The sequence below is a fragment of the Nycticebus coucang genome, chromosome 16, assembly GCF_027406575.1.
Source record: "Nycticebus coucang isolate mNycCou1 chromosome 16, mNycCou1.pri, whole genome shotgun sequence".
Taxonomy (NCBI): Eukaryota; Metazoa; Chordata; class Mammalia; order Primates; family Lorisidae; genus Nycticebus; species Nycticebus coucang.
Genome location: NC_069795.1, coordinates 26,395,383 through 26,539,561, shown reverse-complemented (window position 1 = coordinate 26,539,561; position 144,179 = coordinate 26,395,383). Strand labels below are relative to the sequence as shown.

The following is a 144,179-nucleotide window of genomic DNA, read 5'->3' as shown; positions in this document are numbered from 1 at the left end:
AACACTAATATTAAAACGAATTTGAGTCCATCCACATAAAGATATAAATTGCATTAAGTGCTATTTATATCAGATGCTTTCCTGCCTTCCCAAGCAGAGTGTGCTGAACATGGCTTAGTGTGTTATTGAGGACTCAGCACCACAAGAGCCATCAATTACTATAACCATGAGCTGTGATTCAGTGGTGCATGATGCCCTGCCAAGAAGAGAAAGCAACGAGAGCCTACATGCACATATGAAGCTCAAAAAATGTAAAGCGTGTGAGACTATTTGCTTTCTAATTACTCATTCTACCCCTGAACTCAGGTGTACCATGCGCGCCTCACTTCAGGGAGGACGTTGGCAAGGTGGAGTGTTCGGGCTTAGCAGGGCCGCCAGGGTGGCAAATGGTGTTAAAATGAATTTAAGTTCCAGAAATGCTTGAAAGAATTAGAGAGGTTTGACTTAGAAAGAGAAAACTTAAAAAAGATAAATGTTGGCCGTGTTGTATTGGAAAGATACCTTAGATATAAATCTGTAAATACCTAGAACAGAAAACCAAGACCAGTGAGTAGACGTTATTATTATAGGAAAGCAAATTTCAGTTCAATATAAAAGGAACTCCTAAGCCGGGCCCAGTGGATCCCCTGAGCTCAGGAGTTGGAGACCAGCATGAACGAGAATGAGACCCCATCTCTAAAAATAGCCAGGTGTTGTAATGGGCACCTGTAGTCCCAGCTACTTGGGAGGCTGAGGCAAGAGGATCACTTGAGCCCAAGAGTTTGAGATTGCTGTGAACTATGATGCCACAACACTTTACCCAGGGCAACAGAGTGAGATTCTGTCTCAAAATAAATAAATAAATAAAAATAAAATAAATAATAAATACATGGAACTCCTCTTTGTAATTTATTTGGGTTCACAACTTATGTATAAATTCCCACTTGGTTATGCAAGCAACAGAACAATGAGCAGACAAAAGCCACAGCCTGCAAAGAGATGTTAACAGACCGCAGCTGGAATGAGGAGGGTACGAGGTGGGGAGCAGAGAGCAGGGAAAAGTAAGTGGGCCACATCACAGAGGGGCCGGAAAGGTTAACTTACAGTTCCTGGAATGTTTTAAACAGGTGATTGGGAATGATAAAGCATTTTAAATTCCTTTGCAACTCAAATTTTAATTGCAAAATTAATTATCATAAAAGTAAAATTAAGTTACTATTAAAAACTTAAATACAGACTTAGTGCCTGTGTCTCAAGCGGCTAAGGCACCAGCCACATATACCTGAGCTGGTGTGTTCGAATCCAGCCCGGCCCACCAAATTATGACGACGGCTGCAACCAAAAAATAGCTGGGCATTGTGGCGGGTGCCTGTAGTCCCACCTACTTGGGAGGCAGAGGCAGGAGAATCGCTTGAGCCCAGGAGTTGGAGGTTGCTGTTAGCTGTGATGCCGCAACACTCTACCCAGGGTGACAGCTTGAGGCTCTGTCTCAAAAAAAAACTTAAATACATCAAAATACATTATATACAAGGTGCCTCACATCCGTAAAGTTTTTTAGGAGGTTGAGGCAGAAGGATCTCTTAAGGTCAGGAGTTGGAGACCAGGCTGGACAGCAGCACAGTGAGAACTCATGTATAGAAAAAAATAATAATTAAAAAGAAAATGGGCCAGGCACAGTGGTACACACCTGCATACCTAGCTCCTTGGAGGCTGAGGTGGGAGGATCACTTGAGTGCAAGAGTTCAAGGCTGCAGCAAGCTATGATCTCAGCACTGCACTCCAGCCAGGACATCAAAGCAAGACCTTCTTCTAAGAATTCAAAAACCCTCTCTTTTAGCTCAAATGGCTAAGTTGCCAGCCACATACACCAGAGCTGGCAGGTTCGAATCCAGCCCAGGCCCACCAAACAACAATGACAACTATAACCAAAAAATAGCCGGGCATTGTTTCAGATGCCTGTAGTCCCAGCTCCTCGGGAGGTAGAGACAAGAGAATCACCTAAGCCCAAGAGCTGGAGGTTGCTGTGAGCTGCGATGCCACGGTACTCTACTGAGGGCAACAAAGTGAGACTCTGTCTCAAAAAAAAAAAAAAAAAAAAAACCCACCACAACAACAACATACCAAAAAGTCAAAGTGAAAATTCCCCCTAACCTCAATTTCCAGAGATATCTGTGAGCAGTTTTGCTTTTATCTTGACTTAACATTTTTATTGCTCAGTTTCTGCATCCAAAACATGAGGATAATAATAGTACCTGTTCGGTAGAGATAACATGAGAATTTAATGAATTATGACCAACTCCACAAAGGCCAGGGCTTTGTCTGATTTGGAGTTTCTCAATCTCTGCGCTGCTGACATTTTAGGCTGAATAACTCTCCACTGTGGGAAGAGGGGCTGCTGTCCTGTGCACTGACGGGTGTGCAGCAGCCTCTCTGACTTCTACCCACCAGATGCCATAGGAATAAGCACTCCGTGGTAACAAACAGTGTTGCCAGACACGGCCAAACGTCCCCTGTGTAACTAAATCACCAGGCTTGAGAATCACCTGTATAATTTACTGATGAATGCCTGTCACCTAGCACAGCATGCAGTAAATGTTGGTTGAATTGAATGAATGAAATGAATTAATCATGAAGCTCCTTGAACATTACATGTATCTAGGAAGCCCGTAGTGTTAGCAGTGTTGGGTGCTCTTTATGTACTATTTTCCTCCTAGTGATTCTATATATATAACTATTTCTTCATAGGTGGGATCCGATTATGTGTATTTCACTGAAATTTGCAATTGTTCACTAATAATCTATTATCACCATTTTATAGAGTCTACCTCGATCACTTTCTACAGAGTCAAAATATTCTACCTTATGGGTTATGTCCTATCATGATTCGTTTATTCAATTTGATTCACTATTAATGTACATCTAGGCTAATTCCCAATTTGTTGTTAATATAAATAATGTGGCAAAGAACACTTTTTATCAAGAATTTTGATGTAATGATACAATTAGAGTTATACAATGTCTCAAATTCTAATTTGAGAAGGAATTCTGTATTAGGGTTCTCCAAAGAAACAGAACCAATGGGATGTGTATATATATAAAGATATTTGTTTTAAGGAATTGATTATAGAGCCTGGCAAGTCCAAAAAACTGCAGGCTAAAGACCCAGGAGTGGATGGATGCTGTTGTAGTTCAAGTTCAAAGGCTGAATTCTGTCTGCTACAGAATTCCTTCTTAAGGGAAGGTCAGTCTTTTGTTCTATGTAGGTCTTTAGCTTGATGGGATGAGGTCCATCCACATTAGGGACAATAGGGAGGGCAATGTGTTTTATCCAAAGTACACCATTTACATGTTAATCTCATCCTAAAGCACCCTCACAGAAATATTCAGACCAACGTTGCACCACATATCTGGGTACTCTGGCCCAACCAAATAAAATGAAATAAAATAAAACACACATAAAAATAATCCTCAAAGATTCCTTGTCAGTACATCAGCAGAGACTTCCTTACCACCTGAGAAGAAAGCTGTTGAGGTGAACTTTGCACTGACTGGAAGGCTGAACTGGATGGATGGCCTCTGCATGCACCATGAGTTCTGAGTCTGGGCTGTGAAGATGCCATCTGGGAAGGGTGATGTATGCCTTTCTCTTTCCCCCAACCATGGCTACAGACTAGTATATTTTTGTGTTTTTTTTTTTTTTTTTTGTAGAGACAGAGTCTCACTGTACCGCCCTCGGGTAGAGTGCCATGGCGTCACACAGCTCACAGCAACCTCCAACTCTTGGGCTTACACGATTCTCTTTTCTCAGCCTCCCGAGTAGCTGGGGCTACAGGCGCCCGCCACAACGCCCGGCTATTTTTTTGTTGCAGTTTGGCCGGGGCTGGGTTTGAACCCGCCACCCTCAGCATATGGGGCCGGCGCCCCACTCACTGAGACACAGGCGCCACCCTATTTTTGTGGTTTGTGTGCCAACTATTTAGAATTCTTTTGTCTTCTTCGGGCTGTCAGACAGTCAACTGCCACATCTTGATGCTATTACTGTGTCTGCCTCAAACAGCTAAAAATGGATGTGAAAACCCTTTGTTCATGCCAAGGAAATGTGCAGCTATGTTGCTTCTCTGGTCTCCTGTGGACTACATAAACCCTGATAACCAAGCCCATTATAATTATGTCTACAACGAAAGTAAATAAACAATGAGTGAGGGCCTGAGTGATTTTATTATGGTTGAAAAATACTAACTGATTTAATGCATGGATCTTGTAACATCTATTTATATGTGTAGAGATTTGAGGGATTATTCTAGTATCCTATTTGGGTTCCAAATGTGTGAGATCACTAGGCAATTATACATGGTAGTTTGGTGTTGTCTTAAGGTTCAATTATATGTGGAGCAAGGAACCAAATATGCAAATTAATACAAAAAAGAAGCAGTGTTCCAGTCTTAATCAGAACTTCTTGACACATAAATTGAAGAATTCATATAGGTTCTTGGTTTGGTGCTTACTGGGAGATTCTTTTACTTATAAAATTAGGTTTGTGTTCATCAAATAAGGTTAGAAATTCAGGGAAGAAATCTATTATTTAAAAATACACCCGTGTTTATTTTTAGCTACTACTTTTCAGCACCTTGGTATTATGGTATTAAAACACATGACGATTAGGAGCTAAGTGTATTTCATAATCTGTCACCATTCACTCACTTCCAGAGGTCCATCATTAACCTTGCCATGAATTCCATGTCCTACTCCAAATGACTACTGAAATTAAACACCAATGTTATAGTTGCGTTCTCTCAGTTCTAGTCTAAAAAGATGACAGGCTTTTCTGTCTGGTCCTCATTTCTGCCTCACTCCAGAATCTGGCTTGAAGCCTTAAACTTTCTCAAACCCTATTGCTGGCAAGCAAATCCTCTCTCAAACAGTTCTCTCACAAGTCTGTGTATTAAAAATAGCTGACATGACTCACTAGTGCTTCTTCCTCAAACTAAAGGACAGCGTCTGCCCCCAGGGATGGGAGAAATGAAGGGAGGAGAGTGTGAAGAAGGAAAGCACCAGTGCTCAGAAATAATTTTCTAAACTTCAAATTGATGGTGCATTTACCCCTGGTAATCCCATCTGGAAACCCAACGATGTTTTGTAGACTTATCCTTTATTAGCTGATTTACCCGGTGCGGTGTTTGGTATGGCTACTACAATCCTGTCCTGCTAATTCATGGGTCGCACTGATTAGATTAATATTCTACTAGTGGCCCTAGTTTAAAAATAGCTTTTGTCAAAGTCTTCTGCTTTAGCATCCAGAGATGAAGCTTTTAATTCTTTCATTCTTTCACTCAAGACATCACTATCGAATATGCTCTATGCTAGGCAGGGCTGCCATATCTCCCAACTTGAGAGGGCACCATTCTCAGTATAGTTTCTGAAGCTGAGCTCTAAGGAAGCATTTGTCACAAGTGTATATTTACTGAGAGGGACAAAAAGGCATATAGAACACAATCACCTACTCCCAGCCTCCAGGAGGCACTGAACAGCATTTTTCTTGAGCTTCAAGTCAGCGACAAGTTAAAAAAAAAAGAAAAATCAGTCCTTTAGAAAGGTACAGTAGCTCATACCTATAATCCTAGCACTCTGGGAGGCCAAGGCAAGCAGATTGCTTGAGCTCAGGAGTTCCAGATCAGCCTGAGCAAAGCGAGATCCCATCTCTACAAATAGAAAAATGTGCCCTATGTTGTGGCAGGTGCCTATAGTCTCTGCTACTTTGGAGGCTGAGACAAAGAGGATTGCTCGAACCCAGGAGTTTGAGGTTGCTGTAAGCTATAACACCATGGCACTCTACCCGGGGTAAAAGAGTGAGACTCTGTCTCAAAAATAACTAAATAAATAAAAAACATCAGTCTTTCAAGTAGATTATTGTACACTTGTTATTCGTTCATACTTGCTAGTTATTCATTAATGAATAGGTCAGGTTTGCTGTTTTTGGCTTTTGACCAGTGGCTTTCTCAATGTCCCGAGACTCATTCTATCCCTGGTATGAAAGTTCACTTAGTAATCAAATGAAGCATTGGACAGGCAGAAATTTGAAACAACTATGAACAAGGCAATAAAAATACTGACTTTCGTAAGGCTTCTGTTTTGTAAGTGTTGGTAACTCTTATCACCCAAAAGAATAAAGTCCAGCCCTGCACCCAACATAGCTGACAATATGACAATATGATCTTTGTAGTCCACTCAAAATCAAGTTTAATTATCATGACCATCCCTGCTATCTTTTTTTTTTTTAATCAAACCACGACAAGGAAAATACTGCTTCTTTTTAATATAACCAAACCAGGAAGATCATAAATTTAGTCATGAGGTTTATGTATTAAAATTTGTAAAAATGTTCTCTTTTCATAAGAATACTTTTTTCTAATAATAACTGACCATTCTCATAATTTTTTTTTCACCCCTGTCAAATATTTCTAAGACTTGACATCATTACTTTTGTTAGTTGGATCAAAAACACCTTGTGATTCAGGTAGAAATAATTTTTCAAGCAAATTTATATAACTGTGCCTTTTACCATCCATTAAGCAGTTCTTACGTTGACCTACTTGTAATGTGTATTAACGTCAGTTTTTAAGAGGAAATGACATCCAGCATTTTCACTGGCTTATAATAGGAAATCACCATCTCAAGTAACCTTTCCTGAATATTACTCTATACTGAGTACAGAAGGGTACTTACAAAGATGACCATGGCTGTCTGTATGCCTGTGGTCTGGTGCCTGACATGACATCTACCCAAAGAATGCAGCAAAATGAGAATATGAGAAGACTAATTCCAGCTGGGGGACTGGCAAGGGTGTATAGTGACCACGTGCCCATGTCAGAGGATCAGGAAAACAAGGCAATTACAGGGATGAGAGAGACTTGAGAATCTGACGTCTGGTCGCAGAATACAGACTTAGCCCATGTAGGTTCTTGGACTTGGCAATGACATACTCAGATTTGTGCCTCCTTAGCAAGGTCCTATGTGCTCTGGTTTCACACAGAGTACAACCTAAGGTATATTATTTATAAAAATCTCCCCCAAGCCTACCTTCTCTTGCTGATCCTCTTGTTCATTCCATTACTATTATGGAGTACCCCCTTTCCACCAAGTGGACTTTCTGACTCCCAACATCTCTTGAGCTCTTTCACCTCCATTGTTTCCCTCAGGGTCTGTCACCAGCCCAAAATCCTTCCCCAGACTTCAACCTATACACTTAATATTTTAATTTAAATTATATATATGTCTAAACATTTTTTTAAACTTAGAGCCTACTACATGTTACGCAATGTGTGAGATAGAAAGTTATACCGATCGGGCCACTAGTTATCAGAGAGTTTACGGTCTACCTAAATTCTACCCATCTTCTAAGAGAATTTCTCCAGGAGCCTGGCCTATGAAATTCTTTTTTTTTTTTTTAAGGCTAAGCAAGTGAAGCAGTGGGAGTGGAGAAGGAAGAAAGGAATCTATAATTGGTTGTGATCAATAAGCTGTAAACACTACTGGCTTATGAAATTCTACAAAGTGTTTGGAAATATCAGAACCAGTTACATGAATGAGCCTAACTGCTTCACACAGGTCTCCTTTTTTATCATTTTTTAAAATGTTATGTTATTTAAGTTGTTTATTATTGTGTAGTTTTTCGTCAGTTAAATAATTTTAAGCTCCTTTAAAACAGAGGTCCCATTTCATCTTTGTTTTTCTTTTCTTTTTTTCTTTTTTAGAGACAGGAGTCTCACTTTATCACCCTCGGTAGAGTATCTCAGCTGTGGTGCCACAGCTCACAGCAACCTCCAGCTCTTGGGCTTAGGTGATTCTCTTGCCTCAGCCTCCCGAGTAGCTGGGACTACAGGCGCCAGCCTCATCTTTGTTTTTCTAATACCACTACTTACAATGTTTTCTATTTTATAGGTGCCATATGTACTTAACAAATAATTGATCCTTATAAAAAATAATAATAACAATAGCTATTTAATATAAAGGGCCAGAGTGTTAAGATATAGTGCATTTGGGCGGTGCCTGTGGTTCAAGGAGTAGGGCGCCGGTCCCATATGCCGGAGGTGGCGGGTTCAAACCTAGCCCTGGCCAAAAAAAAAAAAAACTTAAAAAAAAAAAAAAAAAAGATACAGTGCATTTGTATATTTTAAAATTTCATGGAACAATAATAACTTCTGATTTTAAACCATATATATAAACTTAGAAAGTAATAATCATGTAATTAAATATAATATAATAAAGCTAATATATTAATCATATTAATCACATTAATTAATATATTAAAGCTTAGTACATATGTTAAATTTATATAAGGGCATTTCAAAAAGTTATTCTTATAAATTTGTATATTTATTTGTAATTATAACTATAGATAAATTATACCATCAGACCAGGCAAAGTGGCTCATACCTATAATCCTAGCATTCTGGGAGGCCAAGGCAGCAGGACCACTTTAGCTCAGGAGTTTGAGACCCACCTAAGCAAGAGCTGGACCCCTCTCTACTAAAAGTAGAAAAATTAGCAGTGAAATACTCAGATTTGTGCCTCTGAGTGTGTTGTGGCAGGTGTCTGTAATCCCAGCTACTTAGGAGGCTGAGGGAGGAGGATCATGTGAACCCAGGGGTTTGAGGTTGCAGTAAGTGAACTGTGATGATGCCGTTGCAGTTTATTCAGGAGAACAGAGAAAGACTCTGTCTCAAAAAACTAAAAAAGTTGTTTTGAGAAAAATCTGTTGATCTTTATTCAGTTACCATTAAGCTGAAAAAAATCAATTTTTCATAAAAGTAGAAAAAATATTATCTCAGAATTTTAAATGGAATACATTTATTTGGAAAATTATATAATTGCATTAATGTACACAGCTATGATTTCATAAAAAAAGTGTAATGCTATCCTAATTGTTTTTATTTTGCTAGCTAAATCATTTAAGTAAACTGTGAAAGTTTAGATGAGAGAAAGTAAAAGCTAGAAAGAAAATGTCATAACATAATTAGTAGATAGACAGGTGTTGTGGCAGGTGCCTGTAGTCCCAGCTACTCGGGAAGCTGAGGCAAGAGAATTGCCTACGCCCAAGAGCTGGAAGTTGCTGTGAGCTGTGATGCCACGGCACTCTCCTGAGGGTGACAAAGTAAGACTCTTGTCTCAAAAAAAAAAAAAAAAAAAACATTAGTAGAGTGATCAGTTATTTCAGTTAGTCTTACAATCATCCTGCAAAGTAGGTTTCAACAGCCCCATCAAACTCAGAGAAGTAATTTGCCCAATCAAGGTCTTGAAAACCCACTACTCAACCTCACATCTCTGTGGCACCACAGTCCTTACTATCTCCCTTGAAACTCTGCACTGCTCCTAGGAGGTTAGCACAGGGGAACTTCAAAGAGGAGGCGGTATGTTGAGTCAGGCTCCTATGAAGGGGAGATTTCTATGTGCAGAGATTGTGGGTAAAATATTCCAGTGTAAGGAAGAATCTGTGCCAAGGCCTGAATACAGGCAGTGCAGTGGAATGGGGGAAATGCCACGGTGAGTGTGCGAGATCCCCACTTCATACTGAGGCGTTCACTTTCCCCAAAACTGGCGGCACTGGCGGCTGATGTCTCTCCATGGTTTGGAGAAGTAGTTCAGGTGTCACATAGAACCACTTTGATAGACAGTTAATGATGTGATGATTACCCTTAGATTACTCTAGGTCACTTCCCAAATCCTATTGTGCTGGAGGATTCCCTGTATTCTTTGCAGATTAGCAGGGGGTCCTCCTTCTCCCAGGTATGGCAGGCATGGCTATTGCTTGGGCAGGAGTAAGTTGGGCAGCACCAAGACCTGGGCGCCATTCTCCTTCCCAAGTGGTGCAACTGCTCAAGTTTTTGTCCCTAAGAGACTCTTGGAGTTCCCTTGCTATCTACCTATCTAACAGTGGCATGTCGGTGTAGTCCTAGCTATTCAGGAGGCTGAGATGGGAAAATTATTTCAGCCCAGCAGTTGGAGTTTCGGGGCTACAGTGAGCTGCGCTGATGCCACTGAGCTCTAGTCCCGGCAACACAATGAGACTCTGTCTCAAAAACAAACAGGGAGGCACCTGTGGCTCAATGAGTAGGGTGCCAGCCCCATATGCTGAGGGTGGCAGGTTCAAACCTGGCCCCAGCCAAACTGCAACAAAAAATAGGCAGGCATTGTGGCGTGCACTTGTAGTCCCAGCTACTCGGGAGGCTGAGGTCAGAGAATCGTCCAAGCCCAAGACCTGGAGGTTGCTGTGAGCTGTAACGCCACGGCACTCTACCAAGGGCAAAGGAGTGAGACTCCATCTCTAAAAAAAAAAAAAAAAATCAGAGAGAGATGAAATTTTTTGGAGAAAACTCTTGAACTTAGTGCTGAGGAATTTATACTTTATCCTTAGAGCAATGATTTCCAAAATGTAGTGGCTGAAAGGATGCTAAGGAGTACAGGAAAAAATATTTATTATTATTCAAAGTTTTATTAATATCTATTTTCCTATGTTTTATAATATAAATGTTAGTAAAAGAACACATCTATAGAATTATAGGTATGCATACAGAAGGTATCAAAAACATGTATACACATTTTAGGAGATGTTATCTATGTATTACTTTTCAAAGTTGAATCAAAAGTACCATTACTAGTCAAGCGTACCTAGACATGCCAAGTACATCCATTTTACCTGCAATTCATATGCTTTGGGGGAATGTGAAATTCTAGTTCCAACATGATCTCTTAAAATGTGTATACATTTTTTTTGGCATCTCTGGAATATACAGTTTAGTATAGGTTCTGTTTAAAAAAACAAACAAAACAAAACAATAGATATCTGCAATGAAAATCTAAGACCACAATATGGACAGTGGGAACATCAAGGAGGTCTTTTCTGAGAGGAGGATACGCTTAGGATATAAATGTAGAATAGTGGTTCTCAATCTTCAACCTATAAAAGAGAAAATGGATTTAAAAGGGGGATAAAAATGTTTTCAGTCCCGTCAAAAGCCCCTTGCCCTTTTTAAAAACTAAAACACATATCCGTACCTCAGCCCAGTGGTCCGCAGGGGCAGAGGAGTGGTCTTTGTTCTTTGTGCCACAAGAGATGGGATGAATCCTGGGGGAGGTCACAAGATTGTCTTAGCTAAAGATGGGATGAATCATAACTTTTATTATTTTTTTATTATTTTTTTATATTATTTTATTTTTTTTAATTTTTTTGTTGTTAAATCATAGCTGTGTACATTAGTGCAATCGCCTGTACCCATTCTAAGATGCACCATAGATGTGGCCCCACCCACTACCCTCCATCCACTCTAACCTCCCCCCTCCCTTCCCCTTCCTTGGCCCTTTCCCCATAGTCTTGTGCTATAGTTGGGTTATAGTCTTCATGTGAAAGCTATAATTTAGCTTCATAGTAGGGCTGAATACATTGGATACTTTTTCTTCCATTCCTGAGATACTTTGCTAAGAAGAATATGTTCCAGCTCCATCCATGTAAACATGAAAGAGGTAAAGTCTCCATCTTTCTTTAAGACTGCATAGTATTCCATGGTATACATGTACCACAATTTGCTAGTCCATTCATGGGTCGATGGGCACTTGGGCTTCTTCCATGACTTAGCAATTATGAATTGGGCTGCAATAAACATTCTGGTACAGATGTCTTTGTTATATTGTGACTTTTGGTCTTCTGAGTATAAACCTAGTAAAGGAATTATAGGATCGAATAGCAGGTCTATTTTTAGGTCTCTAAGTATTCTCCAAACATCCTTCCAGAAGGAACGTATTAGTGTGCATTCCCACCAGCGGTGTAGAAGTGTGCCCTTTCCTCCACATCCATGCCAACATTTCTGGTTTTGGGATTTTTTTATGTGGGCTACTCTTACTGGGGTTAGGTGATATCTCAGAGTAGTATTGATTTGCATTTCTCTGATAATTAAGGATAATGAGCTTTTTTTCATGTGTTTGTAGATCGTGTGTCTGTCTTTTTTAGAGAAGTTTCTCTTCGAGTCCCTTGCCCACCCTGAGATGGGATCACATGTTCTTTTCTTGTTAATACATTTGAGTTCTCTGTGGATTCCGGTTATTAGACCTTTATCGAAGGTATAACCTGCAAATATTTTCTCCCATTCTGAGGGCTGTCTGCTTGCTTTACTCACTATGTTCTTGGCTGTGCAGAAGCTTTTTAGTTTGATCAGGTCCCAGTAGTGTATTTTTGATACTGCTTCAATTGCCTGGGGAGTCCTCCTCATAAAATATTCAGCCAGGCCGATTCCTTCAAGAGTTTTCCCTGCACTTTCTTCAAATATTTTTATAGTTTCATGTGTTAAGTTTAAATCTTTTATCCAGTGAGAGTCTATCTTAGTTAATGGTGAAAGTTGTGGGTCCATTTTCAATCTTCTACAGGTTGCCAGCGAGTTTACCCAGCACCATTTGTTAAATAGGGAATCTTTTCCCACTGAATGTTTTTTTTTTTTGTTTTTCTGTAGAGACAGAGTCTCACTTTATAGCCCTCAGTAGAGTGCCGTGGCGTCACACAGCTCACAGCAACCTCCAACTCCTGGGCTTAAGCGATTCTCTTGACTCAGCCTCCCAAGTAGCTGGGACTACAGGTGCCCACCACAACACCCAGCTATTTTTTGGTTGCAGTTCAGCTAGGGCTGGGTTTGAACCCACCACCCTTGGTATATGGGGCCGGTGCCTTTACCAACTGAGCCACAGGCACCGCCCCCCACTGAATGTTTTTTTTTTTTTTTAATTTTTTTTTTTGTAGAGACAGAGTCTCACTGTACCGCCCTTGGGTAGAGTACCGTGGCGTCACACGGCTCACAGCAACCTCCAACTCCTGGGCTTAAGGCGATTCTCTTGCCTCAGCCTCCCAAGTAGCTGGGACTACAGGCACCCGCCACAACGCCCGGCTATTTTTTGGTTGCAGTTTGGCCGGGGCTGGATTTGAACCCGCCACCCTCGGCATATGGGGCCGGCGCCCTACTCACTGAGCCACAGGCGCCGCCCAACCACTGAATGTTTTTAATTGGCTTGTCAAAGGTCAAATAACGGTAAGCAGCTGGATCCATCTCTTGGTTCTCTATTCTGTTCCAGACATCTACTTCTCTGCTTTTGTGCCAATACCATGCTCTTTTGATCACTATGGATTTATAGTACAGTCTCAGGTCTGGTAGCGTGATTCCTCCTTCTGTGTTTTTATTGCTCAGTAATGTTTTGCCTATTCGAGGTTTTTTCTGATTCCATATAAAACAAAGTATTATTTGTTCAAGATCTTTAAAGTATGACAATGGAGCTTTAATAGGAATTGCATTAAAATTATATATTGCTTTGGGCAGTATGGACATTTTAACAATGTTGATTCTTCCCAGCCATGAGCATGGTATATTTTTCCATCTGTTAATATCTTCAGCTATTTCTTTTCTTAGAATTTCATAGTTCTCTTTGTAGAGATCTTTCACGTCCTTTGTTAGGTATACTCCCAAATATTTCATCTTCTTTGGCACTACTGTGAAAGGAATAGAGTCCTTGACTGTTTGTTCGGCTTGGTTATTGTTGGTATATATAAAGGCTACAGATTTATGGGTGTTGATTTTGTAGCCTGAGACATTGCTATATTCCTTGATCACTTCTAAAAGTTTTGTAGTAGAATCCCTAGTGTTTTCCAGATATACGATCATATCATCTGCGAAGAGTGAAATTTTGATCTCTTCTGACCCTATGTGGATACCCTTGATCGCCTTTTCTTCCCTAATTGCAATGGCTAAAACTTCCATTACAATGTTAAAGAGCAGTGGAGACAATGGGTAACCTTGCCTGGTTCCTGATCTAAGTGGAAATGATTTCAATTTAACTCCATTCTATACGATATTGGCTGTGGGTTTGCTGTAGATGGCCTCTATTAGTTTAAGAAATGTCCCTTCTATACCAATTTTCTTAAGTGCTCTGATCATTAAGGGATGCTGGATATTATCAAAAGCTTTTTCTGCATCAATTGAAAGAATCATATGGTCTTTATTTTTAAGTTTGTTTATGTGTTGAATTACATTTATAGATTTACGTATATTTAACCAGCCTTGAGACCCTGGGATAAATCTGACTTGGTCAGGGTGTATAATTTTTTTGATGTGTTGCTGGATTCTGTTTGTTAGGATCTTATTGAGTATTTTAGCATCTACATTCATTAGTGATATTGGTCTATAATTTTCTTTTCTTGTTCGGTCTTTCCCTGGTTTGGGGATCAAGGTGATGTTTCCTTCGTAGAATGTGTTGGGTAATATTCCTTCTTTTTCTATATTTTGGAAGAGGTTTAGTAGTATAGGTACTAGTTCTTCTTTAAATGTTTGGTAGAATTCTGACATAAAGCCATCTGGTCCTGGGCTTTTCTTTTTAGGGAGATTTTGTATAGTTGATGCTATTTCAGAACTTGATATAGGCCTGTTCAACATTTCCACTTCGTTCTGGCTAAGTCTTGGTAGGTGGCATGCTTCCAGGTATTGGTCGATTTCTTTCAGATTTTCATATTTGTGAGAGTAGAGTTTCTTGTAGTATTCATTAAGGATTTTTTGAATTTCTGAGGGGTCTGTTGTTATTTCATCTTTACCATTTCTGATTGATGAAATTAGAGATTTTACTCTTTTTTTCCTGGTTAGGTTGGTCAAAGGTTTATCTATTTTATTGATCTTTAAAAAAAAAAACAGCTTTTGGATTTATTGATCTGTTGTATAATTCTTTTGTTTTCAATTTCATTTAATTCTGCTCTGATTTTGGTTATTTCTTTTCTTCTGCTGAGTTTGGGGTTGGAGTGTTCTTCCTTCTTCAGTTGCTTGAGATGTTCCATTAAGTTATTGACTTCCTCTCTCTCTGTTTTCTTGAGGAAGGCTTTCAGTGCTATAAATTTCCCTCTTAGGTCTGCCTTTGCAGTATCCCAGAGGTTCTGGTAATTCGTTTCTTGATTGTTGTTTTGTTCCAAAAATATGGTGATATCCTTCTTAATCTCGTTTATAACCCATGTATCTTTCAGCATAAAGTTGTTTAGCTTCCATGTTTTTGTATGGGTATGCAAAACCTGTCGTTATTTAGTTCAACTTTTATTCCATGATGGTCTGAGAAGATGCAAGGAATAATTTCTATTTTTTAAAATGTGCTGAGGTTAGATTTGTGGCCTAGGATGTGGTCGATTTTGGAGTCTGTTCCGTGGGCTGATGAGAAGAATGTGTATTCAGTTTTGTTGGCATGAAATGTTCTGTAGATGTCTATTAAGTCCAGATGTTGAATGGTTAAGTTTAAATCTAAAATTTCTTTCTTAGCTTCTTTTTGTAGGATCTATCCAGCACTGCTAAAGGGGTGTTAAAATTTCCAACTACTATGGAAGTGGAGGAAATCAAGTTGCTCATGTCTGTTAAGAGTTTCTCTTATAAATTGAGGTGCATTCTGGTTAGGTGCATAAATATTAATAATTGAGATCTCATCATATTGAGTATTACCTTTAACAAATATGAAGTGTCCATACTTATCCTTAATTATTTTGGTTGGTTTAAAGCCTATTGCGTCTGCGAACAGGATTGCAATGTCTGCTTTTTTCTGCTTTCCATTTGCCTGGAATATAGATGACCATCCCTTCACCTTGAGTCTATATCTGTCTTTTAATGTAAGATACGATTCTTGGATGCAGCAGATATCTGGCTTGAGTTTTTGTATCCAGTCCACCAACCTATGCCTCTTTAGAGGACAATTTAAACCATTCACATTAATTGAGAGTATTTATAAGCCTTTGGAGAGACTGGTGGACATTTTTAATCCTTTTGCGACTGTGGAAGTTGGAATTTGATCAAAAATTTTTTGGGTGGGTTTACTTTTGTGGTGGAGAAATATGCTGTTCTTTATGAAGGATAGGTCTAAGAATGTCCTGGAGAACTGGTTTAGTTGTGGCAAATTTCTTCAACATGTGAATGTTGTTGAAGTATTTAATTTCTCTGTCATGAATGAAGCTCAGTTTAGCTGGGTACAGGATCCTGGGTTGAAAGTTATTTTGTTTTAGGAGATTAAAAGTCAATGACCATCCTCTTCTAGCTTGAAAGGTTTCAGCAGAGAAATCTACAGTTATTCTGATATTCTTCCCCTTGTAGGTAATGGTTTTCTTTCGTCTGGCAGCTTTCAGAATTTTCTCCTTCATATTAACTTTAGTGAAATTGATTATGATGTGTCTGGGGGATGTCTTATTTGGGTTGAGTCGTGCTGGAGTTCTAAAACTGTCTGCTATCTGAATTTCGGAATCTCTTGGCATATCTGGAAAGTCCTCCTTCATAATCTCATGGAGAAGAGACTCTGTGCCTTGTGAAGCCACTTCATCACTTTCGGGGATCCCTATAAGACGAATATTGGTTTTCTTCAAATTATCCGAGAGCTCTCTGAGAGAGTGGTCTGTTTTTGCTCTCCATTTCTCTTCTTCTTTGAGGCTTTGGGAGCGTTTGAAAGCTTTGTCTTCAATGTCAGAAATCCTTTCTTCTGCTTGCTCCATTCTGTTACTGAGGGATTCTACTATGTTTCTCAGATCTTTGAGGGATGCAACTTCTTGTCTCAATGTGTCGAATTCTTTGGTCATTTGGTCTTTGAATCTGTTAAATTCTTTAGATAACTTTTAGAATTTTTTTTTACTTTTGGAATGCTAATTCAATCTTATTTGCTATCCAGATCCTGAATTCAATTTCTGACATCTCAGCTATTTGTTTGTGCATGGGTTCTTGTGCTGTTTCTGCCCCATTGATCCTTGGGGCAGTTGATCTACTCTGATTATTCATATTGCCAGAGTTTTTCTGTTGATTTCACCTCATGATTGTTTTTCACTGTTGCCTCTGGCTGTCCTCAGAGTTGGGGAGGTGTCTCTCCAAGATTAGACCCCAGCGGGATCACTCTATTATTGCTAGATCTTTATAGGGAGTGACCCTGCGTAGTTCCTCTGGGGCTGCTCTAGCTAGGGAGTTCTGGTTGTAGAAGCAGCTCTGGTTTGTGACACACCTGGATCCAGCAACTGGGCTGGGGGTGGTGTGCACGGTTCTGGGAGTGCCAGGCGCCCAGTGACTTTGGCACAGAGAGCCCAAGGCTCCAGCAGTCTCTGGCCAGGAGAAGAGCTCTGCACAGAGGCAGGGAGGGCTCCAAAGGGCATGCAGCTACCAGAGTCCCTGTCCAGATGAACGTGCTAGTGTGGAAGCTGGGAGGACACAGGAGGGAGGACGTAGGGTTGCGTGGCTCCCTCAGTTCCTGGTCAGGGAATGTGGAGGCCCGGTGGGTGCGGGTCACCAGTTGGGGATCGCTGCACAGCTCTTATGGAGGTCTGGGCGGTGCTGAGCCCAGGAGTTTGAGGTTGCTATGGACTGTGACATCACGGCACTCTACTCAGGGCAACAGCCCAAGGCTCCAGTGTACCAAAACCGTCTCACTCTGTCCCTAAGGATTAAAGCTGTAAGGCAGCTCAGCCCCCGCCTTTAGGCTGCTCAGTCAGTAGGTTACTTTGACCCGCCCAATCCTTGCTCTGAGACCCTGAGGGCGGAGCTTGCCCGGGCAGTTCTTTCACAATGGCTTCCTGCGCCCAGCTCAGTGGCTCAGTCTGGGGCCCTAGACAATGCCCAAAGTTCTCCACACTCCTGCTCAAGCTCTGCCCAAGGTAGTTCAACTGAGTGCCAAGTCCAAGAACACCGAAACAGTTCACAGGTAAGGCCTTTCCGGTTTGCAGTCTCACTGCTGCTGGTACTTAAGGTTGCCAGTGTGATTATGTCGATCGAACACACACAACCACTTGCCAGTTTTCCATTGTTTTTGTCCTCCTCTTGGGGTCCAGAAGTCCCTTGCTGGCTCCCTGTATCCTCAAAGGGATGATTATAGGCATATTCCACCAGCTGGAGATGCCTGGAGTCTTGTCTCCCCAGACTCGCTGTCCCCAGTTGCAGGGAAGCTGTTGCTCAGCCGCCATCTTTAATCTCTCCCCGAATCATAACTTTTCGGGGGTTTTTTTGTTTGTTTTTTTTTTGTAGAGACAGAGTCTCACTTTATGGCCCTCAGTAGAGTGCCATGGCCTCACACAGCTCACAGCAACCTCCAACTCCTGGGCTTAAGCGATTCGCTTGCCTCAGCCTCCCAAGTAGCTGGGACTACAGGCACCCGCCACAACGCCTGGCTATTTTTTGGTTGCAGTTTGGCCAGGGCCGGGTTTGAACCCGCCACCCTTGGTATATGGGGCTGGTGCCCTACTGATTAAGCCACAGGCGCCGCCCGCCGAATCATAACTTTTAAAAGCTCTGCACTTCTGCTCTGAAGGAGGATGGTGGTACTTTGAGATAGGAGTCTGCCAGCCTCCTCATTTGCCACCTGTACTCCTCATCAAACTACTTGTCCTCATTCCTTTGTTGAAGCTTTGGGAACTGTTGCAGGAAAACAAGGCCCAATGGAGAGAACAAACACCCAAACACCTGTTTAAAAGAGGAAGGGCTTTGTTTCAACTGCCAGCCCGAGGGAACAGAAAAATTCAAAATGGCCATGTTCCCAACTGGCTCAGTCTTCTCCTTTTTATCCCTAGTCAAAAAGTTCCAGCTCACGGGTACCTTTCTCACTGATTAGTTTAAATCAAGCTGGAGAAGCTGGCTCTAGTTTTACGGAACCTCGGGTTTTTATAGAAGTAGAAAGAAATGTTAGTTTCCAGGTCCTGGGAAGTTAAGTTTCTACAAATTCCTAAGAGCTAAGTCACCACAGGGAAAACATCACAGCTGTATCCTTGGGGTCTCCTTGAGAAGACCTCTGTTCTCTCAAACCTTACTTTTTCTGGGTATCCTCTCTGAGGACAACTGCTGAAATTTTTGGTAACAAACCCAGGAGAACCACCTGGAGATTATTAGACAATATTGATGCCTAGACCACACCCCAAGACAATTATATCAACTGTCTGTGAGCTCTAGTCCCAGCAACACAATGAGACTCTGTCTCAAAAACAAACAAACAGGGAGGCATCAATATGGCATCTTTGATAGACAGTTAATGATGTGATGATTACCCTTAGGTTACTCTAGGTCACTTCCCAAATCCTATTGTGCTGGAGGATTCCCTGTATTCTTTGCAGATTAGCAGGGGTTCCTCCTTCTAACAAGCATCAATATTGCTTTTTGTGTTGGCCATTCTAATATGCCAAGTTAAGACCCACTGAATTAGAGTTATGATCAAGTTTGCTTGAATTGGCCAATGAAATATTATACTTACTAATTAATTTAAACTATTAAAAGTCCTCAAAACGTAGAGAAGAATAAAAGTAAAGATTCAGGAAGTATTCTTCTTTGTCTTTTTTTCTTTTTTGAGACAGGGTCTTATTCTGTTGTCTGTGTTAGGGTTAGAGTGCAGTAGTGTTATTTATAGCTCACTGCAACCTTGAACACCTGGGCTAAAGGTGTTCAGCCTTCCTGCCTCAGCCTCCCCAGTAGCTAGGAATATAGATGAGTGCCAACATGCCAGGCTACTGTGAAAAAAAAATTTTGTAGAGATTGGGTCTTATTGTGCTGGTCAGGCTCATCTGGAACTCCTGGGCTCCAGGGATCCTCTCACCTCAATCTCTCAAAGTGCTGGGATTATAGGTGGGAATTGCCAAGAAGTACTTTTAAATAGCCTTTCTCTCCACTGTTTGTTTTTACTTTTTTCTAAACTTTAGAATCTACGTGACCCTCCCTGCTCTCTCTGAGGAAAGTGAGGAGTAACAAGCTTATTAAGAGACCTTTTACATAAACTACTTTCTTATCTGATAGAATCTGAAATAACTCTCTCAGCCTTTCAGTTTGTTTTCCCAAGTTTACACAATAATAAAATACACACAATGAGCCTCTTACTCTTTTTTCTTTTTTACTAGCTTTGAAATGCAAATAGCCCTATCAAATGGCAAGTTGCTTGCCTTCACCTGGGCTTAAGCTGCCTTGGAGTGAAAGTCAAAACCATTTTATGCAAAGACCAAAGTCTGTCCAAAGGTCCCTAGATCTTCAATTTTTTTCAGGATTATATTCAGGATATGAAATTCTTTGTCCTTGATTAACAGATTATCTTTCCTTCCAAATTCTTGTGTTTTTCAGCACTCAATCCAGCTTTGACTTACAATTAACTCTTTGCTGACCATTAGCTGAACTTTCAAACAAAACATGAATAATGCTTCCAGCATTTGTGTTTATATTACAATATGACAAATACGAGTAAGAGGGGGAATTTTTATACAAGAGTCTTATATGACCTATTACATCAGGATCACTATCTAGTTTTCCTAAACAGAGTAACAACTTCAGAGTTGTAGAATGCCTTTGAGATTACCTAATTCATCCTCCTCTCTTTACACCACAAGCCAAAGGCTCGCTTGCCTTTACTAGGTCAGTGTTTGGGCGGGAGGAAACTGGGTTGGGTTGCTGAATAGTACATTCCTGGTGGAGTGGAAACTGAGCTGACATTGGCAGATGGGTGTCAAACCAGTTTGAGTCCTTGGCCTGAAATTCAAGGCATGAAGGAAGAGTCAAAGGTCCATAGGGGCCTCAGGCATGATATCAAGACTAGGACTGATTTCTGAAAAGCAGCAGGAATCAGCAGTGTTGCAGGCAGGTAGCCCAGGCCCTGGCAGCACCTACCAACGGACTTGGCCTTGGTTGGTACTGGCTGGCCCTGGGTAAACTGGTCAAACAGGGCTCTCCTCTGCAATATCCTTGGGAGCTGCCAAATTAATACATTGTATCTCAATAGGATAGTTTAGAAATGACACTGACCTGGGGCAGAAATGCAAGGCTAGCCACCAGCTGCAGAAACCCCATCCTATCTCCTTTCTCTTTAAAAGTATCTACCATTTGAAAATTGAACAGTTGCCAGGGAATGGAGGAAGGGAGGAATGCTGAGTTAATTGTTTCAAGGGTGGGGAGTTCCTGTTGGGGAGGATGAAAAAAGTTCTGAGGTTGGATGGTGGGGATAGTCCTGTGGTTGTAAATAAAGTGACATGTTCTTAATGCCACTGAACTTTACACTTAAAAATAATTAAGTTAGTTAATTTTTTTTCTTTCTTTCTTTCTTTTTTTTTTTTTTTGAGGCAAAGTCTCAAGCTGTTGCTCTGGGTAGAGTTATGTGGCATCACAGCTCACAGCAACCTCTAACTCCTGGGCTTAAGCAATTCTCTTGCCTCAGCCTCCCACATAGCTGGGACTATAAGTGCCCAACACAATGCCCGGCTATTTTTTTTTGTTGCAGTTGTCATTGTTGTTTAGCAGGCCTGGGCCAGGCTCAAACCCGCCACCCTAGTGTATGCGGCCAGTGCCCTACTCACTGAGCTATGGGTGCTGAGCCTAAGTTAGTGCATTTTATGTATGTTTTACCACAATAAAAAAATCTATTGTTAGTTTTTAATTAACCATTTTCTGCCTTTTGAGTAAATTCCTTGTCTCCTTGAGAAGGGACGCCAAGAAAGGAGTTTCAAGGGGAATGGGAGGAAAACCTGGCCTCTGGATAAGGAAGTCTGGAGGGCCCAAGTTGTTTTGTTACTGACATTTCTTTCTTTCTTCAGTAGGTCCTTGGTCTCAGGATCCGAACAATGAACCCACTGACCACAGATCAGTGGTAAGATAGGATTTATTAGCCAGAAAGGAATACAGAAGTAGAAAGCATCAGAGCTTCTGGCAAAGGGAAAGACCCAGGTCGCAGGTCTCCTCCTGGGTCCTTTTGTTACCAGAATTTTGTCTTCTCTCCTGGCTGGCTCGCCAAATATGATACCAGAATTTCAGGTTCTTGGTCTCAATGGTTTGAAGAATGAATCCATGGACCACAGGATCAGTGGTAAGTCAGGATTTATTTACAGAAACCAAAAATTACAACAACTACAAAACCCAAACCTCCTAGCAGAGAGAACCCAGGAGGGGAACAAGCTCTCCTGCTCCCTCTTCGAGGTCTGTCCTTGGGTTCTGTGCTCAGGGGGTTTATATAGTGGCAGGGGGGTTGTTCTGCAGGGCATGGGTCTTGTCAGTTACAGCCAGCTGTCCAATGAACTCTCAGTTTCCTGCCTTGGAAACTGACAGGAAATCCACAGGTCAGAAGTGCACATAGAGGAGACAGCAAGGGCCATCCTTGAAACTGACCAGCCAGAAGCCCACCAGGAGGAGACAGCAGGGTGCCAGCATCTCCCTCACAGGTGTCCGGCCCTTCCAGCAAGCTGGTTCCTCCACCCGCAGGAGCATCAACACCTCCAGGGCTAAGGCAGCAGGTGGTGGTGCCTTGTCCTGCATCATTTTATCTAGGAGTATATATAGATAGACTTAGAGAGTTATATTTGGCTAGGACTTGGTAGGTGGAAAAACACTTTTTTAAAGTGAATGAGCGCATTTGTGAATGGATACAGTCCCTTCCCCTAGGGGCAAGGCGAATTAGCACATTTATGAATGGATACAGTCCCTTCATGAAATTGCCCAGGCCTCTGAACTTACATGAAATTGCCCAGGCCTAGGAAATGTGGGTCCCTGTTCAGCCCTGAATGGGGGAACCCTGTTACATGGTTATTCTCAGCTTCAGAAGTTGTGTGTGTTGCAGAGGGCAGCTTCACGTGGGTCTGTACTGTACTGTGAAATAAGGGTAAAGAAGAGGGGGCGGGGGCAGCACTGAGGGCTGCCCAAGGGGTCCCGGCTTCTGCCAGGCTCCCCTCTTTCTGCTGCACTTGGTTCTGCAGCCCTGGCCTCCTGCCTTCTGCTGCACCAACACCGCCAGGACCCCTACAGCAGAAAGCCCAGCAGGTCCTCCCTGGTGATGGTGTCAGCAGGTCACCACCAGCCCTGCATCAATATAACCACTCAACCAATAGAAAAGCACAATCCTGGCTGGGCGCCTGTGGCTTAAGCGGCTAAGGCACCAGCCACATACACCTGAAGTGGCAGGTTCAAATCTAGCCCTGGTCTGCCAAATAACAATGATGGCTGCAACCAAAAAATAGCCAGGTGTTGTGGCGGGGGCCTGTAGTCCCAGCTACTTCGGAGGCAGAGGCAGTAGAATCGCTTGAGCCCAGGAGTTGGAGGTTGCTGTGAGCTGTGGTATCACAGCTCTCTACTGAGGGGGTCATAGTGAGACTCTGTCTAAAAAAAAAAAACCACAATCCTGCCTGGTAGGGCAAGGAGACGAAGGAAAGCCTTACAGCTAATTTCAAACAGAGGAAGGGTACTCACACCCCCACACTGCCCTGTGTGTCTTTGTCATCTTTTCTTTCTTTCTTTTTATTGTATTTTTTTCTTTTTATTGAGACAAAGCCTCAAGCTGTCATCCTGGGTTTAGTGCTGTGGCATCACAGCTCACAGCCACCTCAAACTCCTGGGCTCAAGAGAATCTCCTGCCTCTTCCTCCCAAGGAGCTGGGACTACAGGCCCCCGCCACAATACCTGGCTATTTTTTGTTGTAGCCACCATTGTTGTTTGGCGGGCCCAGGCTGGATTCGAACCCGCCAGCTCAGGTGTATGTGGCTAGCGCCTTAGCCGCTTGAGCCACAAGGCGCTGAGCCCTATGTCACCTTTTCTCCTCCATGAGAGGGGTCCACTTCCAACTCTCTTTGGGGGTGCTTTAAACTTTCTCTTTGTTCTTCTTACATAAAATCTCTCTTTGGTACCCTGAAACTCGTGCAGGTTGCTTTTGCTCTCTGTACACACTGCCTGTGCCGCTCCAATTTTCTTTTCAGTTTCCACTTGGTTGAACTTTCTAGCTCAGCTGAGTAACTGAACCAGGTCAACCGGGTTTGAGGAACTGGTATCCCCAAAAAGTTTCATTTAAAAACACATAAGAATTCTCTTTTAAGAAAATTATTGCCAGACTGAAAATCACCTAGTAGTAAAATCTCTGAATAAATTTAATTTTTTTAAATTTTGTCAGAAGCATTAGGTACTACACAAACACAATAATTTGTAAATTTTGGGAAAAGGGAAGGTTTCTTACAACCTCAAAAATTTTATTTCCTGACACTACTTTCCCCAAGTAAAAGATCTTAAATGAATAAAACAAAAAAGGAATAGTCTCCTTGCGTTTGAAAAATGTATAAAAAGGGGGGAAGCCTTCTGGAATTGTTCTTAGTGTCTTTTAGTTGCCATTTGAAAGCCAACCAAGTTGAGGATTAGACAGGTTAAGTGTGTGTGACTCATGGTCACACAGTTTGCAGGAACAAGGTTTTAGATTAGAACCTAAAGTGATCAAACTCCAAATCCACACTGTTAAGACTTTGCTATTCATATGCAAATGTTTTCTTGCTTCAGGCTATGTAATAATTGTAAATAATGAGCCTAGGATGGGGGTAAGGCACTGACATTAAATAATGCCCCAGGGCAGCGCCTGTGGCTCAAAGGAGTAGGGCACTGGCCCCATATACCAGAGATCGCAGGTTCAAACCTGCCCCGGCCAAAAACTGCAAAAAAAGAGAAAATAATAATAATGCCCCAAATAACCATGTAGTAAATTGCTTCTAAGTAATGCGAAGATAGGTGGCGCCTATATGGGGCCAGAGCCCCACTCCTTCTATTTTTATAGAAGAGTCTTATTTGACCTTATATGACCTACTCAAATATGACCTTATATGACCTACTCAAAGGCGTAGGGCTCCTCCGGCTCCATATACTGGACGTGGTGGGTTCAAACCCACCCTGGCCAAAAACTGCAAAAATAAATAAATAATGCAGAGTCCACTTAAAATACTTGGTCTTAGACGTTCCCTCCAAAACCAGGACATCAAAAACATTAAAAAAAAAAAAATAGAAAAAACCTCTCCACTACAGCAGTCACAAGGAAAAGATAGACATTTTACAAAGTGCAAAAAGAGAATCATGCCAAGTACACAGTGATAACTGTAGCAAATAGACACAGAAATATCTAGAATAATTAGCACAATGCAGATGAAAACGGAGTGTTTCAGGGTGCCTAGAACAGAATGGATGGATGGATGGATGGATGGCAGCGATGGTTGTTTAACAGTGTGAATGTATTTGATGCCACTGAATTGTTTCTATATTTAGGAATTTCCTGGTATGTTTCCCATACCAGAGAGGGCACCACTCTGTAAGACAGACTTTACCTGTGTCTTTTGAGGGTACAGGCTGGGATGAAGATAGATATAAGAGTTTCAAAAGGGGCGGCGCCTGTGGCTCAGTGGGTAAGGCGCCGGCCCCATATACCGAGGGTGGCGGGTTCAAACTCAGCCCCGGCCAAACTGCAACCAAAAAATAGCCGGGCGTTGTGGCGGGCGCCTGTAGTCCCAGCTACTCGGGAGGCTGAGGCAAGAGAATCGCTTAAGCCCAGGAGTTGGAGGTTGCTGTGAGCTGTGTGAGGCCACGGCACTCTACCGAGGGCCATAAAGTGAGACTCTGTCTCTACAAAAAAAAAAAAAAAAAAAAAGAGTTTCAAAAGGATCAGCAAGTGAGTCAAAGCCAGAACAAGTACAGAGCTGTTAATGTTATTTTAGTTAAAGATTTTTTTCAACACCCTACTGACCAAGTATTGAGAATCAACTCCCCTGAGGTCATGAATGATTTAAGTATCTCGGTTTTCCTGTGTGTCAGGAACTGTACGTGTGCACACACTTACACTTAGGGAAGCCAGGCCTTGGGTGAAGATATGAGCAAAGGGAGCCACAAATTTGTATCTCTCCACACCTGCTCCTTCTATCCTTTGGGCACTCTGGTTTTCCCATATTCTTCCAGAATTGTTCTAGGAGGACTCAGGCCTATTTTCCATGAGCAAGCGCATCTAATTCTTGAAACAATCTTTTCTTTGCCCTACTGCACCTCACTGAAGTTATTAGATATGACTCTGGTCACTTCCCATCTGCAGAGTAGCAAATACAAAATGCTGCCACTGGGCAGCACCTGTGGCTCAACGGAGTAAGGCGCCAGCCCCATATGCTGGAGGTGGTGGGTTCAAACCCAGCCCCAGCCAAAAACTGGAAAAAAAAAAAAAGAAAAAAGAAAATGCTGCCACTGTTGTTGATCACGCAGAGGCATGCCCATTTGGGGCCAATGTCTGATAACACAGGCAACATGTCCTTTGATCTGTGAAGTCAGATGGCTTCAAATTCCAAGTCTGCCATTTACGAGGTATATTAATACTGGGTTAGCCCCGGCCAAAAACTGCAATAATAATAATAATAATAATACTGGGTTAGGTTTGTGTATTTATCAAACAGGAATTTTAATAGCCTTTATCTCAAAAGATTGTGGTAATGATAGATGAGGTAATGAACATAAAGTGCCTACTTAACATTCATTGAATGCTTATTGTGAGTTAAACAATGTATTAATATTGCTGTTATTTGTAAGAAGCACACAGAAGATACCATTCTCTGCAGTATTTCACGTGACAAATTGTTCTGCCAGGTTTTACTTAGTCTTTAATTGCAACGTCTCTCAGACCTGGAGTGTCCTAGAACAGCATGAAGGTCGGACACTGTGCTATGCTCAAAAGGTCCTTTGCATGGGCCCAGGTGACACTCACTCCTGGGGTAAACCAAGCAGGATGCCATCAGTATTCAGGAGATGTTATAAATTGCACGTAGTTCATTAATTATATGATTCTACTACAATAATAATTTTTGTTCCTTTAAAAGTACCAATTAATGGGGACCAAGGTGCTGTGGCTCAAAACCATAATCCTAGCACTCTGAAAAGCTGAGGACCACCCGCGGTCAGGAGTTCGAGACCAGCCTGAGCAAGAACAAGTCCTCATCTCTATTAAAAAAAAATTAGCTTGATGTCGTGGCAGGAGCCTGTAGTTCCAGCTACCAGGGAGGCTAAGGCAGGAGGATCCCTTGAGTACAGGAGTTTGAGGTTGTTCTGAGCTGGGATGGCACCACTGCACTCTACCTGGGGTGACAGAGAGAGACTCTGTCTCAAAAAATATATATATTAAAAATATTACATAAAAAGGAAAAAATATCCACAATTTTCAGGGACTCCCAGGTATTGTTAAGGAGGCTCTCAGATATGATAAACTCCTCTAAAATTTGAGTTGCCCATTCTCAAAAGACACAGGTAAAGTCAGTCTTACGGAGTGGCGTCTGACGAGTCACACCTAACCCACCTAAGTAATTTCATAAATTCCTCCTGAGAATTTGCCCTATAGACATTCTTTCATGTATACACACTTAGGTATATCAATAAAGATGCTTAATGCCACAGTATTTATGTATGCATAAAAAGAAACAAATTCTGCAGAGCACGGGGTAACTAAATTATGACACTTTTTTTTTTTGAGACACAGCCTCAAGCTGTCGCCCTGGGTAGAGTGCGGTAGCATCACAGCTCACAGCAACCTCCAACTCCTGGGTTAGAGTGATCTTATCTCAGCTTCCAAAGTAGCTGGAACTACAGGCATGTGTTACTATGCTTGGCAAGTTTTTCTATTTTTAGTAGATACAAGTTCTCAGCTCTTGCTCAGTCTGGTCTTGGACTCCTGAGTTGAGGCAATCCACCTGCCTTGGCCTTCCAGAGTGCTGGGATTACAGGCCTGAGTCACTGCGCCTGGCCTACCTTGGTAGCTTATTAGTGGTTATATTATTATGCTGCTATTGTGTGTTGAATGGTTTTGCATCTCACTACAGAGAGGCAACCATAACGTGTACATCTTTTTTTTTTTTTTGCAGTTTAGGCTGGGGCCAGGCTTGAATTTGCCACCCCAGGCATATGGGGCCGGCGCCCTACTCCTGGAGTCACAGGTGCCGCTCCATAATGTGTACATCTTTAAAAATAAATGTAAAAAAATTTTTCTTTCGGGCGGCGCCTGTGGCTCAGTCGGTAAGGCGCCAGCCCCATATACCAAGGGTGGCGGGTTCAAACCCGGCCCCGGCTGAACTGCAATCAAAAAATAGCTGGGCACTGTGGCGGGCGCCTGTAGTCTCAGCTACTCGGGAGGCTGAGGCAAGAGAATTGCTTAAGCCCAGGAGTTGGAGGTTGCTGTGAGCTGTGTGATGCCACAGCACTCTACCGAGGGCAATAAAGTGAGACTCTGTCTCTACAAAAAAAAAATTTTTCTTTCTTTTTTTTTGAAACAGAGTCTCACTTCGTCCCATCTCTCAGCCCTCACTCACAGTGACTTAGGTACCACAGAGGAACCATGAAGGTCAAACACTTGGTCACCCCTTATTCTCCTTTGGAACAGCAGCTCTTGGAAAACAAAAGCAGAAAATTCTTACATCTTCAAGAGGTGTTTTACATCACCCCTAACCAGCTCCCAATTAAGAAAAAGGCTCTATCTAGGCAGATAGAAGCTAATTGCTGCCTGTCTTTCCTATCTGGGAATACCAGAACATAGGACCATGGTGACATGGTCCCTGCCAGTGGATTACTAGACGTTCCTTACGACAAAACCCAGACACAAGAGATGTCCAGTGAATCCTGAGCCACCCAATGAGAGAACATTTTCAAGTCACAACATGCAAGGAAATCTTAACAGTAAACCAAAAAGCCTCCTTCACCTGGAGGAGATACTTTGGACTATAATTACTGGTTTTATGATGTCACCTTTGTTCCAAGGTCACAATGCCATTATAGCACTTGTTGATACTGTTTCAATAATGGTTAATTTTCCTAGGGACTGGGAATCTCTCTCCTACAGCCACTCACATCATCATGCTAGCAACTGATAGCAATTATTGCTTCTGGAGGAATTTTAGATGACTGGCAGTCAGCCATAAAGAAAACACTTTTTACTTTTATATCCTTTTACCCTACTGAAGCTGGACGCATATGATTGCATTACCTACTCAACTAACATGTAAACTCTAAAATAAAATACACTACTGTACCATTCTTCTAGGAATTTTAGATGACCTTGTCAATATCAAGCCTGGGTTTATAATTCACCCAATCTGAAAAGATACTGTTCTCTAGTTTCTAGGGTTTTCTTTGACACAACACTTCTACAACAATATCTTAGTTCTACTCTTTCCAAAAGTTCATCATTTGTCCCTGAAGTCACATCAGAAGAGCAAGGACAAGTGATTTGAGGAGAAGGAGAGAGAAAGTCTATTAATTTGCTGGCAAATGAGGAGGCTGGCAGATTCCTATCTCAAAGTACCAGGCATCCCCTTTCTGAGTAGAAGGACAGAGTCTCTAAGGTTCTGATTCATCCTATGTTCAGCTAAGACAGTCTTGTGACCTCCTTCAGGATTCATCCCATCTCCTGTGGCACAAAGAACAAAGGGCATCCCCCTGCCCCTCTAGACCACTGGCTTGAGGCAACGATGTAGGTTTTAGTTCTCAAAAAGGATAAAGAGCTTTTGAAGAGACAGAAAACATTTTTATCCCTTTTCAGGCCATTTTCTTTGTTACAACACTACCTGCCACTTGAATGCCTGGGTCTCTCACCCTCATAGCTCTGAGTCCTGCTAAGAATGTTATCCATTCCTCCAAGAGCATGTAGCTACAAAGTCTATTACTCTAGTCTTCACAATCTTTTTTTCCACAAAGTTGTCCAATATTGATAATTTCTTAGGGTCCACACCTCCTATATTCACCTTCCAGCATGCAGAGACAAAGTATCTATAGATCAGCATGAATTCCTTTTTTTTTTTTTTTGTAGAGACAGAGTCTCACTTTATGGCCCTCGGTAGAGTGCCGTGGCCTCACACAGCTCACAGCAACCTCCAGCTCCTGGGCTTAAGCGATTCTCTTGCTTCAGCCTCCCGAGCAGCTGGGACTACAGGCGCAGCATGAATTCCTTAAGACAGACACTCTTTGGAGCTTCAGGTAGAAATCCCCACAAATTGGGCGGTGCCTGTGGCTCAGTGAGTAGGGTGCTAGACCCATATACCGAGGGTGGCAGGTTCGAACCCGGTCCCAGCCAAACTGAAAAAAAAAAAAAGAAAGAAATCCCCACAAACTGAATGCAAAATCACATACCGATATGCTCTTATTTTTTTCTAGTGAGAGAATCTTTTAATCAAATTCTCCAAGTGATAAATAATCACCAAAAATACTTAAGAACTGTGTAGCAGATGCTGTAGCCCAAAGCCACTCAGCATTTACTGTTCCCATATTTCCTATGAGTAAGCACCAATGACTGATTGAGGGCTTTCATTAGCTGCATGAGTGTGCTAGCCCAAATTGCATAACGCCTTCATAAAGTGTCCTCAACCACTGACAGATGGAAGTTGGTGAATAAATATCACAGCTTCTCATCTATCGGATGGGACGACTCCAAGACTTTACTTCCAGGGTGTCCCTTTGGGGTTGACCTGATGTCCACAGAGTCAACCCACCCACTGAGATATCCTTTATTAGCTTTTTTCCCAAGGTTGTCTCACTTTTATGTTCCCCTCCTTGTGTTTCCTGAGATCACCTTCTAACCTGGACTTAAATCTTTACCTTAGGGTCAGCTTCTACTGGAACTCAGCCCAAGTCAAGCTGCTACCCTCTTGGTTCTCTTACAGATTATCCATTCTGACTATCAATTGAGTCATCTACATGTAAGCTAACTGACATAAGAATCAGAATGCCTGCTCCATGGCCCCTGTTCTCCATCCATCTTGGAAATCTACCTTATTTCACTGATCCCTCCTCTAACGGGGAATTGCTCCATACTTTGTAATTAAATTCACTATACTCCCCACCACACTAAAGGTAGCTTATGGAGAAAATACATTATTTTTCCTAATATTTTAGGCTTTTCTACCCAACATAGTTACATCAAAATTCTCAGAAGCTCTTTGAATCCTTGGGGGCAAAAATAAAAGGAGTGAAAAAGGAGCTGACCTGAGATCTTATGAAGGCTAAATGTTACACTGATCTCCTCATTTTGTTGAAAATCATAAGCTACTTTGGTTTGTTTTTAGTCTTGGTTTGAGATTCTTTTTTCTCTCTTTACTTGGCTCTCATCCTTCTTAAAAGATTAATTGGAGTCTTAGTGGCTGTTACAAGAAGCTGGACTCTGGAAACTGTAGGCGTGTTGTTTGCCAGATGGAATTTTGCAGTTCTGCAGACCAAACCTAATTATCCATTTTGAGTTGTCATCTGAGTTCTATCTGAGTTGCCAGTGTTTGTCCATTTGATTTTTATCCTGTCCATTAAGCAATTTTACTGCATGATAGAGCATCTGCACAAAAAGAATTTCAGGAAACCAGCAGCCGTGTGTTGAGAGCCATGGGGGATATGCTGGACTATTCACCCTAAAATGGTTTCTCTCTTTAATCAAGCCAGAAGGAAATATACCATATTAGAATAAAGAACTCAAAAAAGATGTAGCCTAACACATCTATAGGCCACAGTCTGGAAAAGTCCTATTATGTTAACAAACTCCAATATATGCACTAAATGCATTTCTACTTGGTCAAGCCAAGTATTTGTCATCTCAATATAACATAAAAATTTAAATGCTATAAATTGCAACCACCTAAATATTTTTTGAATCCATACATATTAAATACGTTTAACTGTTCTTTCCTCATTTTTCTTAAGTTTTCACAAAGGGTCCACTGCCACTCTCACCTCCACCAGCATCTCCTGCCAAGTCTGAAGTTGGTCTGACTCACTGACACACAGAAACTAATTTCTCTTTTGTGATGCCCACTATATTTCTTCTCCATTCTCTTCATTGCTAAGCAACAGGGAAATAAAAAAGTAAAATTAAAAAAGAACAAAATCAACAACAGTTTATTTTGTATGCAGGTAGGTTTACATAAAGGTGAAATAATGCTTAACAGTGATAAAAAATGTTTTTTTAATAATAAGGAGGACTTCTTAAACCTTTCAGGTGCCCTTCAAAAACTGATATAGTTATATGTATTTTGGAGGGTATGTGTGATATTTTGACATATATGTATATTTATGTGTAATAATCAAATCAGGGTAATTGGCATATCCATCAACTGAAACATTTACCTTTTCTTTGTTTTAGGAATATTACAATTCTTCTCATCTAGACATTTGGAAATATACAATAAATTACTGTTAACTATAAGTTTTCTACTATCCTATCAAATACTAGAACTTACTCCTTCTATCTAACAGCACTTTTCAAATGCTTTTTTTTTTTTTTTGAGACAAAGCCTCAAGCTGTCACCCTGGGTAGAGTGCTTTGGCATCACAGCTCACAGCAACCTCCAACTTCTGAGCTCAAGTGATTCTCCTGCCTCTGCCTCCCAAGTAGCTGGGACTACAGGCGCTCGCCACAACGCCTGGCTATTTTTTTTTTTAAGTTTTTTTTAAGTTTTTTTTTTTCTGTAGAGACAGAGTCTCACTGTACCGCCCTCGGGTAGAGTGCTGTGGCGTCACACGGCTCACAGCAATCTCTAACTCTTGGGCTTACGCGATTCTCTTGCCTCAGCCTCCCGAGCAGCTGGGACTACAGACCCCTGCCACAACGCCCGGCTATTTTTTGGTTGCAGTTTGGCCGGGGCTGGGTTTGAACCCGCCACCCTCGGCATATGGGGCTGGCGCCCTACTCACTGAGCCACAGGCGCCGCCCAAGTTTTTTTTTTTTTTTTTTAATTAAGTTTATTTATTTTTGTATTTTTGTTGTTGTTGTTGTTGCAGTTTGGCCAGGGCTGGGTTTGAACTCACCACCCTCAGTATATGGGGCCAGCACCCTACTCTCTGAGCCACAGGCACCACCCAGCCTGGCTATTTTTTGTTGCAGCCATCATTGTTGTTTTGCAAGGCCGGGCTGGATTCGAACCCACCAGCTCAGGTGTATGTGGCTGGCACCTTAGCCGCTTGAGCCACAGGCGCTGAGCCATCAAATGCTTTTTGAATAAGAAATATTTAACCGCTATTGTTTTTTTTTTTCTAAGATAAAGTTTTGCCATGTTATCCAGGCTAGATTTGAACTCCTTGCTCAGCCTTCTGAGTAGCTGCAACTACAGGCTTACAGGCTTGTGGAACTATACCTAGCTTACCTGGGTTTTAAACATATAAAAGTAGGAACAGGTAAGATCACTTAGATAACATGTCCATTTGCATAATAGTAGAGTTTCTCCTTTATTATAAACTTACAAGTTTCATATTCCTTTAGAATTTGAGTGGTGGGTTGGGATAATCTGGGCCAGCAGCAATCCTAAATTAAGTCAACATACATAGGAATTGCTATCCTAGAAGGGGGTCACCTGGTATCCAAAGAACAACCTTTCCTTGCCCATTCTCACTGCCCTTGGGTACCCCCTCCACGTTGCCTTCCCTCTTTTCTTCACTACTAACTAGCAGGATGCATGTCTGACATCTTCCCAAACCACAGAGCTGCCCGGATCTATGCTTCCCAGGCTTCCTGTTCTCACTGACTCACCACTCCTGCTACCCATTCTTTGAACCCTAATCAGGGTCCTTCACTCCATCCTCGCTGGCATCTCTTCAGGCTAAATCACTCATCTCTACCTTAAACCTCTGCCAATTCTCCCTCTCTCTTTTTTTTTTTTTTTGTAGAGACAGAGTCTCACTTTATGGCCCTCGGGTAGAGTGCCGTGGCCTCACACAGCTCACAGCAACCTCCAACTCCTGGGCTTAAGCGATTCTCTTGCCTCAGCCTCCCGAGTAGCTGGGACTACAGGCGCCCACCACAACGCCCGGCTATTTTTTGGTTGCAGTTCAGCCGGGCCGGGTTTGAACCCACCACCCTCGGTATATGGGGCCAGCGCCTTACCGACTGAGCCACAGGCGCCACCCTCTCCCTTTCTCTTTTTAAAGGTGAAAATTATAGCCCTGTCTCCTTACAACGACAAATAAGACTAATTCTACACCATAGAATATGCAATCTGCCCTTAAACAATCTATGCTCTGTTGTCACTGGGAGAGAGTGAGATTTGGCAAAGAAGCCCTGGATCTGTGACTTTTTTCTGTGACTGAGTGAGAAGAGATGTTTCACTAAAGTACTGACTTGGCCACTGAATGCAAGTCCCCATAGAAACATTCTTTTTTTTCTTTTTTGTAGAGACAGAGTCTCACTTTATGGCCCTCGGTAGAGTGCTGTGGCGTCACACAGCTCACAGCAACCTCCAACTCCTGGGCTTAGGCGATTCTCTTGCCTCAGCCTCCCTAGTAGCTGGGACTACAGGCACACACCGGCTATTTTTTGTTGCTGTTGTTGTTGCAGTTTGGCCGGGGCCGGGTTTGAACCTGCCACCCTCAGCATATGGGTCCGGCGCCCTACCCGCTGAGCCACAGGAGCCGCCCTAGAAACATTCTTATAAATATTTCATCACCCCCTGTCAGGAGTACTATAGGCTAAATGGGTATTTGTGGGCTTCCTTGGAAAATTAACCGTATCTACCACATGGCTGCTATGAGAAAATATATTTAGATTTACAACCAATATAAAAAACAAACTAATTCCTCCAAGGAGTATAATCTAGATTTCAAAATCCAGATTTCCAGCCAGGTTAGCTTTCCTTCTGGCATCTGCACTTTGATGTCCCTCAGGCGCCGAAAACCTAACATTTGTACTACACTAAACCTGCTTCTCCACTATTCCCTATTCAGTTAATAGCATCCTTTCCACTGATTGCTCAAACCCAGAAACCTGAGACAGCTTTGATTGTTTCCTGTTCCTGACTGCCCACATCCAACTGGGCTCAAATTTTGATAGTCCTCCTTTGTTTTTTATTTTTTGTTTGTCTTTTTAAGAGATGGGATCTTAATCTGTTGCCCAGCCTGGAGTGCACTGGCTACCTCATAGCTCACTGTAACCTTGAACTCCTGGGCACAGGCAGTCCTACCACTTCAGCCTCCGAGTTGCTGTGACTACAGGTTTGTACACCATCAATGCCTGGCTTATTTTAAAACAATTTTTTTAGAGATGACATCTCACCACGTTGACCAGGCTTGTCTTGGACTTATGGGCTCAAGTGATCCTCCCACCTTGGCCTCCTGAAGTGCTGGATTTACAGGTGTGAGTCACCATGCCTGACTATAGTCTTTCCTCTGAAATATTTCCCTAATCTCTCTTGTTAACACAACTTGCGTCCAGAACCCATCATCTTTCAGTGTGTCTATGATAATAATGTCTTTCCATGATCTCCTGGCTTTTGTTTCTTCCTTTTTCAGACTCAACCGTGGCACTGCTTTGAAAAATTTCTTTCTAAAACACAGATAGAATTATGATAGGATTATGATAGGCCCTGTTTAAAAAACAAACAAATAAAAAAAAACCTTAGATTGTCTTCTGCTAAATCAAATAGCCTGACTTCAGAAGAAGAGGGAATTCATGCCCAATCTGTCACACTTCAGCACCTGAGCTGAAGGCTTTTGTGTGTGCGTGTGTGTGTGTGTGCGCGCGCTGGCAGCAATTCTCCATGAGTCCTTCAATAAGGCCAGGGATGAACACACGGCTGTAATGCACCCAGTCTTCTCTCCCCAGATGCTCCAGCCCATCCTCACCAGCAGCCAAAAGGTTATATGGAGAGAGTATACTTCTTGGATTGGAGTAGGGACTCTCACTACAGAAATAATCCACTGACTTTCTGGTCCAATCTCAGATTTCTTTTTTTTTTTTTTTGCAGTTTTTGGTGGGGGCTGGGCTTGAACCCGCCACCTCTGGCATATGGGGCTGGCGTCCTACTCCTCTGAGCCACAGGTGCTGCCCCCAATCTCAGATTTCTAACAATCAGAGATAAATTTTGTATTAATTATGGAATCCTCCTTTAATCACAGTTTTTCTGTGCTCTCCCTTTTATCATCTTCCTAATACTTCTCTTGTCATCTTACTAAAGAGGTTTTTTGTTTTGTTATTGTTCTATTTATATTTATTTATTTATTTATTTTTTTGTAGAGACAGAGTCTCACTGTACCGCCCTCGGGTAGAGTGCCGTGGCATCACACGGCTCACAGCAACCTCTAACTCTTGGGCTTACACGATTCTCCTGCCTCAGCCTCCCGAGCAGCTGGGACTACAGGCGCCCGCCACAACGCCCGGCTATATATTTATTTATTTTTGAAGACAAGATCTCACAGTGTTGCCCATAGTGGAGGGCAGTGGCTATTCAGAGGCATGATCATACTGCAGTATAGCCTCCAACGCTGAGGCTCAAGCCATCCTTCTGCTTCAGCCTCCTGAGTAGCTGAGACTGCAAGCGCATAACACCACACCCAGCCATATTAGAGTTTCAATAGTTTTAATTTGAATTAAGTTGTTAAAGCATTCTATACATTTCCTATTCAAACATATATCAGAAAAATAATTTGGAATGGCAAACATTTTCTAACTATGATTTGAAATTGAAGTTTCATGACCTGGGTGCAAATTCTAAAAGGATAGTTTTCCTAAAATCTAAGTTAATTCAGTCAAAAAATACATTTTGAGCCCCAACGCTTAAACTAGATGCTGGGGCTACAATAATAAGAAAAAATGGATGTGTTTCCTGCCCTCACAGAGCCTATTGTTGAGTGTGTGGGATAGGCATTAATCAAATAATCAAACTATTAACATTAAAATTAAGAATAATATTGCTGGCCAAGCAAGGTGGCTCAGGCCTGTAATCCTAGCACTCTAGGAAGCTGAGGGGGCTGGATTGCTTGAGTTCAGGAGTTTGAGACCAGTGAGACCCCGTCTCTACTAAAAATAGAAAAACTGAGGCAAGTGGATCACTTAAGCCCGAGTTGGAGGTTGCCGTGAGCTTTGATGCCATAGCACTCTGCCTAGGGCTCAGCTTGAGACTCCGTCACCCAGGGCTCAGCTTGAGACTCTGTCTCAAAAAAATAAAGAAAAAGAATGAAATTGCAACAGTGGCAAGTGTTCCGAAGGGGAAGTGCCTGGCACTTTGAGATACCAGAATTTTGGAATTTAATTTAATCAGAGGAGTCTCTTAAGAAGAGAAACTTGTTCTGAAATGGGAAGGATGACCAGGAGACACACACTTGAGAAGGTCAAGTATAATAGGCATAGGGAACAGCTTCTGCAAAGTGGCTGTCACTACAGGGGGGATGCGGACTATGAGATGAACCTAGAGAGACAGGTAGACATCAAATCCTCTGGAGTTAAGTATTATCTTTACCATAAATACAACTGAAACTTTTCTTTCTTTCTTTCCTTTTTTTTTTTGAGATAGGGTCTTACTGTGTTGCCCAGGCCAGACTGTTGTGGCATCAGCCTAGCTCACACCAACCTCAAACTCCTGGGTTTAGGTTATCCTGCCTCAGCCTTCGAAGTAGCTAGGACTACGGCACCCACCACAATGCACCACTAATTTCTCTAGTTTTAGTAGAACTGGGGGTCTTGCTCTTCTTGCTCAGGCTGGTCTTGAATTGCCGAACTCAAGCTATCTTCCTGCTTCAGCTTCCTGGAGTGCTAGGATTACAGCTGTGAGCCACGGCCCCCTCCCCCACCCCACCCCCATCAACTGAAGCCCTGGAAGCAATAACTTCATGGGGAGGAAATGTGTGTCACTGATCAAAGAAAGGGGCACTTATTCTGCACTTCATCTCTGACTCCCCAAATGTCTCCGCAACTCCAGTTTCTTTACCTATAACCAGTTTACCTCCATGCTTGTGACCTTCAGTTTTGTCCAGATATTTTAAGGAACAATGAGTCATAATTGCTAAGTTCTTTGAACTCCTTGGATGAAAGATGTTACACTGCCTATAAATGTAAAGCATTGTTATTATCTTTCAGACAATAAGCTGTCTCCAGCCAAAAAGAAACCAGCAAAATATAAAGTATATGAGGCACCATACACTTCTGTAATATTTAAATTTATAATCTGGGTATGAATTAAATGGGCTTAATGCTGGGTAAGCCTAGCACTTTTGATCTATAATGCCCACAGCACTATGCAAACATTAAGTCATCTAGTCTCAAAATGCCCTGTGGGTGTGTATATCATAAACACCAGCCATTTAATTCTTTCTTTTCACTTTTTCTCTAAAGGTCACCTCCAAAGTTAGTCAAAAATCCCAGAAAGAGGATATAAATTATGGGTTTATTCTGCTAGTCTTATTTATTTTCATACACATAAGCAAATGAAAACATCTGTAAGACAAATACAAACTGTGAACATGAAGATGAGAAAGAGTGTAAATTTAAAAAAGCATTGTATGGGTGGTATCCGTAGCTTAGTGGATAGGGCACTGGCCACATAAACGGAGGCTGGTGGGCTCCAACCTGGCCCAGGCCAGCTAAAACGACAATGGCAACAACAACAACAAAAATAGCTGGGCATTGTGGAGGGCACCTGTCGCCATCCAGCTACTTGGGAGGCTGAGGCAAGAGAATCACTTAAGCCCAAGAGTTTGAGGTTGCTGTGAGTTGTGATGGCACAGCACTCTACCCAGGGTGACAGCTTGAGACTCTGTCTCAAAAATAAATAAATAAAAAACAAAAAAAAAAATTAAAAAGCAATAAACTTATATTCCTGGGACATTTCTTTCTCTTATCTTTAGTACAGTGCACATTTAGTACTTTATGGGCTGGGAACTGGAGATGATACCGTGAGGATGGGGACTTTTGGTGAAAGAAGTAACATAGGAACAGGCAGGGATGGGAAATGTTTAGATTCATGCCTTTCCTTTCCTTTTTTGCGGAAACTTTTAATATTATTGGTGTCACCAGAACAACTTCCCTTAGGATGGAGGGAGGGACAGACTAGCGATGCCCAGAACCAGAAAATTTTAATTTTTTTTTTTAATCAGAAGAAATAACGATATGATCTAGCCTGGATTAAATTTGTCTTTACACCAACACCATCATAAAAGATAATTTTTAATACTTTCAATGGTGGGAGGGGTTCACAAAGGCAAAAGTAACTAGGGCCCCTACAAGTTAGAATTTGGCCCTATTTTAGGAAATAGCCTATTTTAGGTATTTGAGAATATCTCAGACAACTTACTCATTCTACTCAGAAACTAGGGAATAACACGATGTTTTTAAAGAAATTGAATAAACTAAATGGAGCAAGCTAAAAAAAAACAAAAAAACAAAAAAAAAACAAGAAAGAAAACCCTGGTTGATTATCCACCAAGGAAAATGTGGTTATGTGGCTTGAATTCTCTATACGGCTGACCTACAGGGCATGAAGAATATTATTTTATTTAAAAGGTTATCTAAGAGATGTCATGAATCTCTTCTGAGAATTTATAACTACAAGCCCTTCCTCATGCTGGTTTCTGATGCAAATTTACATTAACTGTGTAATCAATAAATAACATAATGTCAAAAAATTATTTTAAAAGTTTTTCTGGGTTGGTAGTGTCCCTAGCATTCTGAAGCTAACACAAATTCACTCTCAAGGAGAGCACTTAAGATCTTCAAACAAACAGATAAAGTTCCACAAAAATGAGCTTACAATAAAAAAAAATCAGAAACACATCAAAAAGCCTAACATAAGCAAGACTCTGCATAAACAGCAAAAACAAAATGAGACATACAAGTTTTCAGATCACATAATTATCATACACATAATTTATATTAAATAACTTTGATATGCTTAAAGAAACAGAAGAGACAGAAGCATAAGTAAGACAGGAAACAAACATGAAATAGCTATAAATAAAAACATAAGTTAAATTAAAACCTACAAGGAGAACTGAAGAGTAGGTTAAACACAACTGAAGAACAAAGTTGTTAACTGGTAGCTAAAACTGAAAAAATTACCAGGAAGTCAGCACAGAATATCAAATACATGGAAAACAGAATAAGATATAAAGGATTGAAGAAGTTGTAACACATATCTATTGCCATAAATAATTGGTATCCCACAGGATGATAACAGAGAAAATGTGGGAAAAGCAACATTCAATAAGAATTTAAATATGGCAATTTTTCCAGAATTTGGAAACAACGAAGATGGATAGTTTTAGACCAAGAGAAACAAAGTTTACCTTAAATAAATCCTCCACAATTTGTAAAGGACAGACTTCTGCAAGAAGAAAACTTGCTAAGAATATCACTGAAGTGGTTTGATACACAAGAAGAAATGGTGAACAAAGATAAGTAAATAATCTAAATGAACATTGAGTATATAGACAATGTATAGGGGCAATGCCTGTGGCTCAACGGAGTAGGGCGCCGGCCCCATATGCCAGAGGTGGCAGGTTCAAACCCAGCCCTGGCCAAAAACTGCCAAAAAAAAAAAAAGACAATGTATAATTTATAAAGAAGATAGAACAAAAACCTTAGATTATAATATAAATTAAGAGAGGGATATGATAGGAGTTAAAACAGTCTAACATCCTTCTACATAGTATTATTCAGGGGAACAGTAAAAATGTTGATTTTCCTTAGGGTTTTAAAATTTAAATATGTAATGACTTTTACCTATAATCTCAGTACTTTGTAAAGTCAAGATGGGAGGATTGCTTGAGGCCAGGAATTCAAGACCAGCCTGAGCAACATAGCAAAATCTATTCTCTACAAAATAAAAAGTTAGCTGGGTGTGGTTAGCGCATGCCTGTAGACTCAGCTATTTAAGATGGTGAGGCAAAAGGACTGCTTGACCTCAGTAGCTAGAGGATGCAGTGAGCTATGATCAGGCTACCACACTCCAGCCTGGGCAACAAAGGAAACCCTGTCTCAGAAAAAAATAAATTAAATAAAATAAAACTTAAATATGCATAGAAGCATTTCACCTCAATTTAGGACAGACTTCTGAAAAAAGATAGAGAATTAAACATATGCATTTACCTTTACTTCTCTTGAAAAACTCATTAAAAGCACGGTAAATTGGTATTTTAAAAAGGCCTCAATCAATACTCTGTGGAAACTTGAATAGAAAAGAACAATTACAAAAGATCACAATAGAATTAAAAAAAAAGAAAAACATTTCAAGGCACAATGACATAGAAAACAGAAGACAATATCAAAAGTTTGGCAACTGGAGCCTGGGGTTAGTGGCTGACACCTGTAATCCCAGCACTCTAGGAGGCTGAGGCAAGTGGATTGCCTGAACTCATGAGTTCAAGACCAGCCTGAACTAGAGCAAGACTCTGCCTCTAAAAATAGCCATTGTGGTGGGCATCTGTAATCCCAGCTACTTGGGAGGCTGAGGCAAGAGAATCACTTGAGGCCAAGAGTCTGAGGTTGCTGTGAGCTATGATGCCACCACACTCTATGGAGGGTGACAAAGTGAGACTCTGTCTCAAAAAAAAAAAAAAAAAAGAAGAAGAAAAGTTTGGTAACTGGGAAGCAAGTAGATGAGAACTTACTGACTGAACACATTCAAGACAGCTGAATGCTAAGCCAACAGTGGCCAAAGTGACCCTTCCAAGAATTCTATGGTTTGGTGGTACTGATACAGGGTTCCCCCATTCAAGACTGGACAGGGGACCCCTATTGCTGTCCACTGGGCTTCTAGTCGATGACACAGAGGTAGCACCGCAGACGAAATGAGTGATTTTAAGAGGGATGGCTGGGCGGCACCTGTGGCTCAAGGAGTAGGGCGCCGGTCCCATATGCCAGAGGTGGAGGGTTCAAACCCAGCCCCAGCCAAGAAGAAAAAAAAAAGAGGGATGGCTGCTGCTTGCTCAGGCACATCAGCAATCAGCCATCTTTATTTACTTTCTTATATATCCAAACTCATCAGATAAAAATAATCCAAGAATAAAGAAGACAAAAGGTAAAGATCCTTATCAGTGTTAATACAGCAAAGTATGTACACACCTTTCTAAACTAAGAGTATCTTGTTTGGAGATAAACAACAATGGAGATGAACCACAAAGGGCTGGGTTGTCTGTTCTGTTGCCTACTTCCCTATGTGACCAACTGAAAGTTATTGTGTAAATAGAGGACAGCCCTTCAGCACACTCTTTTCTTTAAGGCGTGACTGCCTGCATTTTTCAGCAAAGCCCCTTATTCGAGCTGGGGGAGAATATCCCCCAAAACTCACATCTAGCCTAAGTCCTGGAAATGTTCCTTCTCAGAGCCTCGTACCTCAAGGAGCACAAATGAGACGGATTCATCTTACAAGGGTGCAGGGAACTGTGCCCCTTCAGACCCAGTTTTCCTAGGCTTAGACAAATTCATAAAGGGAACACCCTGACCTTTGGTCCTGAGCTGGAGGGACTGCATTCATTCCTTTATGTATAACCTCATTACTGATGAAAACGTGTTTGTATTTGCCAAGTCCTGACCAGCTGTAAATTTTCAAGACCTAATACTCCTAGATAAAAAGCCTACATACAGACTTCTCAGTTAGTTCATTCTTTCCCCCTGCCAGAAGCTCTGGTTCCTTTTTCTTCTTCTGTATTCCTCTCTAATTTCTTTCTCTTTTTTTTTTTTTTTTTGTAGAGACAGAATCTCACTTTACTGCCCTTGGTAGAGTGCCATGATGTCACACGGCTCACAGCAACCTCCAGCTTTTGGGCTTACGCGATTCTCTTACCTCAGCCTCCCGAGCAGCTGGGACTACAGGCGCCCGCCACAATGCCCAGCTATTTTTTTGTTGCAGTTTGGCCGGCGCTGGGTTTGAACCCACCACCCTGGGTATATGGGGCTGGCACCCTACTCACTGAGCCCACAGGCACGGCCCCCTTTCTAATTTCTAAATAAAAAAATAATAATAATTTCTAAAAAAAATCCTGTCTTGCCACTGATCTGTGGTCCATGAGTTCATTCTACAAATCCCGGAGACCAAGGACCTACTAAAGACAAATACCAGAGACCAAGGACCTACTAAAGAGTGAAATTTAGGATATGGAAGATCCTAAAGATATGTAGGATTTGAAAGAGTGAGACAAAGATTAGGCTAAACGCATGGGGACTGGTTAAAAGTTAGTTTACACAAGAACGGAAAAGCAAGATCCAATGTATTCAATACTAACATGAAGCCAGTTGATGAACTAATACATGCCTACACAAGAGAAAAACTTAATTCAAGTTGGGGGGAAGGGGTGAAAGGAAGGGGAAGAAGGGAGGGGGATTGGTGTGCTCTCACCTAATGGGCACAATGTAAGGGTATATGGCACACAGCCTGATGAGGAGCACTACAAAGGGACCCTACCTAACAAATGCAAACATTGTAACCTAATTGTTCGTACTCTCATATGAATCTGAAATTTATTTTAAAAGGAAAAAAGTTAGTTTAAAAGGAAGTCAAACACTGAGATCCCATCTCTATAACCATTCTGCATTCTGGCATACAACTAGACATTTATTCTTTGAGTAAAAAGAGGTTCTCTGGAAGAGGGTACATCAAGCAGGGTTAGGGTAGGAATATTGTACACAGACTTCTTAAGGGGTCCTTAATAAGTTTCATATAACTGTATAATTTTCACTTACTGTTTGCATGAAATAATTTAGTCACAAGCAAAGTCTAAAGATAACTTCATGTAACTTTTCTTTTTTTTTTTTTTTTGAGACAGAGCTTCAAGTTGTCGCCCTCAGTAGAGTACAGTGGCATCACAAGTCTCAGCAACCTCCAACTCCTAGGCTCAAGTGATTCTCCTGCCTCCACCACCCAAGTAGCTGGGACTACAGGCACCTGCCACAACGCCTGGCTATTTTTTGTTGCGGCCATTTTTGTTGTTTGGCGGGCTCAGGCCGGATTCCAACCCGCCAGCTCAGGTGTATGTGACTAGCACCTTAGCCACTTGAGTCACAGGTACTGAGCCAACTTCATGTAACTTTTTAAAGAACAATAGTTCTCCATATACTTAAATTTATAATGATATATTAAAAAAATTGTACTCAGTAATTTAAAGCAGAAAACACTAAGTAAATTATTACGTTTATAACTCACATTTTTTTTGGGGGGGGCCAGGTTTCAACCCACCACCTCCAGTATATGGGGCCAGAGCCCTACTCCTTGAGCCACAGGCGCCACCCTATAACGCACATTTTAAAAGTTCTGAAAAGATATAGTATTTAAGGTGTGATGATCCGTAATTGCATGATATATAATTTTTATTATTTATATGATACAGAAAATAAATATTCAACAAATATTCTAGGTTCAAAAAACATAGACCTATTATGTCCTGTATTTCCAAGAGTAAGAAAAATAATATTCCTTTTCAGCCTTCTAGAAATGTTCAGAGTAAGAGAAGTGATTAATAGGTATGCAACAGAAGGAGGCAAAGGTAACGATTAAAAGAAAAAGTGCCAGGAAGAGAATTACAAAAATATCCTTTTGGATAATTTCCTTAGAGAGTCTTGCTCTGTTGCCTGGACCAGAGTTATCAATCATAGCTCACAGCAACCTCAAACTCCTGGGCTCAAGCAATGGACCTGCCTCAGCCTCCTGAGTAGCTGGGGCTACAGGCAGAGGCCATCATGCCTGGCTACTTTTGATTAAGTCCTAACATATACTCTAGTAAGTGTGTGAAATGACTCAGGGGAAGAATGGGCTTAATTTCCCATGGAGGAGACACTAAGGGTGGCAACTTTATCTTAATTTTTCCCCTATACAGCCAATGAAAGGGGTAGCAACTTTGTAACAAATGTGTGGCATTATGAAGTAGTTAATATTAAGAAAATTCTCATGGGTGGTGCCTGTGGCTCAAAGAGTAGGGTGCCGGCCCCATATGCTGGAGGTGGTGGGTTCAAACCCAGCCCTCTCCAGAAAATTCTCCTAAAACAGTATAACAGAGATAAATTTCAATACTCCATCTTTCTACTTAATTCCCTTCTCTTTTTTACCTTTTTTGAGACAAGGTGTCTGCAGTCCAGGCTAGAGAGCAGTGGTGTTAATCATAGTTTACTGCAACCTTAACTCCTGGGCTCAAAGGATCCTCCTGCGTTGGCCTTCCCGGTAGCTGGGAGTACAGGTGTGCACCATCAACCTCATCCAATTTTTCTATTTCTGATAGAGGCGGGGTCTTGCTCAATCTGCTCTCCAAATCCTAGTCTCATTTTCCCACATTGGCCTCCTGAAGTGCTGGGACTAAGAACGTCAACCACTGTACACTTCCTCTACTTAACTTCATAAAGTACAGCGTGATGAGTAAAAATTTAAATTCTAAAAAAAATTAAATTGCACATATTATATTCCTGCAGTTATATCCAATAGAATTCCTGTTTGCTCAACTAATAGGTAGTTTCTAGCCTTCTAGTCACATTGTCTCACATCTGTCGATAGCTGGACTCTTCTCGGGTAAGTCAGTATTCCACTCCCATCGAGTTTGAGTGGAATCTCTGGCGTGAGGCTGAGGCTTGTTATTTGTAGAAAGTTTTCCAGGTAATTTTAATGTGCAGCCACGGCGGCAACCCACCAGGCTAAATCGCAGTTGGATGATTTTCATCTTCCTGGTACCTCATTTATTTTCTCTGCCAGTATTATTATTATTATCTTCCACTTACTGAGTATTTACTAAATGCCAGGCACGGTGCCAAACATTTTTTGTGAGTAGCTCATCTAATTTTCATAGCAACCCCCCGAGGTAGGTGCCGTTTCTAAGTAACTTGCCGGTTACTGCCGTGCTCAAGCTCAAGGGCTCGCTCACTTTGCCTCACTGCTTCTCTTCCCTAATTCACTTCCGATAAGAAACTATTGTGCAATCTAAGTCTCTCCGCAGTTATAAATAAACGTTATCTAGGAAGAGCAAACGAGAACGAGCCGCAAAATGACAAAGGAGCAAAGGTGGCGCGCACCAGGAGACGGAAACGCTGTAGAATAGATGGTGACTTTCAAGATCTTTGATTTCCCCGACACCTCCTCCCCCATACCCACACACCTAACGCCTCTAAGCACCCCGATTTAGCCCGTCGGCGAAAGCTAGCTCACTGGTCCTTCTTGGCTAATCTCAGGGCTGTAATCACCTTTAAAAGCAAGGGGTGGGGGGAACTCCAGCATTTCCCAAACCACAGTTGCGGTTTAGGGGGTTGGGTCATTGCCGAAGATGGAGAAAAGCGCCTCCTGCGCCCGCTCGTCTCAACCAGAGAGCACGTGCCCGGGGCTGCCCAGCGCGCCTACCCCAGAGCTGAGTCGGAGGTCTGGCCCCTGCGGCCGTGCGCCGGAGGTGGGACCCGGGTTTGAGGTCCCCACCCTTACTACCTCCAGGGGCGGTGCTGGCGGCCGATTGCTTTAGCCGCCGCCCGGGGTCTAGGGAGAGGCTGGCAAAGACTGTCGGGCGCCGCGCCCTGCAGCAGGACACGTTCCCAGTTTCGCATATCTGGGCAGACCGGCCAGCCCGTCCAGGGTTTACAAAACCCTTATTTCATTGACAGGGTGGTTGCGGCGGCAGGGTCTCAGGACTACGGGCGTGGGAGGTGGCCGCCACAGCCTCTCCAACACTGCGCGCTGCTAGGCGGAGAGCTGCGCACCGGGCGGGTCCCGGGGCAGATGCGCGCGGCGCGCCGCGCCCGGTCGCCATGGTAACTCCACGCGGCTGCGGGAGTCGCCTTTCCCCGCTGGGCCCGGGCCACTGCCGGAAGTGACGCGAGTTCACCTGCCGAGCGGGGGCGGGGGTGCCGAGGTGCCGCGGTCGCAGCCGCAGCAGTCGCCGCGATCCGGTCGGGAGGACACCAGGCGCGGGAGCCGGGGACCCGGAGCGAGAGCCGCCCACCTGCAGCTGCCGCCCACGGCACAGCAGCCACCATGGCGCTTCTGCTGCGCATCGCGCTCTTGTGGGGCGTCGCGGGTGAGTGGGGGCCGTTCGGTCCTCGGCACCCGCCCAGCCTGGGGGCGCTTGCAGCCCGCGGCCACCCTGGAACAATAGGGCGTGGGGGAGGGGGCGGGCGCGATTTGGGGGCGCTGCCGCGGTGGTCCGGGGCGGGCGGGATCGCGCTCCGGTGCTTTTGCTAGGCCGGGCGCGGGAGCCGGGAGGGTGGGGCAGCCCTGAACCGCTCTCCTCGGGGCGTCGGGCGTTCGGGGACCGAGCCCAGGGAGAGCGGTGGCGGCCGAGGGGCTCCGGGCGCGCCTCCTGCTCCCAGAGCGTTCTCGGCCCCGGTGCGGGGTTTGCTTTATTTGCTCTTGCCCTTTCCCTGTTAGCCTCTCTGTCGAGTCTGTGCGGCGTTGCCCAGTTTCCAAAGCCTTAGACGGCGTTTTCAGGTGTGGAGCAGTCCAGGCGGGGAGGCTGAATTACAATCGCCATTATTCGATGGATACTGAGCTGTTCTGTGGTGCCTCGGATCGTCCAGGCTACCTCTAGGAAAGAGTCGCAGAACACTAACCTGGACAGCCTCAGTCTGGTATGAGAGGCTCGTCCAGACAAGAGCTGCTAACTAGAGGGTGAATTATGGAGTAGACCGTGAGAAAACAAAAGTCAGTTCCTGCAAAAATGCAGTATTGATTTTTGCAGTCTCCGGGCAAAGTTAAGTGACCTTGGTTTTTGAGTTTGTAATGAGCTGGTTCGTTTCGAAGATAAGACGACTCAATACAGGGTAATTCGTAAAGGATTCGCCAAGTACATTTTTCGACCGCTCCTTTCTCTGGGAGGGTGAAAAAAGGCATTTAAAAAATGCGCAGACCATTAGAAGGCATAATCATTTTGACACTTAAGAAACTGATCTGTCTTCATGTCTGTGTTGTAACCACCTGATCTTGTGGTTGTCAAACTGAGCACTTGCTGCATTTTATAACCAAATGATTCATTTAAAAGAATCGATAGGTGGGATTTTAGGAGGCACACTTTGTGTAGCCTCCAGAAGGATTTTTTTTTTTTTTTTTTTTGGTTATGTGTGCTGAAGCTGATGGAGTGGTCTTTTCAGTTGAGAAGGCTGTTTCCTGTTGAAATGTTCATTCCATTGTTGGATGCCATAGCTGTGAGCTTTACCCTCGGGATCACCATTCTATTAACAAGTCTAATCTGTCTGAGCCCATAGCACTACCTCCATTTTTTGGATACATATCATTTAGACTTGGCTGAAATTTCCAAAGTAAAGCTTCCGGAAAAGATAGAGGGTCACATAATCAGTTTACATGCTACATTTCCACCTTTGTTTTGTTGAGGCCTAACAAGTTGAGAGCACAGTATTTGTGTTCCCTGGTTAAAAAATATATATATATTTTAGACCACAAGCAGAAATGTGGAAGAATATAAACCATGTGGAGGAATTATTTCTTTTTTTTCCCTCCCACAATAACCAGACAATTAGATTCGTTTCTTTCCTGGAAAGCCACAGTTTGATAGGCACGATCCCAACCGAGGATATTATGATACACGTAGAGTCATTGTGCACAGTGTACGCCAGGATACAGCGAACATCTCATTAAAGACTAATGTCTTCAGCTAAACCAGACAGCTATTTTTTTTTTTTTTTTTTTTTGTAGAGGCAGAGTCTCACTGTACCGCCCTCGGGTAGAGTGCCGTGGCGTCACGGCAACCTCTTAACTCTTGGGCTTACGCGATTCTCTTGCCTCAGCCTCCCGAGCAGCTGGGACTACAGGCGCCCGCCACAACGCCCGGCTATTTTTTTGTTGAAGTTTGGCCGGGGCTGGGTTTGAACCCGCCACCCTCGGCATATGGGGCTGGCGCCCTACTCACTGAGCCACAGGCGCCGCCCCTAGACAGCTATTTTTATTTCAATTTTTCAGCTTGAGAAACAGCTCAAAAACTGATGAATGGCTTGAAGTATATCTTTGATTTAGAAATGCTTTGCTATGAACTGAATCAGGTTCAGGGTGAGCATGATTGACTCCTATAGATGCAAAACTAGGAAAAGGCTTACATGTTAAAAATTGTAGTGCTATCAGCCATAGATATGCCTGTAGAACTGTCTCTATGTAGGTTTTTTTTCTTTTTTTTTTTTTTGTAGTTTTTGGGCAGGGCTGGGTTTGAACCCACCACCTCCAGCATATGGGGCCAGCACCCTACCCCTTTGAGCCACAGGCACCTCCCTCTATGTAGGTTTTAAAGAGCTTTGTAGTACACTGTGGTTGCTAATAGGACTCCTTTTGATACATTTTTATTGCCTATGTACTAGCAAGTCATCCTACCAATAGTATTAGTAGTAAAGCAGTGGCAACAGCGATAGTAGTGAAATTAAACTCCTCATTGAACTGTTATTAAATGCTCCACACTGTACTAAAGGCATTGTCTATTGTTATTTAATCTATCAAGCAGCCCTAGAGGTTAATTATAATCATCTGTCTTATACAAGTAGAGAAACTGAGGCACAGAGTAGTTATATAATTTAACTTGCCAAGGTCACAAATATGCTCTTGGATCTGTGCTCTTGGTCACCATGCCCCTCTCCCTAAAGCTGCCACTTTCCTCTTTGATTACCTCTATTTGCCACCCTAATTTCTACCTCTGGTCATCTATTGTTCATTGAGAACCTGCTGTTGGTTTGACTGTGTGCCAAGAACTGAAGGCTTTTATTATGAGCTCTTTAATTTTATGGTCTTAGTTGAATATTTTGAGTCATTGTGATGACGCTAGGATTTCTAGGGTTTAGATTGGTGTTGTAAACTACTATGACCCATGTAGTGTCAGCATTACTTAGGGATCTTGTTAAAGTCTGGGGTTCAGTTTTCAAATTGCCAACAAGAGTGGCACCAAAAGTGACCGCCAGACTACTTGCTAGCCATTTGTTGGTGGCCTCAGTCCTGTCATCTCTTGTGTGTCTCCGTTGCTTTCCATGTCAAGAATTAGGATCCTGGGGGAGGGAGAGGATTGGTCAAAGGATACAAAAGTTCAGTTAGATGGGAGGAATTCGTTCAAAAAAATCTGTTGTTCAACATGGTGGCTATAGTTAATAACCATATATTCTTGAAAATTGCTGAGAAAGTAGATTTTAAGTTCTTACCACAAAAAATGCCAGGTAATATGCATGTTAATTCACTTGATTTAGCCATTCCACAAGGTATATATATTTCAAAATAACAAACATAAGGTAAATATATATAATTTTTGTCAAACAAAAAAGAACAAGGACCTACTCCGTTAGTGAAGTGAGATATTTATTGTTTTGCTTTTCCTGTAGTAGTCTTTTCCTTTACATAAAAAATTTTTTTAAATGATTAGATGTGGACTTTATGCTCTGCATATGCCTCTCTTAATGTTTTTATTCTTGCCATTATACTGCCATCCAGAGCAGAAGTTGCCTCTCCTCCAAGGCAAGCCTCCTTACCAAGTCTATTGTTGAGTCTCTTGTCAATTATCCAAGTCACCTCCTTGCACTAGATCAGAGAGCAGGCCCATTACCTGTGTTCATCGTTAGGGTCCCTGTATGAGCTAGTGTTCAGCAAGTGGTTTTTGGCATGACAGAGTTTTCGACTTCTTTGCTACTAGGCCTGTGTATATGGCAGAGCTGTCGTCACCTCCATTGTCTTTTACTCCTTTCTCATCCAATAATGGTGGTTCTTACAGCCATCATCCCACTAGCCTGTCTGATTTAGTTTTTAGTCTAAAGAAGTTGAGTTTCTGCTTTCTCTCTGACCTTCTTCTATTTTACCTCCCTACTTCAGTCGCCAAAGATTGAGAGTAATCTGTGTACCAAGCCGACTTAACTCTGTGGAGCTCCTTGATACCTACTTTGTTCTTTCCCACCCTTTTGACTTGCCTTTCACTGCCCTCTACAATGGGACCTTAAATGTCAGCCTTCCCCAGCGTTTGGCCTTTAGCCCTCCTTTTTTTTTTGAAACAGAGACTTCGTAACTTTCTTTTTTTTTTTTTTTTTGGAGACAGTCTCACTGTACCGCCCTTGGTAGAGTGCCGTGGCATCACACGGCTCACAGCAACCTCTAACTCTTGGGCTTACGCGATTGTCCTGCCTCAGCCTCCCGAGCAGCTGGGACTACAGGCGCCCGCCACAACGCCCGGCTATTTTTTTGTTGCAGTTTGGCCGGGGCTGGGTTTGAACCCGCCACCCTCGGCATATGGGGCCGGCGCCCTACTCACTGAGCCACAGGCGCTGCCCGGAGACTTGGTAACTTTCAGTAGAGTGCCGTTGCATCTTAGCTCAGAGCAACCTCAAACTCTTGGGCTCAAGTGATCCTCTTGCCTCATCCTCCTGAATAGCTGGGACTACAGGCATTCACCACAACACCCAGCTATTTTTTAAAGACAAGGTCTTGCTCTGGCTCAGGCTGGTTTCTAACTTGTGAGCTCAAAGTATCCATCTGCCTCAGCCTTTGGGATTACAGGCGTGAGCCACCACGCCTAGCCCCATAGCCCTCTTTTCAATGTCCATCTTAAACCTGGGTGATGTCATTTAGCCATCACTTTAAACTCTAAGTAGTTGCTAGTAAATTAAAAATATTTCCAGCTAAGCCCCATATCTCTCCTTTGAATTCTGGGCCACTATTTCTAGCTGCTTAATATTCAATTCCATTTGAGTACTTAAGACTCTGCGAGTCTCCAAATGAACTCACCCATTAATTAAGTGGTCCAGTCATTCAGATATTTAGAATCTACTATTTACTATGCCTGTGTATGGTAGGTGCCCTATAATAGAATATGACACTGCAAGTTGCAAAGGGTTTGGTGGAACATTCTAAACAAATGGTACAGCTTTTATAAAGACATGAAGGGTATGATGTGTCTTGGGAGTTGAGTAGTTCAGTGCATATAAAGCATCAATCAAACGCTTATTAAACTTTGAATGTGTATCTGAATCATTCTTGTAAGGAAGCTTGGGGTGGGGTCTGTGGTTTTTTTTTGTTTGTTATTTTGACAAGTCCCACGTGATGTCGCTGCTGACCACGTTGTATGTGGGCAAAGATGCTGAGCGCTTTGTGAGAGATGATAAGTCAGGTTATCACCTGCACTAAGCAGCTTGTGGAGGTGCTGCAAAGGTGAAGTTCTATGATGAGATTTATTTTCTTGAGTGGTAACTATGCAGCAGTTCTCGAGGCAGGTAAAAGTGGTAAGTCTAACCCAGGAATCTGGGGTGATTTGGACACAAGCTGTCCCTGTTGAAACACAGCAGAACACTGTGGGGTTTCCTCATTGATATGGAAAGCCTTTCTGAGAAAGATGCAATGGAACCTGACGTCCAGCTGGTGGAAGGAGTGGCCAGAAATATGTGGCGAGAAGCAGTAAGATTTCTAGCTTGAGTGTGTAGTAAGATTGTAACTTACAGGGAATAAAAAAAAGAGCAGGTTTTCGGGAGACAGTGAACTTAGGTTTAGACCCGTAGTACATGTGAGTGAGGTGCCTGAGGGGAATGGAAGTAAAAAATATCCAGTGACAAGGTCTAAGGACTGGATCTCGGGAGGGAGGCAGACATTTGTTATACAGATGTGGGTGATTGACTGCTGGTAGGTGGCACCTGTGCAAGGTTAACCAGGAAATGCAGGTCGGACTAGAAGAGGTGAAACATGAGGTGGAGGAAACGTCAGCCTCTGCTAAGTAGATGAGCAAGAAACAGTGGTAGGGAATGGTGAAGGTATCCTAGAGCCTGATGGAGGAATGAGGCCAGCAGGCAGGTCGTCCCACTGGGAGACTATTGAGGAAGTTTACAGCTCCACGAGGAGAACAGCCCCTATAGTAGTGAGGGTGAATCTGGGTTAATAGATTGAGGAGTGGGCACCAGCTAAGTGGACAACGAGAACTTAGCACTTGCAGGTGGCTTGCCAGTAAAGAGTTGCACATGGGCTCTTAACTTTCCTCCATCCAGACTTAACAACCTAGTTCATGTCGTCATTTTATCAATTTTCCTTAAAACCTGGTATTCCTCCTTAACACAGACTCTTGTTTTGAGACAGTCTCGCTCTTCTCTGGCCTGGAAGGACTGCCATGGCCTCAGCTTAGCTAATGCAACGTTCCTGGGCTCAAGTGACCTGCCTCAGGCTGCTGAGTAGCTAGGACTACAGGCATGTGCTGCCAGGCCTGGCTAATTTTTTCTATTTTTAGTAGTGACAGGGTCTTGCTTTGCTCAGGTTGTTCTTGAACTCCTGAGCTCAAGCTTTCCTCCAGCCTTGGACTCCCAGAGTGCTGGGATTATAGGCGTGAGCCACTGTGCCTGGCCAGGGCTAATTCTTGTACTCTGAACCTTGTGGCTTCTCAGGGATGCCCCTCTCTATCTTTTCTCTTCTATCTGGATACCATCAGGTTTAAGCTTACTTATATCCCTCTTTGATCACTGTTCTGTCTCTTCCTTTCTTAGATTTCTGGAAAAAGTTGCTGCTTTTTTCTTTTCATGTGCATTAATTCTTCCACACTTTGCAATCGAATTTTCATCTTCCTCTACTCTGGTGAAACTATAGTTGCTATAGACTGCAATTATCACTGAGGCTACATCCAGTGGACACATCACGCTTACCTTTCAGCCAAGAATAGTTCTATCGAATAGACTCTTTGTGCTCTTGAGCTATGACTCATTTTGTTTTGTGTGCTCAGTTTCCTTCTTGTATCATAAATGTGGTTTCCCGGTTTATAGTTTCAATTGCCATCTATGTGCATATCACCTCCTATCTCTTTCTAGTCTCCCTCTCCCAAGCTTTACTCATGTCAAACCACCCACATGACATCTCTGCTTACATCTCCCACAGGCACCTCCAGCTGAATCTGTTTACACATACTTCTCATGTTATGTGGTATTTCCAGCCAAAAAAATGCCTAGGCAAAAATACATATTCTTTACTTGCTGCTTCTATTTTCTCACCTGTTTACATCCAAGTTCTAAGTCACTGTATCCCTGCAGCCACTACCCGTAATCTAGTTTATACCATCCCTTCTTGTTGAAATATCTTCATAATTGGCCTTGGATTAAGTGAACTTTCCCCTGTGCTCCAGGTGCATGCTGTTGCTGCGGAATGTAACCCTTCTCAAGCATGCCTTTGTTTTCTCCTGCCAGACTGCACATTTCATGAGGTCAGAGACTGTTTACATTATTTATATGGCACTGTGCATGTTCAGTGACTAAATGGGGAAAGGTGTGCTAGACAGAAATTCGTATTTGTAGGTTTGGGAAGCATCCAGAGAGGAAAGAGCATTTGAAAATTAGGAACAGGCATATTGGGGAAGAGGTGAGTGAGCAGGGCTGGCTCCCCGGCCTACACTGGTCAGCTTTGTGTGTATCCGTTTTGCCGGGTATTCAGTCTCACATTTTAATCTCTTTCCGCCTTCCCTTGTTTTCCACCTTTGATCTGTCATTATTGTGAGAATTAATGCTCTGTCACGTGAGTTGCATTTAACTTAGGCTAGTTGTTTGGTTGTTTTTTTTTTTTTTTTTTAATAGAGACAGAGTCTCACTTTATGGCCCTTGGTGGAGTGCGGTGACATCACACAACTCACAGCAACCTCCAATTCCTGGGCTTCAGCGATTCTCTTGTCTCAGCCTCCAGAGTACCTGGGACTACAGGTGCCCGCCACAATGCGGCTATTTTTTTGTTGCAGTTCAGCTGGGGCCAGATTTGAACCCGCTACCCTCCATATATGGTGTTGGTGCCCTATCCACTGAGCCACAGGCGCCACCCAACTTAGGCTAGTTTTTTTTTTTTTTTTTTTCCTACTTCCTATTTCTTTTTTTTTTTTTTTATTGTTGGGGATTCATTGAGGGTACAATAAGCCAGTTACACTGATTGCAATTGTTAGGTAAAGTCCCTCTTGCAATCATGTCTTGCCCCCATAAAGTGTGACACACACTAAGGCCCCACCCCCCTCCTTCCATCCCTCTTTCTGCTTCCCCCCCATAACCTTAATTGTCATTAATTGTCCTCATATCAAGATTGAGTACATAGGATTCATGCTTCTCCATTCTTGTGATGCTTTACTAAGAATAATGTCTTCTACTTCCATCCAGGTTAATACGAAGGATGTAAAGTCTCCATTTCAACTTAGGCTAGTTTTGAGCCTGGGGCCTCGTGAAGCACATGTAACTCACACACCTCTTGACCTAGCTTGCTTACTAAAGCACCACGGCCCCAAGGAAAAAAAAATTTTCTAGTGTGACAGTCAGTGTGTTAAATAAAGGAAATAATTGAGGCTGGGAACTTCGGATTGTGTTCGTTTGGTGGCTAGCAGTCAATGGATATGAACTTTGAGATAATTATTCAAGTAACCCACAAAGCAATTAAAAATTATCTAACCATAATGACCTTATTGTCTTGCTTTCATCTAATGTGTATTTCTTTTCTTTAACTTGTATTTCTTAAGAAAACAGACCTAATAATCCAGAATACCGATTGTTAGATTGGTTTTGGATTTAAGTCTGTTTCTATACATATAAAGAATGTGGTGCTAAGTGGGTGTAAAGAGTAAAGAGCTACCTTTTAAAGCTCTGGATTCCTACCTTCTATTCTTGATTTCTTCAATGGAGAAAATCACAAGTGACGGTTCAAGGAGTATAGAACAATGACATCTTGGCACGGTGAAGCGATCAGTAGAACCAAGTTCATGGTTTGGTTTCGTAATCTTTTGGGACTCTATGGTTTGTGATGCTTTGTAAGTTCTTCCCTTTTTCTAATCCGTTACTGACTTCATGTAAATGAAAATGGGAAAAAGTTGAAAATATTTCTGTATTCAAATACAGAAATACATCTTTTCTGGCAAAAAGATGATGAAGGGAGACAATTTATTTCTTCTTTGCTTTCCCATTTGCCTTTCCTATGGCCCTATATTGTCTCACCCATTCTGTTTTTTAATAGAGTTAAAATTAGAGTTTAGTCCTTACAGATATTATTAAATTAGCAATATTTGAGCTTGGTGCCTATAGCTCAGCGGCTAGAACGCCAGCCACATAGCCCAGGGCTGGCTGGTTTGAACCCAGCCCGGGCCCGCCAAACAACAATGATAACTACAACCAAAAAATAACCAGGCGTTGTGGCGGGCACCTGCAGTCCCAGCTCCTTGGGAGGCTGAGGCAAGAGAATCGCTTCAGCCCAAGAGTTTGAGGTTGCTGTGAGCCGTGACAGTGCGGCACTCTATTGAGGGTGACATAGTGAGACTCTATCTCAAAAAAAAAAAAAAAAATTTGGGAAGAGGGCAGTGCCTGTGGCTCAAAGGAGTAGGGACCGGCCCCATATACGGGATGTGGCAGGTTCAAACCCGGCCCCGGCCAAAAAAATAAAAGAATTGAGAAGACTCTTTAAACCTACTCAGTTGTACAATGTGAAATTTGATACTTCTAGAATGAACTTGTAAATCTGGACTAGAAAAGTGATTTTACCTTATTTATTATTATTATTATTATTTTTTTTTTTTTTGTAGAGACAGAGTTTCACTTTATTGCCCTCGGTAGAGTGCCGTGGCGTCACACAGCTCACAGCAACTTCCAACTCCTGGGCTTAGGCGATTCTCCTGCCTCAGCCTCCCGAGTAGCTGGGACTACAGGCGCCTGCCACAATGCCCGGCTGTTTTTTTGTTGAAGTTTGGCCGGGGCTGGGTTTGAACCCGCCACCCTCGGCATGTGGGGCCGGTGCCCTGCTCACTGAGCCACAGGTGCCACCCATTATTATTATTTTTGACACATTAAAATTTGCTTTAATACTTCTTTGGGAGGAAAATATCACACTTTTAGTAAATGAACAAGAAACATTTTTACCGTAGCAGTAGGCTATTATTTTTATCTACCATGCCATGAATTCACAGGGAAGAGGTTCCAGCAGCTCAGGGAGGCACCTTGCCATTGAATTCAATGTGACAAAGTGTTGATTGACTTTTGAATTCATGGGAAATAGGTTCCAGCACCTTGTATCACTGTTACATGCGGACTATTGGCTATCCTGTGTGCTATGCTGTACATCTGTTATGCCATGAGCTCATGGAGAATAAATAGGTTCCAGCACCTAAAAGTGTGGGTCCACTGGCACTCCTGTGTGCTATGTTACATGCTTATTATGCCATGAATTCACAGGGAATGGGTTCCAGGAGCTCAGGCTCCTTTCCGTTAGTTCTCACAAAGTGGGCTTCTCTGGGTGGCACAGGCTGGCGCTTCAGTTGAACCTAGGTACCTTTCTCTTTGGCTTCCTTCTTTTTCTGATCATTTCCTTCACACGTTTCAGGAAGCTATCTCAGCTCTTAGAGTGCTTAATATGCTCAATAGGAACATTAATACTCTTGGCAAGGATCTTGCCCTTGTTTGTTTACGACAATGCCAACAGCATGCTGGGTAACACTGTAAACTCTTCCAGTTTTGCCATGGTCACATTTGTGTGGCATGCCTTTTTGAACAGTACCCATTCCCTTGATGTCTACAATATCACCTTTCGTGTAGATTCGCATATATGTGGCCAAAGGAACAACTCCATGTTTTCTAAAAGGCCTAGAGAACATGTATCGGGTGCCTCTCCTCTTTCCCTTTGTGTTTGCCATTGCTGGAAGATGGCGTCTCCGGCCGAAAGGAAGCAATTTTACCTTACTTTTAAAGACAATTTCAATACACATCTCAATAGAATCCACTCTCTTAGCCTTGGGGTAGAAAGGACACATTGTATTTTTCTCATTTATAGGAATCGAGTCCTAAAGCGAAGGCCTAAATCCAATAAATTGTGGCCTTGGTGTAGAGCAATACTGTCTGATGCAAATATAATGCAAACTAGGTGTATTTTAAAATTTCTGGTAGCCACATTAAAGGTATTATGCCCAGGAGTCTCTCAAAGACCCCACCAACAGACAAGATGAATTTAAAGAGGAGTCCTTTAATTGAAGAGCTGGCTGGCGACTTCCTCAGTGTCCCAACATGGGCTTCTGAGAGCAGCCCTGAGTTGTCTATGGCTCTGCTTTTTATAGGGCAAAATTTTTCTGGGGGGCAAGCAAGTGTTATTACAGAAGTGAAAACAACAGTTAAAGGGGTAGGGGAATCATGAGGGTAGGCCGTTAGTGATTTTACTAGTGGTTCTCGACTTCCTAATGCCACGACCCTTTAATACAGTGGTGACCCCCAACCATAAAATTATTTTCGTTATTATTGATAACTGTAATTTTGCTACTGTTATGAATTGTAATGTAAATATCTGATGTACAGGATGTATTTAGGTGACCGTTGTGAAAGGGTCGTTCATCCCCAAAGGGGTCCAGACCCACAGGTTGAGAACTGCTGTTTTACACAATGCTATAATCTTGAGAGTGTTTAGTGATTTTTCTTCCTTACAAAATAGGTACAAACCCACAACGTCCTAGGGCGGAAATGCAGGGAGGGGAATTTACAAGTAAGGGTTGTAAAGGGCATGATCATAGAAAGCTGTATTCACTGGGGCCGCAATCACGAGTAAAGGCATTTACAATTACACAATGGGAGGGCGAACAACAGCAACTGGTTTTAAAGGTAAAAGGGAGTAAATAGTAAAATGGAGTCAAGCTTATTCTTTTAACATTTCAATATCATATATGGATATGATATCATATAAAGACCACCTGAACATAATCACGAGGGTTGTTGTCACCATGGTAGTTAGTGACTTTCTACACAATACTAATAAATCTAATAGTTCTAACTATACTAATAATTCTAATAGTTCTAACCAGGTTCACTTAAAATACCATGCAAGGGGCGGGAAGCAAGTGGAACTGCGTTTTTGTTTTTGTTTTTTGAGACAGAGTCTCAAGCTGTCACCCTAAGTAGAGTACTGCAGCGTCACAGCTCACAGCAACCTCAAACGCTTGGGCTTAAGCTGTTCTCTTGCCTCATTCTCCCAGGCAGCTGGGACTACAGGCGCCTGCCACAATGTCCAGCTATTTTTTGGTTGTAATTGTCATTGTTGTTTGGCAGGCCTGGACCAGGCTTGAACCTGCCAGCTCTGGTGTATGTGGCTGGTGCCCTAGCCTCTGAGCTATAGGCGCTGAACTGGAAACGTTTTTTTTAAAAAGCAGTCAAATGTACTGGAAACGTTTTTTTTAAAAAGCAGTAAAATGTAACAAAACAACAGAACGGAGTCAGACCTGCTTTGCCTCCCCACTGATTCTTGGGAATAAGAGTTACAACAAAATGGAGTTAGGCCTGCTTTTCTTTCACCCTACCAAAAGGCGGAAAGAAAAGGTGAAAGAATTTGAAAATATTTTATCTAACTGTATATACACAAAATAAACTTACTTTCATATGTGATCAGATTTAAAACGTTGATATACTAATTTTTTTTTTAATACTGTCTTTGAAATCTAGTCAGTGTTTGACCCACAGACATCCCAGTTTGCACTTCTCAAGTGCCAGCAGCTACATCTAACCTGAAAAGGCCCGGGTGCAGGGTACCATCAAAGCAGTCGCCTGGCACGTGCCTTTAGAATGGTTCTCATGAATTTTTACCTCTAAAATGATTACTCTGTGTCCTACCGTATTTCCTGTTGGCAGTAAACTAAATGAAATCTCTGATTTCTTTTTCAGTCTGTTATCAGAGCATTTGTTACAAACAGAAAATTACATCAGCCCTCCTTATCTGATAGTTAAAAGTACATACATTTTAAAGTATAAAATAGAAAAATAAATGTGTGCTCCCAAATCAAAACTTTTACTTGCCTGTGGGGGAAATAAATGCACTTATGGAGAGGTGAAAAATAAGCTGGATAGAATGGCTCATGGTAATGGTTTCTGGGGAAATTTGAATTCACTTTGGGGTATTACAAAGGAATTTATGCCAAACTCAAGGCAATCAAGTTAGACATGCTCACAACAGGGATGATTTTCCTATTGTAATTAACCCTTTCTTCATTAACTTCAGGGTTTTCCATAAGGAGAAAACGTTATTTGCTTATTTTGCTGTTAGGCCTATTTCCCGAATTCTTATTTTCTGTAATCCCATCTTTATAAGACACTTGATCTGGGTGGGTTTTTTCTTTTTTTACCCCTAAAGAGTCACTTTTCCTGTTTCATGAAAATTAAAAAGGAAAAGATATGAGCTTGAGGTTTTTATGAGCAAGGAGGCAAAGGAAAATTTCTTAAAATGGAGTGATACATATTATTCCATGAAGGTGATGAAATATTCACCATGGTAACCAGTCTGCTCTGCCCATAATGCAAAATGCTCTATTTGCATTTTGTTTTGCCAGAGAATTCTGAAATTAGCATCTCCCTGTTAGAGGATGTGGGGAAGGTACTATACTATTTAGATTGAAAAGAAGGACGGGAGTAATTTTGATCAGGATTGAGTTTTGAATGAATACTTTTCCCAGAAGAGTGTGTCTGTCAGGTGGGTAGGGGAGGGGTGAGTCACAATCCAATTCAATAAATGCTTGTAGGGAATCTATCTTCATATATATATATATATATATATGTATAGTTAAATCATAGCTGTGTACATTAGTGCAATCAAGGGGTACAATGTGCTGGTTTCATATATAATCTGAAATATTCTCATCAAGCTGTTCAACGTAGCCTTCATGGGATTTTCTTAGTTACTGTATGTAGACATTTATATTCTGCATTAAGTAAGTTTCACCTGTACCCATTCTAAGATGCATCGTAGGTGTGGCCCCACCCATTACCCTCTCTCCACCCTAACCTCCTCCCTCCCTTCCCCTTCCTTGGCCCTTTCCCCATAGTCTTGTGCTATAGTTGGGTTATAGCCTTCATGTGAAAGCTATAAATTAGTAGGGCTAAGTACTTTGGATACTTTTTCTTCCATTCCTGAGATACTTTGCTAAGAAGAATGTGTTCCAGCTCCATCCATGTAAACATGAAAGGGGTAAAGTCTCCATCTTTCTTTAAGGCTACATAATATTCCATGGTAGAGTCTCACTTTGTCATCCTCCATAGAGTGCTGTGATATCATAGCTCACAGTAACCTCAAATTACTGGGCTCAAGTAATCCTCTTGCCTCAGCCCCCAAGTAGCTGGGACTACAGGGGCCCGCCACACGCCTGGCTGTTTTTAGAGACAGGGTCTTGCTCTTACTCAGGCTGATCTCCCAACTCCTGAGCTCAAGCATTCCACCCACCTCCGCCTCTTAGCATATTAGGATTACAGGCATGAGCCACCATGCCAGGCCTTTCATATTTAATTTTTAACTCTCCTTATCTAGTTTCCACAACAATTCACATTTTCTCTGTTCCTAATTTATAAATTATATAGTAAATATCTCTTATAAGCAACCTCAGTCTCTGTGGAAGTTTGAAGGTAAATTAAAAAATACAATGTGTACTACGCATTGTGTAGTACACATTATATTTCCCCCTTAATTTAAGTGCATTGATAAAACAGGGCAATATATATATGCTGTAAAACTTAAGGTATCTGGGCGGTGCCTGTGGCTCAGTCGGTAAGGCGCCAGCCCCATATACCAAGGGTGACGGGTTCAAACCCGGCCCCGGCCAAACTGCAACCAAAAAATAGCCGGGCGTTGTGGCGGGGCCTGTAGTCCCAGCTACTCGGGAGGCTGAGGCAAGAGAATCGTGTAAGCCCAGGAGTTGGAGGTTGCTGTGAGCTGTGTGAGGCCACGGCACTCTACCGAGGCCCATAAAGTGAGACTCTGTTTCTACAAAAAAAACAAACAAAAAACTTAAGGTGTCTGATTATCATCTTAGAGTCCCCATTGGCATCTGCAAACCATTTCCCCCTCCCCTGTCTGTACCAATGGTTTATCCTTTAAGACTCCTGCCCTCTGCTTACACCTAACTTCTGGTTGCTTTTCCATATGTTTTTTTTCTTTTTTGAGACAGATTCTCACTTTTTCGCCTTCAGTAGAATGCTGTGGTGTCATAGCGCATAGCAACCTCAAACTCTTGGGCTCAAGCTATTCTCTTCCCTCAGCCTCCCAAGTAGCTGGGGCTATAGGCGCCCACCACAGTGTCCGGCTATTTTTAGAGATGGCTGATCTAGAATCTGTGAGCTCAGGCAAGCCACCTGCCTGGGCCTCCCAGAGTGCTAGGATTACAGGCATGAGCCACCACGCCATCTTCTCCATATTTATTAAGAAATGTCTTGCCTTGTGTCTACTGTCCCCCTCCTCCCTTGCCAAATAGCATAATCTTGGCATTTTAGTATTTTTTTTTTTTTGTAGAGACAGAGTCTCACTGTACCGCCCTCGGGTAGAGTGCCGTGGCGTCACACGGCTCACAGCAACCTCTAACTCTTGGGCTTACGCGATTCTCTTGCCTCAGCCTCCCGAGCAGCTGGGACTACAGGCGCCCGCCACAGCGCCCGGCTATTTTTTTGTTGCAGTTTGGCCGGGGCTGGGTTTGAACCCGTCACCCTCGGCATATGGGGCCGGCGCCCTACTCACTGAGCCACAGGCGCCGCCCGGCATTTTAGTATTTTTTACAGTGCTCCTTGATCTTTCAAATTCTGGGGATTGCCTAGCTGTTTTATTTAGGCAACCCTCACCTTACATTTACTGCTTTCCCTCTAAAATCTTAAACCCTGTGTCATAGCCACCCAGTTTTCTCACACTTCATCACACCTTCTTGAGATCAGTGAGATCTCCAGACCTTTACCCTCTGCCACCCTCACTGGTCTTCTGGCCACTTTAAAACCAGAATGTATTCACTAATCCTGGATCCCACGGTCAGACCCCAGCTCCTATCGGTGCAGGTCAGTTTCATTACTCCTGCTCAAGGAGTGTGATACACTCTAGAGCAGGCATCCTCAAACTTTTTAAACAGGGGGCCAATTCACTGTCCCTCAGACCATTGGAGGGCCAGACTATAGTTTAGGAAAAAAAAAACTATGGGCAGTGCCTGTGGCTCAGTGAGTAGGGCGCCGGCCCCATATACCGAGGGTGATGGGTTCAAACCCAGCCCCAGCCAAACTGCAACAAAAAAATAGCTGGGCGTTGTAGTGGGCGCCTGTAGTCCCAGCTGCTCCGGAGGCTGAGGCAGGATAATTGCGTAAGCCCAAGAGCTGGAGGTTGCTGTGAGTCCTGTGACGTCATGGCACTCTGCCAAGGGCAGTAAAGTGAGACTGTCTCTACAAAAAAAAAAAACAAACAAAAAAACTATGAACAAATTCCTATGCATTCTGCACATATCTTATTTTGAAATAAAAAACAAAATGGGAACAAATACACTTAACACCACTTCACGCGGCCCGAGGGCCGCAGTTTGAGGACGCCTGCTCTAGAGAAAAAGTGCCATTGCACAGCTGTGTGGATTAGGGAGACACCACACCTTTTTATTGTTCGATTTTGCTAGACTTTCCCCCCCTTAATTTAAATGCATTGATAAAACAGGGTGTGCTCGCTTGCGCATGTGCTCGCAATCTCTCTCTCTCTCTCTATATATATATATATGCGCGAATGCTGTGACAGTCATGCATGTGTGTTGTAGTGTACATACATACATATATTTTTTCTTTTTTTTTGAGACAGAGCCTCAAGCTGTCGCCCTGGGTAGAGTGTTGTGGCATCACAGCTCACAGCAACCTCCAACTCCTGGGCTTAAGCGATTCTCTTGCCTCAGCTTCCCAAGTAGTTGGGACTATAGCCACCCGCCACAACGCGCAGCTAGTTTTTTGGTTGCAGCCAGGGCTGGATTCAAACCCACCAGCTCAGGTGTATGTGGCTGATGCCTTAGCTGCTTGAGCCACAGGCACCGAGCCCATATATTTTTTTCTTTTGGGGGGACAGTCAACCTGGGTAGAGTGCTGTGGTGTCATCATTACAGCAACTTCAAACGTTTGGGCTTAAGAGATCCTCCTACCTCAGCATCCCAAGTAGCTGGGACTATAGGTGCCTGCCGTGATACTCAGCTACTTTTCTGTTTTTTTTTTTTTTAAAGTAGAGACAGGGTCTTGCTTTTGTTCAGGCTGATCTTGAACTCCTAAGCTCAAACAATCCACTTGCCTCAGGCCCCCAGAGAGCTAGGATTATTAGGTGTGAGCCACTGCCCCAGCTAGAACATGATATTTTTGAAAAGACAATTTAAATTCTTGGTTTCTTACCCCTTCAGTTTTTTAAACATTTATTTTTAAATAAAACTTTTGGTTGAAGTATGACATTCATACACAGAAGCGCACATAGTTGAAAACATTATTATTCGTGTTCAGATCAGAGAACTGTGACAAGGTGAACACCTCTGTGTACCTGCCACTCAGACCCAGAAGTGGAGTATAACTCCCATCTCCCTTCCGGCCCTTTCCAGTCCTTTCCTTCACTCTCTTATCTTTCCACTCTCTTGATTTCTTTCTTTTTTTTTTTTTTTTTTTTTGTAGAGACAGAGTCTCACTGTACCACCCTCAGTAGAGTGCCGTGGCCTCACACGGCTCACAGCAACCTCCAACTCCTGGGCTTAAGGCGATTCTCTTGCCTCAGCCTCCCGGGTAGCTGGGACCACAAGCGCCCGCCACAACGCCCGGCTATTTTTTGGTTGCAGTTCAGCCGGGGCCGGGTTTGAACCCGCCACCCTCGGTATATGGGGCCGGCGCCTTACCGACTGAGCCACAGGCGCCGCCCCACTCTTTTGATTTCTAACAATGTGTTAGTGTTAACATTTTATACAAATGGAATTTGACAGTATGTTTTTCGTCTATTTGTCCTTAGGTTGTTTAACTCCAGCTCATTCCTTCGTGGTAGTCTGTGGTGTGACTATGCCACAATTGATGTGTTCATCCTGTTGATGACTCTTTTTCCCAGTTTTTTGCTGTCATGACAACGCTGCTGTGACTTTCCCGTGTGTGTGTGTGTGGGCGTGTACCTCCGCATACATCTCTACCTGTAAGTGGAATTTCTCAGTCCCGTAGGTCGTGCGTATCTTTCACTCTGTTTCTCGCGAGCTGATCGTGCCAAACCACCTTCCAGAGTTCATTGTACCAGCTGCTGTTCCCTGAGTAGAATGTGAAGGTTCTAGGCGCTGTGGATCCTCACCACAGCCTCTTTTCATTTGGCTATTCCGGTGTGTGTGTTAGAGCCACCTCATTGTGGTTTTCTCTTTTCAACATTTTTATTATGGAAAATTGCAAATATATATAAAACTAGAGAAAACGGTATGACAAACCCTCGTATATCTTTGTCCAGTGTCATCAACTCTTGTAGATTTTTGATGCCACTCTGTAGACGTCTTCATTTCTTTTCCCATTCTCCTCACAAATGTCTTAGATCTGGACCAGTCTCTAAAGCTCTCTACCCACATTTCTTCAGTCCCTTTCATTCTAAATTAATGTCGTGTGCCTCCTTTGACACAAAGACTATTGGGTACATATTCCCTTAGTTTCTTGGATACCAGTGTACAAACTTGGCCAGGATTGTACCGTCCTTTACAGCCCTCCCTCTGGTCTTAATTTCTAGACCTATTTTCTAGGGTGTGGATCCTCATTCTTTTCTGGGGTGTGGATCCTTCTGTCCCTGAGTGTCCCGCTGTGTGTATTTTTAACATTTCCTATTCTATTTGTTCATTCCTTTTGACTTAAACACGTGCTCCACATTTCTCATTTCAAATCAACCTTACTTTAACCACACATAACACTACTTTTTTATCTACTTTTTAATAGATAAATACATTTTATCTACTTTTTTGAGGAAGGAGTCACAGTCCTCAAAACACCTTCTCATTCTACTCCCATGTCTCAACCACTGTAGTCAGATGTACGTCATTGCAACTCCCCAAAGCCTTCACTTACTCAGTTTTGGCCTAGATCACCAATGGCGTTTTAATTGCCAAACCTCGTAGATACATTTCAGTGCCATTTCTTTACATAACAGATTTTGAGTTCTTCCAGTGTGGAAGTAGTGCTAAGTGTTAGGGATAAAACACTAACAGACGTGGTGCAACACACAGGGGTTTGTGTTATCGTAGCAGAAACAGCCTTGTCGGATGACAGCAAATTGCATACTAGCTACTATTTACTGAAGAATAATCATCAGGATGTGCAGGAACTGTTCTAAGAGCCTTATGTGCATTGTTTATTTAATCCCTACAATTGAAGTATTAATCCTCTCTTTAAAGAGTAAAGCATCTAGTCATAAAGAGGGTAGAGATTGCCCATGGCCAAGCAGTTAATAAGCTACATTTCAGTTTAAACACAGATCTGACTTTCCAGCTCATGCTGTTGATGAGCAGAACTGCTTCTGTAATTCAGGTTGTGGATGTTTAAGAAAGGTCTGCACTTGTTGGAGGTGAACCCAGAGAACTCCGGCTAATGCCATTGAGATGTGAGTGGAGGGGAGGGAAAGACATGGATTTCCAGGGAAGGCTTTTTATTGGTTGGCTAATTTGTTCTAGATTTAGAACATAATTAGATCTGAAATAGATAATTTACTTCGATATCCTTAATTTATATTTGAGCTCTCGACAAGCAATTTGTCCAAAATGATAAGAAAGTTTTCTTGTGACAAATTTTTCTTTTCAATTTTTCTGTCACAAGAAATTCTTGTGACAGATTTCTAGTCTGGTATTTCTTTTCCTGATATATATATTTAAAAAAAAGGCTAATCCTGCCAAGTGCATACAGTGGCTCATGCCTATAATTTTAGCACTCTGGGAGGCCAAAGCAGAGAGATTGCTTGAGGTTAGGAATTTGAGACCAGTCTGAGCAAGAGGGAGACCCCATCTCTACCAAAAATGTAAAAATAGCCAGGCATGAAATTCAAAGTTGCAGTGACCTATGATGACGCCACTGCCTGCTAGCCTGGGTGATAAAAAAAGGCTAACCCAGACTCTGGAACCATGTTCTACCTAAAACACTACTGAAAAATTTAGTGTAGGAGAGGAGTAGCTTAAGTAACAGACCTTCCTCCACCATGGTGACTGGAATGGGGTTTCTTACAATGTACTCACTGTGATTTGTGGTGATTTCAGACATGGAATCTGTCTGGCGTGTTCACTGGTCAACTTGTACCTATAGCGTGGGTGTGGATGTGGAGTCTGTCTGCCTAGATTTGAATGTTGCTCTGCAAGTAGCTTAGATACCTCTCAGTGTTTACCATGAAATGATGAAGAAACAATGTTGGTACCTCTGTCATGGAGGGGTTATGAGAACTGAAAGGATTCATCTGTATAGGATATTTTGAAAGTATTCAGTCACTGTGGTAAGATCATGGTCTCCCCATATCCATCCCAGTTTATTTCCTGGGGATCTGCTTTTTTTTTTTTTTTTTGTATTTTTTGGCTGGGGCTGGGTTTGAACCTACCATCTCCGGCATATGGGGCCAGTGCCCTACTCCTTTGAGCCACAGGTGCCACCTGGATCTGCTTTTTGATTTTATTTATTTATTTATTTTCTATTTTTTGCAGTTTTTGGCCCGGGCTGGGTATGAACCTGCCATCTCCAGCATATGGGGCCGGCGCCTTACTCCTTTGAGCCACAGGCGCTGCCCTGCTTTTTGATTTTTAACTAGAGATAGGGAGTTGGGAATTGATAATTTAAAAACTACATAGAAAAGCAAATATGTATACTTCTGTAATTTCTCATTGTTACTGAATTATCTGATTCTAAATATTAATTTCCTTAGCTCTGAGTACGTATGAACAGTCTGTATTGAATAGCACACATGGGAATTGAACAACTAAAACTCCTAGATAGCAAAGATCTTTATTTCTACCTCTTTGTATTTTTTTCCCTCCCTCAACAATGTTTAAAGGCCTAAGTAGGTGGTGTAGTTAGTGAAATGTTAACATATTTTAACTGTTTTTTTTTTTTTTCTTTTCCTTTTTTAGAAATAGGGACAGTCACTATTTAGGTAACTTTCAAAAATATTGCTGATCCCAAAGCAACTTCCTGGGAAAAAGGAAGTTGGCACAGGTTGGAGTTTGGGTCGTTGGAGAGGGAAAGGAAATGATCCAGCTAGCATGGTGGTCACCTTTTTGTACAGGATATAAAATACCTCACTGACTTGCCACCCCAGATATCTATAGTGTAATCAAATACACAAAATTATACTTGTCCTTATCAATCCCTTAAACATACTGTTATGGGGCGAGATAAGGACCACCAACTCAAATTAGAATTTCAAAAAGGAGTCTTTGATTAACCACAGGGCTGTCTCAGCAAAGTCTAAAACAGACTAAGTGAGAGAGCATTGAGGGGTCTGAAGTGGGGTTTTTTTCTAGTCTGAAAGTTGGCAAAGGGCCAAACAGGTGGGCTGAAAGTTAGCAATTAGAAGCAAAAAGAAAGTTTGCAAAAGAAGCAAAAAGCGAGCACGGGGTCTCTTATAGCACGATGACTTTACAGAAGCTAACGTTGCCTTTAGCCAATAGGTAACAGAAAGGGCAGTTAGGTAACAATAAGGTAACGGAATGCAGATTTAGCAACTAATGGGTAAGTAAAACAATGTGTCATAGCACTTAGCTGGTAAACACTCATCATGACAGTACTTGGCCCATTGGTTCTTATCTTGTCCTGTTAGTCCCAACCATCTGAGAGTAATGGTGCCTGTCATCATTTCAGAGTGATGGTATTCTCAGCTTTTTGTCCTTTCATCTTTTATCCTACACAGCCCCCTGGTGCACGTCGGTGCCAGGAGGTTTCTATCTCACGGGGGTGATGGGGCAGCTGGTACCCGTGAGGCTGCTGGCACCCATCTCAATACTAGTTCCTGATCTAATTTATTCCTAAAGTTGCTCTAGCCAATCATTTTTTACTCTTGTGCTTTTATAGCAAGCTTCCTGAATTCTGTGATCTACACTTAGCACCTACTTACCCAATGTGTCCTCTCTTTAAAATAGTAACCCTTATGACGTGTTACAACATTTCTCAAAAAGCCAAACATTAAATAAATTCTTAGTAACAATTGCCATTAACAACATTTCCCCCTTTCCCTGAAGCCAGGTGTGTAAGACTTTTGGAATGTAAATTTAAATTATTATTTTTATTTCTGATTATCTTTCGCTTTTTGTTAAATCTTTGGAATGACTCTACATATTTTCAGAGAAAAATCATGCATCTTATGTATGTTTTCTTTTCCTTTTTTCTTTTTTTGCCTCAGATAGTTGAAGGATAAACAGGCAACTTTTCTTCCTCTGTAGTTGTGACTTGGGGATATGTATAATAAAAGTTTTTCTTAATTTTTTCTCATGTTAACACAGCTGTATATAAAGTGGCATACACATTCATTTTCTCACCAGATTTGCTGACATTTCTTGTTATTACAGTAGTAAGTACTTGGCCTTTGCCTCTGTCAGCACTGGGCCAGGCTTGCTTGCTCCCCTCTGAGTTGTTGCTCCTGTCCAGGCTTCATTGTTGGGCCCCTTAGCGTCCTTGGATTCCCAGTGTTCCCAAGGCTCCCCTCCTGTGCCTTCCTCTGTCCCATCACTGTCCCTTTTCAGATGCCTCCTTCACTCTCCCTCTAAGAGGTCCCTCCCTCCACTTGCAGTTGAGTTTTGTCCCTGGCTGGGTAGGAGGGGGGCTGATTGAATAAGTGCTGGACACACCCTCCAGGGATAAGCCCCGAGGCCCTAGTGAGTAAGAGTATGTGCCTCCGGTCAGGGATATGTAAATAACTACCTGTTAGGTTATTTTGTAATACGGAAATGTTGTATGACAGGAAATGGTGTATAACACGGAGGAGGAAGCAATTCACACTGCCTGTGGGATCTGGGGGACTTCTCAGAGGAAGTAACACAGAAGATTTTCTTTGATAAATGACTGAAAGGGGCTCTCTGAGGAGAAGGTGGAGCTGGAGAGAAATGGGACCTTTCAGACGTAAAAGGGAAGGCATATACAACAGGGTGTTCCTTTTTTTGTCGTTTAGTTTTTGAGGCGCAGTCTCACACAGTTGCCCAGGCTAGAGTGTCATGGTGTCAGCCTAGCCATAGCAACCTCAAACTCCTAAGTTCAAGCGATCTTCTTACCTCAGCCTCCTTATTAGCTAGGTCTACAGACATGTGCTACTATGCCCAGCTGAGTTTTCTATTTTTGTAGAGACAGGGGGGTCTCACTCTTGCTCAGGCTGGTCAGGAGCTTCGAAGCTCAAGGTATCCCCCCCACTTCATCCTCCCAGAGTGCTAAGATTATAGGCATGAGCCACTGTGTCCAGCCTCCACAGAGTATTCTACAAACGTGGCCTTATTGATCTTTTCTCCTTGGTGTTTCCTCTGATTATTTCCTTCTGTGATTGTCCCCAGATCAAGATAGTGCCACTTTGTGGTTCACCTTTCTTCTTCTTCTTTTTTTTTCTTAAAGACAAAGTCTTGCCCTGTTGCCTGGGCCAGAGTGTGGTAGCATCATAGCTCACTGGAACCTTGAACTCCTGTGCCCAAACGATTCTCCTGTTTCAGTCTCCCAAATAGCTGGTATTACAGGCACACACCAGCATACGTGGCTAATTTTCGTATTTTTTGTAGAGATGGGGTTGTGCTGTGTTGCTCAGCCTGTGTAGTTGCATCTTTAATAGAGAAAAGACTTAAATCTTTTAGTTGCATTTTACCTTGTTAGTTTTTCTCCACTCGGCAGCGCCATCTCTACTGGACCCTCTCATATAAAGGTGTGGTGCCTCTAAGCTTTGGTTTGCCACCTCTGCCCTCAGCAATCCCAAAATTGTGATCTGCTTATCTCTAGGCACCCCGAATTGCTTGATTTCTGTTTTATTCTGTTGTAATGAAGGGCTTTTTTGATTGTATAGATTTCAAGACAGATTATATAGTTGCTTGTCTCATAATTCATAGCTCTTCTCTGCATCCAGCTGAAATTCAGATCTCACTAGTCACTGCTTGAATTCTACAGTGAGACACAATCTTCAGCATCTCCATGGGCATACTATCACTGCTCAGACTTGTCATTTAGGGTTTTCCTGGGAGAGGTTAAAAACAAGGAAAACCTGTTTAAAATATGTCCGTTTCTTTGGTGATCAAGAAATCTCCATTCGGGCGGCGCCTGTGGCTCAAGGAGTAGGTCGTCGGTCCCACATGCCGGAGGTGGCAGGTTCAAACCTAGCCCCGGCCAAAAAGCAAAAAAAAAAAGAAATCTCCATTCATTCAGCAAATGTTTGTTGAATGCCGAGTACCTACAATTTTGCTATGCTAAAGAAAACAAGGGATGATCAAGAACAGAGAGGTCTTTGGCTTCAAAGTCAAATATGAAATAGTCACTGGAGTAGGGGATGGGAAGGACACAGCAGCAAGGAATGAAGCTGCAGTTTCAGTAAAATGAGGTTAAGAGCTTGCAATGGAGGCATCATTGGTGGCCTGCAGAGTGCACAGAGGATACCTGGTTTGTCCCACACACGGGCACAAGGAATGCTTTCTGGAAGAAATGACTGAACTGGGACTCTAGGGGTTTGTTTAAAGGTGAGCTGGAGCAGACACAGGCATCTTGTGGGAGTGCTCAGTAGGGAGACATGGTGAACTGGCTGTAGCATACCTTTGTGATCAGATACTCTCTACAGAAAGTGTCTGATCGTAAAGGGCTGTGAAGGAGAATTAAGGTGGCTGAACCAAGGTCGAGCCACCAGAGACATTCTAAAATTACCCCCATATTTTCCTGTGCTATAAGGGGTCTTCCAGCCCTTGGTTGAAACTATCGCTGATGTGTGCTTTCCCGTTGGAGCTTTCTAGGTGATCTCCGTAGACGTCCTAATCACCTGTACAGTTACTCTGCTGTTGGTTCGCCTGCCTCGCTTCTTGTTCTCTTCTATCGGTGTTTTTATTGCTTCTCTTACTTCCCTCTGCTTCCACACTAGTTTGGATTAAGTAAATGCTGTTGTTCAACATTTACCTGGATCTCACCCGAGAAACCGTTCTTGAAGGTCGTTGTCTAGAATGCCTGATCCATTGGTTTTCTAAGAATTAAATACAGAGCCCCTTGCACAATGCCTGACTTACGGATGATCGGTGAGTTAATAAATTATCCCCATGTGCCTCTAAATGTACATACATTTTTTGTCTCATAATTCATAGCTCTTCTCTGCATCCAGCTGAAATTCAGATCTCACTAGTCACTGCTTGAATTCTACAGTGAGACACAATCTTCAGCATCTTAGTTGGGAGGACCATACACACAGTGCCCTCATGGTTGTCCAATCCATGGTGATGGATTGATAAGCACATTTTCCCATTTAAATTCCAATATGTTTAAGTTTTCTTGAGAGGTTTTCCTTAATGCATTAACTTCAATTACATTTGAACCATTTATCTTGGGCAGGATGAAAAACTTCATCACTCTAGGAAACTATAGGCAGTCTGTATTCTTGTGCTCAGACTGCTATAACAAACAGACTGGATAGTTGAGACTACAGAACCCTGCCTTTTTTTTTTTCCCCAATAGTTCTGGAGACTGAGAAGTCCAAGACCAAGGTGCCAGCAGATGTGGTTTGTGGTGCTGGCCCTCTTCTTGGCTTATAGACAGCTGCCTTCTTGCTCTGTCCTCATCTGGTGAAGAAAGGGCTGACCTTCTCCTCTTCTTCGTATGAGAGCACTAGCTCTCTTGGTTCAAGGCTGTGCTCTTTTTTTTTTTTTGAGACAGAACCTCAAGCTGTCACCCTGGGTAGAGAGCCGTGGCATCACAGCTCACAGCAACCTCCAACTCCTGGGCTCAGGCGATTCTCCTGCCTCTGCCTCCCAAGTAGCTGGACTACAGGCGCCTACCACAACGTCCAGCTATTTTTGGGTTGCAGCCGTCATTGTTGTTTGGTGGGCCCGGGCTGGATTCGAACCCGCCAGCTCAGGTGTATGTGGCTGGCACCTTAGCCGCTTGAGCCATAGGTGCTGAGCCGAAAGTGGCAATATTTAGTCATACTTCTGTTACTGTAAGTGGAAGTTGGTGTTTCCACCCAGAAGCCAGATTTTAGCAAGGTCCTTTTGCTGGAGGAGATTGGTTCTCGCTGGTCAGTTTACCCTAGCTCTTTATCTCAGGTAAATTAAGTTGGATTTTTTATCTTAGTGCTCCCTCCTGTTGCTGGAAGTTTAGATTGTTTTTAGATGATTTTCTGTTTCAGAGTACATCTGTAAGAGTTCTTCGGTGGATAAATACCCTTAGACATATGAGCTCTTCCCTTGTGGGAGTTGAGCTGCAGTTCCTAAGAGCGGGATAACACACTGACGCTTCACAGACCTTCTGCTTTGTTGACCGTAGGCTGTACTACTGATTCACTCTGCATTTTGCTATATTTTATTGCCAGCATTTTTGCCAAATGTGCCTTTCATTAAACATTTTAATCACTGTCAGTTGTATACATGAAATACGGCACTAACTGTATTTAATTATGAATACGGTTGTGTATTATTAGCCTTTTATTAAAACATAGATTTTATTTTGTAGAGCATTTTAGGTTCTAACAAAATTGAGCAAAAAGTGTAGAGTTCCCTTATTCCCCTTTCCTTCATTCCACAGCCTTGCCCGCTATTCACATCTCCCACCCAGAGTGGCATATTTGTTAGAACTGACAGACTTTTAGACTCGGCGCCCCTAGCTCAGTGGTTAGGGCACTGGCCACATACACCGGGGTTGGCAGGTTTGAACCTGGCCCAGGCCAGCTAATCAACAATAATAACTTCAAGAAAAAAAAAAAGCTGGGTATTGTTGTGGGCGCCTGTGTCCCAGCTGCTTGGGAGACTGACGCAAGAGAATCACTTAAGCCCAAGAGTTAGAGGTTGCTGTGAGCTCTGATGCCACGGCACTCTACCAAGGGTGACGTAGTGAGACTCTGTCCTGCCCCCACTTCCCCCCTCCCAAAAAAAAAAGAACTGATGAACTTTTACTGACACATTATCAACTAGAATCCATAGTTTATAATCATGGTTTTCACTCTTGGAATTGTGCATTCTATGAGTTTGGACAAATCTGTACTGACACGTAGCCACAATCACAGTGTCATACAGAAGGGTTTCCCTGCCTGGAACATCTGGTCTACCTGTTCCTCCTCCTTCCCTTCCCCCTGCCGCCATCCATCTTTTTATTGTCCCCTGTAGTGTTCCCTTCTCCAGAATGTCCTCTTATCTTATGACCATGTGGAATGTAGCCTTTTCAGATTGGCTTCTTTACTTACTAATATGCATTTAAGATTCCTTTATGTCTTTTCATGGCTAGATTATGTGTTTGTGTAACATGGTGTGCAGAGGCCTGGAAGTAACCTTCTTTCTGTTTCACTTGATGCCCACTTGTTCTGGTGAGGGTAAAGTTCTGGGTAAGGTGGTGCCTACCAGAATTCTCCATTCTAAAGTAACTACTTTTTCCCTCTGTAATTAGTAAGATACTTTGACACTTAGGTAAAATATCCTGTTTCTCATGATACTTTTCAGCACTAATTTTCAGCATCTTGCCTGAAGTAGTTATTACAAATGGTGATTTTTCTAACTTAAACATTGTAATATATTGTAGTTAAATTTTTGTCTTCTCTTTCATAGATTTTGTGATTTTTCTTTTCTACTTTTCTGTAAGGCTTTCCTCATTCAAAACACTAAAGCACTCATGTTTACTTAAAAATAAAAAAACCCCAACGATAATTTTTTTATGAGTACTTTCTGACATCGTAGGATTTAAAGATTGCCAAAACGAAACTATCACTGGAGAGCATCCAGGTTAACAAATTGCTTAAACACGAAAAAGCAAATTAAGGAAATCAAGGCATGCCATCAGTTCAAAGCATCGCTTCCCTTCTGGAGGGACGGCTCCTTCTGTCACCTCCAGTTATGTTCCATTCTTGGGGAAGAAACAAATCTTCTAAGGCCCTAGTAGGAGATGGCATCAGGGCTACAAAAATACTCTTTGATGAACCCATGTCACTTTGATGATCAGACTGGGCAGAAGAAAAGATCTAAAGATCCAAGCTACTTGGAAATAGGAGATCAAAAAGCAAGCAGAAAACTGGGAGATGTTATTTCAGTCACTGCAAATATGAGATGTGATTCAGTTTGTTTATATAATCCAGTGCTGTGTACCTCTTAACTGGACTCTGAAATACTTGTAGCTTGATAATGTGCTGCATATTTTATCATACTCTGGATTAAGTTTGAATAAAATTATATGAGTGTTTGATATTTTTTCAAACCATATTTGACCCCACCAGTAGTTTGCAAGTTAAATTATGACTCAATTTGCTGCATAAATAAACGTGGGCAGTATTAGGAAAGAATCCCAGGGACACCACATGAGGCCAAGTGTCTGTCTGCTTTTTGTCTTGTACAATTTGTGACTGTTGCATACTTCAGCCCTTGAGAAACTAGGCCTCTGTGGAAAGAGGCCCTTCAGTGTTGCTAGGAAACATCGTACCTGTTTCGCTGCATCTTGAGATTTCAATTCATTTCTGGTGTAATATAATGAAGAACAATTGAATGTTACAATCATTTTTTGAAAAAGAAATACTAAAAGCCGTTTACAAATCTGCTTAAAATTTGTCAAGCAGCGTACACAGAAGGTCTTGGAATAAGGCAGAAATGTGCCATCATCGTTCTTAAAATCTCAAATCTCAAAAATAATTGTGTTGGGCAGCACCTGTAGCTCAAAAGTGTAGGTGGGTTCAAACTCAGCCCCGGCCAAAAACTGCCAAAAAAAAAAAAATTTGTGTTAACAGTTTGTCATATATTTTTCAGATCATTTTGATACACATTTATATCTTTTTAAAAGACAGTCTTTTTAAAATAAAAGTAATTGTTACATATCAAATAAGAAAGAATGAAAGATAATGTCATGGAAACGAAATTGCATTTTATTGATTACTTGTATAGCATAAATACTGAATTAGGATTTGAACTTTTACACCATTACATGTCTAATTGATGTCATTTAAATTTTTTATTTGATTTCTCCAAAATGAAAACTCTAAAAGCACACAGTAACCAGGAAGTTTTAATTATTATAGTAATTTTTAATTCTTTCGTATTTCTAACTTCATGTTTGGGCCATTTCTTCATACATTTCAAAATGAAATTTTCATTCTGTAGGATGCTTCGATTATTTTTTTCTTAGCTTGATACATGAAGTATTCATAACTAGACAGATGCAGGCAACAAAGTGTAGATGCCTTAGAAAGGACCACTTGGGCGGCGCCTGTGGCTCAGTCGGTAGGGCGCCGGCCCCATATATGGAGGGTGGCGGGTTCAAACCCGGCCCTGGCCGAACTGCAACAAAAAAATAGCCGGGTGTTGTGGCGGGCGCCTGTAGTCCCAGCTACTCGGGAGGCTGAGGCAAGAGAATCGCTTAAGCCCAGGAGTTGGAAGTTGCTGTGAGCTATGTGATGCCACGGCACTCTACCAAGGGCCATAAAGTGAAACTCTGTCTCTACAAAAAAAAAAAAAAAAAAGAAAGGACCACTTGAAGTAGAAGGGATTTTTTTCCCGGCAGATTAATGTATTTTTTCCAACATTCCTAAAATTGGTCAAATTTATAATCTTTTTTTTTTTTTTTTTTGAGTCTCAAGCTATCAACCTGGGTAGACTGATGTGGCGTCACAGCTCACAGCAACCTCAAACTCTTGGGCTCAGGTGATTGATTCTCTTGCCTCAGCCTTCCAAATAGCTGGTACTACAGGCACCCGCTACAACGGCTGACTAGTTTTTTGTTGCAGTTGCTATTGTTGTTTTAGCTGGCCCAGACTGGGTTCGAACCCACCAGCGTTGGTGTATGAGGCCGGTGCCCTACCAACTGAGCTATAGGCGCTGCCCTGGTTTGTTTGTTTGTTTTTTAATTTCAAATTAATATGAGGGTACAAATGGTTAAGTTACAAAGTCTGCATGTTCGATAAAGTCTCTGTTGTGGTTGTGTCCCGTATCAAGGAGGTGTGCCTTATACCCTCACATTGTGGCCATTAGGTGAGACACAGCAATCCTCCTCCTTCCTTTCCCCTTTCCCTCCCCTCCAACTCGAATTGAATCGAGTTCTTCTCTTGTGTGGGTGTGTCGGTCAGTCTGCTGGCTTCCCATTAGTATTCAGCACATTGGATACTTGCTTTTCCAGTCTTGTGATACTTTACTAAGGTGTTTCAACTCCATCTGGGTTAATACAAAAGATGTATTTTGTATTAATGTCTCTATTTTGTAAATTTATAATTGAATTACGAATTCTTTTCTGTGTGCCAGGAGCTACAATAGGAGATAGGGGTACCCACAAATGTTTCCAGTCGTAATGAAGCTGATCATTTAATGGTAAATCAGGACATGCATTTTAAAAGGTCCTAAGAAATACAAAGTACTGTGGGAAGAAGATAGGTTGCTCAGCATCTAAAGGAAGTGACAAAACCCTGGATGCTCCTTATCTTCACCATAAAAATCTATAAAGGAGAAAAAAATCCAAATGGATGCTAGCAGATAGGGGAAAGTAAAGTGTCGTGAGCACAGGTAATAGGCAAATGTACCTGTTGTAACTTAACATACAAATTGAACTTAAGAAGACTGAACGAATCTGCCTGCAGTTAAAAAAGTTAAGTTTTATTAAAGAGATAGTTTAGAAATTTGGATATTAAATCAAGTTGGTGGTTTACTCACTTTGATCTTATTTGAAGACAGATAATGAATAGATCTATTTTTATGCGGAAATTAACGTCAACAGTGGCTTTTCTTTTGAAAAGTGATGTGAACTGATTAAACTCATTATTTTTTCCCTTTTAGATCAAGATTTTACTCATAGTTTATTGCCACCATTTATGTAACAGGTACTGAGCTCTTCAGAGTTGCAACGGGTTTGCTGTCTTTTATTTTTATCTGCTTATTTATTTAGAGACAGAGTCTCTTTCACCCAAGGCTAGAGCATAGTGGCATCATCATAGCTCACAGCAACCTCAAACTCAGGTGATCCACTTGCCCTAGCCTCCCAGATAGCTAGGACTATGGGCACTCATCACCATGCCCGGCTAAAGAGATGGGGGTTCTCTGTGCCCTTGGCCTCGCAAAATGTGGGGATTGTAGGCATGAGCTACCATGCCTTGCCAAGAAATATCTTAAAGGTAATTTTTGGCTTGGCGCCTATGGCTTAAGCGGCTAATGCGTCAGCCACATACACCTGAGCTGGTGGGTTCGAATCCAACCCGGGCCAGCCAAACAACGATGGCTGCAACCAAAAAAATAGCTGGGTGTTGTGGTGGGCACCTGTAGTTCCAGCTACTTGGGAGGCAGAGGCAAGAGAATCACGTGAGCCCAGGAGTTGGAGGTTGCTGTGAGCTGTGATGCCACAGCACTCTACCCAGGGCGCCAGCTTGAGGCTCTGTCTCAAAAAATAAAAAAAGATAATTTTGAGGTCAACTATTTGGTAATTTTTTTAAAGAATTCTGAATTGATGGTGTTTCCTGTCTTTTTGAATTGTTCTCTTTAAAATTTATTGCTTAGAATTAAATGTTGGCAGAAAACATTAAAATGTATCAGCATGTGCTCTACTGAAACACACTGAGTTCTCAGTGTGTTTGTGGCACTGTGACTAAACATGAATTAATGTGATCTTGAATTTGTATGGCATGACTGACTTTTCAGAGATTTTTGTTGTTGACTTTTCAGAGATTTTAGGTAACTTCAGTTTTAAACCCCAGCTTGGACGTAGAAATTCTCTACTATTCAGTTTTAAACACCTGCTTGGATGTATAAATTCTCTACTAGTAGAAACTTTTGTTTTATATAATATTGGAAGTGCATGGTGCTTTTAAAGTGGATTGTGTCAAATAAACATCATACCATTTCTACAAAGGTGTAAACTAAAACCTGGGCATCACTGAGTTTGGACTCCACTCCTGTGGACTGAGACCCCCTCTGACCCCACGTCACAGTTTTCCTCCTGAAGGGCTGTGGGACCCTGAGAAGCTTGCCAGCATATGGCGCATGCTTAGCCCCATGCACCTGTCTTTCTCCAGATTTCGCCAGAAGTTTGAGCATCACTACTCCTGAACAGATGATTGAAAAAGCCAAAGGGGAAACAGCCTATCTGCCATGCAAATTTACACTTAGTCCTGAAGACCACGGACCGCTGGACATCGAGTGGCTGATATCACCAGCCGATAATCAGAAGGTGGATCAAGTGGTAAGTTTGATAAGTGCTTGGTCACTCAGCAGACGTCTGTGTAACTGTCTGATGTGTCCTTTCCTGTGCTAATGACATGGATGGGCCCCCGGGTGATGGGAGAAAGCCCCAGTATTCCCAGGCCTATGGTCTGGGTGAGGAGGCAGGCACGGGGGAGGTGGAAGGGAAGGAAATGGACAGTCAGTGACCTAAGACTACAGAAGAGGACAGGGTGATGAGACATCTGAAGAGAAGCTTTCAGGAAAGAAGAGGAACTTGGGAAAGTTCTGAAAGTCTGGATAGAAAGTGTTGTATGACACGAGGCAGGACATGGGCATCGGTGGAGCAGGCAGGGGTCTAGGGTGGTGTTATTAGGAGTGAGTAAGCTACACTTTGTTAAAGGTTAGACGAATTGAATTTTTTAAGTCGTACACAAGGATTCTGTTATTTGATGTAAGTATATATCGTTACAGTCCCATTTTGCTTGTTTTTTCATGTTAAATATCCTGAATAATTTTTGGAAAAAAACAGTCTTTATAGTATAAGATAAGTATAAGATTTCTGGAAAAAAACAGTCTTTATAGTATAAGAACAATCTATAGGCTTAGCATCTGTAGCACAGTGGTTACAGTTCCAGCCACATACACCAAGGCTGGCAAGTTTGAACCCAGCCCGGGCCAGTTAAACAACAATGACAACAATAACAACAACAAAAAAAAATAGCCGGGCGTTGTGGCAGGTGCCTGTAATCCCAGCTACATTGGAGGCTGAGGCAAGAGAATCACTTGAGCCCAAGAATCCAAGGTTGCTGTGAGCTATGTGTGGCACTCAGGCCAGCCTGAGCCGGAGTAAGACCTCGTCTCAAAAAATAGCCTGGCGTTGTGGCAGGTACCTGTAGTCCCACCTACTTGGGAAGCTGAGCCAAGAGAATCACTTAAGCCCAAGAGTTTGAGGTTGCTGTGAGTTGTGACGCCACGGCACTCTACCAAGGGTGACAAAGTGAGACTCTGTCTCAAAAAAAAAAAAACAAACTATAAAATATTTAAACTTAAAAAATATTATTACAGTATTTTTTTTCCTATCAAAGTAATAACAAACTAATGTAGAAAACTTGGAAAGCCAAAAAGAGTACAAAGGAAGAAATTTGTCCAATTTTCTCACCTTCAAATACAGATATCACCCTTGCCCTTTTAAGGTTCCAGAATATTTCACTTTATTAGAATGTTGCACATTAGCTTTATCTGAGTCATTTAATTTTTAAGAAAATCAATGTTAATAAATTCATTAGACTGGGGAGAAGAAAACAAGCTCAAATATTTAGGGGAATGTAATAACCTACACATTTGGAAGAGACATTTTATTTTTATTTATTGTCCACGTAAAAGAGAAAGGCCATTTGAACTTTGCAAGTAAGGTTCTTCCATTTAATGACTGAATTGGTGTAGTTAGGCAATGAATTGTTTTGGCAAATGTAGTCACTTCGCTCATGATGTATTTGTGAAAGAGATAATGAAGGTACTTCCCCAAATCTTGAGTGATTAGGGCCACTCCCTCCTAGGACATCACCTGTGCCCTGATTCTGTTACCAGTATTTCCTTCTGCCTCAATGAGCAAAATAAATTGAGCCTGACTCATTCTGTCTACTCGGCCCTCTGGCCTCCCGCTTCTGCTCTCACCCCCCCATCTCTCCTTTCCCTTTCTGTGGCATCGCCAGCCCTGGACCAGGCTTCTACCTGAGGCCGGGAGTTTCCTGTGCTCCCTGCCAGGATAGTGCCCACCTCCCTTTAGAGACCAGGATTGGGATCCCACACTTAAGTTAGCTGAGGCCTGAGATGTGTATGGAGAGCACAGGCCTTCAGTGATTCCTGCTTAAGACTCCTCTGAGATGAGTGAAGCCTGTGACAAGGCACCAAAGGAGACCAAGAAGCAGTATGCGCTGTGCCATGAACGTGTCAGAGGGGAGGACCCAGTGTCTTCCAGGCTCCGTGGGAGGTGCAGCCGTGCTGCCTGCAGGAGCTGTGAGCTAAGTGTGAAACTGGCTTCGAGTCTCCACTTGTGGGCTAAAAACCTAGACTCTAACCTAAAACATAGTGAAGTCAGACCAGAAGAAAGGTAGAAGGGTTAGAAAGAGTTTGATGCAGAAAAAGATGGTTACATAGAATTTTGGTGCTTTATGTTAATGGAGCCCCTATTTTAATATGTTTCCACTTGTAGACAGTATGGGTTAAGGACCAGGAATAGGAAGAAAATTGGGAAAAAAATTGGGTTGGGAAAATTTTCCATTCTTAAACCTGATGCAGTCACTTTAGTCAGCAGTTACCATGTACTGTGTGCCAGGCAGTGTTTTACATACTTTAATTGTATGTACTTAATTTAAGCCTTAAGATGATGCCCCAAAGTGAGAATTGTTATACACATGAAAAGGAGGAGACAGGCTCAGGGATTGGAAGGAACGTGCCCAGGGACCCATAGTTAACAAGTTGAGATTTGAACCCAGGTCTCTGTCACACCTACATAATTACTGTCCCTGCACTAGCCTGTACTGTCTCCCATGTTTCATTTTCCTGTTTCCTCAAACGTAAAGTGGGATCAAATACACGCATCATCTCAAGGTTGTTACGAGAATTCAGGGAAATACTGTATGCATAAGCATTTTGTACGCTTACAACAGTTACAGAGATGTTAACTGTGCCCTGTGCCAAGTTAGATGGATCTGCTTTGCATCTTGGCTGTGTGACTTTGCAAAAGGTGATCGGTGAGAGCCAGTGCTTTCCTGAGCTCAGACGTTAAACGTGAACACTGCCATCATCCTCGCGGGGCTGCGCAGGGCAATCGATGAAAACAATCAATGTAAAGTTGCTGGGAAATGTTAGCTCCCATTTCTTAACTAGTTTTTATAACATTATTTTCATGAGAAGATACTAATTCGTTTTAAAATAACATGATGGGGATAGGTCTTACACCCTCCTTAAGAGTGTGTGTGTAGCCAAATGGGCTATTAGAAGTAACAGTAGATTGTACATTGTGGCCTCATTTTTATTTAGTGTTGTTCCTGACAAGTGGGTGTGGCAAGAATATTGAGCTAATACAGTAATGACCTGTGTTTACACAGTATGTCAGCTGTGGACCCTTCAGCAGCTCCTTATTGATTTAGCAAACTAGTATTGAGTATAGCCTAATGCAGACACTTTATGTATAAATAAAAGAGATCTGTGGATTGAAGGCAGGGTCAGGAGAGTGGAAGAGGGGATAATACAGATGAGGACCCAAGTCCCTCCACTCAGGAAGTTCCTGCAGATTAAACTTAGAAAAAAGTATTCTTGGATGACATTTATTCTGATTTTACTGCCCATAATTAGCATCTCAGATAAAAATTCATTTGCAGCTACTTGGGAGGCTGAGGCAAGAGAATCACTTAAGCCCAAGAGTTTGAGGTTGCTGTGAGCTGTGACGCTACTGCACTCTACCGAGGGTGACATAGTGAGACTCTGTCTCTAAAAAAAATATATATATATATATATATATTTGCAGGATATAGACTATAGTTGTGTTTCCTAAGAATTTGGCACTGCTCTTTGGCCCTTGGGGTCTCATGTGATTAGAATAGCGATTTTATTACCAAAGGTGAACAGTTATAAAATGTGTTAATTTTAGAGGTGACCCCTTCAGTTCTCTTCTAAGTCATATTTAACACAGATTTTAATTTCCCTTTAAATCTAGCTTTCAGTTATTGCCATCAGTATGCTCACAAAACTCACTGGAATTAAGAACACAGCTTTGCTTTAGTTACAGAAGAGTCACTGAGCGGTCTGGTTAACCTGGTTACACATATCTTAAAGGGTTTATGATTTTATCTATTAGAATCTAGAACAACCAGGTGCCTTCAATTTAGTATTAAGACATAAAGAAAAGTTATCTTTTTTGTTAGATTGAATAGATAAATGATGATAAGCCTTTTTTTAGTGGAAGCAGAGGACAGGGTGTGCTGGATTTCATACACTTGACTGGCACCCTGCAGCCTTGGAGGCGGTGACAGAACAGAGTCTATAGGGATGAGCAGATCTGTGTTCTTGTCCAGTCCCACTGTACTGCTGTGCTTCATCATGCTGGGTCTGGGGAGTGGAGGGCTGTACTCCAGGATCACATGGATCCTTTTCCATTTTCTCATTCTGTGATTCAGATCATTGTAGCTTTCCTCACAGGACTGTTTTGTTTTGTTTTATTTTATGTTCTGTAGTAGCAGGTGCATCAAGAGCTCCTTAAAGAGACAGGCTTTTGTATGTGCGTATTTTTGCTTTTCCTCCCTTCTTCTTTTTTTTTTTTTTTAAGATTATTTTATATTCTGGAGATAAAATTTATGAAAACTACTATCAAGATCTGAAAGGACGAGTACATTTTACAAGTAATGATGTTAAATCTGGTGATGCATCAATCAATGTAACGAATTTACAGTTATCGGATATTGGTACCTATCAGTGCAAAGTGAAAAAAGCTCCGGGTGTTGCAAATAAGAAGATTCAGCTGACAGTTCTTGGTGAGTTATTTTTATTTGTATAAATGGGTTACTTAATAGCAGGATGAGTGGTCACAGTACTGGAAGAGCAGCATGTATGTAAGACAAAGCTTAGGTTTTTATTTATCATTTTTTATATAAAGCCTAGGTTTTTAAAGTAATAATTTTTTTTTTTTTTTTCGAGACAGAGTCTCACTCAGTTGCTCTGGGGTAGAGCTTACAGCAACCTCAAACTCTTGGGCTCAGTCAGTCCTCTTGCCTCAGCTTCCTAGTAGCTCAGATTCTAGGACTACTTTTGGATATTTTTAGAGATGGATCCTTGCTCTAGCTCAGGCTGGTCTCAAACTTCTGAGGTCAGGCAGTCCACCTGCCTCCTCATCCCAGAGTGCTAGGATTATAGGTGTGAGCCACTGTGCCTGGCTTTTAAAGTAATAATTTTAAACATCTGAAGTACTTCTGAACATACAACATAAGACTAGTATATATTTTTGGCTGGAAAAAGAAGTGATCAATGTCTTTTTGAAATTCATGAAAGAGTTTGAAAATAAGCAGAAAAGTATTGTGGGAAGGAGGAAGAACCCTAATCCAGGAGTTAAGGAGATCTAGTTGTATCGCCTTAACCTAACTTTCTGTGTCTACGTTGAGTGAACATGAAATAACTTTTCTTTTTTATAAATGTGTAAGTGGATGAAAGTGTAACAACAGGTCTGAACACCTATCTGAGGCCCAGGGATACTTGACATCATAACCTTGACTATACTTTGATCCCTGCTTTCCAGCAAGTAATGAGTTAAGATGTATATGGAATGGTAACTGGTTCGTAATAGGCCATATTACACTTGGCTATCAGCATTATTTACCGTGAAACTCCTGTTTCATAGTACCAGGTACACTGGAATTTGTGGGATTAAAACATATTTCCATATGGATGTGTGCATGTGTATGTTGCTGGATCCAGTAAGACCAGATTCTGGGTGGAATTTGCAGGTCCCACCTGAAGGGATCATTATAGCATGAGGCAGCACAGACCCCAGAAGAACCGAGGTTTGGCATCAGCGATGGCATATAATGGGGCTCAGCACACTCATGGCAGCTACCGTGACTGCCTAGCAGCAGGAATGGCCCTTTGACATTGAACCTCCAACCTTAGAATCTAATTCTTCAGAATGAGTAAGTGGGAAGCACTGACAGAGTTCACCCTTTTGTTAGCACAGTAGGGGGCTCCTTATAGCCAAGTGAGCCTTGAATTCAAACAAGGCAGGCAGAGGGGGTAAGCGGTAGATGAGAAGGGAGGCCATGATTGCTGCAGGGCAGTGGGGATGACTAATACACTGATTGTGCAAGGTGGTGTCAGAGCCGGAGAAGAATTTCTTGTAGCTATTTCTTCCTTGTTAGGTGAATCATTAACTGGCGCTGGGAGAAACCACCAGGATTGATTTCTTTTGAAATTGAGAATTGGACTAACGCTTATCTATTATCTTTCCCTGAAAATTCTGCCTGGATAATCTGGGAGAAAGATGAGGTGAAGTGCCCTCTAGTGACCCAACTAAGCAGCAGTCATCAGCGCTCTCTTTGGGCTAAACCTTGTATTTTGATTTTTTTTTTTGTGGGAAATCTGAAGGACTTGCCAGCATGGCATTCAGAAGGTAATGATAGTTCATTCACTGAGCCGTGAACCCAGGATGACTGTTGGTTGTCTGGCTGTGGGGGGAGCGTGTTGGTGTAGCTTGCCCTGTTGCCAGGGCCTTTCCCGCTCACGCAGATACACCAAAAGTTTGTGTGCCTGCAGCTCAGTGAAGAAACTGCAGTGGGTAATGTGAGCCACATATTATCAGTGCCTTGCCCTAGAATTCTCAGCTTGCGCATTATTGAGATCTGTTGGGATAAAGAGACTGAGTTGTTTTGAGGAGTAGAGGATGCATGTATGTGATGGACTATACCAGGCTCCCAAAACACAGTAGCAATAGCAAGTATGGTGGCTCAGTCAACTCTGACCATAGGGTCCTGAGGGATTTGCAAACCATTGTTCTTAGGCAGGCTCCCTCCAACCCTTTTGTTTTGAAATTATTTTTAGTTTTACAGACAACTTACAAAAATACTAGTGAGTTTCTGAGAGTATGCCCATCATCTGATTTCCCCTAATGTTGACATCTTGCAAAATCATACTACAATTATCAAAACCAAGAAATTGGCTTTGTGGGGTGGCTCACATCTCTAATCCTAGCACTTTGGGAGGCTGAGGCAGGAGGATCCCTTCAGCTCAGGAGTTCAAGACCAGCCTGAACAAGAGTGAGACTCTGTCTCTACTAAAAACAGAAAAAAAAAAAAAAAATAGCTGGGTATTGTGGCAACTACTAGTTGTCCCAGCTACTTGGGAGGGTGAGGCGGGAGAATTACTTGAATCCAGAGTTTGATGTTGCTGTGAGCTGGGCTGATGAGTGAGACTCTGTCTCAAAAGAAAAAAAAAATGCACAAGAAATTAACATAGATACAATACTGTCAGTTACAGACCTAATTTGAATTTCTTGGTTTTCCAGTGGAACCTTTGTACTAGGAGCACATCTAGTGTCCACGTTGCATTTAAGCTTTCTCCGTCTCTTCCAGTCACATCAAGGGGCACATGATGTTATATGTTATTGCTAATCAAGATTACTTGGGTTCAGTTTTATCTGATGGGTTTCTCCACTATAGAGGTATGATTTTCCCCTCTGTAATTAAAAAATATCTTGGGGGAAATAATTTGAGACTATGCAAATATCATCTTTCTTTAACTTTTTCTTTTTTTGGTTTTTGGCCGGGGCTAGGTTTGAACCTGCCACCTCCAGCATATGGGACCGGCACCCTACTCCTTGAGCCACAGGCGCTGCCCTCTTTAACTTTTTCTATTGATTTTAGCCATCTACTGATGGATTTTGCCTGGAGTAAGGGTTTTTTTGAACCAAGCAGATAGCATTCTTGGAAGGATGACATCACAATAAAAGTATACCCTGTCTGATACAGGGATTTAGAGTGTATTTCTGATAGACTGAGGTGGGCCACTCGCGTGGAAGGCTGAGAAAGCAATCAATATGTGGACATACGGAATGTGGCATTACTAAGTTGGTGGGATAATAAGACCAAGTCAACTTGAAGGTCACATGCCCTTACCTGAGACAACTGTTGGCTATGCTAATGACCATGGAGGCAGATGTTCAGAGGACAAGCCCACACCAAAGAAACACACAGGGGACAGGACTTTATCTGTGTTTCCTTTGTGGTTTTCTTGCATCCCAACAAGAGCACCACAGGTTAAGAGTTAAGTCTTTCTCGTATTGTAATGGTTAGGGGTAGGTATGTAAAAGACTTGTACTTTGTCTTCCAAATGGAAAGCAGGTGGGCTGCTCCAAAGTGACACTCAGAAAGCAGTATTGGTAGAATCTTGTTGTGTTGTGAAGGGGTTATGTTGAGATCTCAGACTTAGCTGAGTCTTGAATTTCCTAAGCAGCAGCTTTAAATGACTCCACATTATTAGAAATACTCAGTATATTATGGAGGGACATTTTAGTAGAAAGCTCTAAACTGTAGTAGAAAATTCTACAGTTAAGGGTAGAATACTGTATTGGCAATAAGTATTAGATGTACAAAGCATTAATACAAGATCTTATTTACTTACTTTGCTAGTTTATTCTAATAAAGGAATTACTTGTAGTTTGAAGAAATAAAGAATAATAAGGCTTATTTCATTGAAGACTCACAGGATGAAATAATTTGCAAAACTTATTTAGAAGTCTAATTAGATGTAGTCTCCAGAGCAACTGATCAGTCTGAGAAAGAAACAGATTCACTTAGGAAAATAACAGTGCAGTGAGGTGTATCTGTTGTCCTTTATTCAAAAGTAGAAGTAGATAGAGGGGAGAAATAATAAGACAGTTAAATTTGCTAAGGAGCATTAAGGAGGAGTGAGGTCATGATTGACAGCCAGTTGAAGATACCCCACCGGCTATGACAAATCCTGTTGGCCAGTTTTGGGAAGCAGTTTGGTAATTGACCCAGCAATTACTTGGGTGTTCAAGAAGTATTGTTCATAATAGTGTGAAACTATAAAACCTATCCACGTTTATTCATAGTAGTGAAAGAATAAACATCCATTTCAAAGGATGAAAATCAGCTTAAACCAAAAAAGAAAAAAGCGATCTTGTCATTTATCAGCCTGGGAGGACAGATGGAGATAAAGCCAAGTACAGAGTTGATCTAAAGCCATGTTTCTCCTAGGGTTGCAGAAGAGTAAAACGTGGACTACTGCCATCTTCCTAATGTGCCCCAGACGCTCTGCACCGCCTGTCCTTTATTGGGGTACTCAGTTACTAACTGGCCTACCTCCTGATGACACCCACCCCTGCTTAATCCCCACTTCTCCTAATCTCTCCCCAGAAACAGCTGATTGAGAGCTGATTTCCACTTTCCTTGGAGTCTCCTCAGAATCCTTCAGAATCCTTCTTGTCCACTGGCTCCATGGGTCCTCATAATGCCTTCCTCACTGGCCGATCTGGTTTTGACAGACTACACACTTGCTTCTCGTCAATTTGGCTAATTAGGCTTTAACGATAGCCCCCAAACCGGAAACAGCATTCATCAATGGGTGACTGGATAAGGAAACTTGTGTTATAGTCATTCACTGGAACAATAAAACGACTACAGCTGTATACAACAACATGGATCAATCTAGAAACATTTTGGTGAATGAAAGAAGTGAGAGAAAGTACATACGATCTGATTGTATTCACGTGATTCTAGAAGAAGCAGGAATAGTTGGAAATCTGATCATTGGGTGTCTGGGTTCAGGGTTTTGATGTGGGACTATTACAACCAGCACAAGGGAACTTTCTTGGGAGGTGGAATGGTGCTTCATGGATGTATGTACTCATTTGTTAAAAGCAACAAACCCACAGTTAACATTGATTGTGTGAATGTAATGCCTTAATAAAGTTTAGCAGAAGAGTATGCAGTGTCAAGGTATTAATCTGTGGTTGGGGTGATTTGCAGGAAACGAGATAGCAGCTGCTGTAAGCAGTTGCCCAGGGATACGTGGACTATAGCCTTAGATTTACTTTTTTATAATGCTGCTATCTGGATGGATTGAGCTAAAGTAAAAGCAGAAAGTTAATTGGTCCTTGCTGCACTAAGTGAATTATCCTCGTTGTCAGCATTATTAGTGATAAATCCCCTGATTGTCAGGGTAATGGCACTTAAGGGATGTGCCTTGGTCTGTACTCCCAGAGGGCTACATTTGGAGCGTGGAGAAGAGCAGGTAAGGAATGGCGGGAGAGCTGTCTTGAATCTCAAGTAGTCCAGCCCATATTATCATCCTTGCTTTCTTCAGGTGTGCCCCGTGGAATGGAAGGGCACTGAGCTCAGCCCCAGGAACTGCCAAGCCTCCTCATGTGATGGCCATTTGCCTGAGCTTATTTCCTGTTCTGTGTTGGATAAAGCTCAGTAAACTGAATTTGATAGCCCAGTGTGGTCTTTCATTGTTTTGTCAATTCTGAACCCAGAACCAACTGATAATGAGTCAGTGGTTGTGAGTATTATGCTGTGTGTTTAAGTTATTATAAAAATGAATTCCATTATCTTCTAAGTTGTAATTTTTTTTTCCCAGTTAAACCTTCAGGTACAAGATGTTACATTGATGGATCAGAAGAAATTGGAAATGACTTTAAACTAAAATGTGAACCAAAAGAGGGTTCACTTCCATTACGATATGAATGGCAAAAATTGTCTGACTCACAGAAATTGCCTGCCTCATGGTTACCAGGTACTGCTGATGCTGTTTATTTCATGTGCCGTTGATTTGGACTTAAATATAGTAGGTTTTGTGTGTATATGCTTATATATTTAAAGTCAACAAATATATAGAACAGCAAGGATTTTCCATGGGAATTCTTCACTGTTTTGTAATATCAAACTAGTGTAATATAATATAAATTAAGAGATATTTCTGTATCTTTTAAAGATATTCTAATTAGTTACGTTGGTAGATTTAATTGATGAGAAATTTTAATGATCATAAATTAGATAGTGGCTACAATATAAGAAGAAATGGATCTTGAGTATATTATCTAGATTCATGTAATTTACCCATGGTTTGTCTGTAAATTTAAAAAAAAAGTCTTTCGACACTAACTAGAAATAAATTGGCTAAATCTAATCACTCTCCTATTTATTTTACTTGACCTATAAATTCAAACTGTTACCAAGTTCCACCCATCTCTTGTCCACTCCTCCCTGGTCTTAAGATGGTTTTCTCTCCTCTTATTTTTTTCTAAACTAAGACACCAAACCAGATTCTTTTGTATGTTTCTTTCATCTGTAACAATACAATAAGTTTCTGTGAGTTTCCTGTTGCATGAAAGAGCCCATGGTTCTTGTAATCAAAAGTGGCTAAGTGGGCGGTACCTGTAACTCAAAGGAGTAGGGTGCCGGCCCAATATACTGGAGGTGGCGGGTTCAAACCTGGCCCCGGCCAAAAATTGCAAAAAAAAAAGTGGCCAAGAATGGGTTTGCAACAGCTAAGCGACACCTCTGCTTTAGCTGAGGCTCTGTGATAGATGGGTGGGTTGGGGTTGGGGGTGTCGTGATTGCTTTAATCTGATACAGATGAACTGGAAGCCTGTTTATGTGAATCTGGAGATGAATTGGAGCCTTGGTCTGTCTTGCTTTTATGTGGACTGTCAACCTTGGAATGGGTTACCTTTACTAATAACTCAGAGCAGTACATGTTGTGAAAATGCGGTTTTTTTTCTTCCTCCTCCCATAGAAATGACTTCATCTGTTATATCTGTAAAAAATGCCTCTTCTGAGTACTCTGGGACGTACAGCTGTACAGTCAGAAACAGAGTGGGCTCTGACCAGTGCCTGCTGCGCCTGGACGTCGTTCCTCGTAAGTGTCTTCCTTCTGTGTGTTTCTGTTATTCTTACACCACCTCCTTTAATTCAGTCGGTGTGTATTGAACAAAAGGATGCTAACTTTGATCAGAACACCGTGTGGCTTCGTTATTAGCTTTTTTAGAAAAATACGCTTTATTGATTTGTTTATTTTGAGACAGAGTCTTACTCTGCCCAGGCTAGAGTATAGCGTCATCAGCCTAGCTCATACCTCCTGGGTTCAAATGATCCTCTTGCCTTAGCCTCCCAAGTAGCTGGGACTGCCAGCAAGCGCCACAATGCCTGGCTAATTTTTTGCCTGGTCTCTTCCTCTGGCTGATGTTCCAACTCCTTGTCCCAAGCAATCCTTCCACCTCTTCCTCCCAGAGTGCAAAGAATACAGGCCCAGCCAAAAAAATACATTTTGTTAATAAAATCTTCTTAATCATTCAACTCTTACCTTCTGAAGCGATATCTTCAGAAGGTAAGAGTTATCAAATCATCACATGTATTATTTTTCGCCATTGCGAATAGCTTAGAACATTCCTATATGCTAAAGATCACTTTGAATATTAAAATATTTTGGATAGGTTTTATTTCTATGCTTGAAATAGATTCTACAGTTGAGCAGACAAGTTCTTTTTATATATATTTTTTGGAGACAGAATCTGACTTTGTCATCCTCAGTAGAGTGCTGTGGTGTCGTAGCTTACAGCAACGTTAAACTCTTGGGCTCAAGCAATTCTCTTTCCTCAGCCTCCTGAGTAGCTGAGACTACAGGTGCCCACCACAATGCCTGGCTATTTTTAGAGACAGGGTCTCACTCTTGCTCAGGCTGGTCTTGAACCCGTGAGCTCAGGCAATCCACCCGCCTTGGCCTCCCAGAGTGCTAGGATTATAGGTGTGAGCCACCTCACCCAGCCCAACAAGTTCTTTTTAATGAATTTTCCCCACTGGATCATTAAAGCTAAATAATATGTCTCTTAAAGTTAATACATACAATGAAATCAGTCTGTCAATATGTATCCTGCTTTAGTCTACAATAGATTTAGTTTAGTTTTTTTTTTTTTTTCTGTTAATTCTTACTGTCTTCTTATTCTAGCTTCAAATAGAGCTGCAACAATTGCGGGAGCTATTATAGGAATTTTGTTGGCTCTAGTGTGCATTAGTTTAATCGTCTTTTGCTGCCGTAAGAAGCGCAGAGAAGAAAAATATGAAAAGGAAGTTCATCATGATATCAGGTAATTAAGTGAGACAGGAGTTGAGTGATGTAATAAGTCTGTTATTTCTTAAAGCATTAGTTCTCTGATTAACTGTGCAAAACATCTGCCCTATGAGAATTGAATAAAAGCTCTGGCCCCTATCCTTGACACATTTGAAAGCATTTACCTTCAAGTTTTATGAGGTTGAAGCGATTCAGTCACATCTTCAGGCACCCCTTCTAATTCTCTTGCTATTTCCACTACATTTGCAGTTAATTCCTCCACCAAAATCTGGAACCCCTCAAAGCCATCCATAAGGGTTGGAATCAGCTTCTTCAGAACTCTTATTAATATTGATATTTTGACCTCCTCCCATGGATCATAAATCCTCTTTATTTTTGAAACAGAGTCTTGCTCTGTTGCCCCAGCTAACATGCAAGTAGGGTCGTCATAGCTTACTGCAACCTTAAACTCCTGAGCTCACGTGATCCTTCTGTCTCAGCTCCCCAAATAGCTGATTCTGTAGGTACACACCATCATGCCCAGCTAATTTTTTCTATTTTTTGTAGAGATGGAGTCCTCACTTTTGCTCAGGCTGGTCTTGAACTCCTAGCCTCAAATGATCCCCCCTTCTTGGCCTCCCAATGCTAGGATTACAGGCGTGTGCCACTGCACTTGGCCACAAATACTCTCTTTCTTTTTTTGAGACAGTCTCAAGTTGTTGCCCTGGGTAGAGCGCCATGGTGTCATAGCTCACAGAACCTCCAACTCTTAGGCTCAAGTGATCCTCTTGCCTCAGTTTTTCTGGTTTTTTTTAGAGACAGGGTCTCGCTGTTGGTCAGGCTGGTCTTGAGCTCACGCAATCCACCCACCTCAGCCTCCCAAGAATGCTAGAATTACAGGTATGAGCCACTGTGACCGGCCAGCCACAAATACTCTTTTTTTTTTTTTTTTAAGAGACAGACTCTTATTATGTTGCCCTTGGTACAAGTGCATTGCAACTCACAGCAACCTCAAACTCTTGGACTCCAGTGATTCTCCTGCCTCAGCCTTCCAAGTAGCTGGGACTACAGGCGCCCGCCACAATGCCTGACTATTTTTTGGTTACAGTTGTCATGTTGTTTAGCAGGCCTGGGCTGGGCTCAAACCCACCAGCTTCCATGTATGTGGCCAGCGCCCTACTCACTGAACTATGGGCGTGAGCCCACAAATATTCTTAATCACATTTAGAATGGCGAATTCTTTCCAGGAAGTTTGCAGTTTACTTACACATCCATCAGAGAAATCATTGTCAATAGCAGCTACATCCTTATGAAATGTATTCCTTAAGTGATTAAGACTTGAAGTTGTAATTACTCCTTGATCCATGGGCTACAAATGGATGTTGTGTTAGCTGGCATGAAAACATTAATCTCCTTGTATATCTCCCTCAGAGTTCTTGGGGGACTAAGGTGAATTATCAGTGAGTAGTAATATTTTGAAAGGACTCTTTTTTTTCTGAACAGTAAGTCTCAACAGTGGGCTTAAAATATTCAGTAAACCAGGCTGGAAAACAGATGTGTGTTGTCGTCTAAGCGTTTGTTATTTCATTTATAGAGCAAAGGTGGGATAGTTTAAGCATAATTCTCAGGGGCCCTAAGATTTTTGGAATAGTAAATGCACATTGGCTTAAAAGTCACCGGCTACATCAGCCCCTCACCAGGGAGTGAAGGTTTGACGTTTTGAAGACAGGAATTGACTTATTCAGCTGTGATAGGCCTAGAGAACCAAGAGACAGCCGTTCCATCTCTACTGAAATCTTTCATTTAGTGTAGCCACCTTCATCCATGATGCTAAGCTAGAGCTTCTGGATAATTGGCTGCAGCTTTTACATCAGCACTTGCTGCCTAGTCTTGCACCTTTATGTTACAGAGATGGCTTCTTTCCTTAAACTTCATGAAACAACTTCTGCTAACTTCAGACTTTCCTTCCACAGCTTCCCCACCTGTTGCAGCCTCACAGAATTGAAGAGAGTTAGGGCTTTGGTTTACGGAAATGTTGTGACTGATTTGATCAATCCAAACCACTCAAACTTTTCTCCTTTTCAACAGTAGGGCCTGTTTTGCTTTCTTTCGTCATTCATGTGTTCACTGGAGTAGCACTTTGAATCTCCTCCCAGAACTTTTCCTTTGCATTCACAGTTTGGCTCAGCAAGAGTCCGGGCTTTCCTCAGTAAGCGTAATCATTTCTAGCTTTTAATTTAAAGTGACAGACGTGCTACTGTTCCTTTCACTTGAACACTTGGAGGTCACTGTAGGTTACTAAATGGACTAATTTCAATCTTGTTGTTTCTCGGGGAATAGTGAGGCTGGAGCAGGGGATGAAAGGTGGAGGAATAGCTAGAACATACACATTTTTTGAGTTTGCTGTCTTACATGGGCACTGTTCATGGCATCCCCCAAACAATTAAAATAGTAACATCGAAGATCACTGATCGCAGATCAGCGTAACGGGTATAGTATTAATGAGAAAGTTTGTACTGTTGTGAGGATTACCAAAATGAATAGAGGCATGAAGTGAGCACTTGCTATTGGAAAAATGGCCTGCATAGATTTGCTTGACAGGGTTGCCAGAACCTTTCGGTTTGTTAAAAACACATTAAGTGCAAAGTGCAGGAAAGCAAGACACAGTAAAAGGGAGTATGCCTGCATTTCTTACCTGTACCAAAGGTAGCTCAGTGTCTGTCAAGGATTGGTCTCTGGACCTTCTGCAGATAACCAAAACCTCAGGATGCTCAAGTCCCTGACGTGAAATGCTGTACTTATGTATATATGTGACCTACTACACACATCCACCTGTATACTTCAAATCATCTCTAGATTGCGTGTAGTACCTCACATAATACAAATACTGCGTGGATGGTTGTATTATTTAGGGATTAACGACAAGAAAAAACACAGTACAGATGAATTTTTTTAAAAAATATTTTCAGTTCACAGTTTGCTGAATCCACAGATGTGGACTCTAGAGAGATGGAGGGCCGACTGTTCTGTCAGTGGTTGGTGTGAAAATTTTTATACCTAAATTTATAGTTTTGCAATCTCAAATCTGTAAGGTTTTCAGCTATGGTTTTAGATAACTTTCATAGCAAAAAAGAGTTCTTTTCTCAGGGAAGGGATAGAAATATATCCGGAGGTGTTAAGTGTTTTATCAACTATAAAATATTACATGACTGTAATCAGTTATCTTTTTTTTTCTTTTCTTTTTTTTTTGAGACAGAGCCTCAAGCTGTCGCTCTGGGTAGAGTGCTGTGGCATCACAGCTCACAGCAACCTCCAACTCCTGGGCTTAAGCGATTCTCTTGTCTCAGCCCCCCAAGTAGCTGGGACCACAGGCACCCGCCACAATGCCCAGCTATTTTTTGATTGCAGTTATCATTGTTGTTTGCAGGGCCTGGGTTGGATTTGAACCCACCAGCTCAGGTGTATGTGGCTGGCGCCTTAGCCGTTTGAGCCACAGGCGCTGAGCCGTAATCAGTTATCTTTTTTTTCTTTTTTTTCCAGTTTTTGGCCGGAGCTGGTCTTGAACCCACCACCTCCGGCATATGGGGCCAGTGCCCTACTCCTTTGAGCCATAGGCGCTGAGCCGTAATCAGTTATCTTGATTAGCAATACTAGAATATGAAACTATTTGAGATTTATTACTTGTGAAATAATAATATACATCCATATACATTTGGGTAAATACCATATTTTTTTAAATGTGAAGTATATGCTTGTAAGTCCAAATGATAAATTGAGGACAAATACACAATTCCTGGCATACTTTGTTCTGCTTGCTTTTTTGGTGACATACACACTTGCTTTTAATATGTTTAGTACTAGAATAGAGGGTTTTACCCATTATTCATAGCTTATATAATTGTAAGGTTTTAGAAACTTGGTCTTTTAACTCGTATTGGGGGTTTTGCTTTCCAGGGAAGATGTGCCTCCTCCGAAGAGCCGTACATCCACTGCCAGAAGCTACCTAGGCAGCAATCATTCATCCCTGGGATCCATCTCTCCTTCCAACATGGAAGGATATGCTAAGGCTCAGTATAACCAAGTGCCAAGTGAAGACTTTGAACGTGCTCCTCAGAGTCCGACTCTCCCACCTGCTAAGGTAGCTGCCCCTAATCTAAGTCGAATGGGAGCGGTGCCTGTGATGATTCCAGCACAGAGCAAGGATGGGTCTATAGTATAGACTCTTCCATACCTCTCATCTACACTCTCCATGTTTCTTTCCACTTGATAAATGAAAACATATTCTGCTCTAAATTTTGTTACTAACCTCAAAATATATCAAAAAGAAATTGATCAGAAAACTGTAAGAAATATACTACAAAAACACTTTGTTTGGTTATATTAAAGGCATTAAAGTAGGTAAAGACACATTTACCACCTGATCAAGCAAGCTGGGTTTTTTTTGGGATTGATTTTTAACAGTTTCTAAGTAAGATGTATGTAGCACTTTGAATATCAAATCCTAAGTGAAGAAACTGGTGAACTGATATGTATACCAAGCTGATACTTGAATCATGTGAAAGTGGTACTTTATAATTTCTACCATTATTTTTAGGGTGTGTGTCATTTATTTATGACCTGACAGTCTCCTCCAAATTAGTAAATGGCAAAATTGCTTGTATATGTTTGTACTTGTTTTTGATGGCTTTTTTGAAAACTCTAAATGTGTTTGGAATATCTCTAATAACATAGAAAGCACTACTATGTTTTAGAAATTACTAGTTTTTCTTTTATACATTCATAAACCTTGTCTATAAGGTGATCTCCTGAAGATTTAGTTGATAGACTGCTACAGGAAACAGGGACATAGTAAGCTCTTTTATATGCTAAAGTAAAGAAGTAGTATCTGTTAGATTTAGAACATTTGCTGTCAGCTACATATAGATAGGACACTAATGGTGCAATTGTGGGGACAGATTTTGTTGGTTCATGATCTCATGCCTCAAGGTCTGTGGGGGTCTTCCAAATAGTGACCAGACAGATCAAGGATGCATTATAGTATTTGATAGTTCCCAACTGGAAACTGGCTTTTCACTGTAGGTGATATTTTTCTAATAAACTATTACAACTCATTTATTATTTGACAATTACAGATTGAAAGGTTTTCATTGTTGACTCTAAATTTTAAGTTTTTTTTTCTGGTTTAGTGGTTTTTTTTTTTTTCTTTTCTCGTTTCATTTTTTTGGATGATGTTACATATTATATGCTTTAGAAACATGTACCTGAATCTCCTCACTTGAATGCAGTTCCTGGAGGATATTTTCTTCACAGACTCAGAACAATCAAATACATTTTAAGCAAGTAAGTGTCCTCCATCAATTGGGGAGGATCTACAGGTGTGTGGCCAAATATGTCTTCATGTAGTTCCAATGAGTCAAGTTGAGCTTTGAAAAAGTTTGAGTCTTAGTTTTCTGAAAGTGATTTATTCTTCAAGGAAAGAAAGAAAAAGGAGTAAAGGGAATACTCCTACCTGCCAAATGTGTTAAATACTGTTTTGGAAGAAAATGCATTTATTGGATTTCCCTTAAGATTGTGAGGGAATGTGGATATAGTAGAATGAGCCAGTAGTTTCTTTATAGTAAATAAGGTCTGCAATAAATTATTTCACTAGCTCTAAAACCTTTTCCCTAGATTTTAGTAGGGAGTTGGTTTCTGTTCATCTCCTGGGTGCTGTGGTGGTAAATGCTACATTATAAATTAATGTTGGCATGTATTTACGATTAGACAGAGTATTGTGTACACTTTTTAATGGTAAATTTAAGATGAATGTGTAATGGATTAGTGTATAGTTTTACATATTTGGAAGCATTTTTTAAATTACTTTTATACTTGTGTTAACATTTTCATCTGTGCCTTTGGGTAATTTAATTTCTATTATGAATTTCTGGTGCCTATGAGCTAGCTATCACCTATTTAAAAGGTGCTTAGAGGTGAGGGTACTGTTTCTAAAAACACATCACTGTGACATCTTTCTATCCTCGTGTTTTCAAACTTGCCTCCTCTTCTCTGTTCTTTGTGGATGTAACTTAAAATTTGATTGTGGTGTTCATAATGATTAAAAAATTTGAACATCCCAGGCAGTGGCTGTGGCTCAAAGTAGTAGGGTGCTGGCCCCATATGTTGGAGGTAGTGGCTTCAACCCCTGCCAAAAACTGCAAAAAAAAAAGAAAAAAAATTTGAACATCCCACACACTCTGACCGTGTTTCTGATTTTATAACTGTAGCTATTTTTGAATGCTAAATATTTGGCCTGTTTTTATATGGAAAAAAATCTATTTATAAAATATTATAATAAACAGGGTGGCGCCTGTGGCTCAAAGGAGTAGGGCGCCGGCCCCATATGCCGGAGGTTGTGGGTTCAAACACAGCCCCAGCCAAAAACTGCAAAAAAAAATTATATGTATATTATAATAAACACAAAACAGCTTTAATAAAATTTTGGTCCTTCCTATTACTGATTATCATATAGTGCAGATAATTACCACAGAAAGTGGATGTGTACAACACTTTGCTTCCCTTAACTTCATCTTTATCTAGGATTTGGCTGTGAGTGAATCAAAGTCTCTTCCAGAATGGCTTTCAGTTAAAATCGTGTGTAACCTGAAGAGACCTACTGGGTGTTTGGAGGATACAATTTAATTTTAGGCTTATATCTCCAGTGCCTCTGACTTAAGTTTCCATTGCTCAGATAGTACTGATAATTTACCAAATGCCCAAGCTTTGATGATAATTCAGTCGAACCAGAGGTCCATTTAAACGAGAGATCACATATTTGTTCTAGAATTAATATTGGCAATCATCAAGTAGTTAAGCAAAACATTATTATTGCATTTCAGTTAGAGAGCCAAGTATTACTGCATTTCAGTTAGAGAGCCAAGGATAGTACTGCGTCTTCAAAGCAAAGCCTTTCTACCTTATAACTGGGAGACTTGATGTCATTTCTTAAAGCTACACAGGTAATTTGGATTACGTATGATTGTGTAGAGTATGTAGTTCTGCAGCACTTTTAATATGGAAATATGGAGTAGTTTACAGATGTTCTTTTTCTTATTGGGAAGCTTAACAGATGTCATTTCCCTGTTAAAAAGCCCCCTACTCCCTAAAAATATCTCTTGATTATATTGACCAGTTAATCTGGACAAAGTACTTTAAATTCGAGCTATCTGCCATGGACTTGTTACAACAGAAATACAGCCTGAGTGAGACTTAGAGGGAGGTTAATCAAAAACAATCTCAAATCATTATCCATAAAAATTATGCAAAAAAATCAGATTTTTTTTTTTTTTTTTTTTTTTTTTTTTTTTTGCAGTTTTTGGCCAGGGCTGGGCTTGAACCTGCCACCTCTGGCATATGGGGCCAGCGCTCTACTCCTTTAAGCCACAGGCACCGCCTTTTTTTTTTTTTTTTTCCAAAAAGATAATTTTAAAAGTTAAGATTGAGTCCTGGAAATGTGGAGCAAATAAAGGGGCAAGTAAACATTTTGATTAAATATAAAAAGAACTCATTGCATGAAGTTGACTATCAAATTCTGTAAGGTGTGGCTTCTTAAAATAACTATTTTGGGTGTCTTTTCTGTGTGTGCAGCATGTATATTTGAAGCTTTGTAAATGTTTAGAGTTTCTTTTTTTCCCCTCATTTTTGCTTCAACAGTGTTTAGGGCTTCAGATGCCTTATTCCAGTGTGAACAAAAAAGATTCATATTTTATGTGGTTAATGCTTTGATGTGTCACTAAAGGAGTAGTTGGTAGAAAATGTTGACACAATTTTAACCTTTTAGTGCTTGTGACATTATATATTATATATGTACATATATCTTTGTAACATTCTTGTGGTTAGTATTGTAACTGTTCTGGGCAAGTTTTAATATTTCAAATGCCTTTGGATATTTCAGCAATAAAAACATGTTTGGGGCTGGGCCTATGGCTCAAAGGAGTAGGGCGCCGGCCCCACATGCCGGGGGTGGTGGGTTCAAACCCAGCCCCGGCCAAAAACTGCAAAAAAAAAATGTTCGGCAATAGGATTTCTTACTCATTTGCCTATTTTGACACTAAAGTAGTTATTAACTGAGCACAAATTTCCTTTTATATACATTACAGAAGCAGGGAAGAATAATAAATAAATCTGTGAATTGTGGTTCTGTTTATTTCTCTATAGAGAAAGTTTCACTTATAGATGATAACACTAGCCTCTTATAATTGAAATCAAGTTTTATAAAATATATACATACCCTATTTTATAATTTAAGAATATAGTGACTATCAGTTGAATTTGGTTTTGGTTATGGACACTAAAGTTTCCATCAAAGAACTTTGTGTTTTCTGCCAACTTAAGGGAGTAAGTGTTAAAAGAACCACAATTCATTTATTCACTTATTCTTATCTCTAACTGTGAATTTTAGTGATAAATAACACTTGCGCTACCGAGAAAAATATTTTGACACATCACATGTGCAAAGTAGAGAATGGATAATGTCACTTTTAGATTTCGTATTTAAAACTTCAGGCTTACATATCCAATGGTGCAGATTTTGAAATTTGTAAGAATAATTTGTTTTTGTTTTTTTAAAGAACTTGCTCTAGTTTTGTGACCTTGTGTACTTTTGAAATAAAATCCTGAAAGCAGTTCTCTGCCTCACTGTGTGGCTTTATTATGCCTTTTAAAAACTGTTGACTAAAGCTTCAGTATGTTACTCCTCCCTGCTTTCCTGCAGCAAGGTTTCCTTTTTTCCCCCTTGCGCATCCTTTAAGCAGAAGGAATAAAGATGGCAAGAATCATACAACGGGCTGGGCATGGTGGCTCACGCCTACAATCCTAGCACTCTGGGAGGCCGAGGTGGGTGGATTGCTTGAGCTCATGAGTTCGAGACCAGCCTGAGCAAGAGCGAGACCCTATCTCTAAAAAAAATAGAAAAACTGAGGCAAGAGGGTCACTCAAGCCCAAGAGTTGGATGTTACTGTGAGCTTATGATGACACCACGGCACTCTACCCAGGGTGACAGTTTAAGACTCTGTCTCAAAAAAAAAAAAAAAAAATCAGGGCTGCGCCTGTGGCTCAGTGAGTAGGGCACCTGCATACCGAGGGTGGTGGGTTCAATCACAGCCCCGGCCAAACTGCAAAACAAAAAAATAGCTGGGCATCGTGATGGGTGCCTGTAGTCCCAGCTCCTGGGGAGGCTGAGGCAAGAGAATCGCCTAAGCCCAAGAGCTGGAGGGTGCTGAGCTGTGATGCTATGGTACTCTACCGAGGATGGCAAAGTGAGACTCTGTCTCTAAAAAAAAAAAAAAAAAATCATACCTTGATGAAAACATGTCAAAAATACATATATATTTCCCCAGTCCTGTGTATTTATATGTCAGTGTATAATAATTGGGTTGAAATTTGTAAAGTTTCATGATCATTTCAAAATTTGTAATATGAACCCAAGTTTTTCAGATGCATTTAAGATGTGCAGGCTTGTATAAATAAACATCTGTCTTAGTCTATTCCTAATGCTGTAACAAAATACCCTGGACTGGACTATTGAGACATTGGGCAGATTTGGTGTCTGGCAAAGCCTTGCCCTCTAATTCAAAGATGGTGCCTCTTGCTGTGTCCTCACATAGCAGAAGGGGGCAAAGGAGCTTGCTCAAACTTTTTTTTTTTTGTAGAGACAGAGTCTCACTTTATGGCCCTCGGTAGAGTGCCGTGGCCTCACACGGCTCACAGCAATTTCCAACTCCTGGGCTTAAGCGATTCTCTGGCCTCAGCCTCCCGAGTAGCTGGGACTACAGGCGCCCGCCACAACGCCCGGCTATTGTTGCTCAAACTTTTCTTTATAAGGGCACGCCCTAATCTCACTCATGAAGGTAGAGCCCTCATGACTTGATCACACTGGGTGAATGTGAATTTAAAAGACACATAAGAATTTAAGAGACACATTCGTGGCTCAGTGAGTAGGGCGCCGGCCCCATATACCGAGGGTGGTGGGTTCGGACCCAGCCCCAGCCAAACTGCAACAAAAAAATAGCCGGGCGTTGTGGCGGGCGCCTGTAGTCCCAGCTGCTCGGGAGGCTGAGGCAAGAGAATCACGTAAGCCCAAGAGTTGGAGGTTGCTGTGAGCCGTGTGACGCCACGGCACTCTACCCGAGGGCGGTACAGTGAGACTCTGTCTCTACAAAAAAAAAAAAAAAAAAAAGAGACACATTCAGACCATAGCAACATCTTGTGAGGGTTTATTTTAATTGACTGTAAACGTTGATCTCATAAAAAACCAGGGATAGGCTGTTAACGCTTTTGTAAGAAGACTTGTTGAGGAATATTTTATTTATACTAGGGTTTCTCAACCTTGACGCTGTAGACATTTTTGGCTATCAGTGTTTTTATAGAGGACTGTCCTGTGCATTGTGGGACACTACACGTCTAGCATCACCTCTTCCCCCCTGCACACTAGATGCCCCCATCTCTCCACCACCAAAGTCTGACGGTAAAAAACGTCTCCAGGGATGGAAGTGGAAGACATTATTCTTAGTAAAGCATCACAAAAATGGAGAAGCATGAATCCTATGTACTCAATCTTGATATGAGGACAATTAATGACAATTAAGTTTATGGGGGGGGAAGCAGAAAGAGGGATGGAGGGAGGAGGGTGGGGCCTTGGTGTGTGTCACACTTTATGGGGGCAAGACATGATTGCAAGAGGGACTTTACCTAACAATTGCAATCAGTGTAACTGGCTTATTGTACCCTCAATGAATCCCCAACAATAAAAAAAAAAAACAAAAAAAAAAACGTCTCCAGGGCAGTGCCTGTGGCTCAAGGAGTAGGGCCCCGGCCCCATATGCCGAAGGTGGCGGGTTCAAACCCAGCCCTGGCCAAAAACAAACAAACAAAAAAAAAAGTCTCTAAACATTGCCAAATGTCTCCTGGAAATGGGGGGGCAAATCACCTCAACTTGAGAACCACTGATTTATTACACGCATGTAAATTTTTTATTGGGGATTAAATGTGAACAGTATAGGATTTACAGTTAGATGGGTTTGAATATCACTTACTACTAATTGCTTCACTTTGCCTTAAGTTTCCTAATGTTTAAAATGATGATAGAAATACCTGCCTCAGGCTCGGTGCCTGTAGCTCAAGCAGCTAAGGCGCCAGCCATGTACACCAGAGCTGGTGGGTTCGAATCCAGCCCGGGCCTGCCAAACAACGACAACTACAACTACAACCAAAAAATAATAGCTGGGCGTTGTGGCAGGCGCCTGTAGTCCCAGCTACTTGGGAGGCTGAGGCAAGAGAATCGCTTAAGCCCAGGAGTTGGAGGTTGCTGTGAGTTGTGATGCCATAGCACTCTACCCAGGGTGACAGCTTGAGGTGCTGTCTCCAAAAAAAATAAATACCTGCTTCACACAGGATATTGTTGGAAAATGACCCCAAATTATTTTCATTGCAAAAATAATTTTATGGCTGGGGGACACCACATGAGGAACTGTATTAAAGGGTCACAGCATTAGGAAGGTTGAGAACCACTGACCTAAAGCATAATCAAATGTAATTTCAAGATGCAGGAATGGCAACAGTGAGGTCAGAAAGCTAGTCCTAGAAACTTCACTCAGGCTAATTTTTTGCCGTTATGTCCAGAGTATAGGTCAAACATACTTTGTCAGATGATTTTTCAAATTTTGCTAAATATTTATACAGGAGAAAAGAAGTTGCTACCTTGAAGTAACTGCACAAAAAGAAGCTATTAGGTTCTGATTAAGCTTATTTAAAGAAGATTTCTGGAGCTGATGAACTGAGAAATAAATTTCAGTTTGGGTAACCCAGGACTAGGTTCTTGATTGGTTTATTTCTCCTTTCCTGCTGAGCTGTGGGAATTCTCTAATGGAAAATAGGAGAAGGTGGAAGTAGATAGAGAAAGTTAGAAAGTTTGATATCAGTCCCTAGTGAAGTATTAGAAGTCATGGCTATCTTGACTTGTCCTTCTCTAAGTCCTACCCCCCAGTCGTAGTGCTTGGTTGTCTTTAAATATATTAAAAACCACATCATCTGAACATGACATAAAAGGCTTCTCATGGTCCATTATATTTCTTTATGGTTTATTTTTTCCGCATCTCCAGACACACCTTTGTCTGGAGCCATATTTGACAGCCCAGGGGCTGTAGTTTCATATTTTTGTGAATGTGCAATTTTCTCAGCCAAGGAGCGACCCTTCATTATCTACCTGCCACTGTGCTCCACCACGGTTCTGGCATATTTAAAAATATGTGTGTTCTCTATTGATTGCTTTTTTTTCCTGTTTAATTTTGTACATAAATATTTTACCTATTGTTTAAAGTGTTTCATATATATCCATTTGAATGGAGTGTGATGTTTAATGAAGTTGATGTCCCATAACTCATCATTTCCTTATTTTTGGACCTGGAGATTGTTTCCAATTTTCTGTTATACATGTGTATGTAATATTGCATTTCTAGAGTCTTTTCCATTCTTCTGCAATTTCAGAGCACAAGTATTAAAATAATGGGTTGTTAGGACAAAAGAAATTGTGGAATTTAAGTGAAACTACGGTTTTTCATATGCCAGACCATTTCACAAGCTTTTCTTTTAAATTGATGCAATCATCGCTAGCCAACAATTCAAGGAATCTGGTAAGGAAAATAAAGTTCTAGACTTAAAATTATGGTAAGAAAACTTAACATGAAATCTAGCCTTTTGATAAATTTTAAAGCGTACAGTACAGTATTGTTACAGGTACAACGTTTTATAACTCTAGAACCATATTAATAAAATTAGCCCTTTGTGATATGAACAACTTACTTCCTTAGGTTATCATTTTTGATGTTTATGTTTGCCCTTTCTGATTATGTAATCCTAATCCTTTTTTAAATCCCCCATCAGCGGGCGGCGCCTGTGGCTCAAGGAGTAGGGCACTGGCCCCATATGCCGGAGTTGGTGGGTTCAAACCCAGCCTCGGCCAAAAACCGCAAAAAAAAAAAAAAAAGAAAAATCCCCCATCAAAGAAGCTATTTCCAAACCACTGATTCAACCTGACTTCTCTTTCCCTCCTTGAAATTGTACCCTCATTGGGAGCTGAGGGTCACCTGTCTGACACTTAGAGGAGACAAATACCATGTATTTGTCTCCTCTAAATGTCAGACTTCTCAAAGGTGGAGACATCTTCAAGTGTAAATATTCAACACACGACAGATTCTCAGTAATCTCTACTGGTGTTAACTGCAGCAGCTCTGTCTATGTTCGTATCAAGCCATCACCACGTCACAGTGTGTGTCCCCTTTTTTTGGTTTCTTCAAGTTGTTGGAGTGTTTGCCAAGAGCAGTGTTATGGAATCAACATAAACTAAATTAATGAAGAAAATGAGTTATCCTGCACTTGGAAAGATGTGTCTAGGTCACATGTTAGATAAGCTGTCATACACTATTCCAGGCTAAATGTTGGCTGCTGGCACTGTGTGCTTTCAATGTTGCTAAGTAGGACAGTGTTCCTCTCAGTCCCAGAACTGTCAACAGTGAGAACATTTTTAGGGACAGTAGAATGACCTTGTGATTCTAGAAGGAAAGAGTGAAGATATCAGCAACTGCAATTTGCAACCTGTTGGAAAATCATAGTCCTCCAATATTCATCAATCTTTTAATCTGACAAAGAGAGTGACATTTTTATGTGTTCAGGGAAACTACAGAACACTAAAATAATCGTGTGGAGGAAATGGAATCTCTGCCTTGTCAACTCAAAGATACTATCTGCTATGTTTAGAACAAGGTAAAGATGCACTGCATAATAGCCAAGTATACACACTTTATGAACATGTGTGTATATAGATTTGATTGAAACTTTTTGGGGGGAACAGTTTCACTCTGCTGCTCTGGGTGGAGTCCCATGGCATCGTCATAGCTCACAGTAATCTTAAACTCTTAGCTTCAAACCTGATGCTCTTGTCTCAGCCTCCCAAACAGCAGAGACTACAGGTGCCCATCACAACGCCCAGCTAGTTTTTCTGTTTTTAGTAGAGACAGGGTCTCACTCTCATTCAAGCTGGTTTCGAACTCCTGAGTTCAAGCAATTTACCCATCTCAGCCTCTCTGAGTGTTAGGATTACTGGTGTGAGCCACTGTGTCCAACCTGACTTAAACTTCTTACAAAATTATGGACAAAAGATGTGTGATATAGCTAAGTCAAGAAACTTAACATAGCAGTTCAAGTTCTGCCAAAAAAAGATAGGTGTATAGGCTATTTTTAAATGTCAAAATAAAGACAATTTTTTTTTTTTGTTTATTTTTTTGAGGCAGAGTGCTGCGGCTTCACGGTTCACAGCAACCTCAAATTCTTGGGCCCAAGCGATTCTCTTGCCTCAGCCTCCCAAGCAGCTGGGACCACAGGCACCTGCCACAACTCTTGGCCGTTATTTTCAGTTGCCTTTGTCATTGTTTTAGCTGGCCTGGGCCAGAATATAAAGACAATTTTTTTTTTTTTTTTTTTTTTTTTTTTGTAGAGACAGAGTTTCACTGTACCGCCCTCGGGTAGAGTGCCCTGGCCTCACACGGCTCACAGCAACCTCTAACTCTTGGGCTTACGTGATTCTCTTGCCTCAGCCTCCCGAGCAGCTGGGACTACAGGCGCCCGCCACAACGCCCGGCTATTTTTTTGTTGCCGTTTGGCCGGGGCTGGGTTTGAACCCGCCACCCTCGGCATATGGGGCCGGCGCCCTACTCACTGAGCTACAGGCGCCGCCCTAAAGACAATTTTAAATGCTTATGGTGGTTACAGGAAAGATATGTCAAATTTCAAGAGATTAACTGGGGGATGGTAGTTTCTCAAATTTTCTCCAACGTATTTATATTTTTGTATATCATCCACTTTAGTACCAAATCGATACTTGAAACACAGTATCACCTTATCCAGGATAGCCATCAGATAATTTGGCCATACTGACAGAGCCTGTAAAATCCACTCTGCTCTCCCTGGAATCAGCAAGTAAGCATAATGACTGAACACTCAAACGTTGACTAAGAAAAACAAGTATAGTGCTCTTTTCCTGGATTTTAAAAATTCAGCACTATTCCATTATTACATGAATTCCTTTTTGGCCCTTTTCTTTGAGAACAATTTACAAAAGCAATCAGCAAAACATCACTATGATCTGGTTTCACCTGTTAAAAATATCCTATAATGGATCCTGGGGTGTAAATACAAGGCGATCATGGGTGTAGTACCTCACATAGAACAGATAGATCTTAACTCCTTCCCTTTTGTTGCTGTGCTAGATAGAAAGGGATCCGTCACGGCCACCAGTTAGTTCTTCCAAGGCTTGCATAAAAGAGGTGCTTTTCACTGGTTTTTCGTGCAAAGACTCGAGTGGGAAGGCTTGTGCTCTTGATTTAAGGATGAGTTTAGAAGCAGTAAGTAGAATTGTTAAGAGTCTGGGCTTTGGAGTTAGGCAGACGTTCAAATCCTGGCTCAACCACTGAGCAAATGAGAAACAAACTATGTATGTCATGAACATACATGAGATGGTCTGTATAAAGTGCCAAGCACAGCACCTGGCTGGTATTAAGCCATCAGTCAGCAATGAGTCTTACTAAAGATGTAGCTTTTAGCTCTTTATTTATCTTGGCCTACAACAGCAATGTGAAGAGAGCCTTCAAAGAGAACTGTAGCAGAAGGTGGTTAAAGTATACCTCATTGTGCCATTCTATATTCACAACTTTGTCATTCTGTCGTGCAAACTCTCAGATAGTTCCTAATATATTTGGACATTTTACCATTAAGGTCTTGCAAATCTGAAAGTCCTGCTCCCAAGATAATAGCTTGAATAAAGCAAGAGTAGGGAACAGAAGTTTGGGAAAGAAAATGCTTATACAATGACAGCATTTAAGAGGTAGGTTGGTTGGTTTTTAAACCAGAAACAAATGAGCTACAATCATTATGAAAGACACATAACAAAAATATTACTATATAATTCTTGATGTTATCTAGTTCAATATCATTTTAGGAAAATAAAGACTCAGAAAGGTTTTAATTTGCAAAGGCAACATAGAAACAGAATCTTGTCTCTTAATTCTTGGTTTAGTATTTTTCTAGGAACCTTGAGTCCTTGGCAGTCCAGACCCCGAGAGAACTACCCTGTTTCCCCAAAAATAAGACAGTGTCTTATTTTAAGGTGTGCTCCCAAAGATGCACTAGGTTTTATTTTCAGGGGATGTCTTATGGTTTCCTGTAAGTAGGTCTTATTTTCGGAGGATGTCTTATTTTCGGGAAAACAGGGTATATGCAAGGAAAGAAGAAGGAAGAGTTAAGAGTGTCAGCAACGGTCAGGGAGAAGGCCAATGGCAGGATAGCTGAGTAACAGGGCTCTTCCATTCCCTCTTAAACGTGGTCACGTAAGAGTCAACAGCTGCATACTCTTCTCCTGATGCCCATTGACACCAATGGGGTATGTGTTTGATGGGAGTCTGCTTTTTTGTTGGGCAGCAACCGTCCATACTTGTTATACTTACTATGATTACATATTTAATAGTTCCTAACAACTACACTAGAAATGATTCTCCCGTCACTTTGCTTCAAAAGTATATTAAGTTTTCGGGGCGGCGCCTGTGGCTCAGTCGGTAAGGCACCGGCCCCATATACCGAGGGTGGCGGGTTCAAACCCGGCCCCGGCCGAACTGCAACAAAAAAATAGCCGGGCGTTGTGGCGGGCGCCTGTAGTCCCAGCAACTTGGGAGGCTGAGGCAGGAGAATCGCTTAAGCCCAGGGAGTTGGAGGTTGCTGTGAGCTGTGTGAGGCCACGGCACTCTACCGAGGGCCATAAAGTGAGACTCTGTCTCTACAAAAAAAAAAAAAAGTATATTAAGTTTTCACTCTACTCACTGCAAAGAAACCAAACTTTAAATGAGGATCCATATATTACGGGTAAAGATGATAGAGAAAACACAAATAGTACACCTAGCAATAGATCTGTATTTTTAGAAAAATTCTTAACTCTATACATCAAAAATGTGGTGACTGAACGTATATTAATATATTTTAAACATTTAAAAGGTTTAAGGGATGTATCATTCTTAATGAATTCCCACTTAACATTTTGATGGCCAGTCCTGATCATTAGGAGAGATTGTACTGTAAACCTGCACACCAAATCCTTATGTCACAGCCTTTATTTTGTCTCTTATACATCCCTTCCTAGATTTGTCAGTAAGTATAAAACACCACTAATGCTGTTTATTTATTTATTTTTTTTTTTTTTTGAGAAAGTCTCACTTTGTCACCCTTGGTGATTGTCACCGTTGGTGAGTGTTGTGGCATCATAGCTCACAGCAACCTCACTCTTGGGCTCAAGTGATTCTCTTGGCTCAGCCTCCCAAGTAGCTGGGACTATAGGCACCTGCTACAACACCCTACTATTTTTAGAGAAGGGGTCTCTAAAACCCGTGAGCTTGGGCGATCCACTCACCTCGGCCTCCCAGAGTGCTAGGATTACAGGGGTGTGCCGCCGTGCCTGGCCTACAAATGCTATTTTCAAAATTATTTACCAAAGGATCTTAGTTATCAATATCAGTTTTTAAAAGTGGTTTGTCTTATCACCGAGCAGTATTAAGAGTATTATTATTATTTTTTTATTTGAGACAGAGTCTCACTTTGTTGCTTAGGCTGAAGTGCAATCCTTGCTCACTGTAACTTCAAATTCCTGGGCTCAAGAGACCCTACTTCAGCCTCCTGAGTAGCTGGGACTACAGGCACATGCCACTACATCTGAGCAATTATTTTTATTTTTCTAGAGATGGGGTCTGTCTCGCCCAGACTGGTCTTGAACCACTGGCCTTATGTTATCTCCCACCTTGGCCTCCCAAAGTGCTGAAAATACAAGTAGGCATGAACCACCATCTCCAGCCTTATTTCTATCTTTTGATCTGCACCTTTTGTAACCTTGCATTCTAAATATTTGTGCCCTTTTTCCTTAATGGCAACTTTACTGACGTGTACGTTTTTTTCTATACACATACAAGAGTAGAAGGAACTGAATGTCATGTCTTCTGTGTTTCTCTGTCTCTTTCTCTCTCATACACACACGCACCCAGCAAACAGAATTAGAGGGTTACAATTAACCAGACAAAAAAGAAACACAAAACAGATTTCAGTGAGTGATAATGCAAATGACAAAACTGAATTTTATATTTTCCATATTCCAGTTACTTGAGAACTAAGCTCAAAATTTTAAAATACACTTTCATTTTTAATCAGCATATTTTATCACTTCTTTGCAAGAAAGAAGCAAATAGTCAATCACACTGGCAGTTTTTCTGCTGATGTTTACATCTAATTAGTTTGACTCTAAAACATTGTCTACGTTTGAATTCAAAAAGTTGGCAGTTCTATTATGAGATTAACTTCTCCATTTATTTCTGGACTTTAATGGAATACTTCTGAACATCACCACTAGTGTTATACATTGATACATGACTGAAAAGATACTCCAAAAAGAGATCTGTATTTTAAAAACTAGTATTAAAGATTGGTTAATCAGTTAAAACACATGTATATGAATACTATGAAACTATTAAAAATCAGGTTTTAGAAAAGTATCAATAACTTAAGATATTCCATGTTTTTAAATTTTATGACCATAAAATTCCTATCATAGCAACAGCATTGGAGTATATAAATTATATACCCTTATAGTAAAAGTTCCCTCATCCATTAAAATATTCAGTGCTATCTCTGCTGAAGGGATGACAGGTGATTTTAATTATGTCTTTGTGTATTTAATTTTTATCCTAAAGGAACAATAGTACTTTATTAACAAAAAATAATTTGAATAAAGAAATGTTTGTTGTATGTAACTATGACATAATTAAAATTTTCCATTATCAATGGCAAATTTCTACAGGTAGATTCATAGAAAAAGCAGTGACTTAAATTTATAACCACTAACACTTTTCATTTAGAAAGAAGATTATTTTTTGCAAATACAGCTTCTATTTTTTTTTTGTTAAAAGTTATTTCAAGATTTATTCATAGGTAATTTGAGATCATTTTAATTTGGTGTTACAAAAGGTAAGCTCTTACAACTTCTACTTTTGAAGTCAGAAAACATGTGATCCTTCTTGTGGCAAAAATTTTTACAGTTGATTTATTCCTTTTCATTGAACTCTGGTCTAAACCAAAAGAGTATCAAAATGACATCTATTTTATTGCTTTCCTTGATTTATAAATGCTTGATTTATAATGCAAAAATTAATGCTCAGACACTATTTTTTTTAAGTATAACAACTAACTCCCCCATTTAGCTCCTAAGAGCATGTGTCCCCCGAGCTCACCTACTGCCTGGGTTTTGTTACCTGAGGCAACTTACTTGAGTACTCAGAGATTCAAGTTTCCTTATGTGTAAAGTGAAGATTAATACTAGAACACACACAGGTGTCACAAAATAAAAAATAGTACTTAATTTCTATTTAGATTTGTAAAATATTTTGTAAGTATATACATACACATGACTATAATGGTGGCATTATCCTGTTATAAATCTAAGTGGGTTTTGTTTTGTTTTTAGTGAGATAGAATCTTACTCTGTCCCCCAGGCTAGAATGCTATGGCCTCAGCCTAGATGACAGCAACTTCAAACTCATGGGTTTAGCAATCCTCCTGTTTTAGCCTCCCGAGTAGGTGGGACTACAGGCATATATGTCACCACACAAGGCTAATTTTTGTGTTTTTAGTAAAGATGGGGTCTGACTTTGCTCAGGCTGGTCTCAAACTCCTGAGCTCATCCTCCCACCTTTGCCTTCCAGACTGCTAGGATTACAGGTATGAGCCTTGAATAGCCACATCCTTACTTTTCTTTTTTTTTTGTAGAGACAGAGTCTCACTGTACCGCCCTCGGGTAGAGTGCCGTGGCGTCACACGGCTCACAGCAACCTTTAACTCTTGGGCTTACGCGATTCTCTTGCCTCAGCCTCCCGAGCAGCTGGGACTACAGGCGCCCGCCACAATGCCCGGCTATTTTTCTGTTGCAGTTTGGCCGGGGCTGGGTCCGAACCCGCCACCCCTGGCATATGGGGCCGGCGCCCTACTCACTGAGCCACAGGTGCCGCCCACACATCCTTACTTTTTAAAAAAGTTTTATTTTTAATTATTATGGGTACATAATTATCCTTACTTTTCATAGTCACTTTTATTCTTTTCACATCTCATGGAAACATATTTATTGAGCATTTGATACTTGCCAGGTACTAGAGTATTTTACATTAATCATCTGATTTTATAATAAACCTATTATTTTACTATTATCCTCACTTTTTGCTTTAAACCCTTAGAATAATTTTTCTATATCAACATAGCTCATATTTTTATCAGTCTCAGAAAGTATGAATTACCTTTCGTTATTGCAAATAATGCTGCAGCAAGCATTCTTGCATGTCAGTTTTTTTTTTTTAAGAGTCTCACTTTGTTACCCTCGGTAGAGTGCCATGGTGTCACAGCTCACAGCAACCTCCAGCTCTTGGGCTTAGGCGATTCTCTTGCCTTAGCCTCCCAAGTAGCTGGGACTAACGCCCGGCTATTTTTTGTTGCAGTTTGGCCAGGGCCAGGTTTGAACCCTCCACCCTTGGTATATGGTGCCACGCCCTACTCACTAAGCCACAGGTGCCACCTTGCATGTCAGTTTTTATATAGTGTGGAAGTATTTCCATAGTCTATCTTTTGTATATATAAAAGTAGAATTACTGGGTAATATAACATTTTTACACATTAACATTTTTTCTTGCATTGTCAAGTTGCCTTCCAAGAAGAAAATAAAACAATCTCTTCAATTTATTAGCTGAAAAATGGCATTTCATATTCTCAACTTACACTTACCTTGCCATTAGTGTGCCATTAACCTGTCTTTTAATTTGTTTTTAGACATTTGTATTATTTTATTGATTTGGCTGTTCTAAATAATGTAATTATATATAGAAACCTTTTGCATACAGAAATTTTAATTTTCTTTTTTTTTTAATTCATTTTCTTTTATACATTTTGTGAAAATGTAAACTATTTTTCTTAATTCCAAATCACCAGGCTTCTACTATGGGCAAAATTTTCCATGTTTCCTCTCAAAACTTTTATAATTTACATTATTCCTTTAAATCTGAAATGTTTTTACAAGGGATTTGACTTTAAAAAAATGGATAGCCAAATAGCTCACTATTAATTTTTCATTAGTGAATTCTTTCATTTGAAAAGCCATATTCATCAAATTTATGTATATAAATGTTTCTGGTTTACATCTCTGTTTCCCTGTTGTATCTGTTGATTCTTATGTTATACTTTAGAATATACATTAATAAATCATGCAAAAAACAATACTCTTCAATCATTGTTCTTTTCTAAAAAGTTCTTGGATAACCTTGAAAATTTATTTTAAGAAAGTATTGGTATTCTTGACATTCTTCCATGTAAACTTAAAATCAGGCTTTCTGGGCGGCGCCTGTGGCTCAGTGAGTAGGGCGCCGGCCCCATATACCGAGGGTTGTGGGTTCAAACCCAGCCCCGGCCAAACTGCAACCAAAAAATAGCCAGGTGTTGTGGCAGGCTACGCCTGTAGTCCCAGCTGCTGGGGAGGCTAAGGCAAGAGAATCACGTAAGCCCAAGAGCTAGAGGTTGCTGTGAGTCCTGTGATGTCATGGTACTCTACTGAGGGCAGTAAAGTGAGACTCTGTCTTTACAAAAAAAAAAAAAAAAAAAAATCAGGCTTTCTACATTACATAAAATTTCATTAGGATTTTTTTTCTTTTTTTGTGGTTTTTGGCCGAGGCTGGGTTTGAACCCACCACCTACAGCATATGGGACTGGCGCCCTATCCCTTTGAGCCACAGGCACCGCCCTTCATTAGGATTTTTATTATGACTTATATTTTTATGTATTAATTTGTAGAAAAGTTTTTATAATATTGAGTCCATTTACAAATATAGTATATTCTTCTATTCCGTTTATTACCTTCATTTTTTATCAAGTTTTTATAATTTTTTCTTCTTCATGGGACTCATTCCTTTCTGTTGTTAAAGGTTATTTCTGGATATTTAATACTTTTCCTTTATAGAGGTCTTTTTTCCCCCACAAAGTACTATTAACATTTTTCTCATATAAACATACACACTAGGAACATTAGGGGAAAAGTATATGAAACCATAAGCCTGTTACAAGAATTTCTTATTTTGGAATATTTCCTTTTAGACACAGTTTCATCACAAACATAAAATTTTTTAACTATATTACAGTCATTTAATTCAGAAACATAATAGACTGCCCATGAAACATACATGCAATTTGATTACCAGTGGTGTGTGTAGTATTTCTAGCTGCTAAAAATTAATCCAGCAAACTTGTTTTAAATCAAGTCCTTTCAAAAAGTGTTGCCTTTTTATCCCTCTTGTAACCAAGTAATAATGCTTAGTATAACAATTTAAAGACTGAATTGTACAAAGTGGAAAACTAAAATTCTCTGTATTGGCCCTTCTCCTGCCTCTGAGAATACTACAGTTAACAATTTACTTATTTTTCTAGGTAATTCTGGCACTGTTCTAAACTTAACACTTATCTCCCCCCCCCCTTTTTTTTTTGGTTACATGTCATTACAAATTGATCTATTCTTTCCCTGTCACCCCATGGCTACATGGTATTTTCCACAGTATTTTTCTTAAGTAGATGTTCAAACTTTATTTAACTATTCATAGTTATTTGAGGTTCTGTTGATTTTGCATGCAAAACAATTTTGCAACGAACACTTTTACATAGATAATGGCACTCTTGTTTGAGTACTTCTGTAGGTAACATTCTAGAAATACAGTTGCTTAATTAAATAATATACACTTCAAAAAGGTGTTTCCTCTTTAAAATACTAACACTGAGTATGACTTCTTCCCCACATAACCTCACCAATGCTGGGCATTATTATTATTATTATTCCTATTATTCTTATTATTTTTGGCCAGGGCTGGGTTTGAACCCGCCACCTCTGGCATATGGGGCCGGCACCCTACCCCTTTGAGCCACAGGCGCCGCCTGGGGCATTATTAAAGTTCACACATTATGCTAAGTGTACAGAGCTGATCCAATAAATCTGTTAGCCTAGAAATGTTTTTACCCTTACTCCATATAGATTTAAAACTTTATACATTATACGTTAAGTATGTACTTACACACATAAATAAAAAATGGTAGCTTTTTAACCACATTATGAGTGTCTGTATCATGACAGGTGGTCTTTACAAGTCCTATGGAATTTAATCTGAAGTTTCCCATGATTATGTTTCTAACTTTTTTTTTTCCTTTGGGACAAGAGTCTCACTATATCATCCTTGGTAGAGTGCTACGGCATCATAACTCACAGCAACTTCAAACTCTTGGGCTTAAGTAATTCTCTTGCATCAGCCTCCCGAGTAGCTGGGATACAGGTGCCTGCCACAACGCCTGGCTATTTTCTTGTTGCAGTTGTCATTGTTGTTTAGCTGGCCTGGGCCGGGATTGAACCTGCTAGCCTCCATGTGCTACAGGTGCTGAGTGTATGTTTCTAACTTTTATGGAAATCATTTTTGCAGCTAACTACTCTTTTGAGGACAGAAACAAATTCAATACTTGTATTTGCACTGATAGTGTGCTTTCTGAAATAAACATCAAACCACCCTTGTTTTAGTGATGTATCTGTTAAAAGTTGCAATGGTGAATTTGCTTTGGATAAGGGTTTAAATGGTGCTTCAATTTTGGTCCTTATGGTATCCTTAAAATTATATATGAACAAAGAAACATGAAAGACAGCCTAATGCTATTAAATTGGGAGGTGGGTGGTTTCTACAACCAATCAAGTGTAGCCATTTGAATAGGTATTGTACAACAAACCTTCCCTATAACTAGTACTTGCATGACAACTTCCCAGTATGGTAAGTCTGTGCCATAAGGTGCCATATGTAATGCAGAGATGCTTTTTTAATTTAATTTATAAAAGAAAGATATTTGGCTTACAGTTCTACAGGTTGTGTAACAAGTGAGACGTTAGCATTTGCGCCTGGTGAGGGCTTCAGGAAGTTTACACTCAGAGCAGGAAGCAAGGGGAAAACAGGAGGTGGTGCCAGGCTCTTTTTAACAACTGCTTCTCCAAGAAACTAAGAAGGACTCGAACTCCCTCAAGAATGGCAGAAGCCATTCATGAGTGATCTGCCCCCATGATCAAAACACTTTCAAGGCAGAGATACGTTTGCCTTGCTCTAAGGGCCTAACAATGTTACTCCTTCACAAACAGGAATACACAATGCCAGAGAAATACATGGAAAATTTGGCACAAGGTGTACTAAACATTGTACATCATGTTAAATTGGCATATATTTGACAACTAAGAGAAACAAGTTAAAGACCATAAGTAAACTTAAGTATTACTATTACTAATACCCTGTTAATTATTTGTTATCCTTCCACTTGACCAATCATTGGTACAGCCTGCTTTGTCAATCAAGTCTACTGCAATTTCATTTCTAGTTCAAGCCAATAAAATTGCTATCAAAATTGTCAGCTCTCTTTTCAGAAATATCTGAATAGTATGTAACAAGGGAGAAGATCAAGGATTAGAGGTTAATCAATAGTTCAACATCTTGTTCTCATTCACATAATATAATCTTTGTATTGGCTCTTTTTTTCTTTTCTTTTTTTTGAGACACAGCCTCAAGCTGTCACCCTGGGTAGAGTGCCGTTGCATCACAGCTCACAGCAACCTCCAATTCCTGGGCTTAAGCAATTCTTTTGCCTCAGCCTCCCAAGTAGCTGGACTACAGGTACCCACAAGGCCTGGCCATTTTTTGCTTATCGTTGTCATTGTTGTTTGGCAGACCTGAGCTGGTTTCAAACCCGCCAGCTCTGCTGTAGGTTGGCTGGCACCTTAGCCGCTTGAGCTATAGGCACTGAGCCTGGTTCCTTTTTTCAAAGCTTAGGCTGATACTGATTCACAAGTTTTAAGATTTAGTAGATTTTGCAACTAACAAACTGAATCTGGAACCAAGATATCACAGAGCATGGGCTTTAAAAAAGCCTAATTTGGTTTTAAGTCAGAGCTTCATTACTTAGCTTTTTGTGACCTTGGGCTTTTTTAACCTACCTCAAATGGCTTTTATGAGGAAGTATTAAATAAGTTTTTGGTACATAATAAAAGTAAGAATTTATTGTTTACTATTATCTGAAAAATGGACAGAATAGCTACTGTACAAGGTAAAATTAACGTTTTTTTTTCTTCCCAATCATCAAATAAGTATCATATACCTATGATAAATAGAAGTCAACCTAAATGCTATACTATCTTAGGTTGAAATCATAATTTATTATAAAGTTAAATACTTTTAAGATATGACACCAAAAAATAAGCACTTTAGTATTGATGTAATAGAACTTACCAAAAAAATTTGTATTTTTCAAAATCCATGTCCAAGTTTAACCACTAATATTTAGAGCTTTGCAGTTATGCCTACAAATATAAAATGGTGTATTAAAACAAATTATCTTCATTGTTCAGTGACAAACCACTCCTGCCTGAAACGGCCTGATAAGGTTGAAATCATAGTTACATTTTGTCTTCATTATGGTAATCCTTGAGTTCTTTAAGGGAGACAGACTTATAGACCTAACTCCTAGAGTCATAATTAGTAATAACCATTAAAAGGTTTATCAAACTTTTGTACCACATTCTTGGTAGAATTTAAGACCCAACTACTGGAGAATGATGGTTTTCTTAGGGATACATTAGAAAAGCTATATTGACAAGAACTTTCTTTTGCTCTAAACAGATTTTAGAAGAATGTGGAGGATGGAGTGTCAATCAGGGTAGAATCTTCTGTAGATAGTACATCCTCCTGTATGTAGTCAAATTCCAGTAATATTTTTGATCAATGGTTGGCTGAATCTGTAAATATGAAACCTCCACATACAGAGGGCCAATTTACCTATAGCATAAGCAAAGTAATAAATACTGTCTGCCAACTTCATGATTAAAAATACTTGTGGTTCAAAGGAGTAGGGCGCCAGCCCCATATGCCGGAGGTTGCGGGTTCAAACCCAGCCCCGGCCAAAAAACAAACAAAAAAAATACTTGAAACTTTCCAACTTTATGCCAGTTGCCTACAAATCTCTTTATTACCACAAAACTCTCTAGGACCCACAGGAAACTGTATTGACTTTGAAGGTTTTTTTTTTTTAACTTAAAACTAATTTCCTTTGCATTACCAATTACTTCTGTGAAACATACCCAAATTTGAATAGGCATTCAGTATAGATTTCCGGCAAAAGTGAGTATTATGGTTTAGAAATTATGTTAAAAGTTGCATATGGTTTAACAAAGAGTACATTAACATTAAGCCCATTAGTCTTAAAATGAGTTTTCTGATGAAATTGCAACATTTTAAATACCACTGTAAAAACTGACTTCACACTTTAATCCCAGTGAGCTATACCTTAATGATTTATGTACTTTTCTGTATTTTATACTTAACAGAATTAAAAAAAAAATTTTAGATAGCCAACGCCATCCAATTACTTACTAGCAAGTTATGATTTTTCTGGTACGTCAGATATTTAAGACTGGAAATGTAAAGATAAGGGTGATGAAAAAAAGTATTGCTAACCGTAGTTTTTAAAAATTTACCTCTTATAAAAAATCCACTCTTACAGATATCTCTTTTTTTTATAGTTCAAGTACGCTTACAAGACTGATGGGATTACAGTGGTTTAAATACGAAGGACTACTGAAGAATCTCAAGTACTGTATTTGGCTTTACTTTAGACTTCTAGTAAAGACTTAAATGGTTTTTCAAAAAAGAACAAAGTTTGAAGCGACTATAAGGACATTTTTCTGTTTTATGCAATGGCATTAGGCATGTAAGTCAGATGTCTTAAGACTCAAAATTAGTATAGGACAAATTCCTGTTTCAAAAAACCTATGGATAGTGACTTTGATAATTAAAGGTTATTTTATTATATTTGTATTTTCGATTAGCTAGCATTAGCAAATTTTTAACATTTTATATGCATATTTTGGTATGTGGTCTTTGGGGAAAAGTATGGTTAATAAAAAGCTCATTTTGGGGGGGTGGCACCTGTTGCTCAACGGGGTAGGGCACAGGCCCCATATGCCGGAGATGGAGGGTTCAAACCCAGCCCAAGCCAAAAACTGCAAAAAAAATAAAAATAAAAAATGCTGATTTTTTTTAAAAAAGTGATTTCAAAATTCTCATATTTTGTTTAATTTTTTTTTGAGACAGAGTCTCATTTTTTCACTGTTGAGTGCTGTGCATAGTAGCTCACAGCAACCTCAAACTCCTGGGCTCAAGCAATCCTTCTGTCTCAGCCTCCCAAATAGCTGGGATTACAGGCTCTGACCACAATGCCCAGCTATTCTTAGAGACAGGGTCTCGCTCTTGCTCAGCCTCAAACTCCTGAGCTCAAGCAATCCACCTGCCTCAGCCTCCCAGAATGCTAGGATTACAGGCGTGAGCCACTGTGGCTGGCCTTTGTTTAGTATTTTTGATAAATATTTAAATACACTGACATGAAATGTCCTCAGCTCTTCTTTTTAGACACAGAATGGAAACACACATCGTCATGCCTCAAACTACTTTTTATTTGCAACTACATGATTTCACGCAATTTTTCTAAACGACATAAAATAGATCTCCTTGTATATAAATAATTTACATACACTCCATAAAGTAAATGCTCCATAAAGTAAATGCTCAAAGGTGCTACAACAGATCATCCACTCCTACAGTGTTCTCATATTCAAGAGTTGATGCACAATATATAAATACTCAAGTCCAATAATAAAAACTCAGGCACTTGACTAACTTTAATAAAGTTTCCCAAACTATATCAATATATCTAAAGTGCATATATATTTTTAAGAAAGATTATTCTCAGTAACTTCTATAAAAATAAGTTTGATGGTTTGGTCCATCTAACTTCACTGCTATTAGTATGAACTTTTAACTTTCAATGCGTGGTAAGGTTTATTCTACCTTTCTCTCAACATGGTACCAACAAAATCAAAAGAAGCTAGTGAGGTGCTAACATGTGAGGATTAATCCAGTGATTCCGGTCACAATGCATTCCAGGAGGAGGTACCCATGTGACTGGAATTGGACGGTATGGTTTATTCTTCCTTCCCTGATTTGGATAACCAAATGGAACAGGAGGAGGGTAGTGGTTCTGATGGCCATTCCCTCTGTACATTCCTGGCTTTTTTCTGGGCAACGGATGCCACACTGGAAGAGGTGGGAATATCAGTTCCGAAATCTGTAGGGAAGAGAAAGCACTAAGCATTAACTCAAAGGAAAAATTAGTCCCATGTTATGTCAAGACTAGGTAATCTTCTAGATTAAAAACAGACAAAAGTGGCCAGGCGTGGTGGCTCACGCCTGTAGTCCCAGCGCTGTGGGAGGCCGAGGCGGGTGGATTGTCTGAGCTCAGAGGTTCAAGACCAGTATGAGCAGCGGTGAGCCAGAGCAAAACCCCGTCTCTACTAACAACATCAAAAACAGCCAGCACCGCCAGAGGAAGAAGAAAATCAACAAAAAAGGAGTACTTCAAACAAAGAAGAATAAACAAGCACACTGAAATTAAAAAAAACAAAAACAAAACAAAAACAGGGCGGCGCCTGTGGCTCAAAGGGGTAGAGCGCTGGTCCCATATGCCGAAGGTGGCGGGTTCAAACCCAGCCCCGGCCAAAAAAAAAAAAAAAAACAGACAAAATCACTCATCCATAACCCTAAGAGAAGGTTTAAGTGAACTCCTATGGTACAAATATGTGAAAAATCAAAGGTGATTGATGTTTTCTGAATGCATGAGGAAATTAATAAACTCAAATACAGTACTCTTATGAGTTTTAGATTTCTCTGATCTCTAATTTGCCCTTCTAAGTACAGTTTTGCAAAAATTATTTATATTCTGTATACCATTACATTCATATGACAGAAAATTCAGAAGGAGGCCAGGCATGGTGGTTAATGCGTATAGTCCCAACTACTTGGGAGGCTGAGCCAGGAGAATCGTGTGAGCTCAGGACAAGAGTTTGAGGTTGTAGTGAGCTATCATTATGTCACTGCACTCTAGCCTGGGAAAAAGAGCAAGATCCCATTTCTTAAAATTAAAAAAAAAGGTGTACAATATGTAACTACAATGAATAACTGCACAATAAAAGTACAAGCCTTTGTAGACATATATTTATATTCTCTTGGTAAATACTAAGGAGTGAAACTGAAGAGAAATAAGGTAAATGCATATTTAACTTTGTAAGCACCAGTTTTCCAAAGCAGTTGTACCATTTTACACTCACGCCAATAGCTATCTATAACTGCTTCACATCCTTGCCAATATTTTCTGTCAGACTTTAGAGGTTCTAGAAGAACTAGTGTGTCATGTTGTTTTAATCTACATTTCTCTAATGACAAATGAAGCTGAACACCTTTTCATTTGTTGAATGGACATTCACATAACTTTTTTTTTTTTTTTTTTTAGAGACAGTCTCACCCTATTGCCTTTGGTAGAGTGCAGCAGTGTCACAGCTCACAGGCAACCTCCAGCTCCTGGGCGTAGACAATTCTTTTGCCTCAGCCTCCCAAGTAGCTGGGACCACAGGCACCCACCACAATGCCTGGCTGTTTTTTTTTTTTTTTTTGTAGAGACAGAAAAAAACTTTATGGCCCTTGGTAGAGTGCCGTGGCCTCACACAGCTCACAGCAACCTCCAACTCCTGTGCGATTCTCTTGCTTCAGCCTCCCGAGTAGCTGGGACTACAGGCGCCCGCCACAACGCCCAGCTATTTTTATTTTTTGTTGCAGTTTGGCCGGGGCTGGGTTTGAACGCGCCACCCTCGGCATATGGGGCCGGCGCCTTACCGACTGAGCCACAGGCGCCGCCCACCTGGCTGTTTTTTGCTGCAGTTTGCCTGGGGCTGAGTTCAAACCCACTACCCTCGGTATATGGGGCTGGCACCCTACTCACTGAGCCACAGGTGCCGCCCCCCACATAACTTTTTTTGCACAGTATTTATTCACATCTTTTGCCCATTATTTTTAATTGGGTCATTTGTTTTTTACTACCAATTTATAGGAATGACTTTACAAGTACAGTAGCCTCTGCAAATTGACTGCCCAAGGGATTATAACAAAGTGGTCAACATAAGGAAATAGGCCCGCTGTTTATAGGCCTACCAATATATGTACATGTCCAGTCTATGAAAATTCAGTCAACTTAAGGAGGTGATCACCACTGTGGTTTGCACATTCATTTTCTTAACGATTTGAGTAGAAAGATTTTTATTTTTATTTAGTCCAATGTATCAAATTTTTTTCTTAGAAGAAATCTTTACCTATCTTAAGATAGTAAAGATTGTATCTCCCTGTTTTCTTCTAAAGTATCAGATTTAGCTTTTATGTTTAGGTCTATAATCCATCTGAAATCAATTTTTTAACGTATGGTGTCAAGGTTCATTTTTCTTTTTCCACTCTACAGACCACCTAATTGCTTTGGCACTATTTCTTGAAGACTTTCCCCATTCAACTGCTATGGCAACTTTGTAAAACACAAAAGAAAAAAACCCCTACAACTTACTAAGACCCGGTCTCTACAAAAAACTTTCATAAAGATTATTAGCCGTGCCTGTAGTCCCACCTACTCAGGAGGATGAAGCAAGCAGATAGCTTGAGCCCAGGAGTTTGAGGCTATATAAGCCACAATTATACCACTGTATTCTTCCAGCCTAGGCAACAGAGTAAGACCTATCCTTAAAAAAAAGAGAAAATACAAGCCTTTTTTCCTTCCTGCTGGCTGTAAGGTTAAAATAAAACCCCACACTACATACATATATATAGATAGATAGATGTGGGTCTATTGCTGGACTCTCCACTAATGAATTTGTATTATCTCCTTTTTTTTAAGAGATACGGTCTTGCTCTGTCTTCTAGGCTGGAGTGCAGTGATGCAATCATACCTCACTGCTGCAGCTCAAACTCTTGGGTGCACACACAATCTTCGTGGCTCAGGCTCCCTGGGACTACCGGTACACACACCATTTCATGTGGCTAGTTTTTTATTTTGTAAAGATAGGGGTCTTGCTATTTCCCAGGCTGGTCTCAAGCAATCCTCTCATGCAGGCCTCTCAAAAAGTTAGGATTACAGGAGCGAGCAACTGTGCCTAGCCATATTTGAGTATCTTTAAACCATTACCACAGTGTCTGGATGAATATATAATAAGTTTTACATTAGTGTGAGTTCTCTCACTTTTTTAAACTCCTCAGCTCTAGACTCCACCTCAGCCTCCCAGGGAGCTAAGGACCATAGAGGCATGCTGACACAACCAGATAATTTTTTAAAAATTTTTGTAGAGAAGAGGTCTTACTATGCTCCCTGGGGTGGTCTCAAATTCCTGGTCTTAAGTGATCCTCCTACTTTGGCCTCCCAGAGTGTTGGGATTATGGCACACACTATACCTGTCCATCTTCCTTTTTAAAAATTTTTTTTGAAAATTTTAAAAAAATTTCGCTTTTATCACCCTCAGTCTAGTGCCATAGCGTCACAGCTCACAGCAACCTCCCACTCCTGGGCTTAGGCGATTCTCTTGCCTCAGCCTCCTGAGTAGCTGAGACTACAGGCGCCTGTCACAATGCCCAGCTATTTTTTTGTTGCAGTTTGACCAGGGGCGAGTTCAAACCCATCACCCTTGGTATATGGGGTCGGTACCCTACCCACTGAGCCACAGGCACCACCCCCCTCTTTAAAATTTTGTATCAATTTCTCACTTTCTAGAAAAACTTTTCAAAATTGATAAAAGTTGGATCTGCAGATCAATTTGGGAAAAACTGGTATAATGTCTACTTCTTTAAGACATGGTCTCATTTTATTGCCTTTGGTAGAGTACTGTGGCTTCATAGCTCACAGCAACCTCAAACTCTTGGGCTTAAGAGATCCTCGTGCCTCAGCATCCTGAGTAGCCGGGACTACAGGCACCTGGCAACAACACCTGGCTATTTTTAGAGACAGGGTCTGGTCTCACTCTAGCTCAGGCTGGCTTCAAACTCCTGAGCTCAGGCAATACACCTGCCCGACCTAATCTTTACTTCTCAATTTGGGAAAGAGCTGTTTGGGGGCACTATTTATTTTATTTATTTTTTTTTTTTTGCAGTTTTGGCTGGGGCTGGGTTTGAACCTGCCACCTCCAGCATATGGGGCTGGCGCCCTACTCCACTGAGCCACAGGAGCTGCCCCTATTTTTTTTTTAAGACAGTCTCAATGTGTCACCCTAGGTAGAGTGCCCTGGCATCACAGCTCACAGCAACCTCCAACTCTGGGGCTCAAGCGATTCTCTTGCCTCAGCCTCCCGAGTAGCTGGGACTACAAGTGCCCGGCACAACACCAGCTATTTTTTTAGAGACAGGGTCTCACTCTTGCTTAGGCTGGTCTCGAACTTGTGAGCTCAGGCAATATACCCACTTCGGCCTCCCAGAGTGCTAGGATTATAGGTGTGAGCCACCGTACCTGGCCCAAAGTACACCCCTTGTACTAGCTTTCTACACAAGGACTTCTAATAGCAATGCTTCTCTGTTAAGAACTGTTTCGTTAATGAGTAATAGTTGTCAAGGAGAAATGTTTTTTCTTAAAAAGCACATAAGAGACACCCCGATTTGCAAGCTTTTCTGTTATCCTAATATTCTTTCAACATGGGAGAAAATAAATGCAATTTAACATTAAATAAAACCTAAAATTTAAAGGTCAATTTACTTATTAAAAATTAGCAGCCATCAATTTAATTGGAGAACTTATGTTCTTGTGTGGTTAAGTAACAACAAATAAAATTCTGAAGTAAAACTGCCATACATTTGAATAAATTCTAGGAAATTCATTAAAGGTAATTTGCAGTATATATTACATCACACAGAGAAAAAAATGTGCCAAATATTTACATCAAATGTTTTACGAATGACCCTGAAATACAAATATTTTGTTGGCGTGTTATTATATAGGGAATCTCTCTGGAAGGATATAATATCCCTTTTCCCTAAACCAGATGCTAAATGCCTTTATAGAACAGCATTGGGGAAAGGACTTCTCACTATTATACTGCTATATTATCTAAAGTTTTACAAAGCAGGCACATGTTACATGTTATAATATGTAAATACATATCCCTAAAATATAATTTTCACGACATTTCCTTCAAGTCTAAGAGTAAGTGAACTAAAAAAAAGATGAAACATCATTACACTGAAATAATGTTCAGAACATAAATATATGCTGAATTTAAAAGTTTTGTTTCTCAAACTCAAAACTCCAATACTTTGCTTATTAGGTGCAAATTTCCATTTATTCAATTCTTCCATAAATCCAACATTTCATTAAATGTAATTAAGTCAAATTAATAAAAACACATGGCAAATAAAAATAGGTGCCTTAAAAAATTAGAAATAATTATATGTACAGAATAAGGCTCAAGTCAAAAGATGTCTTTAAATTGTTCAGACTTTAAAATACTTCTGTTTAGGAACGTTAAGGATTTTTAAAAGGGTATTAAATGTTCTTTGGTATGTAGATATAAATAAGTGAATGAATCTATAAATACATGCACATTAGCCTTTTCACTCTCTTAACTGTGAAAGCAAAAAGGGAGTAAAAATTTAATCAAAATATAATTTAGTGAAGTTTCTCTTTAATCATGGAAAGAGAAAGAAGGTTAATCACAAAAACACAAAACAGCAATAATGAGTATAAAAAAAGTTTATATTTTTGAGTAAAACAAGGAATTCTAAAATATCAGGAATGTTTTATCATTGACTTTCCTGTTTTTTTGCCACACTTTTTTAAAGTAAATATAAAATATCCTAGTTATTGTGTGGTAAGGGCAACCTTTGATAAAATGACTCAGGATGCTTATTTACATGTCAAAGCAGCAGCTTTCCCTCAATGTGGGAAAGGCAAAAACTGTAATCCAGAACCTCAAATCAGAAACCTTGGACAACCTGGAATAACCCTTGCAAGCTTTGCTGCTCATGCCCTTCAATACAGAGCCATTTTGTGGTTACCTGGTACACTGGGCTTGGTGTTGCAGTCACCGAATTGGGTTTCACTTCCACTTCCTTACTTGTTTCTTCATCTGAGGAAGAAGATCCTGAATGATAATCAGAGGTAACTTTATCAAGGGCTCTGGTAACTTTCTTGGAGATCTCGTCCTTGTTCTCATCCTCATTTTCAAAGCTGGCAACAATGAATGCATTGTTTTTCTCTCCATACCTAAGGATAAAATTGAATCTTTGAAGTTCTATCAGCAAATCAAAAAATGTCCATAAAAAGTTAAACAGGTCTGGACATGCTATGGGTGCAAGGGATAGAAGGAACCATCCCAGAACAGACCATACAAATGTAGCATTTCAACCCAGCTCCATGCCAGCAAGCTAGCCACAATTCTTAACAGAGACTCAAGCTGTCACCCAGGGTAGAGTGTCATAGCTCACAACAACCTCCAACTTCGACTCAAGTGATCCTCTTGCCTAAGTTTTTCTAGGGTTTTTTTTTTTTTTTTAAGTAGAGATGGGGTCTCACTTTTTTTTTTCTTTTTGCTCAGGCTGGTCTTGAACTCGTGAGCTCAAGCAATCCACCCACCTCAGCCTCCCAGAGTGTTAGAGTTACAGGTGTGAGCCACCACACCTGGATGCACAATTTTAACTTTTCATTTATTTAAATACACATAAAAGTAACTCCACAGTTTTTTCCAACTTTTTCTACTCAGTCCTAAAAAAATTGTTTAAAATATCAAGAAATCATGGTTTTGATTAATTTTATATATGCCAATAAAACCAGTTGTACAATAAAATTTCTAATGTATTTCTAATGTCTATGCATACATACACACACATATATATATATACACACACACACACACACCCATATATGTATATTTTTTAAGCGATAAGGTCTTGCTCTGTCACCCAGGCTGGAGTGCAGTGGTACCATCATCGCTTGGCCAAGGCTGAATTCCTAGACTCAAGTAATCCTGCCACCTCAGCCTCCTAAGTAGCTAGGACTATAGGCATTCTCCACATGCTTTTATTTATTTATTTACAAAAAAACAAATGTTGCCTACGCTAGTCTCAAGCAATTCTATCTGAGTCTCCGAAAGTGCTAGAATTACAAGTATGAGCCACCATGCTCAGCCTATCTTTAAATTTTTCTAATGTATTTTTAAATATAGTATTTCCTGGTAATTCAAATCACAAATCAACTAGAAATCTCCTATGAGACTTTTACCCTGATTAGATAAAAAAGGCCTGTGTTTCTTATATTCACACTGACAAAAAAGGAGAACAAAGGCAATTAGTGAGGTTGAAGAAAAAGATTAGGGCTCAGGAATATAAAGAGATTTTGCTTAGATTATATTGTTTTCCTCATGGAAAGTCCTCAAACTTCTCACCATAAACCTCTTGCCCTTTCAAAACATTTTTGAAGGCTTTGATTTAAAGAAAGTAATTGCCAAAATATGTAACCTAGATGTCTAGTTACTAAAAAAAAAAAAACAAAAAGAAGAGAAAAAAATTCTTCAATGAGAGAAAGTAGCATTATGAGCAGTAAAAGTAAAACCAAAAGTTTTTATTCAGAGGACAAAGAAACCCACAAATCTACTTAAATAGATCCACAATGTAAAAACTTTTGAGTAACTTCTAGGAAGTGTTAGGGCAAAGGAAATTGTTAAGAAATTAATATACAACATGTAATTAAAGTTGGAAACAAAATTAAAATAATTCTAAAAAAGATAAAAATAAATAATTTCAAGTGGAAATGTCAAGCTTTTGATTCAATAGTAAAATAGGGTTAATTGCTGTCAATTCATTTTATTACAAGATAACGCGTCTCAAATTATTTCCGAATCAAGATTAGTAAATGGCTTAACTGCTATGTGTATAAAGCCTTTGAAAATTTATGTGGAAATTAGCCTCATAGATGAGTTCTGTTTCTTCATGAAGTTGTCCTGTCTTCCATTCCCACAGGCTGAATGAAGCCGTAAGTAAGTAACTGCCTTACTATGGTACATAACTCCCTTTTCTACTTTTTAAAAGTTTACTTCATATAAAGAGTTGACAGAGGATAGCGGAAAGAGTATTAGACTGGTTTCTTACTCTGGCTCTGTCATTGACTATCTTTGCCACTAAGTAGCTCTGTAAGCAGAGGCAAATCACTTAATTTCCCCAGCCCTTGGTTTTCTTCCTGCTGGATGAGGAAGCCCTAGAAAGTGGCCAGATACTGGTTAATCTTCAACTTCTGAGTTTCACAACCCTGAATTTGTGTACTTTCAAGTTGACTTAGCATAAGGTTTTAGCAATGGAAATTTACCAGTCTGTCCTCCTCAGAGTTTGAAGATTCAACAAATTTCAACACAATTAAAAGTTAATTCATATGTTAATTGCCAGTAATATTAACAATGGACTGGACTTAGGCTAATCTTCAGTTTTGCTCATTAATGAAGTAAAAATTCAAGCAAATCAGAACAAGAAATTTGAGAAAAATCCCTGCCTTTGTAGAAACAGAAACCTAAATCAAGGGCTGCCGTCGAATGACTCAGGGGTCAGCTTTATTAAACGAGATTTCTTTGACATCCAATTAGGTTCTGTACTTTTCCCTTTGTAGAATTTTGGTATGAGGGCTTTCTCTTCCTGGTAACAGAAGCTGCTTGACTTTATTATTAACATTAGAAGGTGTACTCAATGCCTTAGAACAAGTGGTTCCCAACCTTCCTAATGCCACAATGTATTTTCATTGTTAAAAAAGGGGTCTCAACCCACAGGTTGAGAACCAATGCCTTAGAAGAATCAATAATAGACGGACAACTTTTAAACTTTCCATTTTTCACTGATGCATTTATTAAGACATTAAGGCTAATTTAGTTATTTTCAAACAAATCAGTATGTGGTGCTATCAGAAAAAAAAAATGCAGAAACTACCAAAGTTGTCAAATATGTTAAGATAATAAGCTGACAGCTATTCTGACCTTCTCATAGGAAGATCTATCTATTCTGTATCCTCCCAAATATTTCAAATAGTGATAATCTTTCTAACTATATGGCACTTTGAACTCTTCTATCATTTTTTTCTAAAGAGTAACTAAGGACTATGAAGAATATCTCTCTGGGAGCATCTCAATTTTCTTTTTTTGAAACTAGACTGAATCTCACTCTGTTGCTCCAGGCTAGAGTGCCCAGCTCATAGCAACCCCAAAGTCCTAGTTTCAGCCTCCTGAGTAGCTGGACTTCAGATGCCCGCTAGAGCCCTGGCTAATTTTGCAGTCTCAACTCTTGCTCCGGTGGTCTCCAACTCCTGAGCTCAAGGGATCCTCCGACCTCAGCCTCCTAGAGTCTAGGATTACAGGTGTGAAATGACCCAGAATGGCCCCTCAATTTTTTTTTTACAATCTCAGTCTCTAGTATACCAATGAGTTACTGTTTTTAAAGATTCTCGGATATTTATTCAATTGTGTAACTACTGGATCAGCTTTGTTTTAATTTTCAGGGTATTTTTCTTTCTAATTTGGGTCCATAAGTATTTCTTAATTATCTCAGGTTACTCTAATAACCACTTGTAGTCAGTCCCCTGCTAGTTTCTGTAGTCAGAAACCAAGTTTCTTTTGAGGGATTTATTATCTCTGAATGAGCATGCTACATTCTAACGGTAATTATTATTAAAAATGACATCACACACATTTCTGGCAAAATTTTAACTATGAAACTATTAAAAGGCTACTAAACACAAAGATTTTTAAAAATTAATAAGGTGAAAGCAGTGTTTTTTAATTATTAGGCATCATCAAGTAATGGAGTGTCCACTTAAGTAGACTGTCCATCTAACTAAAATTTTTATCTTTAGGTGATGAGACTTACTAAATATATCCAAAAAGTTTATATAACTGCCAACTTCTTAAATATCCCTGGACCAAAAAAAAAAAAAAAATTCCCTGATGATTTAGGATCATATTTAATATTAACTACACTCTCTAAATTTGTAATAATATAATTCTGCTGACCCTTTAGCTTTTTCACTCTTGCCTCTAGGCCAGACCATATGACATTTTTGTAGCTTTAGACTACTGTGAACACTATGCTTCAAATGCTGCTTCTCATTTTTTATGGGTTGAGAAATTACACAATTGCATTTAATAATACAGCCATCCGGGATGTAAGTGCAGGTCAAATAAAAAAGTAACCAATTCAGGGCAGCGCCTGTGGCTCAGTGGGTAGGGCACTGGCCCCATATACGGTGTTGGAACCCTGCCCCAGCCAGCTAAAACAGCAATGGCAACCGCAACAAAAATAGATGGATGTTGTGGCGGGCGCCTGTAGTCCCACCTACTTGGGAGGCTGAGGCAAGAGAATTGCTTAAGCCCAAGAGTTAGAGGTTGCTGTGAGCTATGACCACGACACATACTGAGGGTGACGGAGACTCTTGTCTCTTAAAAAAAGTAACCAATTCAATAAAGTAATGTTTTGACAGCTTTTTCTTATAAACTGAGGTCTTTTGTCGAGGTTCAGCGGCTAAAATCTCCGAAGTCTGACACTAGTCTAAGTCCTTAATTAGTCTCAGAATCCAAAATGTTTCACTTCCTCAGACCTAAACTTCAAGATGGACTGCTCTTCTTTTTCTACCGAGAAAAAGGTATAGGAGAATCTTTACACCTCCATAAACCTCTATGCTTGGTTTCCCAAAGCAATAATCTTATATTATCAACCACTGGCAAATGAGGTAGTAATCTATGAGGATGGTCTTGATAAAATTATGAAAGACCACCATTTATTTTAGCACTGTTTTTACACCCACTTTCACTGTTGGTGATCAGGTCAAAGTCTGTGACCATCTTTGGAGAATGGTGGGGATTGCATCAAAGAGCAGGTCAACAGAAAGGCCAGGTGATCAGGTGAATTACGTCACAAAACCAGAGAAATACCTTAAAAAAGATGGCCATAGGAAAATTTTTGCAGGGATTCTATGTCTCTTTTCATTCTGTTTGTCTCCATGGAATGTCCTTCCCACCTTAACACCTGGTCAACCCTGACTCATCCTTCCCATCCCAGCTCAGCCTAGTCTTTCCTGACTCCCCAGCAGATGCAATAACTTTTCCCTTTGTGTTACCTAAACCCCTGCTTTTTGTATCCACTTCTTTTATAGCACAAGTCAGCCTATGTTGTAATTTGCTCATCTTTTCTTCTCCATTACTACCTTTGAACTACCTACCGAATTTTTTTGTTTTGAGACAGAGTCTCAAGCTGTCACCCTGGTTAGTGCCATGGCTCACAGCAACCTCCAACTCTTGGGCTCAAGCGATCCTCTTACCTCAGTTTTTCTATTTTTAGTAGAGACAGGGTCTTGCTTTTGCTCAGGCTGCTTTCAAAGTCATGAGCTCAAGCAATGCACCGGCCTTGGCCTCCCAGAGTGTTAGGATTACAGGTGTGAGCCACTGCACCTGGCCTACTTTTTTTTTTTTGAAACAGAATCTCATTCTTTTGCCCCAGGTTAGAGTAGCATGGCATTAGCCTAGCTCACTTTAAACTCCTGGATTCAAGCAATCCTGCTGTGTCAGCTTCCCAAGTAGCTAGGACTACAGGCACCCATCACAACCCAGCTGATTTTTCTAATTGTTTTTTTTTTTTTTTTTTTTTAAGTAGTGACAGAGTCTCTCTTGCTGAGGCTGGTCTTGAACTCCTGAGCTTGAGTGCTAGCTATGACACACGGCCTGGAATATTGCTTTGATTTTTGAAAACCACACAACTAAAAGTGCCTAGGCCACAATAAACATTTTTTTGAGTGAATGGAATTCAAACAGATTTCATACCTTCAAATAGATTTCATACCTAGTGCACTCATCTTTTTTAAGTCTGTTCATCAGGAGATGGGAAGAGTAATTGCATTATAAAAAGAAAAAAACAAACCATGAATATACTACTCAGTCACTTAAAAAATCAAAAAGTGGGAAGGAGGGAGAATAGAGACAAACAGAAAGTGAGGCTACCCGGAAGTTGTTATCTAGTATTATTTGGGATTTGCTTCTTTCTTAAAAAAAGAAAATGACCTAGAATAATCCAGATTAGTCTATGTTCTACTTCTTGGCCTATAATAAATTTCTCGGCAAATTTCTCCAAGAACCATGCCCAGTTTCTGAGTTTTTTTCTAGTAAAGGCAGGAATGTAACCAGTTCATAATCACCTTCAGGAGAATAGTTCACAAAATTTATATCTGAAAAAGCTAAACCACCAGCTCCTGGCCATAAACTACAGGCAGACCATACATAAGAGAATTTCATAAAATCAGTTATGGCACAGTAATCAATGCAACTACCAGACTCAAGAACTCACCGACAGCACACCTCACATGGGTCTACCCAGAGAGTAAGCTCCTTTGGCAAGCCCAGGTCACTGTACAAGATGCAGCTGTTCTCACAAGCTTTCAGGACATCAGGATCAACTCTCTGAAACTTATTGACACGAATGCATCTACAACAAAGTAGAGTTACATTAATGGATTGAAACTAATCTTAAATATCACTGTGTCTATAGTACTTGCCAAGGTAACAGTACAGTAATAAAAAAATAAATAAATACCCTGGTAGAAAACCCAAGAACTTACCTATCCCAAATGGAGAAGAGAAATGAAAGTTTTTGTAGGCCAAGTTCCCATACAACAAAATGTCTAATGAAAGACCTCAATTAATGTTTCAAATGATACTTGGAAATTCCTGTGAGAAGTTTTGATCTCTCATTAGCTTGCTTTTATTAATACATTCCAAAAAATAAAGTTATTAAGAGGGCACTCTTTGTCTTACCTGTAATTGTTCTATAAACATAGACCCAGTCAAGGACAGAGAACTATTTACATCACTTACTTATGATTAAATTACCTAACACGTTATTGGCTTACTTCATTTAACTTTTGTTACTCAAGATTTAAGAAAAAAATTCTAAAAAGTCTCTGTTTCATTTTTCTTTAACATATATCTATCTAATGTAATGTCCAAAGACAGCTACTAGAATGAATATAAAAAGATGCATTTTGTTAAATTAAATGCTAAATAAATATTTAAGGAAATGTAAGCTATGATAGTTTTTTGTCTATAGCCAATAGTCAAGAAAACCTGGGTTTTGGTACTAGTTCTATTATTGGATGAGTTTAACTAAGTCATTCCACTTCTTCCTCAGACATGAAGCTATAAAATACAGAAATACAAGGTAATTGATAAATAATAACAATACCATGAAATACAGTGATATTAAGAGTGATGCATGATTTAAAGTTTTTATAAAAACTTGGTTTCAATTTTCATTTGAAAAAACGAGAAAGTTCTCCTCAGATAAGTTAATAACAAAGGTTTCTAAATAATATTAAATATTAGTAACTATTTTTTTTTTTTGGCAGTTTTGGTGGGGGCCGGGCTTGAACCCGCCACCCCCAGTATATGGGGCCAGCACCCTACTCCTTGAGCCACAGGTGCCGCCCTATTAATAACTTTTTTGCAGTTTTTGGCCGGGGCTGGGTTTGAACCTGCCACCTCCAGTATATGGGGCCGTCTCCTACTCCTTTGAGCCATAGGCACTGCCTTTCTTTTCTTTTTTTAAAGAGAATTATTTTTTTTTTTATTTCAGTTGCTTGTTCATTCTTCTTCATTTGAGGTACTCTTTCTTTTTTGTTCACATTTTCTTCTTCCTCTGGTGGTGTTCTTTCCCACTGCCTCCCCAGTAGCTGGGATTACAGATGCCCAGCACAATGTCTGGCTGTTTTTGATGTTGTTAGTAGAGACGGGGTCTTACTCTGGCTCACTGCTGCTCATACTGGTCTCAAACTTCTGAGCTCAGACAATCCACCCGCCTCAGCCTCCCACAGTGCTGGGACTACAGGCGTGAGCCACCACGCCCAGCCGGCACCACCTTTCTTAATAACTTTTTTGAGACAGAGCCTCAAGCTGTCGCCCTGGGTATAGTGCCCTAAGTCACAGCTCACCAGCAACCTCAAACTCTTGGGCTTAAGCAATTCTCTTGCCTCAGCCTCCCAAATAGCTGGGACCACAGACGCCCGCCACAACGCCTGGCTATTTTTCTTTTTTGTTGTTTTAGCTGGCCCAGACAGGTTTCAAACCCACCAGCCTCAGCATATGTGGCCAGTGCCGTACCCACTGAGCTACGGGCACTGCCTACCTTACGTATTTTTATGCTTTTTTCTTACTCTACATACTGTAGATGGACTACTTATCCATTAACTATTCTTCAAAAACAAAATTTTAAAAGTTGGATAAAAATAGTCTATCATTTACTTAATGCTGACAGTTTAGTTATTTCTAATCTTTTGCAATTACAAATTGTAAAAAACATTCATATTCATACATATCTATCTGCATTTCTGATTATGCTTCTAGAATAGATTCTTAGGAGACTTACTATTACAAAGGTATAACTATTTCTATGGATTTGGTAATACTGCCAAACCATTCCCCACAAGCATTTTACTTGCTTTTATTGCACAGAAACAATTTTAATGTATCAACATTTTGGGAAAAAGTTAACACTCCAAGTACTCTATGGATTGAAGAGTGTCTACTAACTCTGGTTAATCTTATATTCTATTCATATTTATAATGGTAACAACCCACTATTAAGTTTAATAGTTTTCTACTTCAAAGACAGCTTCAAAATGACTTAATAATGATACTTCTGATCACATGCCAATTTAATCTTGTCTGACTTTCCCCCAAGTTTTTAGAATTAATGGAAATGAAATTGTACACTGTCTGACCTTTAGGTATTTACTTGACAGTGCTTCCTTTTTCAATATTAGTATGGTGGTTCATACTTCCAAAAGCCTTCATCCAATGTCAATTAGACCAGTATTAAAAAATTTGATACCTCTAACTCCCAAAAGCCGTTCACTCTATCAGAACTGAAGACGTACAGAGAAAATGAGAATCAAGTTCTGATTTGGTAGACTGGAGGGACTGATGGTCCCTACTTCCTCAAATGTGAGCAATCACTTGGGACAGAATTAAGGTGGGGCATGGGGTTGAGGGGGGACCTGCCTTGTCCTCCTTCCCAGGAAAGCTGATCATAACTACCTACCTAACATAGTCATAGCTGTTCCACTTATTTTTTGTGGCCACATCCACAAATGGGGCAAGGTTTGACAGCTAAGTTTAGCAAAAATATTCTCAAACCAGGTTCCTGAGCAATCACATAAATACTATGGAATGAGCATGTCAGGACTTGTTTTACAGGAGCCTGCTCCTCTTTATTCAAAGCTGTAAGTGTACCTTATAAACCAGAATACAAAAGACAGCTATGAATGGGAATTCTCTCCTTCTTAATGCCAAGGAAATGATGGCACTGTGGTGTGCACAAAGTCTATGAGTACTTAGATCAGTGAGACCTGGGTTCAAATCCCAGAACTAGTATTTACCAGTTGTAGATCAAAGGTGAGTTATCCTAACCTACAAAGTGGTCACACTTGCTTCTACCACAAAAAATCAGGCATAGTATAAATGAGATTCCTATTAGTGCTAAGAACACATTAGGTATCTTTCTCTAATAAAACTTTTTCTTCAAAAAACATGTATGATGTAATTTACTTTTACATACAAGAAGATTAATTTCCCTCAACTCTTCTATGCCCATTAAACGGGTGATTAGGGGTCCTCTAGAATTGTGAAAGACCCCGAGTATCTGTGATATACTGAGAAAAAGTCAGGAGCCAGACGTAACCACAAAAGAGTAACTTATACCCCTCTAGCATTGGCATCCCCAGCCTCGGCAGGATACTGGAACCCCATCACCTGATACTTGCTTGTATTTTAAAATGATTAAGGAGAAAATACCTAGACACCCTAGAGTTCCATATTTTGCAGATAGAACTATGACAGGCATGGTCTGAATATCCTTCAGTCCTCTGGAATTCCACCCTTTTCAAAAGCTGATCAGCCTCTTCACTTGGTCCAGTACAACTATCCAAGCCTTTACCTGTAAGCCTGTCCTTTTGATGGTTTTTCTGGATACCAGTGATTTTTATATTTTTCTTGAAGTATTAGAGTCAATTTCTCAGCAAACCTCTCAACGGCCTCTTTTTTCAACTTATCATGTTTTCGAACTAGCCTTGTGAAAAAGAAGACAACAGCAGCAATTTCGTTCTTCATGTTTTTCCTCTGCAAAGATAAAAAAGGATTTTTCAAGAAGACAAAATATAAAAACCGCAGATAAAGCTATACAAAATATCCTTTCTTGATAGCTTACCTTCCTCCCTCCAATTTTATCTTAGATTCCACTGGCTCATGTCTGGAGTAGGGAACAATCACTGACTTTTATGTTTATGCCATAAAGATCTTATTATAAAATACTATTTAAAAACCTTATCACTTAGCTTTGTGAAGATGTTTAGTAAAGAGAGCACACCAAATTGCTCTGGTTGGCTAAAATAAAATTAGAGATCACTCAAAAAGAAGTACTAGAACAAACGATATTGTACAGTTTATACTAAGTGTGTCAATATTTAGTACGACAAACTAAAATTCTGTGACATGATTAAAACTTTAAAAAAAAACGTTCACTCTGAAATACTGTACTGTGTCGAGCCATTTTGGAAAAGTTTGGCAGTTCCCAGAAAGGTTAAACATAAGAGTTACCAGTTACCATAGAATTATGATCAAGCAATTCTACCCATGTACCCAAGAGAAATGAAAACATGTCCACACCAAAACCTTGTAGACAAATATCCTTAGCAGCATTATTTGTAATATCCCCCCCCCCAAAATTATCTATATGTTCACCAACTGATGAATGGACAAAGTGGCATATCATATACAGTATATACCTCAGCAATTAAAAAGAATAAAGTACTGAAAAGCTGTAACATGGGCAAATTTTGAATATTTTATGCTAAGGGAAAGAAGCCAGTCGAAAATAACTGCATATTATACGATTCCATTGATAGATATTCAGAATAGGCAAAACTATACAGATAGAAAGTACATTAGATGTCACAGGCCAGGAGGGATTCAGGGAAAAAGAGGAGTAATACTAAGATTACAGTTAACTCTAAAATTAATTATGATGATGGCTGTACAACTCTACAAACATATTAAAACCATCAAACTGTACATCTTATACATTTTAAGTGGGTTAATTATATGGCATATGAATTACATCTCAAAGCTGTTATACATTAAAAAAATTAGTATTGAGTTTCTGTAAGTACTCTCTCAGGAACAAGGATAATTTACCTAAAAGTTAAGGCACAGAATAAAGAGTGACTCTATCAGGGCATATGTAACAGAAGGAAAATCAGGGTCATCCCAAGAAAATCAAACTAAAGGAAATAATCAGCAATATGAGATGCATTTTGGACTACCCCAAAGAAGGACTTTTTTAGAATGGCAGACATGATTTATCACTGATTAATCCATAAAGGCAAAAGCCCTGTCATGAAATTGTTTTGACATATATTCTTGTCTATACTCAGTGAGCTCATTCATTTGGCTGCTGTAAATAACTTGGAGTTATTCAGTTGCTGCATTTAGTAAACAACATAAACTTTTTGGGAACCAATTACATATTAAAGACATATAGCCTCTGTTGTTTGGTACAAAAAGCAACTAACCTAGCAATAGTTTGTATTTCTTACACATTCTAAAAACAAAGCTGATTTTGTCAGCTTTCTTTTCCTTCTTTCAAACTGCTCTTTAAATCTCTTTATGATGACTGTTTTACTCCATGTGCAAATTCAAACAAGGAACCTTACTGTGAAATAAATTCTATAGAACTATTTGAGAGGTGTGCTGGCAACCACAGCCACCCTGATTCTGAATGGGAAGATACCCAAACTTTCCTCCTGGAACCCTAAAATGCCAAATTCACTTTCTAGAGCCAGTTACCAGGCAGTGGGCACCGGTCCACACACAACCGGCAGGCATACATAACCCCAGCCTACCACAACTGCTGTGCAGACTTCTCCTGAAAAATGTGAGCCATTTCCACTTTATAAAGCCACGTTTATACTCACCACGTTACGAAGAAAAGAAAAACCCAAGACAATTTAATATAAGGTCTGGGAAGAAAGTTGCTGATGGAACTACATTAGCCTTCACCCCACCAACGAAAACAAGAAACCACACTAAAGAAATGTACTTTATCCTTAACTAGATCATTTCCATTCATTAAATGTGTCCACTATGTGCTAGACGTGAGAGTTTAGGGTCCTGTTTTTGTTTGCTCCGCTTTATGTCCAAAAAATAAAAAGGAAGGAAGGAAGGAAGGAAACAACCATTTAGTCCTTGCTTTTGGTTGTAATATAAGATGACTCATAGACTTCAGGTTGTTGTTTTTTTTTTTTCTGTTCGAAAGAATGACTGGAACAGCTGAAAAATCAGCCCACCCCCGCTAGGAGCATTCTAGGAGCAGCAAAAGGTAGAAGCGGGAGAGTGATGAAGCCGGGGAGGAAGAAGCAGAAGTCAGCAGTGCGCCCCGAGTGCGGAGCCGCAGTTCCCCACCCACACGCGGAGCAAACCTCGCATTTTAAATATCGCACGGTGACGTCACCGGGCCGTCGTCACCGCCGCGGCGGCTCGGCGGCTCGTCAAGTTCTACTTTGTTCCACAGGCTCCTCCGCTCGCAGCTGCGTGGATGGAACGCGGGGAAGGCAAGCCGGCCTGTTAGTAGTTCACAACTTTGTACTTCTCCCTCCCTTATAACGAAAGCTAATCGCAACCGTTTCTAGAAACAATTCGGTCTCCCGACAGACGTTCCCCGGGCTGGGGGAGCCCCGTGCCCAGCTTCGCGGCGTTAGCGAGCGGGCTCCGGCCCCGGGGAGGGACAGAATATTCCGAAGGGCCGGGAGTCCGACTTTTTGAAGCTATCGAAGCCCCCTGCTAAGCACTCCCGCCGGGGCGCTCAGACAGCGCGGAGAGGCGGCAGCGAACCTCTCCGCCCACTCTCGAAAGGCCGGCCTGCGCGCTGCGTCCAACTTCTGCTATCTGGTTTTCCCCCAAGTTCGGGGGAAGGGCCGGCCTGCCCCGACAACACCCCGGCCAGGGTGCGCCCGCCCCGCGGGCGGCCGGACACCGGGTGGTCCCGGGTTCGAGGACCGGCTTCCCTCAGGCGCGCCCCTCCGGACGGCGAGCGGCGTCCGGGCTGCAGAAAACCGCCGACGAAGTCGCCCACCCCGAGGCGGAAGGTAACCCGCTGCGGAAACGTGGCAGGAGCCCCGAGGCGGCGTCTCCGCCCTCCGGAGCCCACCGAGGGTCCCGGGGTGAGCCGCGCGCGCCGGCCGCCCCCGCAGCCCCCAGCCGCGGAGCGGGAGCCCACGCAGCCCAGTTCCACCCCGCGCCCTCCCCGCTCCTCCCCGCACCGCCTGCCCGCGAGCCTTCGACGTGGCCGCAGGGGCGCCCGGACCACCCTCCCCCACGATGCCCTCAGCCCCGCCATGTCTGCCTCCCGCCGGCCGGTCTCCTCACCACCAATGCCGCCGCTTTAGGGTCACAGATTCAGCGGTCCCGACCGTGCCTTGGCCGGGAACCGAGGACACCGCCTCAGCGGGCCGGGGCTCAGCTACAGAGAGCGCAGCTACCTTCGTCCGGCGCGTGCCGCTCCCGCGTCGTCGGGCGGCCGAGCGCGCGCTGAGAGGACTGGCGGGCAGGCTGGCGGGCGGGCGGGCGGAGAGCGCGCGCACGACTGAGCGCGGCCCCGAGGCTGCGCGCTGGGGGCTCGCGGCCCGGAAGAGGGGAGGGGCGATGACCCGGGAAAAGGTTGGCGCCGCGCGGGACCGGCTCGCGCACCACAAGGGGAGGAGCCGGAGGGCGGAGCTTTGTCTCGAGTCCGCCCCGAGCCCCGGGCCGCGCTGCGCGCGGGCGACGACACATCCTCGGCGTTGCCACGCGCCGGGCGTGGACCTTGGGTACCGACGGCGAGGCTCCCTGCGCCGTGGGCTTCCGCACCTGGGAACGTGCCGCGCTGTGGGCAGGACAAGCCCCAGCGGGGCCGCCCTACCTGCCGAGCCAACTTTCGGGGGTCTCCTCTGCTGCCTCGTCCTTTTCTTCTTTTTTCTCTTTTCGCTCTGATACCCCCGCCCGGGATAGAGAGTTCTACCCACAGCAAACCCGGGTCTTCGCGGGGCACACGGACTAGACGGGAAAGGGAACTTTGCATTTAATGGACTTTTCCTCTTCCTTCTTGCTGTACCAATAACTTACAGGCATGTTAGGCGCCCATCCAATCCCCTTGCTATATTTTAAGCAATTTGGTTAAAACTCCCATTCGGACCCTTCTCTGGCCCGCTATCGGTAGCGCCCTCCCAGCAAGGGCGCTGGCTGCAGTATCTTGCGCAAAGGAGAGGCACCAGGGATGTTGGCCAAGGGAGAGGAGCCTGAGAGTCCAAGCTTTCTATTTGTGAGACGCTGATACTTAAGGACTTTTCAGAAACAAAGCTTAATCTTTGAACAAATACAAATATGGTAAAGGAACATTAACTTTATGAAGAAGAGAAGGAACATCTTTCCAACGTTTTATATTGAATTGGCACCGTGGTGTTAGTTTTGTGAAAGCACTCTTACACATCAAACGAGCCAGAAGGATACATTCCTACAGTTTTTCTTTGCTAGCTATTATTATTAATAAAAAAGAACTAAAACATGTTATAAATTAGTAACAAACTGAATGTTCAGGCTTCACAGTCTATTGACCAGGTTCCTTACTGTCCACTAGGCCTGGGATCATGTTTTCTGTGCAATTTTATGAATATTTTGAAGTTTTATTACTGATATTTGTGGAGTATAGCCTATTAGCAACTCAAAATAATTTTCTAGCAGTATTAATATACAAACCCAAAACCAGTACAATGAACTTTATTTGTAAAAAAAAAATTATACTGTTTTAGGACTAGGGCTACTTACTAGTACATTAGAGTGGGTACTAGTTATTTACACCTTAGACTATTCTAGGAGATGTGTTATGTGAAAATCATAACAATGTAATGAAATTACTGATAACTACAGATTAATAAAATAGCTAGGTAGTCACAAACATTACTCAAAATTTGTCCAGAAATTTCTTTTCTCTCTCATCCTCTTCTCTTGCACATAGTAGCTGCTTCTGTGACCCTTTCAAAACTTGCCCTGGCTGTTTGCTTCAGATCCTTTGCCTCAGCTCTCTTTCCTCCTGAGTCAAAATCACAAAAATCCAAAAAGAATTAGGACCCTCCTTTTTAGAAGACCGAAAGAAGAAAGCTGCTGTGAACTCAACGTTGGTGTCCCCCCACCCCCACCCCTATAGATTCATATGTTGAAGACTACTGTGTCCCCAATATGATGGTATTTGGAATTTGGGTCTTTAGAATGAAGTTATTAGTGCCTTCATAAGAAGAGGGATGATCACTCTGCTCCTCAGTAAGTGAGGATACAAGAAGACAAATAGCAAACCAGGAAGCCTGCCTTCACCAAACACCCAATCTGCTGGCACCTTGATTTTGAGCTTACAAGCCTCTAAAACTATGAGAAATGAATTTCTGTTGTTTATGCCACACAGTCCATAGTATTCTGTTATAGCAGCCCAGACAAAGCAGGAACAGAACTGATATAATTAAAGTAGTTCCCACTTACCCATGGGGAGATACATTCTGCAATGCCCAGTGGATACCTGAAACTGGATGGTACTGAACTCTACATATGTTGTTTTATTTTTGATACGTATATACCTATGATAAAGTTTAATTTACAAATTAGGCACAATAAGAGATTAACAATAATATCTAATAATAAGATAGAACTTTGTTGTTTTTTGTTTGTTTGTTTTTTTGAGACAGAGTCTTACTATGTCACCCTCAGTAGAGCGCTGTGGCATCACAGCTCACAGCAACCTCAAACTCTTGGGCTTAAGCAATTCTCTTGCCTCAGCCTCCCGAGTAGCTGGGACTACAAGTGCCTGTCTCAACACCTGGCTCGCTCGCTCTCTCTCTCTCTCTCTCTCTCTATATATATATATATATATATTTTTTTTTTTTTTTTAGCCACAGAGTCTCACCTTGTCACCCTCAGTAGAGTGCCGTAGCGTCACAGCTCACAGCAACCTCCAGCTCTTGGGCTTAGATGATTCTCTTGCCTCAGCCTCCCAGGTACCTAGGACTACAGGTGCTCACCACAATGCCCGGCTATTTTTTTGTTGCAATTTGGCAGGGGCCGGGTTTGAACCTGCCACCCTCGGTATATGGGGGCGGTGCCCTACTCACTGAGCCACAGGAGCCGCCCTTTTTTTGGGGGTTGCAGTTGTCATTGTTTAGCAGGCCCATGCTGGGTTGGATCCTGCCTCTTTAGTATATATGGCCAGCACCTTACTCACTGAGCTATGAGCACCAAGCCAATAAGATAGAACTTTTATAACAATTTATTGTCCCAGCCTCCCCTCTGCTGAACCAACAAAGTACTGGGTGTCAGGAAAAAAAATTATTGTTATGTGAGTGTAATCTCTCTTTTTCTCCCTAAAAATACCTTTTGGTACTGTACTACAGGTAACTGAAGCCATGGAAGGTGAAACTGAGGACAAGAGGGAGGCTATTCTTCACATTAATACAGTTTCCCTTCCATAGCTAACTTTATATGTTCACTACTATTGTGTGTTCACAGGCATACTTTGCTTTCAGCCTAAGTAATTTCTCTTGAAAATGAGCCACCCTGATAGGTCTGAGGCTTTATAATCACACACATCCTGTGATTGTATCCCAAAGTCACAGAAAACGTGATTCACAACATAATCTGTAAATAGTTTTCAAAACTGGAACTTGTATTTTCTTTAAGAAACCTTGTAACTATAATCCTTTGAGCTCAGAGAAGTTCAGCATTGAAAACAGAGCAGTCTCAGGTACACTCTTCTTAGTTCGCATGTCAAGTTTGAATATGAATACAAAAATAATCACTTTTCATAGTGGACATAGAAGATTGTGTTATATAACGTCAGGGAAAAGCATATGCAGCATTTGGGGGCCATTGGAGTTCCAGCAAGCAGGATCTAAAGTAGGACTTTTTAATGTTAAAAACGCTTCAGCACATTTCTTCAAAAATTTTCAGGACTTAGCCATTTACTTTATTTAAAATAAACTAAATCTACTTTTCTTGCTTCAACTTCTTAACTGTTCATGAACCAGCAGTGGTTAAAAAAATAACCATAAAGAAAATTTGTGATCTCCATTATTTTCTCTGGTTTATCACGCAATAAAACCAACTCCCAAAAGTCACCACACAAACTCTCTTGATAAATGAGGCAATAAAAACTGGACGCACTAACCTCCTATTTTGAGTAGCATTCTATGAAATCCTCCTTCCTGCCTCAACCAACCCCAAATATGGTTCATCTTTTTCAGAAGAAAATATTTTGATCAAGGTTTTCGGATTCTTGGTTGATAACTGGTTAGGATTTGTGTGAACTAGGTTAGGATGATAATATGGGCTATAATACTTAAGTGGGCCAGACAACTCTGGGTTCAGGTAGCACTTCACGTTGGCAACCACTGGTGTAAAATTTCCTGGCTTGGCAGGAGGGGTGCCATTGTTGTTAAGTTCCTTTGACAATACTCTCCTGTTCTCTCTATACCAGCAGAGAAACTGACTTTTATGAGATGGTAGCACATGAGCTCCTACCCTTATTTGGTGCAATAAGACTACAGGTATACAGGCACACCTCAGAGATATTGTTGGTTCAGTTCCAGACTACAGCAGTAAAGTGAACATTGCACTAATGCAAGTCACACAAAATTTTTGGTTTTCTACTGCATATAGAAGTTACATTTACATTATATGTAGTCTAATAAGTGTGCAATGGCATTATGTCTAAAAAGATGTACATAGCTTAAAGATACTTGCCAAAAAATGCTAACAATCACCTAAGCCTTTAGCAACTCCTTAACCTTTCTGCTGGTGAAGGATCTTGCCTCAATGTTGATGACTATTGACTGATTAAGGTGGTGGTTGCTGAAAATTGAGGTGACTGTGGCAACAATTAAGTTTGCACATCTATTGAGTCTTCTTTTCAGGAAAGGTCTTTCTGTAGCGTATTGTGCTATCTGACATTTTATCCCGGTAGAACTTATTTCAATATTGAAGTCAATCCTTTCAAACTCTGCCACTGGTTTATCAAATAAGCCCATGAAATATTCTAAATCCTTTGTTTTCATTTCAACAATGTTCACAGAATCTTCATTAGGAATAGATTACATCTCAAGAAACCACTTTTTTTTTTTTTTTCAGTTTTGGCCAGGGCCAGGCTTGAATCTGCCACCCCTGCTATATCGGGCTGGGCCCTAATCCTTTATCCACAGGCACCGCCCTCAAGAAACCACTTTCTTTTTTTTTCAGTTTGGCCAGGGCCTGGCTTGAATCCGCCACCCCTGCTATATGGGGCCGGGGCCCTAATCCTTTAGTCACAGGCGCCGCCCTCAAGAAACCGCTTTCTTTGTCCATAAAAAAGCTACTTCTCATCTGTTCTAGTTTTATCATGAGACTGTAGCAATTCAGTCACATCTTGAGGCTCCACTTTGGATTCTAGTTCTCTTGCTATTTCCACCACTTCTGCAGTTACTTCTACCACTGAAGTCTTGAACCCCCCAAAGTCATTGTGTGGGTATGAATTGACTTCTTCCTATGAATCATGAATGTTCTTTTTTTTTTTGTAGAGACAGAGTCTCACTTTACCACCCTCGGTAGAGTGCCATGGCATCACATGGCTCACAGCAACCTCCAGCTCTTGGGCTTACATGATTCTCTTGCCTCAGCCTCCCGAGTAGCTGGGACCACAGGCGCCCGCCACAAGGCCCGGCTATTTTTTTGTTGCAGTTTGGCCGGGGCTGGGCTTGAACCCACCACCCTCGGTATATGGGGCCGGCACCCTACTCACTGAGCCACAGGCACCGCCTGAATCATGAATGTTCTTAATAGTATCAGAATAGTGAATCCTTTCCAGAAGGCTTTCAATTTACTTTGCCCAGATCCATCAGAGAAATCACTGTGTCAGCTTTAGCCTTACAAAATGTATTTCTTAAGTA

At 41.1% G+C, this 144,179-nt stretch overlaps 2 protein-coding genes across 7 annotated transcripts; one reads left to right on the top strand and one right to left on the bottom strand.

Moving 5' to 3' along the window:
- Nucleotides 1-46,205: 46,205 nt before the first annotated feature.
- On the top strand, nt 46,206-118,265 carry CXADR (CXADR Ig-like cell adhesion molecule). Of its 3 annotated transcripts, XM_053564798.1 has the most exons (9): nt 46,206-46,487; nt 78,299-78,465; nt 82,774-82,978; nt 88,593-88,748; nt 89,751-89,873; nt 90,960-91,098; nt 95,016-95,199; nt 115,774-115,891; nt 117,793-118,265. In XM_053564798.1, the coding sequence occupies exons 1-9, from the start codon at nt 46,445-46,447 to the stop codon at nt 117,813-117,815; spliced, it is 1,158 nt and encodes a 385-aa protein (XP_053420773.1). In that variant the 5' UTR covers nt 46,206-46,444; the 3' UTR covers nt 117,816-118,265. The 3 variants fall into 3 exon arrangements, with proteins under 3 accessions (XP_053420773.1, XP_053420775.1, XP_053420774.1); XM_053564800.1 differs by lacking the exon at nt 115,774-115,891 and having other exon boundaries at nt 46,226-46,487; nt 117,793-118,263; XM_053564799.1 differs by lacking the exons at nt 115,774-115,891; nt 117,793-118,265 and having other exon boundaries at nt 46,226-46,487; nt 95,016-95,474.
- A 436-nt stretch (nt 118,266-118,701) lies between these two features.
- Nucleotides 118,702-139,708, bottom strand: BTG3 (BTG anti-proliferation factor 3). Of its 4 annotated transcripts, none has more exons than XM_053564801.1 (5): nt 139,142-139,708; nt 135,125-135,306; nt 131,483-131,620; nt 125,174-125,381; nt 118,702-119,393 (listed from the first exon to the last, which is right to left on the bottom strand). In XM_053564801.1, exons 1-5 carry the CDS (start codon nt 139,298-139,300, stop codon nt 119,154-119,156), a joined length of 927 nt encoding a protein of 308 aa, XP_053420776.1. In that variant the 5' UTR covers nt 139,301-139,708; the 3' UTR covers nt 118,702-119,153. The 4 variants fall into 4 exon arrangements, with proteins under 4 accessions (XP_053420776.1, XP_053420777.1, XP_053420778.1 ...); XM_053564802.1 differs by lacking the exon at nt 139,142-139,708 and adding an exon at nt 138,610-138,844; XM_053564803.1 differs by lacking the exon at nt 139,142-139,708 and adding an exon at nt 138,723-138,817.
- Nucleotides 139,709-144,179: the final 4,471 nt, after the last annotated feature.

Bases quoted from the DNA above. Each gene is read 5' to 3' on its own strand.
- CXADR (XM_053564798.1), top strand. From the start codon at position 46,445: ATGGCGCTTCTGCTGCGCATCGCGCTCTTGTGGGGCGTCGCGG. The intron at 89,874-90,959 runs GTAAGTGTCTTC...TTCTTATTCTAG, and splicing joins GCGCCTGGACGTCGTTCCTC to CTTCAAATAGAGCTGCAACA. The intron at 91,099-95,015 runs GTAATTAAGTGA...TTTGCTTTCCAG, and splicing joins GAAGTTCATCATGATATCAG to GGAAGATGTGCCTCCTCCGA.
- BTG3 (XM_053564801.1), bottom strand. From the start codon at position 139,300: ATGCAAAGTTCCCTTTCCCGTCTAGTCCGTGTGCCCCGCGAAGACCCG. The intron at 135,307-139,141 runs GTAGGGCGGCCC...TTATCTTTGCAG, and splicing joins CCCGAAAGTTGGCTCGGCAG to AGGAAAAACATGAAGAACGA. The intron at 119,394-125,173 runs GTAACCACAAAA...TCTTCCCTACAG, and splicing joins CACCAAGCCCAGTGTACCAG to ATTTCGGAACTGATATTCCC.